This window comes from Mixophyes fleayi, chromosome 10 (genome assembly GCF_038048845.1).
Source record: "Mixophyes fleayi isolate aMixFle1 chromosome 10, aMixFle1.hap1, whole genome shotgun sequence".
Taxonomy (NCBI): Eukaryota; Metazoa; Chordata; class Amphibia; order Anura; family Limnodynastidae; genus Mixophyes; species Mixophyes fleayi.
The window spans coordinates 71042618-71186796 of record NC_134411.1 but is presented as its reverse complement, the minus strand read 5'-3'; the positions used below and the strand labels follow the sequence as shown (position 1 = coordinate 71186796).

At 39.8% G+C, this 144179-nt stretch overlaps 1 protein-coding gene across 3 annotated transcripts; it reads right to left on the bottom strand.

Annotated features, from left to right (window-relative positions):
• Positions 1–84531: 84531 nt before the first annotated feature.
• On the bottom strand, positions 84532–141877 carry CYLD (CYLD lysine 63 deubiquitinase). Of its 3 annotated transcripts, none has more exons than XM_075188861.1 (21): positions 141741–141877; positions 141574–141656; positions 128057–128178; positions 126992–127079; positions 125395–126021; positions 122943–123245; positions 120140–120245; positions 119347–119445; positions 112063–112182; positions 111219–111278; positions 109584–109966; positions 104002–104167; positions 103264–103405; positions 103030–103152; positions 100810–100901; positions 99628–99694; positions 94969–95101; positions 91440–91548; positions 88326–88444; positions 87450–87666; positions 84532–85140 (listed from the first exon to the last, which is right to left on the bottom strand). In XM_075188861.1, exons 5-21 carry the CDS (start codon positions 125899–125901, stop codon positions 84956–84958), a joined length of 2931 nt encoding a protein of 976 aa, XP_075044962.1. In that variant the 5' UTR covers positions 125902–126021; positions 126992–127079; positions 128057–128178; positions 141574–141656; positions 141741–141877; the 3' UTR covers positions 84532–84955. The 3 variants fall into 3 exon arrangements, with proteins under 3 accessions (XP_075044962.1, XP_075044964.1, XP_075044963.1); XM_075188863.1 differs by having other exon boundaries at positions 109689–109966; XM_075188862.1 differs by having other exon boundaries at positions 112063–112179.
• Positions 141878–144179: the final 2302 nt, after the last annotated feature.

The following is a 144179-nucleotide window of genomic DNA, read 5'->3' as shown; positions in this document are numbered from 1 at the left end:
GAGATGAACAATCAGCTGAACCATCATATAAATTAAATGAAGCCCTATAACAAGAATATTTGTATACATTAGGATTTATATGATATATTCAAATGGAAAAAAAACTACAGGGTTAAAGTCCCTTTAAAATATTGACCCTATATGCAGATTAAAAAAGTCTCTGGGCTAGATTTACTAAGCTGCGGGTTTGTATTGTGTATTGTGAATATCACTAAGTTAACATATTTATGTTTTTATTTAATTTCTTATTTTTTGGTTAGATATTGTTTTTTTGTGAGTTACTGTTAAATGTTAAATGTGTCTGGATCCTCTTTAGATACCTTCCACCCAACTCACTTTAAAATTGTTGTAAAAGAGGATAAAAGCAAATACAGGTATATTCTTCGTTCGGGAAAGAGAAGATTTAACTAATAGGAGTTTAGCACCTGTATGTAATATTGTTATCATTGTCTTTCATTTATCTCTTTGATACATACAAATAAAACGTTTCCGAACAACTCTTCACCACTATTCCTCAGACACATCCATCCATTCTCATATTTATCTATAAATGCACCTCATCTCTATCATCATCTTATTCTAATTTCTCTGCCTACAGATTTCATACCCTTTTTTTTTTCTTATACCTTCCAAGCTTAACGTTCATACTTTTAGCCTCCCCCGCCCTGGTATTACTCCCATTACCAAATCTAGTCTTATTTGGCTTGCTAATTGTTGCCTCGTCATCTTTTGTGAGCATTCACTAATAAAACAAAGACAAAACTAGCAAAATATATTTGAAAATAAATTTATTAATCATTTTTATCACAACAAAAAATTATTATTTTTTTACTCTGCATTATAAAATTGTCCTGTGACTCTTACAAACTTGCCCTATAAGAGGATCAAGATAGTGGAAGCCTCTGGACTCACAAAGAGTCATCCTTCAGCACTCAGGAGAGGAAAAACCCCCTGTGGAGGAAACCTCTGGGGACCCATGGCTTGAAGGACTGCCCTCCCTCTGGGCATTAAGAGGCTATGCAGAGTTACATGACCAAATATTATGAACAAGTGACACTGAAATTTACCTCATACCATGCTAATATATAAAGTAGGTTTACTATCATGGGTTCTCATCTTCCCCACTACCCAATTTACACTCCCCACAAAGCTGCGCAATGTGCTAAAGAGGATGGTCATCCCCATCTAACAAGCACTGAATGTCCCGAACGGCTAAGACATCGCAATAGCAGCGCTGTCCTGCTAGAACCTCCAATGGTAGAAGTAAACAAGCTCAAGGTCATATTTTAGGGTAGTCAAGCTCCAAGTCTGCAGACACATCCAAGTGAGACGCCCATGTCTTTCACGAGATACTTACTTTATGTGGGTATCTTTCTGTAAGTGGGCAGTGTGTATGTGAGGCAGCAATAGTAAAGCACTGATTTCAGCAGTTACCATTATGACATCACAACATGAACCTCACTAATGCTCTCCATTCCTTAAAGGGGAAGCACACAAATGAAAAATAAACTCTACTCAAGTGAAATATATTCATATGTATCCATCACCGCCACTTCCCATCATACACAAGCCATTTATTACACATCTGGGATTTTACCATCTCCTAAGTCTCAAAAGTTCCCCTTTCCTGCATCAAATTTCAATCAGCTCCTATTTCCTCTTTCTCATTTAATGCATCTGCTGTCTCTGTCCACTTCTCATTTTTCAAGTCTGCTAATTGGTTAGAAATCAAGCAGGGGAGTGTATTAATTTGAATAAACAATAAAAAATATTGTTACAGGTTGTTCATACACTATGTTGTCATCAATAGCCAGCCAGGCTAATGCTAGCTATTTCAGCTAAGAGACTCTTGTTATCTTCTGCATGACTGACATAAGGGAAATATGGGAAAGTAATATTATTTACCCCCCTTTAAAACTATTCAGTTGACATTAAAATATAATCTATTATTTCTATGGCAGAACTTCCTTGGTGGTCATTAGCTATGTGAGGCTTTACATTAACCAACCCAATTTTCACTGTGACTGCATTGTTTTTAATATTTGTATGTGATAGTACATCAACAATCGCCTTAGTTAAGAAAAAAAAAATTCTGTTACCAGCACTGCCTTACCTCAAAAATACTGGGAAATTTTGCAATAAACAGCATATTAGCCATAAAACTGATCATCACATTCTCTCCCTTCACCCTTATGATCTTCATAGTATACATGGAAAGTGTTGCCAATTTACCTAGTAGACTTTCTACGAGGGTTCACCTTTTACCTGCATGGACAACGGGTGAGGGATTGAAAGAATCCCAAAAGAAGGATAATTTTGAAGAACAGTTGAGAGAATCACCTTTTCATTGATGAGAGCATATAGGGAATAGGGTGTGTGTTATTTTACTATTATTATAAATTTAAATACACATACATACTGTAGTAAGGAAAACATAGTGTTGTGAGTGGAAGTCTATAAAGAAATGTATAAATTCAAACATATGCAATATTTTAAAGGAAATAAGTCAGTGACAATTGTCCTATACAATGGGTACCATTTAAATATTAAGCTCTGCTAAACCTTTTCCCTTTCTTGTTTGTGCATATTTTTGCACTAATGTCCCTGTTTCTATATTTTTCTTGGAGAAAGCAACATAGACACAAGTGTGGGATTGTTCCTTTGGTAAGAGAGGATAGTGCAGCAGTTTAATACTGTTTAGTGGGGTAAGCAATAAATGCAAGAAAGTGGCATTGGTGGTGGTATACCAGAGAGTTTGAAGCTTCTTATTGGTCCTTGTAGCCACCCCCCCACCCCATGCTGCACCCCCACGGAAAAACTGGAGGGGGCGCCCTCACAAGCTATTTGCTCTGCGGCGTACAAGAATCGTAGTCAGCTCTGGCACCACCCCTTTTAATCAAATACATTAGCAAATTTTCTCCTTAAATATTGCTTACCTTAGCCACATTATGGCTTAAATTAATCACGAGAGTAAGGGAGCATCAGGACTGTCGTTATTACATGTGGCAATTCTGTGTGTGCACAGCTTGGTTTTATATTGCTCAAAGTGCACCAGGAGATGCTGAAGAACAATATGGAGATGCAAAACAGATCCCATTAAAAGGATAGGATGAAACCAAAAGGAGCTCATTAGCTTTGAGCCTGAGGAAACTGCTGGAAATTCCACCTTGGCGATAGCCCCTTTCATGATCTATAAAGGGGCTGCCATGCAAATTGTATTGCCCAGAAGTATTTTCTCCTGAACAAGAGTGGCTTATTTAACATTACAAACCTGGCTAAAATATGTGCATACGTGAACTACTTATAATCCTTTACAGTCTGTTTGGGTTTTAATTTTCAGACACAGCTGTGTTAATGCCTCTAAACACTGACTGGGAGAGGTTTCATTTGTGGGTATGGGCCAGTGCAGACAGGAATTCTTATTCTACAGGCGGTATAAAGGCTCTTTAAAGGATGGGCATAGCATCTTTCAGGATTTTTCTAGAAGGCTTGGCAGCAGTTTTGTGAGTGGATGTGAGTTGATAATGTGATATTTAATCCACACTTGTGTCTCCTTCTTCTAATGGAACACTCCACTGCTCCTGTTAAATGATGTGATTTGGACAGGGTAATCATCCCCTTTTAGGAATACTATGAAAACCAGCTTCATTATTTGCCTATAACCTGCAAAAAATGTTTTGCTTAATTGTACCCAGTGCAGAAGAATATATATGTTAGACAAAGTTGTATATTATCTGTCTGTGCAGTCTGTTAGAAACAATAGTTGCTTGTATCTGATTCTTGTTTCCCTGCCCTCTGCCATGTTTTCTGTCCGTTTTGTACCCCACCACGCCCCCAATGGCATCATATACTACCTCCAATGATGTAACACATTAACATTAGGCCACAGACCCAAGCTATTGTTTGGTGAGATGATTAAACCTCCAGTCTATTGACCATTAGATCTCTGAGACACGTTGAAAAGATTCCGGGCAATGGGGCAAAGAAAGAAAAACAGGGGAGCTATACTAAATAGTGAGATGGGCAATCAGTTCGAACCATTATAGAAATTAAATAAAGTCCTATAACAAGAATATTTGTATACATTAAGATTTATATGATATATTCAAAAGAAAAAAACAAAGAATATTTTAAAATATTGACCTTATTTGCAGTCACTGTGACCCAAAGTTACCCCATCTCTCCTGAGGTGCCACAAAGTCTGGGTAGGCTTCATTCAAATATTTTATGCACTTCAGAATGTAATGTCTTTAATGTATTGTGATTTGTGAACATCACTAAATCAACATATTTCTTGACCACATATTCCTCAGCCACATTCATTCATTCTCATTTTTTATCTATAAATGCAACTCATTTTTATCATCATCTTAGTCTTTAGCTTCTCTGCCTACAAATTTCATACTCTTTTTCTTTTCTCATACCTTCCAAGCTTAACTTTCATAATTTTATCCTCCCCCACCCTGGTATTACTTCACATTATCAAATCTAGGGGTAAATGTATCAAAGCCCGGTTTTTCCATCTCATGGGAGATCGGCGATTTTTCAGCTAAAATTTAAAGCGGCGATGGCTTGTAAAGGCAAACTTGCCTTTACAAGCCATTGCCGCTTTAAATTTTAGCTGAAAAATCGCCGATCTCCCGCGAGATGGAAAAAACAGACTTTAATACATTTACCCCCTAGTCTTATTTGGCTTGCTAATTGCTGCCTCGTCACCTTTTGTGAGCATTCTCTAATAAAACAAAGACAAAACCAGCAAAATATATTTGAAAATAAATGTATTAATCATTTTTATCACAACAAAAAATTAATATTTTTTTACTCTGCATTGTAAAATTGTCCTGTGACTCTTACAAACTTGCCCTATAAGAGGATCAAGATGGTAGACGCCTCTGGACTCACAAAGAGTCATCCTTCAGCACTCAGGAGAGGAAAAACCCCCTGTGGAGGAAACCTCTGGGGACCCATGGCTTGAAGGACTGCCCTCCCTCTAGGCATTAAGAGGCTATGCAGAGTTACATGACCAAATAATATGAACAAGTGAGACTGAAATTTACCTCATACCATGTTAATATCTAAAGTAGGTTTACTATCATGTGTTCCCATCTTCCCCACTACCCAATTTACACTCCCCACAAAGCTGCGCAATGTGCTAAAGAGGATGGTCATCCCCAACTAACAAGCACTGAAGCTCCCAAATGGCTAAGACATCGCAATAGCAGCGCTGTCCTGCTAGAACCTCCAATGGTAGAAGTAAACAAGCTCAAGGTCATATTCTATGGTAGTCAAACTTCAAGTCTGCAGACACATCCAAGTGAGATGCCCATATCTTGACGAGATACTTACCTAATGTGGGTATCTTTCTGTAAGTGGGTAGTGTGCTTGTGGGGGAGCAACAACAAAGCACTGATATCAGCAGTTACCATTATGACATCACAAGATGACCTCACTCATGTTCTGTATTCCATAAAGGAGAAGTGCACACAAAAAAAACATTTCTAACAATGTGCGATATAATTATATATACCCATCACCACAGCTTTCCATCATATAGGAGCCATTTATTACACATCTGTGTTTTTCCCATCTCCTAAGCTACCAAAGTTTACTTTCCATTTCTTGCATCCACTTTCAATCAGCTCCTATCATCTCTCTCTCTCATATCATTAATCTGCTGTCACTGTCCACTTTCCTTTTTTTAAGAATGTTAGTTGGTTAGAAATCAGGCAGGGAGTGTATTACTTTGAATAAACAAAAAAATATTGCTGCAGAGTGTTTCTACATTAAATTGCCGTCAATATCCAGGCCAAGATTAGTTGTTTCAGCTAGGTGGATCTTTTGTCTCCTGCATGACTAGCATAAGGAAAATGTGGGAAAGTAATTTTATTTTCCCTCTCCTTTGAAAACAATTCCATTCCCATCAGAATATTATAATCTTTAATAAAATCTATTATTTTATGACAGAGCTTCATGGTGGTCATTGGCTGTGCGAGGATTTGTTTTAACCAACCCAATTTTCAGTGTGACTGCATTGTTTGTAATATTTTATGTTACAGTACATCAGCAATCACCTCAATTAAGGAAAACCTGTTACCAGCACTGCCTTACCTCAAAAGTACTGGGTTATATTGCATTAAACATTGTATCGGCCATAATACTGAACACCCCATTCTATCCTTTCACCCTTAGGATCTGCATAGAATCCATATAAAGTGTTGGCCATTTATCAAGTAAGCTTTCCGATAGGTTTCACCTCTTACATAGGGCAACACGGTGGCTAAGTGGTTAGCACTTCTGCCTTACAGCACTGGGGTCAGGAGTTCAATTCCCGACCATGGCCTTATCTGTGAGGAGTTTGTATGTTCTCCTCTTGTTTGCGTGGGTTTCCTCCAGGTGCTCCGGTTTCCTCCCACACTCCAAAAACATACTGGTAGGTTAACTGGCTGCTAACAGGTTGACCCTAGTCTGTGTGTGTGTGTGTGTTAGGGAATTTAGACTGTAAGCCCCAATGGGGCAGCGACTGATGTGAGTGAGTTCTCTGTACAGCGCTGCAGAATTAGTGGCACTATATAAATAAATGGTAATAATAATAATCCATAGACATTGGGTGAAAGCTTTAAAGATTCCCCAAAGAAGTATAATTTTGAAGAAAACTTCAGAGGAAAATCACCTTTTTCATAGATGATGGATTTTAGGAAAATAGGGTGCATGTTATGATTCTAAATAGATATAAATATGATATAATAAATAAACATTGTGAAGATATCATGTTTATCTGGCCCAACTATAGCCTCTTCACTCTGGCCACCCAGGGGTGCCTTACTATACCAGGGAAGCCTTCCCAGTACCTTCTATGGGTTCAGCAATCACTGAAGTCTGATACAAAGTCCCTTTGCTCCAACAGGCCCACTAACCTCTCAGACTCACGAGGTGATGCACTGAGGATACATTAGTGAGCATTAGTCTAGCAGAAACCAAAAACTTCAAGTTGTAGATCCTCCAACACAAAAACCTCTGAGCTCTTTCTTTTTCTCTTCACTCTGAATTAACTGCCCCAGGCTGGGTCATTCTTTTTTTAACACAAATAGATTTCCCATCCTGGATCTTGTCCATGGGGTGGATATATCACCCCTCAGGGATTTGACAGTTGTCTTAAGGGGCTGTAAACCTGGGTACACACTACAGGGTTTTTGTCTAATAATCGGCTCAACCAGCCAACATACGACGGCTCGTTCGAAAGTCGGGTCAGTGTGTGTAGTGACACGATGGTCAAAAGTCTGCCCAAATAGACGACTATCGCCTCATTTGGTTGGTCGTACCGTTCAATTTTTTCCTATCAATCACCTAACAATCATGTAGTATGTATGCACTCATGCTGACGATCTCCATAGAGTTTACAGAGTCGGGCGGTTTTCAGCCGATGTTAGCACTGAATGTCAGAGTGAATAAATGTAGAGAGTGCTGTAGAAGGAATAATTCATTTGTTCGTTCTGAGTAGAGATGGGCGGGTCCGGTTCTCCGAGAACCGAACCCACCCGAACTTTGGGTATCCGAGTACCGAGCTGAGCAGCTCGGTACTCTCCCGCCCATTCCGAATCCAAATCGAGGCCGAACGTCATTGTGACGTCGTCGGATCTCGGGACTCGGTTCTCGCGATACTTCAACTTTATAAATACACGCCTCCACAGCAATCCATCGCCATTTGACAGAGGGAGAGAGCAGGGTGTAGTCATAGGCTAATTAGAGCAGGGACAGAGAATACCATATTGTTCTTGCAATTGCTCTAACCAAAATCGCTAGTGCAGAGAGGAGGATAGAGGTTTATTATTTTTTCTTCATATTTGGCACTCCCCAGCGCTTTTGGGGTGTCCCCCATAATTGTGCATCAATATTTCTGGCTGTCAAAAGTCATATCTGTCAGCAGTATCTACTAAATAATTTGTAGCACACCTCAGTGTTTTTGGGGTGTCCTCCCTAATTGTGCATTAATATTTCTGGCTGTCAAAAGTCATATCTGTCAGCAGTATCTACTCAATAATTTTTAGCACTCCTCAGTGTTTTTGGGGTGTCCTCCCTAATTGTGCATTAATATTTCTGGCTGTCAAAAGTCATATCTGTCAGCAGTATCTACTCAATAATTTTTAGCACTCCTCAGTGTTTTTGGGGTGTCCTCCCTAATTGTGCATTAATATTTCTGGCTGTCAAAAGTCATATCTGTCAGCAGTATCTACTCAATAATTTTTAGCACTCCTCAGTGTTTTTGGGGTGTCCTCCCTAATTGTGCATTAATATTTCTGGCTGTCAAAAGTCATATCTGTCAGCAGTATCTACTCAATAATTTTTAGCACTCCTCAGTGTTTTTGGGGTGTCCTCCCTAATTGTGCATTAATATTTCTGGCTGTCAAAAGTCATATCTGTCAGCAGTATCTACTCAATAATTTTTAGCACTCCTCAGTGTTTTTGGGGTGTCCTCCCTAATTGTGCATTAATATTTCTGGCTGTCAAAAGTCATATCTGTCAGCAGTATCTACTCAATAATTTTTAGCACTCCTCAGTGTTTTTGGGGTGTCCTCCCTAATTGTGCATTAATATTTCTGGCTGTCAAAAGTCATATCTGTCAGCAGTATCTACTCAATAATTTTTAGCACTCCTCAGTGTTTTTGGGGTGTCCTCCCTAATTGTGCATTAATATTTCTGGCTGTCAAAAGTCATATCTGTCAGCAGTATCTACTCAATAATTTGTAGCACACCTCAGTGTTTTTGGGGTGTCCTCCCTAATTGTGCATTAATATTTCTGGCTGTCAAAAGTCATATCTGTCAGCAGTATCTACTCAATAATTTGTAGCACACCTCAGTGTTTTTGGGGTGTCCTCCCTAATTGTGCATTAATATTTCTGGCTGTCAAAAGTCATATCTGTCAGCAGTATCTACTCAATAATTTTTAGCACTCCTCAGTGTTTTTGGGGTGTCCTCCCTAATTGTGCATTAATATTTCTGGCTGTCAAAAGTCATATCTGTCAGCAGTATCTACTCAATAATTTGTAGCACACCTCAGTGTTTTTGGGGTGTCCTCCCTAATTGTGCATTAATATTTCTGGCTGTCAAAAGTCATATCTGTCAGCAGTATCTACTCAATAATTTGTAGCACACCTCAGTGTTTTTGGGGTGTCCTCCCTAATTGTGCATTAATATTTCTGGCTGTCAAAAGTCATATCTGTCAGCAGTATCTACTCAATAATTTTTAGCACTCCTCAGTGTTTTTGGGGTGTCCTCCCTAATTGTGCATTAATATTTCTGGCTGTCAAAAGTCATATCTGTCAGCAGTATCTACTCAATAATTTTTAGCACTCCTCAGTGTTTTTGGGGTGTCCTCCCTAATTGTGCATTAATATTTCTGGCTGTCAAAAGTCATATCTGTCAGCAGTATCTACTCAATAATTTGTAGCACACCTCAGTGTTTTTGGGGTGTCCTCCCTAATTGTGCATTAATATTTCTGGCTGTCAAAAGTCATATCTGTCAGCAGTATCTACTCAATAATTTGTAGCACACCTCAGTGTTTTTGGGGTGTCCTCCCTAATTGTGCATTAATATTTCTGGCTGTCAAAAGTCATATCTGTCAGCAGTATCTACTCAATAATTTTTAGCACTCCTCAGTGTTTTTGGGGTGTCCTCCCTAATTGTGCATTAATATTTCTGGCTGTCAAAAGTCATATCTGTCAGCAGTATCTACTCAATAATTTTTAGCACTCCTCAGTGTTTTTGGGGTGTCCTCCCTAATTGTGCATTAATATTTCTGGCTGTCAAAAGTCATATCTGTCAGCAGTATCTACTCAATAATTTTTAGCACTCCTCAGTGTTTTTGGGGTGTCCTCCCTAATTGTGCATTAATATTTCTGGCTGTCAAAAGTCATATCTGTCAGCAGTATCTACTCAATAATTTTTAGCACTCCTCAGTGTTTTTGGGGTGTCCTCCCTAATTGTGCATTAATATTTCTGGCTGTCAAAAGTCATATCTGTCAGCAGTATCTACTCAATAATTTTTAGCACTCCTCAGTGTTTTTGGGGTGTCCTCCCTAATTGTGCATTAATATTTCTGGCTGTCAAAAGTCATATCTGTCAGCAGTATCTACTCAATAATTTTTAGCACTCCTCAGTGTTTTTGGGGTGTCCTCCCTAATTGTGCATTAATATTTCTGGCTGTCAAAAGTCATAACTGTCAGCAGAATCTACTAAATAATTTTTAGCACTCCCCAGTGGTTTGCGCTCAGAATGGATTCAAAGCAGTCCACATATGATCTAAATGAGCAACCAGGTTCTGTCACCAGTCCTGATGTTAGTGTTCCCAGTACGTCATCTGGCCAAGGCGATGTCAAACAACAGAGTGTTTTCAAATTAGTGCAAAAAACAAAAACCCAAAAAAATTTTACTGTATTGAAGCGAAAAAGAAGTGTAACTGAGCAAAAGTTAAGTGACGATAAAAAAAAAATTGCAAGCATGCCATTCTACACACGCAGTGGCAAAGAGAGAATGAGGCCTTCACCTTTGGCTATTAGTGGCAGATCCCAAAAAGTTACCCAGCCTACAATTGGTGCACAACTACTGTTACGCGTCAAAGCCGAGCTGCAAGATAACAGTGAGGCATTACAGGAGAATATTTGCTCTGATTCACAAATGACAACAATCCCTGTGGAGAGTCCATCCAACAGTGGGATGTCTAATCGTGACCATTCTGTTAGTCTACCCATAAAGAAGGGCCCTTTCAGCAGGTCTGCTGATGTGTGCCTGAACAGCCCGAGTGTAGCCGGTGATACACCAAGTGAGGATGACACTTTGTCTTTAGAAGAGGATGTGGGGGAGATTTGGGTATCCGACGATGAGGATGCGGTTGATTGTGTAAGTCCTGCAGCAGTGTGGCACCAGTGGGAGCAGTTCTGGCATGTGAGGTTCTGGCACCAATATGCACTTTCCAAACACAAGCAGGGATGACGCAGGGGGCAGACCACAACAGTTTGACATCTGGGCTGGTTTGAAGGATTTGTCAAAAAAATGTGTGACCTTGACCATAATTCCAACCAATCCTACTATTAACATGTAAAGGATGGTGGAGGGCCTATCAGGGATTAAACTGTATTTTTCATAATTTTCACTAATAATGTTTGGGTGTAATATACACCCAAAGACGAGTGCTCAATTGCTAAGAGTCATTGATGGAGAGGAAGACAAGCAGGCTTGTCTGTAGAATTTGCAGGCAAATTGTGCTGCGTTATATAGGTAACACCCAAAGAGAAGAGCTCCATTGCTCCATTGCTAATTGTAATTGCTGAAATAGAAATAATAGGGCTGACAGTCTTGGTCTAAATCTGCAGTTACATTTTATTGTACCATAGCTCATTGCGAAACTGGAGAGGTGGCAGGGTTTAGTGATAATCTTCCTCCAACAATACTAATTCATCCCAATATCCCAATATCATAGAAGTCTGTGTAGTATGATGTAATTGCTGATAATGGCCTTCCAAAGGGAATGACTAGTTGATTTTAGGGCAGAGCTGTCACGGTTTTTGGGCAATTCTTTTACAGCACAGCAAATATCAAAATGTTTAGCGGACTCATCTGCATCACCACTGGGTGTCTTGGGAAAGCAATTTCTTTTATTACAAGCAGTTGCCAGAGAAACTGAAGGAGAAGACGTCCCAACAAGATGTTGATAAGTCTGGGATCCTTGCAAAGAAAATTAAGTATTTCATCTACAATTAAAATATAGTTAGCACATTTACTTTGTTTTATTGCACACTATAATTTTATGTAGCACCTTTTCAAAATCTATTATTAAGGCAATCACTTGACTCAAGCTAACTGTGTCTGCACTTTCTTCACAGGTAACTACTTCGCTGGACTAAAGTATATTCCCCTCAAATGCTAGTCTTCTTGCAGCTGCTGTATTCTCCTACATGCTGTTGCAGAAACCACAAATTGACCCTAAATGTTTATGGACACAAACAGCATCTCCTGCATGTCATTTTTCAAAAGTTCTGTAACACCAAGTTGATAGTGTGTGCAAAACAGGAAATGTGATGGAATTCAGCCCCGCTGTAATGCTGGACCAATATTGGGGTCGTAATCAGAAATGACATATCCTCAGGAGACTCCAAGCAGGATTAGCCATCTTTCAATGACATCCCTTAGTTTTTGGAACAGTTTGTCAGCTGTATGCCTCTTAGTGAAGCTGCTGATACACAGAGTAGCCTACTTCTCAAAAATGTGATGCACCTGGGTACATGCTGCTGCTGTCCATGCTGGGGAAGGCGAAAGACCAACCCAGTGGGCTTTCACAGTCATATAATCTTTTGTTTGCCCAGTTCCGCTTGTACACATATCTGTGGTTAAGTGTACAGTGGGTAGAATACCATTTTGTCACCCAATAATGACATTTTTAGGAACTTTCCGGTACAGGAGAGAATAAGCTTTTCTAGTAAAATGGTATAGTGATGACATTTGCTAACAGGGACATAACACCTCAATTAAATGTCTTAAACCAACTGTATTAATAGTGGACATTGGACACAGATCTAACGCTAGCATAGTACCCAGGGCGTCTGTGATCCGCTTTGCGACTGGGTGACAGGTTTCATTCTTGCTTCCTCTTGCAGAGGATTGTTTACTTGCCAATTGTTGGGGGGGAAGATTGCAGGTGCTGGGATGTAGATGAGAGAAGGGAGGTAGATTATGCTGGAATGCTTGTTGTTAATTTTTTTTTAACCAAAGTTTCTGATTTTCCCAACAGTTTGCCAATAACTCGCTGAAAAATGACGAAACATGGATGAGGATCCCAGATGGTTAAGGTCCCTACCTCTACTGAGTGTGGCTTTCAAAATGTTACAAATGGATAGACAACTCTTGCCAGGATTCGTGTAAAAATAATTCCACACTTAAGAGGTGGATTTTTGGTCTTATGCCCAGGCATGACAATGGCCTTTTTGTTATCACTGGCAAGAACTGCAGCAATTTTTCTTTTCAAGTGTATGAAAATCATATTGTGACATAGGAGGTGTTCAAAATTGAATAAAAAATGACTGGAAATTAGTGTTACTGAGGTTAATAATAATGTAGCTACAAAATAATACCTAAATTATGTTATTTTAGCACCAATAAATGTAATTTTTATAACAAATTGCAAAACAAAACCAAACAAAACCAAAACCAAAACCAAAACACGCAATGGCGGTTTTGCAAAACCAAAACCAAAACCAAAACACGACGGTAATCCAGATCCAAAACCGAATCCAAAACCAAAACACGGGGGTCAGTGACCATCTCTAGTTCTGAGACAGAATATTTAGTTTCAGAGTCACAGAAGCTAATGGAATTCCTTAGGATATGTGGATAGCTATAACAAGGCAGTTTTAATCAGTGTGACAATGTGACAGTAGTGAACGAATTAATATTGTGCTGTCATTCTCCGGACTAGAGGACCAGACAAAGGACCAGATGAAGAGCACAGATCTGAAGGTAAATTACGTCAGTGTGTATACATAAATCGTCTGACTGATCGGACCTTCAGTCATAGGTATAATCGTTTGAGATAGCACGTTGGTCTGAACAATTCTTCAGTGTGTACCCAGCCTTACAAGGCTGTACCTTCTCATACCATTACACCCCCTGGGCCGCTGTTGATTTGATTCCAAGGTATCTAGCTGGCCACTACCTGAGACCTATCGTGACATACTCAGATTCATAAAGGGGCGAGTCCAGGGTGATTAAGTGACACTCCCACTATTAACCCTTTACAAGCTTTTTCAGCCAGAACTAACTTCCCACTGTTCAGAGCTTCATGTAGAGAGAGGAGGGGAGAGGAATTCAGCTACAGCCCCCCTCACTTGTGTCCTGGTACCAGACCACCTCTGATCCTTACCCATAACCCACCCGGCCATCTTTAAGAAAAACATGTATACATTTAAACATTGTAGCAATGCTATGGCATTAGCATACATAATTAAGCACACCACATGATAAACACGGGGTAAAGTTACCTCCAACTAATGGGACACTGCACTTGCACTCTGGGAATCTGGGGAACACAAAGGGCTAGAAAAGTACATGTTGCTATAGTCCACGTTTCGTGAGAAACAAGGTGCAGGCTGGTTGAGGTGAAACCCTTAGTTTTGTCACACACATACATACTGTAAAAGGAAAACTTAGCGGTGTGAGCCAATAGAGGAGTTTGTACAAAAATGTATAAATTCCAAATCATACTATTTCCTCGAGAAAATAATTTCTCACCATTTTTAAATACAACAAGGACATTTACAATAATAAAAAAAAAATATGTTCTTGATTTTGGGATGAAAAATGATCTGCTGAAGATAATTGGAGAACCTGGGTGGACATGGTTAATCTAAATGAAAATAGAAAGCTTATTGACTTTGCTGTTATATTGAGGGTGCAGTGGTACAGGGCCATCTTTTCCATTGGGCACGATGGGCAGGTGCCCGGGGGCCCCACAGGCAAGGGGGCCCCATACACAGGGCTCTTATTTAAAATAAATAATCCTGCAAAAAAAAATAAAAAAATCCTGCAAATATATCTATATATATATATATATATATATATATATCTATATATATACACATATATATACACACATATATAGAGGTAGGGGCCCCGCTGCACTGCTTTGCCCGGGGGCCCATAATGTTGTTAAGGTGGCCCTGCAGTGGTATCAGCTAATATCGGAGTCAGTGCCGTAACTAGACATTTTAGTGCCCTGGGCGAGACAGGGCACAGGCGCCCCTCATATAATTGGGAGTGACAATTGACAAGTGGGCGTAGCCAACATACTGTGGGGGTGTGGCTAATGCTTTATAAGTGCTAGACCACATTGAAACCCCCTCCCTCCCCATTCTTCATATTCTGGCTTTGTAAGGATCTTTATGTAATGAGTCTCCATAGAATCACAGTGCTTTCAATGCAGCTATCACATGCAAGCTGTATAAAAAAAAAAATTGGATATTGAAATAAAACTCACTAAAACAAATTGAAACATATTTGTAATGGTGCCATCTTCATCACACCGTGCACTCCATCACGCTTTTGCTCCTCCATCACAGTTTCCCCTTCATCACACAATGTACCCTTTTATCACCATCACACTAATATATATATATATATATATATATATATATATATATATATATATTTACAAACAATACAGAGAGCATCCTAGTGTTCGCCATACAATGCAGAGAGCATCCTAGTGACCGCCATACAATACAGAGAGCATTCCTATGACCGCCATACAATACAAAGAACATTCCTATGACTGCCATACAATGCAGAGAGCATTCTTGTGACCACAATACACATACCACCCCAGTGACCCCTTATAATACAAATATCATTTTTATGACTGCCTCACAACACCACCCCCCTTATCATGAATTAACCCCTCTTCAAAATCATTAACTCATCATAAAACCCTTTCATCGTTAACCCCTTTATAATCATTAACTCCCTCATTCAGTTTAATTATTAATCCCCATATCATAAATTAATTTAATTCATCTTCATTAAACCCCCTCATTACCTCCTTCAGTCTCATCAATAGACTGTATATGTGTGTGCCCAGAGTGTCTGTCTCTGTATGTGTGTGCCCAGGGTCTATACCAGTATGTGTGCGCCCATTTTATGTGAACCCAGTGTCTTTATCTGTGTGTGTTCCCAGTGTGTGTACCTGTAGTTTCTGAAAAATTACTCCAGAGACAGCATGGCCTCAGTCCATAGGAAGTACCTGGATCCTAGAATGTTGGGGGCCATATTTTGAAATAAAATGGGTACATGAAATTTAGAGCAGCCCCATCAAAAAAGTAAATAGCATTTACGTTTAATAAATATAAACATTTTCCATCCCCAGTATTAAATAATTCATACTCACCTTTAATAAATAGTCCTTCTCCTCAAACTCAGCCCCACAGTTAATTAATAGCCCCAAACCACCCCTGCATTAAATGTCCCATCACCTTAATTTAATAGACCCTTCTATTAAATTAAAAAGCCCCATCAATAAATTATATAGCCCCATCATAACCCCACAAATAAAATAGAACCCATTAAATAGTTAGCCCCCACCTAAACTCCACCATTAAATTAATAGCCTAGATCCCACCCACGTACTAAGCTACCCCCCTCCCTTCCCTCATATCACACATTATATTAAAACTCCCTCCTCCACTCACACATAATATCAGCATATAACATACACCAACCCCCCCCTCCTCCCCTCTCACATAATAGCAGCATACACCCCCCCTCACACATAGCAGCATGCAACATACACCCAACCCTCCCCCCTCCTTCATCATAGCAGCATGTAGCATACACCCCCCTCCTCCCCTCACACATAAAAGCAGCATGTAGCATACACCCCCCTCCTCCCCTCCTCCATCATAGCAGCATGTAGCATACACCACCCCCTCCTCCTCTCACACATAAAAGCAGCATGTAGCATACACCACCCCTCCTCCCCTCACACATAATAGCAGCATACAGCCCCCTCACACATAGCAGCATAAACCCTCCCACCCCCCACCTTCTGTCTTCTTACTTCTGTTTCTGACTGTCCAGCTATCGATGTGTGCACCTGGCTCTTCTCTGCTCCCTAGCAGCGTCATGGCATCAGACACTGCAGGGACAGAGATCAGAATTTCAGAATTAAAAGGTAGGAGGAGCCGGGTGCCATCTTGTATGCGCCAGGCGGCCATCAGTCTGAGTCTGAGGTGTGTCACTTGTAGTCACAGAGGCAGGTAGCAGGCGGCCGCTGATCCCCCTTGGGCTTGCACCCTGGGCGATGGCACCACCCGCAACTGCCTAGTTACAGCTCTAAGCGGAGTGGTATTGATGAGAAAGAATGGGGAGGCATATAACACAGATGTAGTACTGCAGACCATTGTTTTACAATAGGACATAACACCTAGTTTATCACTACAATATTTGCTGAATGCTTCTGTTATTCCGTGTCACAATACAAAGGGTGTATAGTATTATTTATTTAGTAACAGTTATTTATATATCACCTGTATATTATACAGTGCTTTACAGAGGATATTTAATTATCCCTGCCACAATGTATCTTACAATCCATATTCCCTACAATAAAGACACGCACACACTAGGGTCAATTAGCCTACCAGTATGTCTTAGGCATGTGGGATGAAACTGGGGCATCCGGAGTAAACCCGTGCAAGTATGGGGAGAACATACAAATGTAGCATCCCTCTCCCTAGCACACCGAAAGGGGTGGTGAAATGTTCTCTCTCTCTTCAGTGCCTCCACCCGAGTCTTCTACACAGTACAACAGTACAGTAATAACTAAATAGCAAGATCACCGCCACACATACATTCACTGGCACCTCAAAGTCAATAAATTAACAATAATCACAATCCTGCCAATATTAAATAGTTTGTGAGGTTAACTAATTAACTTTGGTAAACTTGTTGTAATGCTGGTAACTTTCATTATATCTCTGACAGGTATCACAGTCTCTGATATATGTGCATCATTAATAGTGTCACAGTGTTTGGTGTGTTTTTACTTAACTCTCTCCCTTTGACTGAAGATGAGGGTCTTAGCCACTGTTGTGTCATGGACTAACTGTAAGCCTGATCTTGCTAGCTGTCCCTCTCTGCTACCATGGAATTTGCTAATAGCGGGAGTCTCCCTCTACATAGGCTTACTTTGCTGTGATATCTCCCTCAGGCTGCTTAGGAGGCTTGATAGTGGATTTTCTGTAGTGATCCAGCTACAAGACCTCTCTATGCAAATCTACACCCAGCTTCTCTTTTCATAGCTTGGGTATCCCTCTCTTCCTCAGTACACTCTGTCATTTCATCAGACTCTGCTTTCCACACACACCTTCTCCTGTTGATGTCACCTCTCTCAGACCCCCAGCATCTCTTCCTGTCAGCTTTTTCCTTCCTGCCTCTCTCTCTTCCCCTCACAGACTCTCTGGTATGGCTCACCTCTGCTTCACCCTGCATTTCCATAGCAACCCCAACACTTGACTGCTTAGTATAAGCCAGCTTGGTTACAAAAATATAATATGTAATACACATATACATATACATATAATACACATATATTTCCACTTGTTGCATTTGGGTATAGATATAAACAAGGCTGCCAAGAGGAATTCAGGGCCCCGGTACAACAACTTCATGGGGCCCCTCCTATAGTTGAAAAAATGTAGATGTGGTCGTGCAATTGGGGGCGTGGCTATGCATCATTGGGCGTGCCCAGGAAACCCTCCTACAGAAAAAAACCCTGCATTGTTGTGTACACCATTGAACAGTCACCAAAAATTGGGATTGGCCCACTAGAATCACAACATTTCACACACTCTCCAGTTCTCTCCTACCTGTTCTTCTCACTTTCACCACCTGAGGCTGCAGGTTTCTTTAGTTGCGGCTTGTCTGGATCCTGGAATATTGGGGACCTTATTTGGAAAAAAAATGGGTACATTTAGAACATTACAGCCAGCCCCAGCGTTAAATCAATAGCACCCATGATTAGGCCTTCCTCCAGCTCCAACATTAAAATAATAGTATTCACATTTAAGAAATAAAACCTATTTCCATCCCTATAAACAGCCCCAGCAATAAATGAATAGTATTCACATTTCAGAAATATACGTATTTCCCACAGCCATCACTGACATTAAATAATTTATAGTCACATTTAATAAAGAGACCTCATTCTCCCCCACATTCAGTAGCCCCCAAACCACCTCATCTTAAATTAATAGTCCACACTATAAAATTTTCCCAACCATTACCCCACAAACAAAATTGTAGCCATTAAATAGCCACCACATACCCTACCTCACACTAGCCATTGCCATAAGCCTCCTGTTCCCCCATTACTGTGCCCCTTTATCACCATGTTGTGCCCCCTTATGATCACACTGCGCCATCCATGCTGCTTTTCCCACCTTCACCTGGCCCCCCATCATCACTCTGTGCTATGCTGCTCCAGCCCCGACTTCATCACACAGTGCCATGCTGCATCCCCTCTCTTTCATCACTGTGCCATGCTGCCCCCCCTCTCCATCACTGTGCCATCCTACCCCCCATCTCCATCACTGTGCCATCCTGCCCCCCTCTCCATCACTAGGTGCTTTTCTGCTGCCCCCCCCCTTCGTTCCTCATACTGTGCCACTCTCTCTCTCCCCCCTTTTTCCTCATACTGTGCCTCTCTCTCTCGCCCACCCTTTTCCTCATACTGTGCTTCTCTCCCCCCCCTTTTTTCCTCATACTGTGCCTCCCTCTCCCCCCTTTTCCCTCACTCTGTGCCTCTCTCTCCCCCCCCGCTTTTTCCACATACTGTCTGTGCCTCTACCCCCTTTTTCCTCATACTGTCTGTGCCTCTTCCCCCCTTTTTTCTCATACTGTCTGTGCCTCTTCCCCCCCTTTTTACCCGGGCCCGGGTAATTAGTACCCACCCCCCCACCCCTCTCGGCAGGCCTGGATATAATGTGGTTAGTGATATAGTTGGGCTGTGGGAGCAGGTGGGGCTTTTAAATATTTTTGCTAATATTATCAGTCCCTGCCCCATTGAAGCTTACAGTATAAATTCTCTAACACATACACACAATAGGGTCTATTTGGACAGAAGCCAGTTTTAGCCTACCAGTATGTTTTTGGACTGTGGATGGAACTGAAGCACCCGGAGGAAATCCATGCAAACACATGGAGAACATACAAACTCTACACAGATAGAGCCTTGGTTGGAATTGAACCCATGACCCCAGTGATGTGAGAAAGCAATGCTAACCACTGTGCCACAATGTTGCTATGGGACCCTGTAATTTTTAGTTATGTCCCTGGCCCCAAAAAAGGTTAAGAATCACCAGTCCATGATCCATGGTTAGGTTGTAGGAAATTGTACTATTACTTTTTAAATTAACAAATGATGTGCTTTATAAGGAAGATATAATGATCATTTATTATCTGCCCCAGACCATTTTACTATATAATAAATGTAGGAGGCGTAAGTGGATATAAAAAGGTACAAAAATAAAACTTTCTCAGCACATATTCAAATATGTGGTTAACTGAAAATGAACAAGACTGAGTCTGCCCTGTTCACATATTTAGCTGAAGCAGTAAATTAAAAGCAGTGCATTGAGTAAGATAACACAGGTGTCATTTACCCAGCATCACAGATATTCTGTTCTAGTCTCTATCTGTGGAGACTCTTTATTGATTTGACTGAATCAGGAGCTGCTGGCATTAGCGCAATAGCATTAGAGGAGGATTTGTATCGATCAACAGCGGATTTTCTTGTCATATTTGTTAAAAAAAAAAATTTACGTTTTTAACACAGCAGGTTTCTTAAGAACTTACACTGCTAAATGTCAGAGCAGTTTAGCACAGAATATAATGGGAACCAATAGTAATGTTCTGCCTTACAAGCCAAATTCAATAATCTGAAAAAGTGGAGAAAAATCTATTTTCTTTGATGCTTGCAAGCTCCTTATTGTGAGTGTCATTGCAGAGATGCCGAGTGTGCTGCCGTCAGGGTGGGTAATAACATTTTCTCTGGGTGGGGGATTTGCTAATGCCTCAAGTATTTTAACTAGAATATTGTATGGTTGGATGAGAGTGGAAGACAAAGGAGGTAGAAACTCGACTTTAACCTTTGTCAGTGCTGCATGCAGCCCAAACCTTAGTCCAGGTCCTAACCGCACTGGCGAATCCAGTGGGGGGCTATCGGGCCAAGCGCCAACCAGAAGAAATTTTCATCCCAATAGATTGCATTGGAGACGCCCGATCTTTGGGGGAAAGAGGGCAGGGCCAACCAGGACCAACCAATCAGAGTGAAGGAGGGCTTGGCTATGTAAAATTGCCCCTTCAAAAAAAAAATATCGGTCTGCCCCTGCCTAACTGTGACCCTAGTGCAGTGTTGGCTAACCTGTGACACTCCAGATGTTGTGACTACAAGTCCCAGCATACCCTTCCAGCAATAAGCTGCTATATATTGGCAAAGCATGTTGGGACTTGTAGTTTCACAACACCTGGAGTGTCACTGGTTAGCCAACACTGCCCTAGTGCAAGCTGTTAACTTATTAGCAAAAGAATTATAGCCCCACCGGTGCACTGAGTAATAAAAATACTAACTTAATTTAGTGGAAATGTAATCATATATAGAGGTATGGACTGTTTTCGTAGGACTCCCAGTATCCACAAAGCTGGACATTAAAAACATCTGTCCAAAACCTATAATAAGCTGAAATGCATCATCATGTTATATAGCGCCACCAATTCTGCAGCGCTGTACAGAGAATATTTGTCATTCACATCAGTCCCTGCCCCACTGGAGCTTACAGCATAAATTCCCTAACACACACTAGTGTTAATTTTACTGAAGTGGAAGTTGCTTAATCAATTTATAGGCTCGAAGCAGGTGCTTGAAAGGGTGGGGTTATCCAGAAAGGAACAATTTTGTCAGCAGCCACCTAACCTACCAGTATACTTTTGGAGTGTGGGAGAAAACTCACAGAAACACAGGAGAACATACAAACTCCACACATAGTTGGCAATCAAACTTATGACCCCAGTGCTGTGAAGCAGAAGTGCTAGCCACTAAGCCCGTGTGCTTCCCACCAATCCCACCAGTATGATTATTTCCAGCTTCCACTAGTCTCTTTATGCAGCTCTGCTGTGGCACATTCCTCTGCTCTATTACAGCCTATGTATTAACTGAAGAGGGAATCTATTGCAAATGTAGCACTAAAGCCCCATATGTTCTAGTTAGTCCAGAAATTCTACACCCATAATTCAATGAGAAAAAACTTCCAAGGAATTAATGATTCCAATTACTCTTTAAGAACGCAGCAGAGCAGCACAAAGCTCACACAGGTGAGCGAATGTAAGTGAGCCGCAGCCTTGCATACAGCCAGCCTCTCTTCCCACCTGCAGCGGTTTCTTTCCTCAGCAACTGGGCATTAATGCAACCTCCGTGTTCATGACTTTTCAGGATAATCCTTTGACAAGCGGGCTGCAGGCTTGAATTACCCATTGTCTGTGCTTTGACTGTCTTCCTTTGACTCGCGTTTGTATTTTTATCTTGTAGATCTAAGTGCTATGGCACAAAGATGTGAAGTTACGGTTCAAGGAGCCCAGGAAATAAGCAGAAAACAGTACAAATCACACTGCCCTGTACAGGTGAGTCATGGCAGTGCTTAAAGTAAAATGGATATTTTTACAATGTACTTCAAATAATATTTGGAAACAATACTTCTTGTCTAGATAGAGGATTCCAGGGATCTGCAATCCTCCCCTTTACCTCTGCATTTGTCTATGGTACACCCCAAAAATCTTTTTAACACAAACTCCCTACTACTAAATTTTATTCTTTCTATGTTTCACTCAACCACAATCTTAATTCCAGAGGTCACCAGCACTGACAGCAGGTATTCTTATCTATTACCTCTGTTGGTGTCAAACATTATTATGTCCACCCCCCTTCCCCCTATGCTGGCTAGAAAGTTCTATTATTTACTTTGCATTAATAGTACGGACCTAAAGAATAGCTTCTAGATCACCTAAAATAATACCGGACTTACGGGGGAATGCAATGAATGTTTCAAAGCAGGAAAATAAAAATAGATAAGGTTATGGCAAACATATAGCCTCTGTTTCATTCCTGAACCACAATTATCGTAATGACCTTGCCCTAGAAATTGGATGTGACACCTTATTATAGATCAGCCACTGGTTCATGACGCTGTAGCAGGGGGACATCACCGGCTTGTCCCTAAAGTGAGTCCCTTGGTCATGTCTCACCGGACTCTAGCTGGGCCTGAAAATAGATTGAGCAATACGATACGGTTAGGAAATAAGTGTCTGACCCTTTATTGAAGTAAGATATGTCAAAAGCGTTATATGTCGCTCTTTGCTTCCAGAGACTCGAGCTGCTTCGTGTAGAAATTGCACTTCAATGGTTTATTTTCTTCTTACAATTCTTGTTACATTTTTGACTATCTGCTGTCAGGAGGGAAACACTGTTAAAAGCTTCTAAATATAAAATATACATAAATCCAATAAGAAAAAGTATATTGCTATTTTCAGGATTGAGGTCTATTATCAAGAATACTTGAGTTGTTCCCTAATAGGAGCACCGTGTCTAAAATATGAACATTTAAATATCTCCTTTCATTAAATTGTTTAGCAGTGCTCCTCCCAGTGGCTTTAGTAAATGGCAGAAAATGATCACATTTATTTACATGACATTATTACCCAACAAGAATAATTATTCCTGGTTTTTTTTCTGGTTTTCAGACCTTTCTGGATAATGGATTTCTAGAAAAAGGATGCAATACCAATGTGTAAATGTTTGCATGTTTTCACAGGAGTTAAAATATATGCATATCACATTGCAGATAATTGTCTTCTGTAATAATGCACATTATTGCATGCTGCTGATTTTTCTATATAAACCCTCTAACCAAAAGCATCTCTGAAAACGTTGATGACTGCAATTAGACAGTAGTCACAATAAACTGCAGGATTCTAATTTGCAGAATGTTGAAATTCAAAAAATAAAGGCACATATTTCACATAAAACTTTGTAACTAAAACGCGTCTTAGTGATATTTAGAAATATTTCCCAGTTGTATCACATCAAACGAAAGGGAGGAGACAGTCGGTAACAAAATCAGTAGGCTTTCAAGAAACTTAAAAAGAAAAAGTTAAAGGGTAAATGGAAACATTAATCATTGATTTTAACAAATAGACAAATCCTCTCATCATTAAACAATTTACTATGAAGTCAATTCTCTCAGTGTTGTTTTCATCACATTGATTCAAAATGTTTGTATGTTCTTAGAAAATGACATATTTATATACATATAAAAGTTAAAATGTGCTAATTACGTTGTCAGGCTGGATTTTTTTTACCCATCTAGACTGTTTTGACACACACACACACACACACACACACACACACACACACACACACACACACACACACACACACACATCAACGCAGAGATTTAAACTTCGCTCTGCCCCATCTTTATAAAATAAATCAATGGATTTTACCAGTGATTTCAAAATATTTGTATTAGTATTCCAACAAGCATGTTTGCTTAAGATAGCATTGGCAGCACGGTGGCTCAGTGGTTAGCACTAATGCCTCACAGAACTGGGGTCATGAGTTCAATTCCCAACCATGGCCTTATCTGTTTGGAGTTTGTATGTTCTCCTCGTGTTTGCGTGGGTTTCTTCAAGGTGTTCCGATTTCCTCCCACACTCCAAAAACATACTGGTAGGTTAATTGGCTGCTATCAAAATTGACCCTATTCTGTGTATGTTAAGTAATTTAGATTGTAAGCTCCAATGGGGCAGGGACTGATGTGAGTGAGTTCTCTGTACAACACTGTGGAATTAGTGGTGCTATTTGTTTGCACATATTCATCTATTTGACCGCTCTGTACATACCGGTGGTAGTCAGCATCGATATGCTGACTACCACCGGTATGTACCCTGACGTGTTCAGACCGAAGAGCTCCTTCCCAACCAGGCTCCAGTACGACTAATGTGGCAAGCGACTGGAAGCAATCGCGATGACTGGAGAAGCCGGCGCGACTTCATGACGTCACTGGCAAGCACGACGCTGTTATGCTAAGGGAGCAATGTAAGTATGCGGGCATGGACAATGTACAATGCTTTGTAAAGTACATTGTCCATGCCCGCATACTTACATTACCCCCTTAACAGCACCAATAACAGCGTCACTCTTGCCAGTGATGTCATGAAGTCGCGCCAGCTTCTTCAGTCAACGCGATTGCTTCCAGTCGCTTGCCACATCAGTCGTCCTGGAGCCTGGTCGGGAAGAAGCTCTTCGGTCTGAATATGTATGCATATAAATATTTCAGGCATCTTACTACACGTAATAGTTGACCCCTAATTTCTACTACCTGAGATGAAAAAAATCAAGCATTATTAGCATTAACTTTTTCACTCCTTGGATACTCTTTACATTCTGTTAACCAAACCAGCCACAATATATGACAAGTCGTATACTTGCCATTGTAAGGTGAAAATCCATTTGTAAATGCCTGTATTTGACAACAATAAAACTTTTAAGTGAAACCTTTTCATTTTCATAGCCCTTTGTTTCTGAATACAGCATGTGTAGTAATATGGGGGGCAATAAAGTGCCTGCTAAATACAACAGGCTCTGTTTACTACAGGACAGAAGTTAAGTCATAAAATGAGCTACTAATTAAAATTACCCAATTGATATCATTCAAATACAGCACTAACCCTGAAGTATAATTGAAGTGGAATCTTTCCTGTGATTGGACAGAGAGTCAGGAATGGCTTTAGCAGTGGACTCCCTGAGCGACACCTAGGCAGATGGGGAGGAAGTGATATCTCTGAGAGACAATCGTTGCACGTGCCCTAGAGACGTAATTTAATTATCACTTCCTCCCCATCTGCCTAGGTGTCGGGCTCAGGGACCACTGCAAAAGGGCCATTCCTCTCACTTCTTAACCTATTCTGATTGTGTTGATGTATGCCACCCTGACATATGCCATGTGGATTGGATAAAGGTAAAACAGCATATAAGCAAAGCTGAGGTGGCTAAAATAGCAACATGAGTATGATATGGCAGATATGGCTGATCGATCATGCATCAAGTTGGCATCACAAGCTGGGTGGTGATCTAGTAACACATTATATAAGTAAGGGACATTTCACTGACTGGATCTTATGAATGTTGTGTAATGGATTTGTTCAAGGGCAAACACAAATATCATGTAGCCCTTAAACAGAAAATCCCAAATTACATTTTCGTATATATATATATATATATATATATATATATATATATATATGTCCCTGCACCGCAACTACTATTGCACCAGGTAGTCCATATGGCCATTATACCCTAAATGAAGGTGATCTATTTTCTGTGTCTTTTCTTAATACATATGAAGTGTTTTTTCAAGCAAGTGATCTCTTAGGATGTGGGACTTCAGATCCAAAGGGTAGAGAATTCCCACGTAACTTAAAACGAGATTTTATGGATCCCTTCTTGCATAAAATATGTGGTGCCATAGACTCCAATGGACTCCAGGACATTTTAGTCTTTCTTTCTATAAATACTTTACTGATTAAGGACCCCATGTAGGGTTGGCTGCAAGTCCATTTGCGTAGGGTAGAATACTAATTTCACTACTATGTATGCCCATAAAAGACTTAAGTTTGAGTCTTTATGCGGAGCCAGTTGCATCTTCAGTATCCAGCACCTTTTGCTTGCAGAGGCGGACTGGAGGAGGCAAGGGTAGTGCAAGGAGAGGCAAAGTACAATAAGGGTGTGTTCATGTAAATGCGACCTGTGCAGACCTGGGGGTAAATGTATCAAGGTGCGATTTTGACAGCGTGTTAAAATCATGGCAAGTCGCGGGTGTTAACCCGCGATTTTAGTGAAAAAAAACAGAAATGTATCAAGGTGCAATTTTGACCCAGATCTTCAAAATCGCTGGTCATCTCTGGCGATTTGCTGCGATGTAAACACTCCCGTGTCAGCTAACTCTCCTGTGTTGTAGCAGTGAGTTGTAAACACATCAGAGCTCCGGCAGCTGTCAAAATATTAAAGAACAGATAAAAGTTTAAAAAAAAAAAAGCGTGGGGTCCCCCCGCTATTCCTGCTTAACCCTAGTGCTGCCTGACTAGTGCTGGTCCCGTGAAAATCGGGGAAAAATTTAGCGTGGGGTCCCCCCGATCTTCACTTTACCAGCACTAGGCAAACCAGCCAGGGTTGGCGGCACTATAGCAGTGGGACACGTGGCAGGGGTCCCCCTGCCATAATGACTAACCAACCCTAGACTGTTCGGCCCTGGGCTGGATTCCCTAGGGAGTGCTAGATTGGATTGGATGGTATAATTAATGTGGGACTGGGGCAAGCAAGGACAGTTTGGACCAGAAAAAAGACATCTTTGGTGAGTATTTGGGGTGTTATTATTTTTAATAAATATATGTGGTGTAAATGAGGGTGGTTACTGTGTTTATTGTGGGTTTTTTATTTTTATTAAATGTATGTGGTATTTATCAGGGTGTTGTGGTTTATTTAACATTTTTTTTTGTGGAACTACAGGTCCCAGCAAGTCAGGGATGTCAGGACATGTTGGCACTTGTGGTTCTCCAAGTGCCAACATGCCCTGGCTGTTGTGGGTATGCTGGTGCTTGTAGTTATACAAGCAGCAGCATGCCCACACTATTTTTGGCAACCTGGCTGGCTGGCATCTGGCGTCTGTTTGTTATTTTAACTCTTTATCGCCATATTACCCTACTACCCACAGCCCAGGGGTAGTAGGAAGAGCCCTAGTGCTATCAGCACTGGGCTGGGGGTCTCTAGGGGGGGGGGGGCGTTCGTTTTTTTCGCCGGACCCCACTCCCTAGAGAATCCAGCCCAGGGCTGAACAGTCTAGGGTTGGTTAGTCATTATGGCAGGGGGACCCCTGCCGCGTGTCCCACTGCTATAGTGCCGCCAACCCTGGCTGGTTTGCTTAGTGCTGGTAAAGTGAAAATAGGGGGGAACCCATGCAAAATTTTCCCCCGATTTTCACGGGACCAGCACTAGTCAGGCAGCACTAGGGTTAAGCTGGAATAGAGGGGGGACCCCACGCTTTTTTTAAAAAAAAAAAATTCTTCTATTCTTTAACATTTTAACACTGCCAGGGCAGTGTAACAGTGATGTGTTTGTACAACACGCTGCTATCAAGCAGCGTGTTGTATCTGGCATGTTTACAAGCAAACTCTCCTGAGTTTGCTAACTCGCAGCTTCATACATTTGAGACTTGTATAGCTGCAGTGGCAAACAGTCGGGAGTTTGATTTCTGGCGATTTTGCAAATAGCGATTTTGACAGAAGCAGAACTCTGGCGATTTTACATGAAATCTCAGCTTCATACATCTGCGAGTTTCAACTCTCCCGATAAAATCGCTGGATTTGCAAAATCGCACTTTGATACATTTACCCCCTGAACTCAGATGCAGATATATTTGTCAGGAAACTGTTTGGTGCTCTAGCCCTGGTGAAGGTTGCAAACTGATAATGATGGCGATTAGTTGAGATGTGTCCAACTTACTTTTGCATTTTAGACAGAAATTGTGTCCAACATTATGAGAGGCCATAAATGTTGAACAGCAATGGATATAGGATTTCCAGCTCTATGGCTACAAAAATGTCTGGATGAAAACTCATCTAGAAGACGCCCAAAGTCCATCAACTGTATGGAACATCTTATCCAAGCCTGCCCAATTTTAAAGAATCTCAAGTTCATTGTCTCAAGTTAAAATGTCCCATTCCCATTGGCTATTGCCAGCAGCCAGTGGAAGATCAGCAAGTTTTGTCAGGCTCTCCCTTACCAGGAGGCCTTTGCACACTACCATAGTTTCATGAAAACAAAAATGGCATGAATTGCCCAGTTGACACACCACCTAATGTCTCCTGTAGTGAGACAGAAAACCAAACTACACTTGACTTTGTGATGGTCAGTTTTTAAAAACCACATTACTTGATTTAGAATTATAATAGAAGTTACCTTTGTTATTTCTAATATAGATATAAATATATGTTTTAGTGTAAGAGATTTGTTAGAAGCTGTATGTCTGAGTAGCCCAGAGGGAGTCTAATTCATATGCGTGTAATAGAGTGGGTGGTTTAGTGTGTCTATTTAAAAAATGATTGATGATGCGCAGACTGCGAGTGGTCTAAGAAGACAGCTGCAACCCTGTACCTGCCACAGAACTGTGTATGTACATTTTGTATTACTCTATTATCAGGATCTTCTATTTTTTCTTCTCTACCTGCAATGCAGTGGACACAAATATTTTAAAGGGTGATAGTCACAAATAGCTAGCTCAATACATATTGCTATAAACAGAAATGAATTACATATTCAGCATTTAGGTAAAAGCAGACTGCTTGTGTATTGCAGCTGGGTCAACATGTAGTTTTAGTTATTTAATTATTCTTTAAATAATGAGCATTTTACCCTCCTATGACATTTTCAGCTTTGTTAGTATGTAGGGTTATTTGGAAACTAAATACTGCTAAATGCTCAAACATGCTAAAGTAACACATCTTCTTGTGTGTGATATCCTTCTGTAGGGGCTTTAAAATAATTCATCTGTTATGATAATAGTAATTATCTGGGGGCCTGAATGACAGAATTACATGGGGCCTGGTAAGAATAGTCGGACGATGATCGTACTAACACTCACAGACAGAGGCATAGGAATGAAAAGTTTCATGGGGGGACAAAAGGCCAAGGACTACTATAAAGCTTGGAGTCCCTTTTTCTTGCATTTGGTATCTCATTTTACGACAGTTGTAACAGTGACTGTATTCAGTGTCGGACTGGGGCATGAAGGGCACACTGGGGGACTGCAACGCTAGGGGCCCACCAGAGGGGGTGTGGCCAGCCATCAAAGAGGCGAGACCAGACACTAGAGGGGCAGTGGTCAGCCCACGAAGGACAGCTAGCACCAAAGTGTAGTATATAAAGATTGCAGTGTGTATATAAAGAATACACAGTCTTGACCTGCCCCTTAGATTGGGCAGAACAGTCACCAAAAACGGGATTGTCCCATTAGACTCAGAACATTTGACAGACTGTCCTACCTGTTCTTGTCACTTTCACCACCTGTGGCTGCTGGTTTCTTTAGTTGCGGCTTGTCTGGATCCTGGAATGTTGGGACCCTATTTGGAAAAGAAAATGGGTACATTTAGAAAATTCCAACCAGCCCTGCGTTAAATCAATAGGACCCACAATTAATACTTAGGCCTTCCTCCAGCCCCAACATTAAAGTAATAGTATTCCTATTTAATAAATAAACATATTTTCCTCCTTCCAGACAACCCCAGTAATAAATTAATAGCATTTACGGATAATAAATATACCTATTTCCCGCAACCGTCACTGCCATTAAATAATTCATATTCACATTTAATAAATAGACCTCATGCACCTCAAACTCAGCCCCACATTCAAATAATAGCGCCCAAATCACCCCATCTTAAAGTAAAGTTAAATTGCCCCACCATCACCCCATAAACAAAATAGCACCCATTAGTTAGCCACCACCTACCACACACACATTACATTCCCACAAGCCCGCTGTGCCATCACATACACATTACTGTGCCCCTTCATCACCATGCTATGCATCCTTATGATCACACTGCGCCATCCATGCTTTTGCTCCCCCCCTTCTCCTGGCCCCCCTTTATCACACTGTGCCATGCTGCTTTTGTTCCCCCCCTTCTCCGGGCACCCCTTCATCACCCTCTGCCATGCTGCTTTGGCCCCCCTTCACACTCTGCCATGCTGCTTTGGCCCCCCCTTCACACTCTGCCATGCTGCTTTGGCCCCCCTTCACACTCTGCCATGCTGCTTTGCCCCCCCTTCACACTCTGCCATGCTGCTTTGGCCCCCCCTTCACACTCTGCCATGCTGCTTTGGCCCCCCCTTCACACTCTGCCATGCTGCTTTGGCCCCCCTTCACTCTCTGCCTTGCTGCCTTTGCCCCTTCTCACTCTCTGCCATGCTGCCTTTGCCCCTTCTTACTCTCTGTCATGTTACCTTTGCCACTTCACTCGCTGCCATGTTGCCTTTGCCCCTTCTCACTCTCTGCCATGCTGCCTTTATTCCTCCGTGCTTCCGTTCTTGCACTTACCTTTTCTATCGGCTTATTTCTTCTGTCTTCTCTCTTCTTGCCGACTCCTCTCTGCGTCGCTCCTCATTGAACGTCGGGCATTATGACTTCACACCCGACATTCAGCATTCAGTACGAGCAGAACAGAGAGGAGTCGAGGAGCGCCGTGATTATTTTTTTTTTCATTTTTTTTTTTTTTCAAAGTTACTCTCACCCCCCAACAATGAAGAGGGGAGCGATCAGGGTCGGGGACTACCGGGGGATAGCCCGGCTCCCCGGTGGCCCAGTCCAATCCTGACTGTAGATATAGAAAGACTCCCAATCCTATGTTCATTTTTGTCAGTGTTTCAGGGATTGGCCCAAAATTTATTTATACATTATTAAATAAATATTATTATTAATTACCAATTAATACAATAGCTGGTAGAAAATTAGATAAATTCTATTGTTCATCTTAAAAATGTACGCTTTACCTAGTTTTTATTCAGATTTCGTTGATAGCATAATCTCATTTGATTGTGAGTATTTTTAAATCTGTAGTCACTGCCTCACTGGTTATGGTATGTGCTATAAATTTAAATATCTATATCTCATGTTTGTTACTGGACGGACTGCACGAATTTCAGAGTAAAAGTAAAGTGAATAGTTGTTCATCATCAATACAGGTTATTTATTAAATGTTTATGAACACAACACTTAGGGCTAGATTTACTAAGCTGCGGGTTTGAAAAAGTGGGGATGTTGCCTATAGCAATCAATCAGATTCCAGCTGTTATTTTGTAGAAAGTATTAAATAAATGAAAGCTAGAATCTGATTGGTTGCTATAGGCAACATCTTCACTTTTTCAAACCCGCAGTTTAGTAAGTCTAGCCCTTAGAGGTTTTTTTAATAAACAAATCAATCAATCTGCATTAAATTTGTGCTAGGGCAATCTATATTCAAGAACATTTGGTAGTTATAATAATAAAACAATCTATCATTTAAAAAAGTTTCACAAGTTTAGAACAGATACCATGACTTCAGAAAGTAGCATGAAGATTTTTGTGTAGAAGTTCATGGGGGGCAAAACACAGTTGCCCAACCAATAGAAATCATGGGGGGGCAACTGCCCCCTCTGCCCCCCTGGTTCCTACACCGCAGCTCACAGATTGCAGTCACAAGAAGATCAATCAGGAGTGATATTTTTTATTAATATTTTATTTATCCTTTTATGGTCAGTTAATTTTTAGCCAAACTCAGTGTAAATTGGCCAATGAACTAGCCATGTGGTCAGCCTTACATATGATTAGCCTTATTAAGGTACAATTGGGGGTCTTTATTGAATAAAAGAACTTGTAGCTTCAGTTATTACCCAAACACTTGAAAAGCCAAGCTGTCAATCAACGTTATGCATCTTGAAGTCATGAAGCGAAGCTGCATCTGTCATCTGCATAATGTACTAGTGCCAGTGAAATATCATACTAAAATGACATTTAATGATTGTTTAAATTGTTAAAATTACCAGCCCTATTACACCCTACCTGTGCATGAAGAGAGTGAAAAATGGAAGGAAGACCATGTTCCTTCAGGATGTAACAGATAATAGAATTTAGGAGAGACATCGATATAAACTAGGGAGAAATTAATGACAATCCTTTGTATCGTATTTCTAGGAAACCTTTACACAATGACTATATAATTATTTATTGAGGAAAACTATCAAAGGGAATTGCCTTCCAACCCCTCTGCTATATGTAGTAATTGATGTGAAGTGAGGCATCACATCCCCTTCTGACCCAGACCTGCTGCAGTCAGATGGATGACAACTCTCTCTATTATAATTGATATTATCACATCCTAGAATGCACAATGCACCATATCGAGACTGTTGGGTTGTGCATTGATTTACTTCCCTGTGTGAATGAGTCTCTTAGAGCTTCAGAGTTATGCATTAAAGATTGTCTACTTGACAAATCCCAGCGCTCCTGCCCTCAACTCAGATATGATACACCCCCACTGATTGGTTCTATAGAACACGTATGAAAGCTTTGTGCGGTAATGAAATCTGTACAAGTGTCATTAGTTACATCGCTTGCTCTTACAACGACATGTCTTCAGTTATTTTAATAAAAGTCTGATCGCCGTGAATATTTTTTTTTCCTTTGTTTATTTCACATACTAAAACAGACCTATTTAGAAACACAGCTATTGTGATTTAATAATATTTTATGTCTTTGGGAGGCTTATTATATACTCTAAAGTTATGTCTTTATTAAAGGTCAATTATAAATGTACAAAAGAAGCACCCCTGCACAAAATTTGCCATTTTCTGGTGTCCTACACTTGTTTTTAAAGGAAGGATGGTTTTGTATGTCAAGGTAGTGGCATACGCGGCGTGGAAGGAGGGTGCACAATTTAGCAACTTCTGATAGGAAGATCTGAGTAGATTGGGGCTATCCTAGCTAAATGCATGCTGGGAACAAATATGTGCCTCAATTTGCACCCACAAGAAGAAATTATATTTGATTTTGCACACCTATGTATCTAATGGAGAAAAGCCCTACCTCCACAGAAAACAGGTGATTTTGTCAGAGAAAAGGCTTTTCTTCATTTATACTTTTCTATCAAAGGGTTAACACCGGCTGCGAATTGGCAAGCCGGGTCACAGAAGCGCATATTTTTCGTGAGATTGGATGGTACAGTGGTAAATTAACCTTTACTTCTCTTGACCGGCATCGCTTAGGTAGCAATAACATCTCAGCTACTTTGGTGAGATGTTCTTGATAAATAATGGTGATAGGTGGTTTTCTATCTCTGCGATAACCAGGGAAAGAAACCCAGCCCTTTCACGTCTTAGTAAATAGACCTGTACATCTTTAAGGAGATTGAAAGGGTTTGGCGGGTACATGTACTGTTGCGATGCCATTTTTTTCACCCCAAAAGTACTTTTTAAGAGTGTTCAGTAGGTTTTGGTAACCGGGAGTCATCTTATAAATTTCAATGGAACAAATTTTTGTAACATCAAGATCATTTGATGCAGGTACACACTTTTATGAGAGCACAAATACCCATATGATAAAGAGATTAAAACACACAAAAGTAAAGACATAACTGAGACTGGAAGAGCAGTACTTCGGAGAAAAAGTCCAGAGGACTTTATTTACTAAACTGCAGGTTTGATAGAGTGGAGATGTTGTCTATAGCAATCTGATGAATTAAAGATGGCCGCGCCCAGTGGAATCATCTGGACGCTGCATGGCCCTTATTGGTAGCAGGGTGCTAGGCCCTTGGTTTATTGGGCATTAGGTCCTTGATGGCTGTGGAGAGGGTGCTAGGCAATATGTAGTTCAGAGGACACAAGGTGAGTGAGTAGAGTAATAGGTTGTTTTAAGAGGTATACAGGGCCCCTCACCCCAGTCCGAAAGGGTACCAGTAGTCCTGAGTCCCCAAAAGCAACAGACTTTGAAGCCAGGCTTTCAGGCTGCAGGCAGAGGTTGCCAACGCAACTTTAAATAGTAAAACCAATGTATATACTGTATATCTCCTTTGTATACTCCATAGGAAACAATATTCTAAAGAGAAAACTTATTGTTTGTTTTTTGCTGTCTACTTTGCTATACAAATTATATACTTTTAGCAGAGTGCAATATTTTACAGCTTTTAATATTGCTCACAATGCTGCTGCACATCTAAACAGGATGTAATGTCTAAACTATCATAGAGCATGGGTCAACAAAACATAAAGAATATATAAATGGCAAATAAATTACTTCTGACGGAACAATGAGTTGAAAAATACTCACAATATAGTTTGTAATTTATATTTTAAATATATACTATTAGAATTAAACAATCATCGATCTTTGGCCTCCACCTACCACGCTTTTACCCCCCATCCCTGTGCCTTTTCTCCCAGTCACTCCCATCCACTAAGCCACTATGGGCGGCCCCTTACACCCCACCTGACCACCGGTTTTCCCAGCCTTCCCCACCCCAGGCTGACCCCCTCCCCAGCCCCATTTCACCCGCTGGGCTCCCTCTCTATGGATAACAATGACCCCAGGTGCCCCCCTCATCGGGTTTCATCTTTGACTCCTGGTCACCCACTCCATCCCAGGCTAGGGCATACTGAGGCCCCCAGGGCCCTCCTGGGATACCAGTCAAGGCTCCTGGAACAAACCTACCTTATGAAGCACCACAGGTACCTAGTTGTCAGGATAAATCACGGCTGCCTGGCTCCACTAAGGCCAGCGCTAGAGACAAGATTCATTAGTGTATATACATGGACATGTTTTCCCTTATGGACATGGCCAAGAGGGACCTGATAGCCTCTCTGGGTAGAGGGAGTATGGGGGAGGATGTGTTGCCTAGTCTCATTTGCTTGAGACTAGGCAGCTGCCCTCATCAACATATGGCGTTACCTCCATTTGATTAATGGGATGCACATCAGTGATAGGGCCTCGATTTGGCATTCGTATGACGAGTGTATTATGATCTGGATGGACATGGTATGCTTGGTGGTGTTATCAGCGCCAGCTTCAGGGAACTTGAGGTACAGGGAGGTACAGCACTCCTCTACTGACCAGGAACTGGCATGCAAGTAACGGCAGAACTGCACGTATTACCGCGGCCTGCACCTGCACACGATTGCCCCAGAAATCCTGGGGCTTCTGGCAGTGGTCGGGATGTCTCCAGGGGCCCTCCTTAATGCTCATCCCCCTTTCTTGCAACATAAGCTGGAAAAAAGGCTTAGGTTTCTCCCAATATCGCGTAGGCATCCTTTTTAGCATGACTTTCATTTAAGTTTTAGGTTCCCTATTTGCAGAACCATCCGGTAGGTGGTCAGGAGGAACTTGTGTTCTGCACAACTCTGTCCCAAAGTGCTATCAGAGAAGGTTTGCAAGGAAATTTGTTTGGGGTGCATGGTAGGCCCTTCCCCACCCATTCCGTATTTAGTTATTTCCCCAGTCAGTGGTGTTCTGAAGAAAACAACTGGCAAGTTCAGGCTGATTCAGCACATGTCTCATCCATCTGTAATGTCGGTTAACAACGTCATACCCCCAATTCACAGTTCAGTTAGTTTCCAGTCCTTCAAGTATGCCCTACAGTTAGCTTGGAAATTCAGCGTGGGGGGCGCGTTTGGCAAACCTGGACATCGAGTTTGCTTTCTGCCTTTGCATCCGGATTCCTTCCACTTTATGGGCTTCCGGCTGCCCGACGGTTTTTATGTGGATAAGTGCTTTCCTATGGGTTGTTCCATTTCTTGTATGTACTTCAAGAAGTTCGACTCCTTCCTCCATTTGTGTGTCCAGGCAGGAATGGGTTACGCGAGTATAGTCCTCTATTTGGAAAATTTCCTGTTTATAGGCCCTGGGGGCTTCTCGGATACACTCTTCGTGGCTCAGGCTTTATTCGTCATGCTCCTGTGGCGCAGGACAAAACAGGAGGCCCCTCTACTTGCTTGTGATTCGTGGGCATTGAGATCAACACCATTGCAGGACTCTGTCCTCTGCTCTGGGATAAAGTGGGCAATCAGGTGTCGTTGATCCTGCTCACACAGGGTTCACGCAAGGACCCACTGAGGCAAATCCAGTCTCTCCTGGGATTTTTCAATTTTACTTGCTGCATAAATCCTATGGGAAAGGTCTTTTGTTGGAAGTTGTAGTTGGCTTTGGCCGGGAACACACAACCCCACTCTTGGCTGCTGTTGTCCAATGAGATTAAGGGGGATCTCTGAGTTTGACTGACTTGGGAGCTTCAATGTCGTTCGCATTTGGCCTGACCCGGAGGATTTTAGTCGGTGTTTAGATCTGCACATGTGCGCCTCAAGGTTCAAGGGTTTTGGGGCTTACTTCAGTGGGCACTGGTGTGCCTTGACTTGGCCAGACACTTGACAATGCTCGGGTTTGGTTTGAAACCTAGTGGTATTGGAACCGTTTCTGATTATAGTGGTGGGAGAAGTCTGGTCGTCACACTTCCAAGGTAGTAACATAGTGTTTTGGTGTGACAATCTAGGAGTAGTCCAAGCCATTAACAGACAAAGAGCTTTGTTGCTTCTGATGGTTAACATCTTGCAGCACTTGGTGCTGCGCTCTTTGGAACACAACGCTACCTTGACTGCATAGCATGTCCCTGGAACGGAAAATAACATGGCAAATGCACTTTCTTGCTTCCAGTGGTCGCATTTCAGGTAGTTTGCCCTGCATGTGAAGCTCATTGACACCTCTTCTCCTTCTTCTTTTTAGCAGATTGTTTGGCAGATGGTCGAGCAGGCATAGTAGGCTTCGCAGTATAGGTTCTGGCTCCTTGCACCAGGGGAACTCATTAGGCAGCCTGGCAGCAGTGAGTTCTTTTCTTGCAGTTTTGGGGTCAGCACAACACAGGTCAGAGTGAAGACATGCTGGCATTCCCGTGGGCTAGATATTAGAAGGGAGCCACGAAAGTTTCCATTGCTCTCTCTTTGGCTGGTATATCTTTTTGTCGCGTCGCTGTGGGATTGGACTGACTTAATGAAAGGTATCCTGATCTCAAAGGCTCTGAAAGGGTGGGCTAGATTGGGCCCAGCACCAGGAATGGCATAGAGCCGATAGATGCAGGGATCCTATGGCAATTGATTTCTGCCCTTCACAGCTGTCAGTTATGAAACATTACTGTTTAGCATAGCTTTCTCACTAGCCTTCTTCTATGCTTTCCAAGTTAGAAAATTGGTTGCGCACTCCAAACATGATGTAGGGGCTGCGCTACTGGCAAGGCACATGCTTATATATGATAACCTGATCTCTTGTAAGCTTTTTAGGTGGACGTGGTGGACCAAGGTGGATGTGGTCAATGGAATCAAATACAGGCACACGATGATCTGGTTATATGTCCGGTTAAGTTCTGTTCTCAATTTGCGGGTGTTAGACCTTTTGAGAAGAGTTCTGGTTGGTTCATGCCTGCGGGGGCCCGCTCACCAAATTCCAGTTTAATGTGCTAGGGAAGTACTCATTAGAGTAAATAAGCAGAATAACACTCAACTGTTTTGTTGTTTCTTCTGTGGCGCAACCTGGGGTGGAGATAAAGAGGGATGCGGAACACTTAACTGTAACTGTTCTTTGCTTCAGGTTCTTAGAACCCAATACTAAATGGATGTTTAGCTGAGCTCCAAGATAGGATGAGTTATAGTTGTGTGAGATTGAATCCTGATAAAACAAAGGCTTTTAGGATAGGAGGTCAACGTCAATTAACTATATTGCAACTGTGGCAACCAACTGGGATTGAGCTTGGGGGTTCGGAGTTGCAAAACTCGGATCATGTGCAGAATCTTTGTGTTGTACTTGACTGTGCCTTGACAATTAAACATCAGGGGGTAAATGTATTAATGTCCGGATTCTCCAACTCCGGCGTGTTCAGCGTCTTCGGCGATTAAATTTAAAGCGGCGCTGCCTTGTAAAGGGAAACTTCCCTTTACAAGGCAGCACCCCTTTAAATTTAATCGCCGAAGACGCTGAACACCCCGGAGTTGGAGAATCCGGACATTAATACATTTACCCCCAGGTTTCAGCCATGATCAAATATTCATTCTTTCATCTGAACAACATAGCAAGAATCAAGCATTTGATTCCCTCAGAAGATCTTCCTACACTAATACATGTGTGCTCCTGCAAACTTCTTCAATGCATTTTACTTGGGTCTCCCAGAAAAAGAACTGCAACATTGGTAAAAAATGTAGCAGCCAGGCTGTTAACTAACCGGCTCAGTTCCAACCCCGTTCCTGCCAAATAACACCTGTTTTCCATTCCTTAAACTGGTTGCCTGTTAGATGGCGAATCTGTTTCAAGATTAGCTTATTGACATTCCAGGCCTGAACAACCAGGGTCCTGGGTACTGAAATCAGCTTCTGATTCCCTATACTCCCACTTGCCCACTTTGAGCAACAGATGAAGGACTACTACTAACTAGTTCCTAGAATCCCCAATAATTCATGTGGGGCTCGAGCTTTTGCAGCTCCTATACTCCGGAATTCACTCCATTGTACAGAACACCAGACCTTCACTCTAGATATTTTCAAAGACAGACTAAAGGCGCATTTCATTAGTGCCCATTATTTTCTAAAAAATAAACAAAACGAACAAATAAATGCTTAGCCCTCACTTCTTTATATGTTTATTTTGCATTATGTTTTTTAATTTGCAACTGTAGAGCTCTTAGAGTCTTTTTGGGAGATAATATGGCTGGCATGCTATGTATGTGAACACAGAGCATTATATGTAGAGATGGGCGGGCTCGGTTCCCCGAGAACCGAACCCACCCGCACTTCGCCTTCGGTACTCTCCCGCCCATTCGGAATTCTAATCTATTCAATTCTATTTTTATTACCAATTCTATTAGCAATTGTTAGAGCAGGAAGAGAGGAGGATAGAGGAGGCTTTTTTTTTTAATATTTTGCACTACAATTGCTTTGGGGTGTCCCATATTCCCCAGTGTGAAACACTAATTTTTCTGGCTGTCAAAAGTGATATTTATCAGCAGTATCTATACAATGTTTTTCACTACAAGCGCTTTGGGGTGTCCCATATTCCCCAGTGTGATTCAATAATTTTTCTGGCTGCCAAAAGTCATATTTAGCAGTATCTATCTATACAATTTTTTGCACTACAAGTGCTTTGGGCTCATTAAAATGGAATCAAAGCAGTCCACATATGAGCAGAATCAGCAAGCAGGTGCTGGCACCAGTCCTGATGGTAGTGTTCCCAGTACGTCATCTGGTAAAGACTATGTAAAAGTACATAGTCTTTTTAAATCTGGGAAAAAAACACACACCCCAAAAAAATTTACAGTGTTGAAGCGAAAAAGAAGTGTAACTGAGGAAAACTTAACTGCCCATAAAAAAAAAATTGCCAACATGCCATTCTACACACGCAGTGGCAAAGAAAGAATGAGGCCTTCGCCTTTCTCTATTGGTGGCAGATCAAAAAATGTTACTGAGCCTTCTTCTTGTACGGTCACTCGTGACCGAGCAAGACCAAGTAATTTGGAGTCTAAAAGTGGTGCACAACTACTGTTACGCGGGAAAGCCGAGCTGCAAGAAAACAGTAAGGCATTAGAGGATAATGTATGCTCTGAATCAGAAATGACACCAATCCCTGTGGAGAGTCCATCCACCAGTGGTATGTCTAAATGTGAGCATTCTGTTTGTGTACCCATAAAGAAGTGCCCTTTCAGCAGTTCTGCTGATGTGTGCCTGAACAGCCCAAGTGTAGCCCATGATACACCAATTGAGGATGCCACTTTGGAATTAGAAGAGGATGAGGGGGAGATTTGTGTAGGCGACGATGATGATGTTGATGAGGATGATGCAGACAGATACCAAACTGCCTTTGTCCATTTCTTTTTATATTCTACAGTCTATAGCGGCTGAATTTTTTACTATTTTCTACAAGTGGAGGGGGGCCTATAGAGACAGAAACCAAACTGGCTTTGTCCATTTTAATTTATATTGTGCAGTCTATAACAGCTGAATTTTTTACTATTTTCTACAAGTGGAGGGGGGCCTATAGAGACAGAAACCAAACTGCCTTTGTCCATTTCTTTATATTATTTAACTATAAGTGTAGGGTTTTAATATACATCCAAAGACGATGGCTGCATTGCCAATATGCATAGATATGCATAGATGGAGAGGAAGACAATCTGGTTTGTGTGTAGAATTAATGACAGCCTACCAGGAATTAAACTGTTTTTTTCATAATTATATAGCTTTACAATTACATTACTTATCCAAGAAACAGGTGGAGCACTAAATTCGGTTATTTTATGCCCAAAAACATTGATTTTTAAACAAAATTGCAAAACAAAACCAAACAAAACCAAAACCAAAACACGCAAGGGCGGTTTGGCAAAACCAAAACACGAAGGTAATCCAGATCCAAAACCAAAACCAAAACACGGGGGTCAGTGAGCATCTCTAATTATATGTACAGACGCATGGATAGTATATTGTGTGATTGGAAAAATGATTGATACATTGTGTCTATGGCCACTACATTATGTTTATGGACTCAGGGTTGGGACGTTTTGTGTCTGGTAAATTACGTTTATGGAGACAGGGCTCTTACATTATGTCTATAGGCACATGGCTGGTATATTTTGTGTATGGTTAAGGCCTGAAATTGAAACTCAACTTAGACGCAAATTGAGGTTTAAAAAAGAGTGCAGAACATGAGTGTAGTCAGGCGCGGGCTGGCAAGATGCAGCCCAGGGGGCGGGGGGCGCTCAGGCGGACGTGTCACATGACACGTGATGCGGCCGCGTCATCAATGACGTGGCCGCATCGCGTGTCACGTGACGCGCCCGCCTGTGCGCTGAGGCGGGCGCGTCACATGACATTTTTACCAGCGACCGTCATGTGATGCGGCAGCCGGTAATAATTAGATTATAGTGCAGCCGGTGGGAGGGGGAGCTGGGCGGCCGGCCCTAATAATGCATAAACTGAGCGGCCCGGGAGACCGATGCCCCCCTGCCCCCCGGGCCAGCCCGCCCCTGAGTGTAGTTCTAACCATACTCAAATCCAAGCGGACCTCAAAATGCATTTCGATTTCAATCTGAGTGTAAGTATGCTCTGCCGAAACATTATTTTCTGACTGTTAACACACAGACCAGAGTGCAGTATATGCACCAACAATATGAATTATGGTCTTTATGTACGAGCCCATGTCTGGTATATTATGTGTCTCAAAACATGGCTGGTATGTCATTTGTATTGCCATTTGGCTACTACATTATGTATAAGGGACATAGCTGGTTCTGTGGTTGTCCACATGGTTGGTATTTAATGGCTAATTCGTAGTGCGAATACATGCATAGCCACTGCCCTGGCATACATTCTATGTTACAAAATTGCTGGCTCCTAACTTTTGTAATAATTTGTTGGTCCTGATTGAAAGGAGTATATTGGATATACTGCAGAATTAAAAAATTGAGTACTACACAGACAGAAGTAAAATGCCATTCATTGTATCAGTATTACAATATATAATCTATCTTTTCTTCAACATATAGCTGAGTAGAAAAAAAAGAAATGTATTTTGCATGGGGCGTTGTGTAACATGTCCTTTAGCTAAGTGCTCCTGGAACTTCAGTCTAAATATTCCTAGCAGATACACAGACAGATCTAGAGAGCACAATAGATGCTTCTTGCTTGTAAAATAAACCTACAAACAGGACATCAAGGATTGTTCTTTATGTTCTGACATAAAAACTTCCCTTTATCAATAAATAAATAAATAGGTAAATGTAACTAAATGTGCGCAGAATTCAATGAACTAAGATACATGTATCATTCCTAAATTCAAGGCAAATGTCCCATTCTAGAGATGACAGACCAGCGCCTGTTACTGGAATTTAATGAGATCTTGCTTTGGAGTACAACCAGATTAAAATGAAAAACGGACCACATTACAATCTGTTTCAACAATTATTATCAGTCGCCTGTAATATAAATATGCAAATTTCAAAGTGTGAACTTTAGCATCCTTTGTAGAGGCAATTTATCTCTTTAAGGTAGTAATTTAAGTTTTAAAAAGGATCCATATATCACTGCGTGTCATTTTGAAAACAAATATTAATCAATTTTACACTCTGAATCAACACTGTGCTGGCGTAATGTGCATTATTTGGAAAGTGGCAAGGAATTTACATATTCGTCCTAATCATATGATAAAAGCAAGAACAAGACTGAGCCGTGGAGACCTTATCATATCCTGTGCAACAGCGTTACAGGCGGCCGCTGGATTTCCAATGTGCTGCTATGCAGATGAAGTGTATATATTCTATGCCCCTATCACAATAACCTTGAATATGATGACAGTGGAGTTGTAGACGTGGGCTTCAGCTACTAATCTTAAAGTTAAGTTGAAATGAGTATTTTAGTCCTGCTGTCAGATCAGCAAAATAAAGGGATTTTGCTGGCCCGGTGTTATTGAAAAAATGCACTTAACCAGTAAAAAAAACATAACAAAACAAAATCCTTTCATAAAACTTCACCCAGAACTGAAATTGTAGTGTAATTCCTCCATCCTGTCCGCAATTCCTGATAATCAGTCAATTATTCTCCTAAAGGAGTCAGGAAGAGTTTGGAACACCTCATAAGTTATTTCACTATAGTGATATCCAACTTGTAGCAAATGGGCTCTTCCCAAGCGATCATTGACAGCACCCAAGCTTGTGGTCAAGGGAGATTTACTAACCTACCCTAGTGGTTGTGTTGGGGAGTTATGGCACTGATGGCTTCTAGTACTGTTGTGAAGAAACAATAAACACCTATAAAGTGGTTAAGCCTGGCCTTATTTCCTGAGTTTTAACTGGGGTTAATCAATCAATATCCTTTAAAAAAAAATAGAATTGAAGTTGAAAAAAAGGGAAAAAATTGGTATATAATAATAATAATAATATTATTATTATTATTATTATTATTATTATTATTAATAATAATAATAATTAATAATAATAAATCCACAGGGCAGAAAAAAATCTAAAACAATAATTTAGAAAAAAATAAAATAAAGCCAAATGGATCTGACTTACATGCACCTTGTATTACACCTATATTTTTGTGCATATACAGTATTATTTATACAAAGGTTTATATTTATGTTTGTGTGTTTTGGGACATTTTTATGACATTGTGATTTTGTGTGATAGACAATTTGCAAACATTTTATCCTAACGTAAAAAGAGCATAGTTAGGGCACATAAATTAGCTGAAGCTGCATACAAACTGTTTTCCCCTGTGACAATTTTTTTTTTATAGATACATTGAATTTTACCTCTGATACTACAGAATGCCCCTTCTCCCATTACAAATCTCCCACGGGCTGCCCATTCTTTTATTGCTATTATCCCCTAATCTGAGTTGTATTATAACCATCAACAGTGTCATTGTGAGAACATCTAGCCATTGAAACCAGTCCATCACCTCGTACACAACCCCCTATGCATACAATTAGCATACTGGGGTATATACAATGCCAAGCCCATTATGCAATTACCTTAGGGATCTTAGTATCCAAGGCTTAGGCTCCATAGACGATGAAGTTATGACAGCTGACAGACCCAAGAGGAATCAAAGCCAAATACAAACTGTCTTAACACCAGATAAATGATGATAAAGTAATTTCTTTAGCTCAGAGTCAATGAAAATTGACATGGTCAAACCTCCCTCTTCATAAATGGCTAAACCTTTGCTATCAAAGCAATATGGTAGAATTTTAATCTTTATGTGCATCAAAATAAATTCACCCAAAGCTTTTCTTTCCCTTTAAATAAATAATAATACTAAAAAAAAAGAGATTGACACATCTTATCCTTCTGTCCAGTCTAGTTGCAGGTGTGCAAAATTACACCGATAAATCAAAATACTTTTGACTTTTATTTCTTTACTTGTCTTGAAATTATTTATTTTTTTCATTTCACACATCGTGTAAACTTAATAAATAAAAATAAAGACATTGAAGTTTGAATGATCCATGTCAAAGAGGATTCTTTAAAAAAAAAGGCAGTGCTTTCCTGTCAACGTCAATGCATAGTCTTGAAAGAAAGATGTGTATACAATAGGACAGCTGCACATTAATAAATATCGCAAGTTTGATTAAAAATATGGATAGTAATTTTTGTTTCCTTTTCTTCCCAAAAAAAACCCCAACACAAAAAACGTATGTTCAGACAGAAGATGTGATCTGGCTTTCGCTCATGTTTACTGCTTGCAAAATACAGAGTAAAATGTGTGTCTTACCCAGCTGTTAGCTATTGTTCCTGTTTATCAGCTCTAAGGGCTGAGGAGCCGAATAAAAAGATACGCTTGAGTTTGAAATGTGCCAGTCACTCTATTGTTAAAGCAACAAAGGCTAATTGTCTGAGCTGGCAAAACTCTGCTTTTGGTAAAAGTCCAGTTTTTTGTTAAGAAAAGCTATTGAGGCATGCAATTTATTTAATATGTGCAGAGAAAAGAATCTGATTTCACCCTAAAAAGAAAAAAAAAATGTTACACCATTCATACATGCTGGTCAGGCTCCGGATTCATTGCCTGGTAAAGAGAGAAACAATTATTTAAGCCTAATTCAATGGTTGTCAGTCATTAAATATAGCTGTGGCTGTGCAGATGTAGTGTAGGTCTACTGGCAAGAATCTTTCCATTTGCAGAGGATGACTTATTAGGTGGACGACAATGGGAAATTCTGATTAATGTACAAATGGGGTTAATGCATTTCCATAATAGTGTATAGGGTAATTGGCTCTGTAAATAAATCTTGCAATACATTTTTCTCATATAATAAAGCCAAGCCCTTATTGTTTTTTACCCCATCCTTGTTTACTGGATTGCCAGGGACCTAAAATGCAACATGCTCCGTGTAAAAGAGATATTAGAAATTAACAAATATACAAATGAAAGTTCAAAGCAATTAAAGGAACTTAGGGCTAGATTTACTAAGCTGCAGGTTTGAAAAAGTGGGGATGTTGCCTATAGCAACCAATCAGATTCTAGCTTTCATTTATTTAGTACATTCTACAAAATGACAGCTAGAATCTGATTGGTTGCTATAGGCAACATCCCCACTTTTTCAAACCCGCAGCTTAGTAAATCTAGCCCTTAATGTATTTGGAAATTATAGTCATCCGGAAAACATTTTTTCTTTTTACTCTTTACCTGTAAGCGAATTGCGGGTACTACTGGAAACTCTTCCTCGCCTCATGACTGATAGCTTAGTACAAACTAAAGAGAGGGCAGATCTGACTACTTTTGCCCTTGAGGCCAATGCAATTGAGTAACTATTAGTGATGTTTGAATTATATAAACCAGTTCAGCTTGCTCAAATGTATCTCACACTTTGTAGTCTATCTAAGGTTCAAGCATTTTTTTGAACATTTTCTAACTTTAGAGCCGAGTCAACAAATTAGTTCAACAACCACTTTGAAAACATTTGAGCATCGCATATAGCTGTATGAACTTTGAACAAACAGATATGAAAGAAACATTTTGCACTGCTTCCCATCCTTCAATATAAGCATATGATGTTGCATGTACTGTATATTAGCTCCCAGCTCCCTGCATTGTCCATGTTTGCAGATGACAATAAACTACTGTATGTAAGGGTAATGTCACAGAGGAGCACAGTAACTCTCTACAGAAGGAATGGTACAAAATATCAGGTTGGGTAGGGAAATAGCAGATTAATTTCAACCTAAATGTAAGGTAATGTACTGAGGCCTTGAAAACAATTATGGTAACTATACATGAAATTGGATGCAATTGGGCAAATCAGAGATAGAATAGAATTAACTGTTCATACACACTGCAATTTTGACTGTCGACTAGACCAATTTAGTCCTAAGTGGCCCATATCACAGTGTATGTAGGCACAACATCACTGCTGATCTCAAACAACATGCGATGTTGCTTGGGACTGTTGGAAAATGCGGTCGGCCAATGACCACTATCTCACAGTGTGTGTAGTCCTCATTCAACTGCATTAGCTGTGTCCCAGCTAATGCAGTTGAATGAGTGTTCAGACTGATCACCAAAGACCATGTCTTTATATTATGGCACCTTTATAAATATTAGCAGATAGTATGCCAGCTAACAGCTAATAAAATCACGAGAGCAAATTACAGCTTAATCGCTGACTGTGGTCGAGAACAGTAACTACGGATTATTTCATGCTCAGAGAAGGCCCCCATTCTGCTCCTCTGACGGGCTGTATCGATGTATCAAAGTCCAAACAACTACTACTATAGGACCACCCCCTTTATTAATTTATAGCTTACATTTTTCACCTAAAACATTTTTCACCTAAAACATTGCTTTATTTATGTCCAAAATAAATCATGAGAGTGAATTCACATAGAGACCGTCATTACATGTTACATGTTACATATTAATGATGAATTACATTTCTACAACTGCTTTGTGACATATTCACTTTGTTCCACATTTGGACATTAAGTTTTGCTCAATAATTTGGCCATAGATATTACCACACAGCAGAATGAATGGTTGGAGCAAAGATGTGGTGAAACAAAGAAAATTAAGTTTCATGGCTAAAAGCCCAGAGGTACCAAGATCAGTAATACAATCTTCTTGTTCCATCTTTGCCTTTCCATTCTGCACAGTATTTGTAAATGCACACTTTTGGCATTTGAAAGTTATGAATAGAGTTAGGATGATTATCAAATAATCCTGCTTTGTGGTGTTTGGGGTAGAACTGGGAAGGCCAAATTCAGCCTACAAAAATTTGGTAGCCAAATGCAGAACTGTCATGGTGTTGGTGGCTCACAGGGAAGAACCACTTGGCTGGGGTAGCTATCAGTGAAACACCATGTCCAACCATGATGCTTAGTCCTGAGTGGACTGGTCATGAGTTACAAGCTCAAGTCAAAGGATTGTAGAAGGTAGAATAGTGAAGGACAAAGCCAAGTCTGAAGGACTGAAGAAGGTAAAATTGTAATAATTCTTGATTGTTATTTCATTGAGCCCCAGATAATCAATGCAGGTCTTATGGAACCATCCTTCGCTATGAAAAAGAAGGCTGCACTGGTGGGAGATGTGGATTCCATGATGAATAATCATTCTTATTTCTCCTGTATATAGGTGGTCATGGCCCTTGTTTCAGGTTCAGACAGTGGGGATTTCCTGCCGCTTTGGAGCATGGTGTCAGGCAGCAGGTAAATAGGGCAGTCTCATTCTCTGTGGGGAGGGAGTGCATCGGCCTGCTATTTGTTGAAGACCCTGATGAATCCATGGTACTACTCGAGCAGCCACTTTGCTCCAGACTTAGCCTTTTCACCTTGGATAGTTGTACATACTATTGCCATTCTCGTTGCTGTAGGCAAGTATTCTGGCATGAGTCATCCCACCCTTGTATATATATTTTACCCTTCAATTGATCACTGGGTTCTGAATGTAGAACCAGGGATTACCCAGAAAGATTGGGCTCTTAAGGGTGTGGAAGGTGCTGAATAAGGCCAGCTCCCAATGCCCGGAACCAACACACAGCAGAACGTGGTTGGTCTCATTGGTTACCGAAACTGGGGTTATGGGTCATCCTTCCACAATTTCCACAGCCATTGGTCTGATTTTATGAACCAGAGGTAGATCCAAGTTCTGAGCTTAGTCTAAATCTTTAAAATTCTCCATCACTCCTCAATACAAGAAGACCTCAGTGTCAATGAAGCAGGCCACCCCAGGGGAGGGCAATGGATAGCTACAATTGAAGAGTGGAAAGTTGAGGAAAATGGCACTAATGCTCACCAGATTTGCCTCCTGTTCAAGGGAGCAACTGCATTTGAGCAACTCCTTGAGAACTCCTATCATCTTAATCCTGGACAATACTTCTTCCAGTGACCTTGATGCCCACAATAAAGACATACACCCATCTCTAGATGGTGTGTTAACATGTTGCTTTATCCGGGCCAGTCTTGTGAATGCTTTTCCAATGTGACCCAGAGAGTTAAAGATCAGTCTCAACATGGTCATAAACTCTTTACTGCGCCCATCAGCAGATTCACCCTTTCTTGGAGTGGTGTGACCTAGGTCAAAGCCTTGCTAGTCAGCAGGGAGATGATATATCCATATTTGATCCAGTCTGTGGGGAACTAGATGAATCTGTATGAGAAATCCCCTGTACCGTTTAAAGTCGCCATCAAAACACAAGGGTGCTGTAATTTTAGGCATCAAACTGAGATCCTGTGGTCAGGAGGTCAGGAGGTTGAGTTGGTTAACCAACCATTCATAGCTTTGCTTCAGAATGCCAATCTCTACTTCAAGTATCTCTGAGCAGATTTGCAAAGAATCACACTACAGCTCTACCCCAGGATGGTCTATGGTTGGCAGGCGATAAATGTCATGTGTTGGCAAATTTGGTTTATGGTAGCCAAAATCAGAAATGTTACATTGCTGACAGCATCCAGGAAAGAACCACTTGGCGGGGGTAGCTATAAGAGACAAACCAGGTCCGGCCAAGACTGGTCATGAGGTACAAGCTGAAGTCAAAGAATAGTAGAAGGTGGAAGAGTGATGGGCGAAGCCAAAGTCAAGGGAATTGAGAATATAGAATAATTAGGGGCAAAACCAAGGTTGAAGGACTGGAGAAGGTAACGAAGCACAAGCAGAGAAATCCAAAACAAAACTTCACTCCTGCAAAGGTTAGATAGGGCTTTATAAAGGCTACAAACGAGTGAGATAAATTGATCTGATTGACTTACCCTTTTCACTGAAGGTCTGATTGCAGAGTAGAGAAAGCAGTATTCCATGTTAGGTGACTAGATAGATTGCTGTTCTTAACAGAGTGCTGACTACAGGAATTGAGAGGTGTTTGTAGCTGTTATTGTGAATAGTTTTCTGACAGCTGTTATCTGGAGCTAGTATTGTGAATCCTCACAGCAATAGTTTTCTGACAGCTGTCATCTGGAGCTCGTGTGTTAAATCATCACAGAAAGAAGGGAAATATTTCATGGATCAGTTTTGAAGATTTTGTTCATCTCTAGAATTTGCTATCGACATCTCATTTTTATTCAAAGACTATAAACTCAGAAAAGTAGAATGGTGAATCAAAAGCAGAACTTGAACATTGGATCACTGGTACATTGTACCACTACCAAATTTACTGTTCCACTGTGAAACTTGCTTCATGTGAAATTTTAGCATGATGACGTTCATCTTTTTATTACATTGGCTACAGGTCTACTTAAGAATGCTCTTTCCTTCTAAAGTGCAGCTGGAAGATGTAAAGTTCTTAACTCAAGAATAGAGACAAGCCTCAATGTATGTACTTTTGTAGGGAGAATAAGGCTCTGCTGCACAACTCCTATGTGCATACCTCTGCTGCATAACAAGGCTTCAAATAAAAATATTACGATTTGTCTAGTATGGGAACTTTTACGTATACATCTTTGTAAATAATAAGGTTGATTTCATGTAGGACCAATTTGTATTTTAGGTCCTGTGTACATTTATTTCTGTTGCACAAAATACTACACTTGTCGCTTCTCTTTCAGTTATGCAAAATGTTTCATCTCAGTGTCAACTTTTTATCTTATTTTGCCTCAACTTCTTTATTTTTTTTCCGTTTTATCCCATGCTTTACTATTGTATGATTCTTTTCAGGTAGAAAATTAAACATTGTGGGTGTACAACAATAATTAAACCCAAGGAGGATAAAATGATTTAACACTTTGATACCATATTCTATTCGTTTAAAAACAAATGAATCACATTTAACCTATTGTAACCCTATAAACCTTTATGAATTTAAATGAAAAGTCGCATAAACATGTGGATATCCCGCCATGAAACATTATCATGTGTGCATGTAACTTGAGGCCTTAGGGCTGGCGGCTGGCCTCCATTTCCCTCCCCAACTTATAGCTTTTCATATATGTCCCAGCAATTTAATGTTTATTTGTTTTTTTTGCTTTTTTAGTTCTTATTAATGAAAGTCTATAACAGGCCTTGCCTACTGTCAGTACTGAATCATGTACTACCTTTTAGTCTTGTTAGCATTTGGTCCTTTTTTTATGTACCAGGTTTCTCTTGCTGCTGTCTGGGCCTTTCTCATCTAAGGAACTGCCCTGTATGACCAGGATCCAGGCTGGTTCCTGGCCTTGACATTGGACACCTGAGCTGTCACTGACAGTCAGAGGAGTATAGTAATGGTGGCACATTGTAGTACGCAGCCGAATTGTTACATCACTTCAATTATTTCACTTTTTTTCCTAGGTAGTAAACCTCTAAATGCTTTTCTTGTAAATAACATATATATGCATATTATTATTATTATTATTATCCTTTATTTATATGGTGCCACAAGGTTTCCGCAGCACAGTACAGAATGCAAATAGTTGACTATACAGGGTAAACAGTACAGAACAATGAACAAATAAAACCAAGACTCCAATAGCTCCAAGCATAGCTAGTACAGTTAAGTTGGAGCAGAAAAAATGGTATAGAGACGGGAGAGAAGAGGGCCCTGCTCGTAAGAGCTTACATAGGGGAGGGAAAACAGACTGAAGGCACAAGGGGGAGTAGGTGGAGGGGATCACGCGGAAGAGAAGCGCGTATAGGGAAAAGGGAAGAGAGAGGTGAAGTGATCAAGCATGTATGGATGTATGAAGATAGTTAGGTGGATGGCTGTAAGATGGTTAGGTGGATGGCTGGTAGGCTATGAGGAACAGATGAGTTTTCAGTGCCTGTTTGAAGAAGCACAGATTAGGGGATAGATGGATGAAGCAAGGGAGGTCATTCCAGTTGAGGGGGGCAGTCCGGGAAAAATATTGAATTCTGGTGTAGGATGTGGTGATCATAGTGGAAGAGAGGCGACAGTCATTGGCCGATCGCAGGGAATGGGAGGGAGTGTAAAAGAGGAGGTTGGAGATGTATTGGGCAGTGGAATGCTGATTTGGTAGTTACAAGTGGAGGAATACAGTGGAAATGTCTAGCTCATCAATCTGCTCTGTATATACCAGTATTAAAGAGCTTTTGGCATATCTCTGCAAATACAATATGCAGTCTCCATTGGCAAAATGCTGCTTCAGAGCCAAGTAAACACTATAAGGTTTTTATTATCATCCTAAAGTATTGTGGAGAAGAAACTGAGTCATTCTGATCATTGAACTTTTAAATACCAGTATTTGACTTGCAATAAATGCAGACCTTCAATAAGATCAGTGCAGCAAATTTACAACATTAAGCCCCAGCCTTCAGAATGTGCTGTTTTTTTTTTCACCTTGCTCCTTACAGAACGGATTCCTTTGTTAATTACAGATACAGCACGCTGAGATATTGAAGTGCTCAGATCGCTAACATATGCTTACTTGTATTTCCCATCTCAGGTAATGAAATGTCAGCATAGTTCTTTTTCTGGTTCTGTAGCATGTTGATCAAAATGACCTTTATTTTTATACCAGACACAGATCAATAAGAAACTCTGCAGTATTTGACAGAAAAAAGGCTCAATATACAAGAGATGACAGGACAGACAGTAGAGGAAGCTGGCGAGTTCATTTTTTTACTTATTTTCAGACAATGTAGCATGTTTCTTCTCAGAATGAAATTCATTTTGTCCATTTAATACAAGTTGAGGATATTAAAAAGAGTCCATTTTGTTAAAGTAATGTTTTAGGTTCCAGAAATAATTTACACACCAGTCACCATCTGTGCTGATGTTAAATTTATTACCTTTTGATAAGATGTTGTAACATTCAGGCAGTGGATAAAAAAACAATTATATTAATAATAATAAAAGCGTTTAACAGTGTGTAAAATATCTGGTTTCCTTATAATTTTGTATTTTTAAATTAAACTCTTTTTCAACATTGTAAATTAAGCATGTTTTGAAGTACAACAAAATAAATATTTTACAGTGTATTTACCTCGTGTCAACGTTTAATAACATCATGGATGCTCCCTGCAGCTATCAGGGGAGTGGCTTGTGCACTGCAGAAGGCTGCCCTCTTGAGGTTGTTCACCAACTGTGGCAAAATGATCAAAAGGAAGCATACAAACAATTAACCTGGGTAGGAATTGTCTTCTTCCAATACTGTGTAGGTCAAGTACCAATATCATCCATCATCATCCTCATCATTTATTTATATAGCGCCACTAATTCTGCAGCGCTGTACAGAGAACTCATTCACTTCAATCCCTGCCCCATTGGAGCTTGCAGTCTAAATTCCCTAATATAGACACACACTCACACACACAGAAAGACAGAGAGGGACACAGACAAAAAGACAGACAGACAGAGAGGGAGACAGAGAGAGACAGAGAGACTAGGGTCAATTTTGATAGCAGCCAATTAATCTACAAGTATGTTTTTGGAGTCTAGGAGAAAACCGGAGCACCCGGGGGAAACCCACGCAAACACAGGGAGAACATACAAACGCCACACAGATAAGGCCATGGTCGGAAATCGAACTAATAACCTCAGTGCTGTGAGGCAGAAGTGCTAACCACTAGGCAACTGGGGTAGTTTTGGTCACTCACTGAGGTACCAGTTGTGTCCACTTGACTGCTGTTCACAATAAGTCACCAAACTCCCAAACTCACAAGCAGCAATATGTCAAGGTTTTTGAACCGCTAAAAACATTGACTCGGATAAAACAGTAAATATGTCTCTTACTTCAACTCTGGGTACAGTTGTGCTCTCCATTGGGTGTTTACCAGTGGGTGACTTTCACTGGCGGATTATTATTACTTTGCACAGTACATTTGCAATGGAATTCTTTTCAAATCGGTAATCCAGCCCAAGGTAGCCCACTATCAGACCGGTCCGGGAGGCAGATGACCCCTTGCACCCCAGCCCAGCCTACCCTTGCTTGCTGAAATATTTTCAAGATAGTCTAATAAGTTCAAGAATTAGAGCAAGGTGAACAGGTTCAAACATAATTTTAACTTAAATGGCTAGATTGTAAAGTATCTGTAACAGTTTTTCTAATAGAATGGCAAAGTTTGAACAGTAATGTGTGCTGTTTGAATGCAAAAACTGTTAACAATTGTCATAAATCACTAGGAAGAATGGATGTGTACCTGCTAGCAGTTAATGCCACAAAGAGGCGCGGAGTGTAGCACTCTCTCGTTCACCATGGATTGCCGCAAGGAGGTTTGGTCTCAGCTGCTTGGAACGTACAGGTTACGGTCCTCAATGCCAGTCGCCGGCGAGGGTGCTGAAATCACTAGTAGAGAGTAGTAAATAAGTAAAATCAGAACCAGAACTGCAAGTGAAGTACCGAGGAGAAATCTGAGGAGTAGTCTGAGAAGCCGAGGTCAGAAGCGGAACATCCAAGCAGAACCAATACATTAGGCAGAAAAGTTATGGGGAACTGTCTTAAATCAGAGCCAGAAGATCCAAACAGGACCAATTTTTCAGTCAGAAAATAGTCAGTAACAGACCAAAATCGGAACTTGATCCTAAACTGGATCAGAACCAAGGATTATTGAGAATCTGAAGCGCAAAGAACCAACACCAGATCACAGGAAAATGTATCTAATACTCTGAATCTGGATCAGTGCAATAGCCTGCCTTATAGAGGGAGTTCAATCATGATACTGGTGGTCAGTGCAGAATATTACCTCAACCCAAGACTGGTTCTTGAGTTGATGTAGGCCTGGGGGTACATGTATCAAGCTGTGAGTTTCCGGTGGGTTTGAAAAGTGAAGATGTTGCCTATAGCAACCAATCAGAATATAGTTATCATTTATTTAGTACATTCTACAAAATGACAGCTAGAATGTGATTGGTTGCTATAGGCATCATTTCCACTGTATTGTTCTCCTTAAAAATATTGCATCTACTTAGTGACTGTTCACACACAGTAGCAACTTTGGCAACAAAGGGTGATCTGTCCCAAAATTCAACCTCTAAATCTTTGTAATTATGGCCCTAGCTTGTCACTGATCAACACAGACTAGTGGATGTATGGCCACTGCAAATTCTGTACTGAAGTAATGAATCAAATATATATTTTCATAATGCCTTCACTTCCCTGACCAATGACCCAGTTGAAGGTGAAACCTTTTTGGGGATTCTCTGTTTAGACTGCATAGACAAGAGAGTCCTATATCATTGGAAAGTATCTAAGTCCTTGTTGGTGCATAGGGTTACAATATTGTTTATTAGAAAAACCACATTTTCTGAGTCTATAGAATAGTATTATATGAGTTACTAGGTGTTCTCCTTTTGAGGAAGGTGGGGGGACACCAACGTTCTAGCCTGGGTGGGATGTGTAACCCCTTCCATCTTTAACCTCGCCCATAGTTTGAAAGCAAAGGCTAATAGCATTGATGAAAAAATTAGACCTTACCTGTATCTCCTAAGGATCCACTGAATGTGAGCTGCCTGACTGGGGACATTGGCAAGAAACAGGATCCAACCCAAGCACTCACCTGATACACAGTAAAAAGATCAAATAATTTTGCTTCTAAAATAAAATTAAAAAAACAACAAAAACTAGAAGCTTGTGCTGCATACATTTGTATAGATATTTTTAAGCCATCCACAACTCTCAAGGTGCTTCCAATAATAGGATGGTCCAATCGCTTATCAGTTCAACTATATTAATGCATTTTTAGATTAAGGGCCCCCACAAAACCTCCAGTCAGCATTGAAAGGACCAACACACCAAATGACAGCTATAGACCTCTGAAACATGTCTGATAATGAATAGTATTCAAAAGGAAAGTTACTAAATCAAATTAGTAGCGAGAAGAAATACGATCCCCCAGCACTCAACTAATAGCCAGCAAAAAAAATAAAACTGCTTCTAAAATTATAATAAAAAGTAGAAGTCCCAGTTTCATACATTTGCAAATATATGTTTAATCTACACTTTGAACATTGGTTGGCAATGAAAAGTTGCCAGCATTTAAAAAACAGGCTTTACTATTACCACTGACATGGGGCATCTTTTTTGTAAGTAAGAGAACATGGGAAGAGTTTGGCACAACATTTACTCTAATACCACTTTCATACTAACGCCCCGGCAATATCCCGGGTTTTTCAAGCCAGGTTTTTGCCGGGGCTCGGAGCGTCCCAGCTCAGAAACAGCATTCATACTGCACCTCGGACCCGGGAATTTCCCGGGTTGACCCCATTCATACTGCACAAGTCTGTGCCCTGGCAATTTGTGGGAGTCATCACCAGAGCAGTTTTCATTGGCTGAAAAATGAAGACTGGATGCTGCTCCAGTGTTTAAATCCTGGCAGAAAAACCTGAACTTTGCTTCCTTTCACACAACTAGTATTTCCCAGACTTTGTACCTCTGTAATGTGGGATATCAGCTACATCAGACACCCAAATAAATACACAGCACTGCACTTTAATCAGGACAAGTAACCTTTAAAGGGAAATATACTCTATCTATTAGCATGATTTATATATATATATATATATATATATATATATATATATATATATATATATATAAAAGTACAATAGTGATGGTATGCCTTCTCTATATATCTCCAATCATGTATACCCAATGGTATATTTATGTTTGTAATAGCCATTAATAAAATTTCTGTAAACTGCCCTTCTTTTCATATACATTCTTTGTATTCTCCTGCTTTAAATCCTCCAGAGACAGGCAGACAGCCAATCATCTTGTTTTCTGTGCAACCCGGGTTGAAAAACCCGGGTTGCACCATTCATAGTGCAGGCAACCCGGGTCCGACCCGGGAATTACCCCTCGATAAATCCCGGGTTGAAGACCCGGGTTTTTAGACCCGGGATTTTTGACTTGTACCATTCATACTGCACCAAGACCCGGGTCGTTTGAGCTGGCCCCAGGAAAAACCCGGGATTATGGTGCAGTATGAATGAATATAATAGTAGCAAGATAAGTCTGTTAAAAACTTAATCTAGTGAGATTTTCACACGGAATGGCTGTGTTAACCTCTTCAATGCTAAATTCCTTTCTCACCAATATGCTGACCCTATTTTTGCACTTTTGGTCATATTCCAACATAAGTATCAGGAATTTGTTTATCCATACAAATTATGCCTTGTTTTTATTCAGAAGACTAAAATAATTAAAATAAAATGCATAAATGGCCAATTGAAATTGAAATTTTTATTGAAATTGAACTAATGTGAACTAAAATCAAATGTGTGCGTTTTATTTTCCAAACACCGCCAATAAATATTTTGTGAATCTTGCTTTGGCAACAATCCACCTTCTCAAAACAGCAGGATTATGCATGTAGGTTTTCATAATGAAATATGCACTTGAATATAATAATGCTTTTTTTTTTTTTGCTAATTTGCACTGTCTTGAAAATCCATAACGTGTTTAGAAATAATATAGGTAGTCCATTCTTATACATAGATAACCTACTGCATAAAATGAGGGTACTTCTGGGTTTAAAGAAGCCAGGAAGATGGGCATTATAAACCACCAGACAATAACAACTAAGGGGCACATCACTTGGATGTGGAGTATCCTCTTTCAAATGAGGGGTATGAAATTACAAAACCCTCCTCCATCCTGGGCTCCTTCTTGATTTCTGCAGTTTACTGTCTGATGATCACATGTGATAATCAAACAATAACTACTAAGGGGCCATAACATATAAAACAGGGGACTCCAGTCAAGGTGGAGGAGTTCGGGCACTTTTAGTGTCCTCCCCCCATCTCATGGCTCCCCATATACTTCAGTAGTGGAGCAGCCAAGTGCTGGCATCTGTGAAATTATCATCATCATCGTGTATTGCCTCATTCCCCAGCCCTAGAGTCAAGAAATACCGGGGAACTGGTAAGTTTCATTTTTACCAATTTGAACCCAGGGAGTGCTAATAATGAATGTGTCTATGTGTATATGTGCAGGACAAGTCCCATCCGTTCTTAGCCCTCACAGGGTTAAGGGGCTGATTAAGAATTAGGTGCAAATGTTGTCTGGATACAGAATTCACAGCTAAGCAAACCATGTTGTACTACAAGGGATGTAAAAGCAAAAGTACTGCATGCTCTTGCACACACACAATGGCCAGCTCAATTTTTACACTGTATTTTCGGGTTGAGTTAGGCAGCGCCCCCACACAATTCTAAATCAGGTTGTATATTTTACATTACTTCCATTTACCAAACCAACGCCAGACACTGCCAGTTATGAGCTAAACCTATATGAAACAATATAAATCTGGTGTAGAACAGCTATTCCTTCTAGCCGACATCCATGCCCGATTTACACAGTGCTATACCTTTAGAGAGACACTGTAATTTTCATAGAACCTTTTTATTTATTTTTTTGCATAGCTAGGTTCTACCTCACCAACATCTAATAAATTCAAAGATATAGATCAGTGTCTGCAAATGCTTCAGCCTCTCTTCAGTTAAATATTGACACACTAAGCAGATGTGAGCCATTAGGCTGTGAAACTCTGGTGTCGTTTTTGTAGGAGAATTTAGTCAAACTTATTGAGTTGAGCTTTTTTTTTCTATAGGATTCAAGGGTTTATTTGCATGATCATATACCCACCAAACTCTGATATAGCTCGTCAAGATATAATCACTATGTCATTGCCCTCCAATTTAAGCATCAAACGAACCACACGTGTTCTTAACAATTCATTCTAGATTATCAAGGAAGAATTATTTTAGAAGTTGTTACATATTATTATGGTGTATGCGGTCTCAATTAGCAAATGGTTAACAGTGTGGAACAGCATTACCACCTGACATAACTAATTGCTGAAATAGTGACATTTTTCCCATATAGTATTATAGACAATAGTAAATTATGGGCTGAGCTGCCCTTCTCAGTCTGTTGATAAATGTGTTTGCTTGAGGTCAGCCTAGCAACATCTATTAGAAATATTGTTTTTTTTTAAGCATTACATTGATTTGATTTAACCCCAATCAATTTAAAATGCTTCTGACAATTAGCAAAAGCTTCAAATTTGACCTTAAGGTAATAGGATTCATTAGCTATGTTTAGGATTAAATTTAGTCTAATAAGGTGATTTTTCTTTCCTTGTACATCAAATAGTGGTCAGTGAAACACAAATCAATTATTATAAATTATACAATTTGAGTTGATTATGTAGAGTCTGCTAATTTGTATAATTAATGACTTCAGACAATAGGAGCAATTTATTAATAACTATCTGTACACATGGTCTCTATGACACTTTATTTTACAGCTGCCAGATCATCTGTTAAACATGAGGTATTATATACTAGAATGCCAGACATGTATGCTAATTAAACCCATAATTAATTGAAACAGTTATAGTTAAAGTCAAAACGCTGACAGGCTCTGTGTCTTATTGTTCATGGTAATCAACTAATTCAAAAGGCAGATTCAATCAGCAATTCATAACCAAACCAGAGGTTTGTAATATGCCCCTGCGAAGCTACGACAGCTGCCGACTGCAGGTCTATTCAAACAATAAAAGTATAACCTCCCCTCAGACATTCACCACTGCTACTTGATATAATCCTTTTGTGAGAGAGCAGAAGGGCATTCCCAATCATTTATTCAGGTAGTGTTGCTGATATAGCTTACACATTGTTACCCTCCTAACAATCATTTTTTTTCTCTCAATGTTAACAATATAGTTAACATTGGTAAAGAGCTAGAGATTTGCATTGTAAATATAGAAAAGGCTACCACATGTATTGTTGGTCCCTTTAAATACTTAAAGACCTGAAGATTTTAACTCCTTCTTGACCTGACTAATTCTCATATTTTTGTAATGGGACCATTTCACCAGGAAAATTGTTTTTCTCATTCCACTTTATATAGTGCTTTGCATAAAAGGTAATTTATGAAACGTGAAATGGTTGACTTAGGAGCTGTCATGAGCCTCGAGTTACACAAGTGTGCGGAGATTTCTGTCACAATGCATAGGTTTTCAGAACAAGACCTACGGGGGTATATTTACTAAACTGCTGGTTTGAAAAAGTGGAGATGTTGCCTGTAGCAACCAATCAGATTGTAGCTGTCATTTTGTAGAATGTACTAAATAAATTATAACTAGAATCTGATTGGTTGCTATAGGCAACATCTACACTTTTTAAAACCCACAGTTTAGTAAATCTAGCCCATGATGTTTTTCATTGCCTTGCCTGGCTGGTTGTGGCAGGTTGAGATAGGAACTTATTGGCTCTCTAGAAAGACATTAATTATGACCTACATGTGAATCTGCGTGGGTTGTTTTTGCTCAGGTACAATGTCTTCTCTACTTTGAATTACATTATGTGCTTGTTAACGGGATTACACTAAAGGACATGTCTTATAAAATAAAGATGATTGTGATTTATACTTTGGTGGGCCTACCACAGGATATAAAGAATGGAAGAGGAGTGAAACTCCATGTGTCCATGTGATACTTCATGTCAGGGGCAGAACAGGCATTGCTGAGCTCTGTAGCAAAATTTGGGCACGGGCTAGGTGATGCCATTATAGCCTCTGAGAGCAGAGAGGGAGCCTCTTCTGAGCATGTACTCAGAAGAGTCCTCCACTCTGCTCTTTTGGGAGAAAAGGGGCCTCGTATGGTGCAGGGCTTCCCAACATTGCTGGCACTCCTCACCTCCCGAGCCAGTGGTCGCTGCACCCATCCTCCCCTCTCCGTTTAGTTCTGCCACTGCTTCATGTATATATTGTAAACTAAAAACAACACTATCCAAACTAGTTTGTGAAAGTTTACTTTCCAATGGCTCTTCATTTGTTCCACAGAACAGTTCTGCTCCAAGTGCTTTGATTACTAGACTTTTTATTACGGTGGCTAAGTGATTGCACTTCTGCCTTACGGCACTGGGGTCATGAGTTCAATTCCCGACCATGGCCTTATCTGTGTGGAGTTTGTATGTTCTCCACGTGTTTGCGTGGGTTTCCTCCGGGCGCTTCGGTTTCCTCCCACACTCCAACATACTGGTAGGTTAATTGGCTGCTAACAAAATTGACCCTAGTCTGTGTCTCTTTGTCTGTCTGTCTGTGTCCATGTGTGTTAGGGAATTTAGACTGTAAGCCCCAATGGGTCAGGGACTGATGTGAATGAGTTCTCTGTACAGCGCTGTGGAATTAGTGGAGCTATATAAATATACGGTGGTAATAATAATAATAATAATAATAGAACACTGCTCATGACTGTTTTCTTCCCCATATACAGATCTACTGTGTTACTACACCCCATCTATGCTTCGCTGTGATCACTTGCTGACACCTACAGTGCATTGACATGCTATAGGTGTGAAAAACACACTCTCCATTCAACTTAAGAACAATCTTACTATGGGTCTATTTCGCATATCTTCTCATTACGTCTGTACATTCTCTAGGGAGAAGGGTTCTGATACTTTTGTTGCCATCTAGAAAAATAAAAAAGTTAGGGAGAATTCCAATTTATCCTCTAAATATGCAAATAATCCTAACAAAAAGAATTATTTGCAAATCAATTTAAATGCCAACACTTGAGTCACAGTCCCACCCATTACACAGGCTGGATGTTCTGTGTTCGCACGAGCCTGTGTCCTACTCTGAAGGTAAGGGATTGGGGCAGTGAGTTAAAGGGCTTCTATGTACAAATAGTTAACCCAGAATTCAGAGGAAAATACAAGATTTCAATAGAGGGGATTCCAGCATTTGATTTAACCAATAAAAGTGTGGAAGTTTCCATTTCCTGTCAGCAACTGTGCCACTCACTAATATTTTTATTATTAAATGTTAATACCAGGTAAATACTTAATATGTTAGAAAAAAATATATAATGTAATTTCTGATCAAGTAATCTGCAAACAAAATGTGATTCTTTTTATATTAGTTTTTATATCACACACACATAATATAATGTTTGCTGATATTAAGCACATTATCAATATATACTTTCTGTTCTTTCAGTAGTTGTCATCATCTTCCCCAATGAATGTTATGCAATTATGGCGTCATGCATATGTAACAGCTGGCTCTTCTTAAGATGCTTGACAACTTAATACTAGGAAGACCTATTTTTGTGGTTGCAGTGCTGCCTCGCAGTCCTGGGTTTGAATCCAAGCAGGGCTGTGTATATGGAGCTTTAGGGACTGATGCCAAGAGGGATGTATGCAAATTTGCCTCGCGTTACTTGTGTGAAAGCACTCTGCATGTGCCCAGGAAGTTGGAGTACTCATATACACTAAGCAGACTTGTGCGATTCTGGTTCATACCCCCCAGCACCTGAAGAATTGGGACGGGGGAGAATACCATCTGAAGAATAGAGCGCTCTAACGTTGGCCAAGTACAGTAAAGGCGTGTTTACATAAATGCAACTCATATATGCATGTTAGGGATCATATATTTTGCACCTGCTTTAAGGCAGGTGCAATTACCAGCTGATGGAGATGACTTGACATAAACTAGGCGCAGATGCTGCAGCTGCAGAGGCGGACACATCTCAAGATGTGCATATGAGCAGAAATACACTATTACAAGAGTAATTTACCGTTCAGCTCCTTGATATTCTCTCTGTGTCCGTATGGCTTTCCTTCAATGGTTCAAAAAATGTACAGGTAGGTTAACTGGCTTCTAAATAAATTGACCTTAGTGTTTATGTGCCTGTGGTAGGGAGATTAAATTGTAAGCTCTGGTAGAGACTGATGTGAATAAATAATTACTGTAGAGTGCTACAGAATGTTATAATAATACACGTTTGTTGTATATATATATATATTCACTATGTTATGCTACTAAGTCACAGTTTAAGGTTTGTTATATCTTGTGCTTTTATGGACTAAAAAAAATCCAGACATAAGTACATAGTAACAGCCAACCAGAGGCATATCTAAAGATCCATCAAACTGTAAATGGACACATCTCTAGTGGCTGGCTTCACTTACCTGTAAAGGCCATTTTTGTACTGATTTTAGCACGTGAAGGCCCCTGATTAGCCTCTCCAGGAGCAAGGGAACCACTTATTATTATTATTATTAATTTTTATTTATAAGGCGCCACAAAGTATCCGTAGCGCCGTACAAGGACAAACAATGGCACAGTACAAGTAACAGTAAGCACTATAACTCTTGGGCGCAGGCTCAGCTAACGAGAGGGAGGGGAAAAGTCAGTACAGGCATGTAACTTTTGCCCAAGAGGGTGGGCACGGATGACAGGTTAAGAGCCAATGAGGGGAGCGGAGTGAAGCGAGAGGAGACAGAGGGCAGAAGGACCAAGAGGAGGAGAGCTGAGTAGCTGGACAGCGCAGTTAAAAGTGATCGAAACAGGAGGTAGGAGAGCCCTGCTCAAAGGAGCGTACAATCTAAAGGGAGGGGAAGACAGACAGACACTTACATGATCATTCTAACTATGGATGCATTTTTATGCGAGACACATTTTTACATGGCACACTAGACTAGTATCCAACTCTAAACCAGGCCCATGATTGACAAATACACTTTCACGGTGTCACAGCAGAACGTGCAAATGTTTTGCGCTGTGTATCTGTTTCCCGGTGTCACTAATTTCTAATCTTATTTAAGCTTTTTCAGTGTGCTCCCTGCAAGAGGCTGTAAAATGTGCGACATAAACATTGCATACTGTGTTTTTCTTCCTTTTTACAGCTACCTGAGACCCTGCTCCCCACAGACTCTTCCTAAATGTGTCTTTCTAAAACTGTGTTATCACAGAGAGCGTAGACATCTTTTCCAGAGTAATTAACTTCACGTGTGTGGCACTTAGCAAGGAAATCCGTTAACTCTATTACTAAAAAGAACTTCACCAGGCACTGGGTACAAATCAGCCTCCACTGGGTTTGTCTTTGTTCCAAGCAAGTCCGTGGCAGCCTTTACTACAGCTACAAAAATCAACATTTGTTTTGGTTTTTTTTCTTCTTTTTTTGTAGCTTCCCGGAGGCCATCGAGCTGAAGTTAATGACAGGCTAAAAAGTATTAGTTACTCAACAGCTGGCAGACAACACTTCCCTGTAGCTTTATGTCACAGCATATGCCAACCACTCAGAACATGTTATAATTCATACTCGATCTCCTACCACAAAAGCAGATGGGTTGAAGTATTGTTATTCTCACTCCAGTTCCCAGCCCTTGAGGGATCACTAAATAAAATCAAAGCAGATGGGCCATTACAGACTCATTTGTGCTTGTTACAATGTAATGCACCCGGATATCAAACTGCATAAAGCAAAACAAATACCAGGCTTAGTGGGTAACGTGTAAGTCAGAGGGGTATGAGTGGGGAAATCCAATGTAGACCTATTTATCACCGCATTATCTCTTTGAAAAGAGTTATTCTTCATTCGCTGGTTATATGATCCCTGTACGCTGCTTGGTGAGCATTGAAGCTTAACAAGTGTCTGCCTGCGTACAAATGGAAGATGTCATAACCTACTTAGAGGCAGATTAAACACTGGTGTGGGAAGCTGGTGTATTGGCAAGAATGCACCCATGGCTGCTTATCAGTTTTGCTGCCAAATAACAAGTCGCTCTGTGGGCTAAAGAATGAAGACATATTGAGCCTTGTGTTCGCTTGCAGAATTTCAGTTCAAATGGTTCCAGCTGCATCCTTCAAAAACTTAGGATTCTGCACAATACAATCAAAATAGAAACAAGTGTGCATGATTTAATAAAACACTAAAAACAAAAAAATGAAAATGACAAGTGAGTTTGTAACAAAGACAAAAGTGCAACAAGTCTATAACAGTATACCTGAAATGTAGTTAGGGAGACATTGCGGAATGCAAACAAATGTTCCACTTAGCAGGGAATGAGAGTTTTATTACATTAGCACAGAGGGAGAATGGCTTCACATTATCTAGCCAGACACTGAAAAAGAGTAAATCTGGGTATACAGTACAGAAGTTTTTTTCTGATGAGATTTCTGTAACGATTTTACCAACGACTGAAAGTGCCAATGAGTATGCAGATTTACATGCACACACCTACACCATTTACCATCAGATCTGTGCTCTTCATCTGTCCAAACCATCTGCTGAAAAGATCGTGACTCTGCACACTCTAAAGAGATCTGCCTATACTGCTGGTCGTACACACTTCCACATTTGCCCGACATTGTACCATCGCTGATAGTGATTTTTAGTCAGTTTATGAATTCACATCACATGATACAATGTGCTTTGGTATGATAAAACATGATTGTGGGAGCATACACACTAATGCGATATCGGACCTAACAGTCATTTATTGTGTGATTGGCAGGCACGGCTGGATTTACCGCTAGGCAACCTAGGCAACTGCCTAGGGCCTAGCGGGAACCCAGAGGGCCCAGTCAGGACTGGCGGTGAGCGGGGTAGGCCTGCTATCCCTCTCTGTCCGCCGACATACTAAAATAAGCTACGGCCGGAAACAGAGTAAAAGACAAACCAGTCATGTGATCGCATGCGCGGCTCCCGACAGTATCTCCTCCTCTCTGCTCCCACTGAATGAGGAGGAGAGACTGCCGGGACCTGTCGCGCGATCACATGACTGGTTTTTTTTTTAGTCTGCTTCCGGCCACTGTGAGGAGGACTAAGACCGAGGAGCTGCGCGGGAGAAGAAAGAAGACCAGAAGACAGAAAAGAGGAATTCAAAAGAGAAAAAGACAGGTAAGTAAAACGGAGGCACATAGACAGAGGTGACATAATGAAGGGGCACAGGGGTAATACAATGAAGGGGCACAGCGTAATACAATGAAGGGGCACAGCAGTAATACAATGAAGGGGCACAGGGGTAATACAAAGAAGGGTCACAGGGGTAATACAAAGAAGGGTCACAGGGGTAATACAATGAAGGGGCACAGTGGTAATACAATGAAGGGGCAAAAGTGGCAATAAATGGGCATAGTTTGATGATTGATGAACAAAAGTGACAAGGGCACATCCTAGGATTTATGTGTATTATTTTTGCAAATAACTTAATAAGTATTTCTGTATTTCTGTCTTAAATACTTATTAGGTTGTTTTGACCCAACTACTTAAAAACCGGGACTGCTCAGTAATTATCGGGTGCCTTTTTCTGTAGCCTTGCTCTTTTCACATGTTAGGTTCGCCCCCAAAGATGCAAGCCACGCCCCCACCACCTTTGGCGGCGGCACATACTTTCATTTCTACTTACCTATAGGGGTATATGGTAGGCTACAAAAATATAGTGCTATAGATTGTTTCAGGGAGGGGGCCCAAATCCAGTATCCTGCCTAGGGCCCCATGAGGTCTAAATCCGGCTCTGTTGGCAGGGCCTGATTAAGGGTTCTGGCCGCCCTAAGCTAATATGGCCGCAGCGCCCCCCCAAATATATAGGTGTATAGGAACACTCCTGAATATGAATGTTCAGGTGTATTCTCCAGCATTCAAATTTAGACAGATTGTGCCATTGTCTCTTACCTGTTCTTGCTCTTCTCTCTTGCAACTTTGTTATCCTCTCGCTGGCTTCTGGAAAGTTGGGGTCCTGTTTTGAAAATGCAAAAATGTATTATAATGCAAAAAGTTAATAAACCCTGAATGATTAGGCCCTTTAGTTAAAACAAAACACTCCATTAAGACCAGCAAAAAGTACCCCATTGTACAGGTATATATAAGCAATATCTGAATATTTGTGGTCAATCAAATACTAACCTCTACCAGCCCCATCTCACTAATATTTAGTATTCTAGTGATTGCTGAGACCACAGAGAGCATCCATGTAACCGGCACACAATCATGAGATTTATGCCCCCCAAAGCTACTCTAATTTTAAATACCCCATGCAGCCATTTTCCTTACCTCCCACCCTGCATCCATCCCCCTGCAGCTATTTTCCTTACCTCCCACCTCTGCAGCCATTTTCCTTACCTCCACTCTGTAGCTATCCCCCCGTCACATTAAAACTCCCCCAGTCACATATATCAGCCCCCCTCCTCTGCCCTCCTTCACACATATAAACCTCTCTCCCTCCCTATAGATTTTCATGGCAGCCCCCCCCCCTCCCACCCTATAGATTTGTATGACAGTTCCCCCTCTCCCATCCTTTAGATATGCATGGCAGTCCCCCCCTCTCCCTCCCTATACATATGCATGGCAGTCCAACCCTCTCCCTCCCTATACATATGCATGGCAGTCCCCCCCCTCCTCCATCCCTATAGATATACATCACAGTCCAACCCTCTCCCTCCCTATAGAAATACATGGCAGTGCCCCCCCTCTCCCTCCCTATAGATATGCATGGCAGTGTCCCCCCATTTCCCTCCCTAAAGATATGCATGGCTGTCCCCCCCTCTCCCTCCCTATAGATATACATGGCAGCCCCCCCCTCTCCCTCCCTATAGATATGCATGGCAGTCCCCCCTTTCCCTCTCTATAGCTATGCATGGCAGTCCCCCCCCCTTCCCTCCCTATAGATATACATGGCAGTCCCCCCCTTCCCTCCCTATAGATATACATGGCAGTCCCCCCTTTCCCTCCCTATAGATATGCATGGCAGTCCCCCCCTTCCCTCCCTATCGATATACATGGCAGTCCCCCCTTTCCCTCCCTATAGATATACATGGCAGTCCCACCCTCTCCCTCCCTATAGATATACATGGCAGTCCCCCCTTTCCCTCTCTATAGATATGCATGGCAGTGTCCCCCCATTTCCCTCCCTATAGATATGCATGGCAGTCCCCCACCTGCCGGGTGTTTCTAAGTGGTGTATGATACATCTTGATATGTTTACTGAATTTGATTGTACCATGAATTTTTGCATTTTAAAATTTCTCTTCAACAAATAGAAAAAATATGAATAGACAGTAAAAATTGCAGCTGACAACCACTTGATTACTCAAATTAGCCCACAAACAGCTGCTCAGCTTGATAGCAATACCAGTATGGATAAGATTTAACAGGTTGTTAAGATTTAACTGATGGCTCCTCGGCTGCTAATTATAAAAAAATTGTAGATATTCTGGTCCTCCATCACTGCTCCTTTTTTAATGCCATCCTTAAAGGCCACCCAAGGTCCAGGGACTGCCTAGGAGCTAGGATTACCCTTATTCATAAAAAGGTGAAAGATATTCACAGTTGTGCAAGTTACAGTCCAATATCCTTGCTCAATATTTAAACTGTATGTAAAAATCCTAGCAAACTATTAACTCTCTACTTCTCTCCCTTGTTCATTATGAGCAGGTGGGCATTGCCCATTGCAGACAAGCAAAAGACAACACGAGGAGAACCATTGATCTTATTCATATCCTAAATACAAGAAAAACTCTCTCACTCATATTATCTCTCGATGCAGAGAAAGTTTTTGACAGAATCTCAATTTCTGTCTCAAAATTTATTGCACATTGGCCTATCTTGAATCTTTCTAACAGGTGTCAAATCTCTTTAGTTCCACCCCCTTGGCGAAGGTTATGGTCAATGTTTCTCCTTCGGCTCCCATTTCCATTAGAAATGGCACACGCCAAGGCTGTCCCCCCTCCCCTCTAATTTTTGCTCCCGTCAGAACCCCTGGCAGTTACTATCAGGGCCTCCCCAGATATATGAGATGTAGTCAAAATTAATATCACACAATCAGAAACCCTCCTGCTCAACTTCCTTCCACAATATCACTTCCCAATTCAATTTGAAATGGCCAAAAAAAGAAGATAAAATACCTACATATTTATATCACCAACTCTTGACTCTTTCCAGGAGTTCTATCCGGATATTTTTGTCAAAACTAAATTAGATCTTTTGTACTGGGTTGCTTGTGGGAAGGACTATTGTGGGGGGAAATGTAAATCCTCTAGCTACTCTATTTCTTTCAAAACCTTCCCATCAAGTTGCGTTTTCTGATCTTGCAACTATTCAAAAATATTTAGTTAAATTTATCTGGAACAGGAGGTCTCCCAGCGTCAAGCTTGCACTCTTTATGAAACCCATTTCACAAGGAGGGAGGGATTTCTCTGATCCAACTACCTATTTTTGGGTGGCCCATCTCAGTCAGATAGTGACCTTTATTTGCTCTCATATCCACTCTCTCCTGTATATGAGGACTCCAAAAAACACACAGATCTGCCCTAATAAAACTTTCCCCTACTTTGGAGTAAATGTATCAAGCAGCGAGTTTGAGAAGTGGAAATATTGCCCATAGCAACCAATCAGATTATAGTTATCATTTATTTAGTACGTTCTACAAAATGATAGCTAGAAACCGATTGGTTGCAATAGGCAGCATCTCCACTTTTCAAAGCCACCAGAGACTCGCAGCTGGACATTATCAGATAAGACCTGAGAGACATGCCCCTCTCTCCGCTAACCCTGATTTATCTCGGGTACTCTCTTGCTCCTTTTCTCAAAAGTGGCTTAATTCAGGAATCAATGGTCTCCCATCTCTTATAAAGACCTCAATCCAAAATTTTTGAATATTTGCAACTGAGGCACTTTATAAATCTCTCCTGTTGAGCAGACCCCTTTACTCGCAATCCAATTTGAGAGATTATGTCTCTCTTCACTTGTGAGGATACCTGGGTTAGAACCAAAACTCACTAGACACCCAGGACTTTAGGTTCATAGGTCACACAGGTAAGGAGACAAGAAAGAGATAATCACTTTTAATACACAAAGTGCCCACACTTAGTAAAATACAACAGTGCTCCCCAAGAAGAAAGATGTTTACCCACCAAAATTAAGTGTCAGACAATCACCAATGCAAGTAAATTCCCCAACAAAGTCCCCAGCAGGTTACCTCCCCAGCACAGAGTTCTCGCAGGTGCAAAGTCCCGGCAATAACAGTCTACAGAAGATAGTCCAAATGGGCCAGGGGTTCTGGTCTGTAGGTAGGTCCATGTACATTGAGGATTCCGGTCACTCGGCCAACTCTCCACCGGCTTGGTGGGACCCCGGGGATTAGTTTCCCTGCCAATGTAGGCTCACTAATTCTATAGAATCTATGAGTGTCTTCTGTTGGAGTGGTGACAGAATCAGTCCTAGAGGTGCACTCTGCTCTGTCTGAAGAAGCTCCTGCTATAGAAATACTTTATGGCCCTGAGAGAATATCATTACACTAAATCAGTATAAGTCCTTGCTCTCTCAAGATTCTCCAACAACAACCCTCTCCCCTCCCCGGGCATCCCTTCTTGTCCCTTTTCAAAAGACACCTGATCCTGGCCCCCTTCCTGGGTTAACCCTCCCTTCATTGTCCCCTAGTGATTGGTGCTGTGAAGAGTTTGGGTCTTAACAGGAGTGGAAGTAGCGCATGACATCACTGTTCTCCCTCCTGCTGTTTCCATGCCATCCAGTCTGGGATGAAAAGGTGCTGGAATAATAGTTAGCAAACAGGCAGAGTCCACCTCCTGATTTTAGATAGAGTCCTGACCCTCCTTTTTTTAACCCCTTCCACTCTCTTTTGATGTCACAGGATCCACAGCTTCCTACGAGCTGCCTTCTTCCTTTCTCTCTGGACACCAGAACAATAACAGATCTGGCCACTGGACGGCATTTAATAACAGAGTGTGTTGCAGTAGTACAATTGGCCCATGTCTGTCACATTGCTTTTGAGGACAGGTATGTTCTCCATACTCTAACATTCTTCTTGACATTGTGCCGACTGCAGGGGACAAGCACAAGAGAGTATGGGAAAGATTGGCACGCGCTGGACTCTACTCTCCTACTGTGGTGTGGTCTCCTCCATCTGGCTCTGACACTCCATATTTCAAACGCGCATTCCCGTCTTTTAAAGTTTCTCTTTCTCAGAATAGGCTGCTCATTCCCCTTCCTATCGCTCTCGCAGCCCATTTTAACCACCCGTTAAGGCAATATGGTGCCAGATCTTCATGTCCAGATGCCTGCTGCTGTTGGATCATTTGAACTTCTGCTTCTTCCGGGTCTCGCATTGCTGTGCGCATGTGCAGTTTGCTTGCATCTCCATTGCTAGGCCACGGGATGCTTCTCTGTACTTCTTGTCAGCGGTCAACTGTTGTGACCACCGATCCCACTGCTTAAAAATCAGTGAGTTGGCTTCTCTATTTAAACCTGTCTCTAACACTAGGTAGGTGCCAGAGTATCTAGGTCTTCCTATGCTCCAGCGTTCCAGCCTGTTTTCCTGTTCTCTGATTGACCTCGTGTGTACCAACCCGGCTTCCTCTGGTTCTGCTCTTGGAACTCCCTTTGGCCTGACTGCTCCCACTGTATCTGACCTTTGACTTACTGACTCCGATTTTGCCTTCTCCTTTTATACCATGTTTGCCCGAACGGTTTTACCTCTGCCTGCATGATCACATCTGTTCACCATCCACATCGATGATAGCTAACTTAAAGGGCCGCGACCATGCAGCAAACTCCACACTCCATTGTGGGGGTCCCTGGCGAAGACTGGCTTAGCAGCGCAAGTATCAGTAAGTGCCCTTCAGTCCCTGTAACTTGTGACAGCATCCAGTGTATACCGATAGTTCTCTGCATATCTTGGTATCCAGCCTCTTGTGCTTCTCAGCTAATCTTGGAACCCAGCATCATGTTTTTCTCTGGAAATCCTGGAATCCAGCATCCTGTGCTTCTCAGCTAATCTTAGTATTAGAGATGCTCAGGCTCAGTTCCTCGAGAACCGAACACACCCAAACTTCGGGGATCCGACGCACTTTCGCGCTTTTTCAGAAATGAGGCAAAACACCATAGTTACGACATTGGATTTTGCGAGTTTTAAAATCTATAAATACCGCCATTTGAAAGAGACACACAGAAGGGGTACCACACTGTGTAGAGCAGTTGGTCAGCCAAATAGATAGAATTGAAAGAGGAGGGGGTAGCAGTGTTCAATAAAGTCTACAGTGACATTCAGGAGGGCTGCATTGCTAATTCTCATTGCAGAAAAATACAAATACTAGTGTTGTCAGGGTTGGTGTAATTCTGCAGTCAAATTCTACTGTGTTATATAGGCAACACACAAAAAGAGGAGAGCTCCACTGGTAATTCTCATTGCAGAAAAATACAAATACTAGTGCTGTCATGGTAGGTGTAATTCTGCAGTCAAATTCTACTGTGTTATATAAATAAAACACAGAGAGAAGAGCTCCATTGCTATTTGTCAGTGCTGAAATACAAATACTAGGCCTTGCAGGTTTTTCTTCTGAATTTGTGACCTGTGAGGTGGTCAAAATTGACTGCAAATGACTTGAAATTAGTGTTATTGAGGTCAATAATGTAGGATCAAAAAAGAGCAAAATTAAGTGATTTTAGCAATTTTTCTAAAAAAAAAATCCAGATCCAAAACAGGGACCACACGAGGGCGGTTTTGCCAAAACCAAAACATGAATATAATCCAGATCCAAAACCAAAACCACTTCAGGGGGGGTCAGTGAGCATCTCTACTTAGTGTACGGTGTCCAGTATTTTTCTATTGCTCCTGGAATCCAGCGTCTGATACTCATCTGCTGTCCTGGTATCTTCTTTTCCTGTGAAAGTCAGTCACACCTTCCAATTTCACCTTGTACTCACACAGAGATCAGCGAACTGCCTGGTGATAGCAGTAAAGCCCAAACCTACTTGGGTGGTCCCTGGCAAGTGCCTACACCGTGTTAGTTTCCACACTTCCATGGTTTGTAGAGTCAAATCAGGTAGATTGCTGGAATCCTACATTTGACAAGAAGATCTGGCCCCAAAAGAATGGATTCAACAGGTGATCTGTCTACTAAGGAATTGCTCCAACATCTCTTGGGCAGAGTGAACAGAGAGAATGCTATCCAAGTTCAGTTGGTGAAATGTTTTCAAGGCTTGTATACCCAGGTAGAGAACCGTCAGAATAATTCTGTATCTTCACCGGCTGTTGCTGAGCCTCCTCTGCTGCAGTTGCAGCTCCTATACTCTTCTCCAGTATATGCTTTCCCTTACCGGCTAAATATGATGGACACACTAAGATTTGTTGTGGTTTTCTTAAACAATGCTCTATCAATTTGAACTGCTTCCATGTAATTTTCCAACCAAGAGGGTCAAAGATCACCAGTTATAACAGAAGAACCTTTGCAGCTTGGATACTCTTGACATTTTCCTGAAGAACAAGAGATGAGATTAAAAAATAAATAAAAATCTCATATTATGCCGAGTCAGGTCAACTGCTTGCTGCCTGTCCCAAGTGTTTGCAAAATGCCAGGTCCTAACTTGTTCAGGAGAGGTCAAGTTAGGTCCCGTTAAGTAATCTCCAGTTTCTTCTAATCCAGGTAATTACTCTATTTTTGGTTGCCTTTCACTCTCCTTCCAGATTGCTGACCACTCCAGCTTTGATAGATTCCGGAGCAATGGAGAATTTCGTCTCCTCTACCCTCGTGAACAAGTGGGCTCTACCAATTTCACCACTGGAAGTTCCTGTCTTCCTCATCAAAATTAATAGCAGCTGGATGCCTGGTGGCACCATTCATTACCGCACTATCCCGCTAACTGTCCAAGTGTCAGCTCTACACAAAACAGAGATCCCATTTCTAGTAATTCCCCATACTACCAATCCTATCATCCTGGGTCTTCCCTGGTTCCATCCGGTGAGAAGCACCGGATGTAGGATACCAGGATTAGCCGAGAATCATAGAATGCTGGATACCAGGATTTGCTGAGGAGTTCCCGGATACAGAATTCCACAATTCACAAGGAAGCACAGGGCAACAGGAGCCAAAATTATCCTGGCAAACTAACAGGACAAGAAGATCTGGACTGTCCCCGTGAGTCACATTTGTCGGACCAAAAGTGTGCATGTGTCCAGTGTGGAGGGGAGAGTGCGTGTGCATCCCACCGCCAGAGGTCAGTAGACTGTCCATAGTATATATATATATATCAGGAGCAAGAAGAGGAAGTGACTGCAGCCTTCCAGTGCTTTATACACTAAGCAAACAGGTCAAGACACAATTGCATCCATCTGCTGCTGAAGGTAAAGCGGGGACAGTGGAGCATGACAGAGCCCGCCGGTGGCTCCAACTATAGCCTGGAGGTCAGTGTTGAGGAGTATTCCCCTGACACTTCGGAGGAGAGTGGTTCAGACACCAGCGGTGATGCCCCATTGCCCACCAGCGAAGCAAATTGCAAGTACCCAGAGATGAGTTCTATGTGCATTCTATGTACGACCATTCACAACCTTTTGGCATCTGTGTTTTAAACACAGAGATCCAGTGCAACGACGCATTGCCTGTCCAAACGCTATCCAGAAACAGTGATGGCTCCCGGTCATATAACAAAAAGCTGTGCTGCCTTTACTGTGAGAAACCCCTCCTAAAAATTGCCCGGCCAATGAACCTTGTTCACTGCAATGATACTGATGTAGCCTGGGCCATAAAATTCCCCAAGCACTTGAAAGAAAGGTGCATGCAATTGGCACATCTTTGCAATAGGGGCAACAATGCACACAACGCTGATGCAATAAGGGCAGGCCACGGCGTTCTGATCCTGTGCAAGCTTCCAGACAAAGAAATGGATGCCGAAGGCTTCATGCACTGTGTAGCCTGCCAGGGCTTGTTTGCAGGGGAATACCTGTGGTGACACATGAAGAGATGTAAGCTAAACTGAAGGGGCAATAAGTTCAAACCTGGCAAAAATAGAGTCCAGTCACTGTGTGCCTTTGCTCAGCCTGTAACACCTGACATCAGTGGTGGTTTTTGGAAGCTTTTGAGTGACATGACCCATGATGAAGTCTTACTCGCAGTCAAAAATGACCAATGCATCATGCAGATGGGACAGCATCTCTTCAATAAAGTAAGTTAACCCTTACGGTTTCAAGCCAGTATCACCAGGGCTGTTGAGCTGCTCCACTGGGATTTTTTTTATACATTTTGGAAATTTTTTTCATTGCTATGATAAGCAGAGATAAAAATTACATCTTCCCACAAAGGGTCATTCATGAAACATAGGTCCCTATATCTTTGAACTGGATCTTTGACTTTTAACAGAGATAAAATTCATCAAGCTGCCTGGCCATCTTGATAACACTAGTTAAGACAAAGTTCAGTAATAGGTGTGAGGGTTGGGGTGAGAGCAAGGGACAATTTAGCGTGCTCATGTTCTAGACGCCATGGCTCCACTTCTGTATGTGACGACCACCTCCTCCTCCTCCTCCTCCTCCTCTACACCCCCTTTATTCCTGTCCTTTTTTTTCTTCCCCTTCTTTTTTCTCTCTTAACACACAAAATGTACACTAGTTTTGTATTTCAGTAATTTTGACTTTTTGCATAACTGTTATAGGAACCCACCTCTTCAGACAAGGTTATGATATTCCTCAACCATCATCCTAATTTCCCTAGATTAGTCTATTACCATCCTCTACACTGCTAACGCAAGACAACAACCTTCTGACCAACATTGCAACACACATAGCCCACTCAGTACTTTTACCTTTGCAGTGTGGTTAGTCCATTGTGCAATATGATGTAGCACATACCCTTGTGTTTCTAACTCCCATTGTCCTATAGATTGTAAGCTTTCGAGCAGGGTTCTCTTACCTCTCTGTCTGTATGTATTACCCAGTATTGTCTTATTAATGTTTGTTCCCAATTGTAAAGCGCTACGGAATTTGCTGGCGCTATATAAATAAATGTTGATGATGATGATGATGATAATATTTAATGTGAATACAGTATATACTTTTCAATATATTTTCTTATTATGATTGTAATCAGTTATCTCATAATAAAAACTTTTTTCTTAAAAAATTGCATCTAACACACTTTATTTGTTACCTGCTGATTTACTAACCTTTTGCTTGTCAGGCCATTTAATAAACGTGTCCAATGGCTTGTCCTTTCCCAGTCATTTTACTGTGAGTAGCTACAATCCTGGAGAGGAAACATGACTGGTGGTACTGTGTTTAAGAAGAGGTGAGATATTCCTAACTGTGAAATTATTCAACCCCCTTCCAGGTACACTGAAGTACCAGGTAAGCGAGGGCTACTGACAATTATTTAACTGCAAGGGGGACTCCATTTGGCATATTTAATCAGGTGCTAATACAAATTAATTCAACCAGTTGCAGATTAAAATTTAAATGGTTTTCCTCATATATGCAAATCCCACAAAAATGTTGTCAATTTGTGATTAGCTTGCGGCAAAGGGGGGGTCTCTGTGACTTTCTGCATTTAACATTTATTGGTGGGCAGCATTAGGATGCAGATGTGCCATTTTTGTCTCTTTTTCCCCTATTGGACTACAACAGATCAAGATTTTATTTTACATTTACTAAAGTGGTAAACAAGAATTTGGGCAGTCTTGTATTCAGTTATTTAGAGTATGGAGACCACTTAAACATCTTTACACACCACATGAATGACAACACTTTATACTGCAGCCATCATTCTTATCACTATCAGCCCTACACAAGCCACAAAATCCCACATACTAGGTAGAGCCAGGGAGACTCGCAGCTATGGAGCAACACGTAGACAAGACACAAAAGAGAATAGTCAATCGGCCAGGCGGGTCAGAGGACAGGAGAGGTACACAAAGTTAAAAACAAGCCGAGAGTTCAAGGGCAGGCAGAGATCCAACAGCAAGGTGCAGAAAACAAACCCAAGGTCAAACACAGGGACTACAGAAGAAGATACTCCAATCTATATAAGATTAAAGCTGCAAGACCTAGCCTAGATAAACCTAACACCAGCAAGGCAGTAATGGCAATGAGTGTATTTATGTAGGTCCTGGCCAATCATATTTTACCCCAGAAAACTCAGCAATGTCATTCATCGAAAAGTTAGATTCCCTGGGTTTGGTAAGACGCAGAGAGGCTATCTACATTCTGCTCCAATATTAGCTGTGTTAACATGCTTTAATATAAGCTGAAATGCCACTGACATATGCTTATTCTATTAACAATTAAAAAACAAATGCAACGGTCTCTCCTTAGAAATTAGTGCTAGTTTGCTAAATGTTCAGGCCCTGGAGTTTGGAATCAGCCTCTACAGGACTATAAAGGTGTATGACCACACCTATCTGCAGGTCTGTATAGTTCAGATAGGAACTGTGAGGCAGGAAACCTAGTACCAGTTGGAAAAGGTCAAGTGTTCTGTTCCAGGTCACTGGAATCCACCATACAGGGGCTCAGTGAGGAGCTGATAAGAGGGCCCAGTGAGAGGCCATTGTGTGTCCAGCAAGACGCATGGAGGTCTAAGGACCCAGTGAAAACAGGAGGTTTTCCTGACCCTAAACTGAAATAAAGTGACCACAGTGACTGGCTTAGGAGAGAACCTCAGAGATACAGAGACATGTTTTAAGCCACTAGAGGAGAGTGGTAAGCAGTCTAGCTGCCCACTTATTAGAGAAGGGCCAAGTAGCGTGGTAGTGCCCTGAATGGAAGCTAGGGCGTATATTTATTAAACTGCGGGGTTGAAAAAGTGGAGATGTTGCCTATAGCAACCAACCAGATTCTAGTTATTTATTTAGTACATTCTACAAAATGACAGCTAAAATCTGATTGGTTGCTATAGGCAACATCTCCACTTTTTCAAACCCGCAGTTTAGTAAATATACCCCTAGGTGTTTATTCACTTAAGACAGTGATATTTTTCTGCAAAACTGGTGGTAATTAAAGCTCCTTTATGCTCAAAAATTCTGAGTTTGCAGGTTGTAGATTTTTCATGCACCAAAACACTAGATTCTGGTCAAAACGTTGTTATCTTTGAGCCAATAGTCACAAATAGTAAAATAAATACAATTTATATATAACATTATGACTGGATTTCCGAATCTCTACTACACCTCCAGCGATACCCCCCAAACCTCTGAAGGTATCCAATACCAGATGTTTTTTTATTTACATTGGTTCAGGGTTATGAATTAATCCTGCCAACATAGACACACTGCAGGCATCCAAAATTTGGTTAAAACTATTTTAGAGGTTTTTTTTTCGTTTTTTTCTCTTCCTATGTTCTACCAACAAACTGGTGACCTAAAATACAGTTTCACAAAATGCTTTATAACAATTTGCTATAAAGCTCCACCTTTTGTATGTGCTCTCTTATAAACCTAAGTGGACCACTGGTACCCCAGGGGCCTGTAGATTGTGTCCAGCAACAGGGGTCAGTTACATCTTGGGTAGGTCTATCCCGCATTTCATTTATGCCCTAAACCTAGACTATTGTACCAGTCTATAAAACCTCCTTACCATACAGTGTTCAATCATCTTAAAGTGAAATTGCCATCCTCTGTTTGTAACTTGCTATATATTATTATTATTATTTTTGATTTGTAAGGCACCACAGTGTTCCACAACACTGCACAGTGGGTAAAGCATGAGGACATATATAAAACAGGGACATACAAGGCAGACAAAATAAAGTAGGGAGACCTCATGAGAACTTGGAATTTAATGGACAGGGAAGGGCAACAAAAGAACTGCCAGGCGCGGGCTGGGAGAGAGAAGCCCTGGGGGGCACACAGGCGGCCGCATCACATGACATGCGATGCGGCCGCGTCATTGATGACGCGGCCGCATCGCGTGCCATGTGATGCGGCCGCAGTGAAAACAGAATATACTGCATTCGGGGGGCGGGCGGCCGGCCAGCCTACCCCCCGGCCCTAATAGCAGTAAGACCGAGCGGCCCGGGGGGCTGCTGCCCCATGCCCTGCCCAGCCCGCCCCTGAGAACTGCCCTTAAGGCCATCCCTATTATACCAATTAACTGGGCTTCCATTTGAGCCACATATGATCACCTCACTGTGTATAACACCTATCTGTTGTTTTTTTTTGCCAGTTTATTGCTGACCCATGTGACCAGACATAACCATACTTAACCTGCAGGATGTCACAACTGCCAGTGATCAGGGCTACATTGCTGCATTCCTTACCATAACAGTTGGTGGGACCAACAGCATGAGTCATATAGTCAACAGTGAATATTACATCATCCTCTCCTTCCAAATACACCAGCTACAGCAATGGCGAGACAAGAAACTAGGAGAGAATAAGGTAAAATAAAAACAACATTCAACTTATTTTAGTTTGTAACACAATATTTTTTTTTCCTGGATATGTATATTGTACTCATTTAAATTCTGACTAAAATATATAGTTTTATTATTTATTCCAAGTCTTCTTCCATAAATGTAGATATTTTTGTACCACTTTAGCTAGCAAAATGTCTCAAAGTATTTTGTCACATAATTTTTTTCCAGTTTATTCTGATCTTGTGAGGTATACTAGTGATTAAACTTCATCAAATATTTGGAACGAGTGAAGGAAGACTTGTAAAATAGTTAAGGGTAAACTAGCAGTTCATGAATTCTTATAGAAATCATTAGTAGCAAATGCATCTTCTGTACTCATGGGGCTAGATTTACTAAGCTGTGGATTTGAAAAAGTGGGGATGTTGCCTATAGCAGCCAATCAGATTCTAGCTGTCATTTTGTAGAAAATACTAAATAAATGAAAGCTAGAATCTGATTGGTTGCTATAGGCAACATCCCCGCTTTTTCAAATCCGCAGCTTAGTAAATCTAGCCCACGGAGTGCAAAAACACTGGATGCACCAAATGTTGTACATGTTGCGTTCCAGGTTTATTCCGTCATTGAATTTAATTTAATGTAGAGGGTGCATTTCCAACAGAGATCAATGATCTCTCTGATAACATCGTAGCTGCATTGACCAGGCATTGCAACTACAATAATGTTGCTTTTTATTTCATGTGCATAAACCCTAAACAAGAAAGGTTTGTGTCCCACATATAGAATATACAATATAATTAAAGTGAAATTATTCATTTTTATATTTTATGCCTAAAGTTGCAATTATGTTATAATTGGATCTTGGAAGTTTAGTCTACTTCTTATTAAATGAATTCTGAAATTCAATGTTCTTGCCACAAGATGGCCCTCTAGAACAGCTCATAAAACTTTTAACTGAAGTGAAAATCCTTTCAGATAAATGGATGCCTCTCAGATTTTTACAGTCAGTGGGGCAGGGGCCATAGAATGACTTTTTAGTAGAATAATTCATGGAATCCTTTAGCTACACCAAAATTAATCCAAGACCATTCATTAAACAAATTGGCAACTGTTGTGTTTTGTTTTATTTTGTTTTTTTTAATACCAATATAATGACCCAAAGGGTAATTCTTGTCTATTAAACCCCCTATTATTTTATTTTTCTTTAGTTTGTTAGAAACTCTTTCTTCTGGGGGCAGTGAGGTCTGTATATATGCAAAGAAAAGGAAAATGTTGTCCGGCTGTCAGAAACACACAATATAGAAAAATCACTATGTGTCAGCTTATACATAAAGGAGAATTTTGTGCACAATATAAGTATATTGGGGTTAAGCTCACCTGTCAGCGTCAATAGATTTCCTGTGAGTGAGTCCCTAAGCTAGTGATACAAATTTATATTCAGGGTTTCTCCATTTAAAACCTTCCCCTTAACCTCCATCTTATAAAGCATGCAGCATCGGGAGTGAAAATAAATATGTACCACTAGCTTAGAAACTCGCCTACAGGAGATGCCTTGACGCTGGCAGGTGAGCTTAACCCCAATATAGCTATATTGTGCACAAAATTTTCCTTTATGTATAAGCGGACTGTGACTGGATCACTTATAAGTAATTTATGGTATAAATTTATTTAAAGGAAATAGTGCAGGGCACATTTTATATATATATATATATATATATATATATATATATATATATATATATATATATATATATATATATAATTTATTAGTTGCAAATGCACTTATTTTTGATATTGTGAATATTTTGGTAAAGGAAATCTTTATTTCTGAGGCCAGGGAAGAAAAGCATTTGTTTTAAGCTTGCTAGAGGAAAGCCATGATTTCTGAGGTATATTTATCTGATACAATTAGCCTTTATGGAGGAAGTCTTTTGTGTATTGTGATGTGGGAAAATGTCTTGTTTGGGGTATTGTGACTTTCTTTGGGAATTTGTATTCTGCAGCTGTCTGAAGAAAGGACCTATGTTAATCTCATGTTAATTAGACCTTTTGATGTGTGAGGGTCCAGCACCTGAAGGCACAGAAAGGTTTAATTAGACGTGCTATTAGATTTCCTGTGTCCAAAACAAGATTCCGGAAATCACAGCAAGTTTTAGGATATCACAGATAAGTGTAAATATTGTTAGCTTTGCATTGCATGTAAACCCATGTTTGGGTAAACAAATTGCATCCCGATTCTAAAAATAGCTCAAAGACCTCAGGGGGCTGGCTTACCCTTTGAGGCTGTGTCCAAATCTGTATAAAAAGTACGGTCTTGTATTGAAAATTGCTCTTCCTGTTCCATCTAATCTGATCAATGATACCTTCAATTAGTGTAATTGCAAATAAACATCACTTGTTTTAAAGACCTACTTGAAAACGTCTTCCATGCTAACAATCCTGTAACCTACAGATTAGACTCAAAATCTAATTTGTTCCCGGCTGTCTGAGGTTTGGACCCAGCTTCCCAGCACCACCGCTCTGCCCACTGCCCACTACCCAGCAGCTCTGGCCAGTGTGATAGACCAGGGGGGATCCATCCACAGCAGCCTGATCTATAGGAAGAGGTCAGGAGTACCAGTCCAGGTACACCAGTAATGGGGTACATTACCAGCGTCAGTTATCCATAAGAAACCTGGTTCTGGATGCCTGTAAAGTAGTCCAGTGGTGACAGCATTTGTAAGCCCCTCCTACTGCAGTGAGAGGGTGCATTTGGGGCAATGAAAGAAAACGGTAGCAAAGTAAGCTCAGCCGGTTCCCAGCAACAACAGAGCGGCATAGGCGGTTCATCCTGTCACACTAACACATAGTGAGTGTGTGCGAGTGAGTGTGTGTGTGTGTGTGTGTGTGTGTAAAACTGTATGTAACACATTTATTTTCGGTCCTTTCTTGTACTTCACCAATATATATTTTTTTGTTTTTAGGACAGACTGCACAAGTACTAGGACTGGTCCACTGCAAAGGATGAGAACAGAAATGCACTCTCCAGGTGTGCCCTAGATTGTACCGACATATGTTTTGAATGCTACATTATAGATTTCTGATTCCCACTAAAAATGTATAGCGTCTTTAGTAAAGGGTGAACGGAACCACAATGTGTCCATCACTGCACATATACCAGGGTGGTGTATTGTACTTTATGAAACTATCAGGATAAGTTACCAAATTACCTTAACAAAAATCTTATGGCTGCAGCGAACAACACTTACCACAAGACCTAGCTCCAGAAGCCGGATAATTGGAATCTGGGAAGCCTGTCTTCTACTGGGCTCCCCAGTTTTGGAGCCTACCCGAGTCAGCTGTCCAAGATCTTTCAAAACTTCTATATATAGGGAGTTTCCCTTATCTTCACAGATACACTATTGGGCAGGTCTTAAACAAATTTTTACCTACACAAATTCCTCACCGATTCCTATCCTTCCTAAACATGCTACGTCCTTCCAAGTTCCCTTTTATCCAAGTCTAAGTAATATCCACTAATAATACTTGCCTTTAACATTATAAATTCTGGTTCACCTATTTTGTTTGCCAGACTCCTAACATTTTAACCAGACATTCGATATCTCTACTGACACTTTTACACACCTCCTAATCACTTCTTCTTACTGCTGCCCCACTACCCTCAACTAAGAACTGATCCTTGTCTAGACTGCTTTTATCTTCTCCCCCTAATTTCTAGTTTTAAATCTCCTCCCGTCTTCTAACCATCTTCTCTCCTAGCGTAAGCTGCACTCTCCCTAGGGAGGTGCAGTCCATCCTTAGGGGTGGCTTTCTACAAACAGAGAAATCGTCCCAGTTCTTCAAAAACCCCAAAGCACCAACTTTCCAACTACTTATGTCTCTAAGCTAACACTATCTTTCAGGTTTAGCATGTGGAACAGATTGAATTTCAGAAAATCCTACTTTTAAAAAGGTCCTTGCTTTAAATTTATGATCCTCTAAAAGGCCAGCGCAGTGTAAAATGTAGGTGCTTAAACAAACTAATTATTATTATTATTAACATTTCAATTGTGTAGAGGATTTTTATCTACCGTATATACTCGAGTATAAGTCGACCCGAATATAAGCCAAGGTACCTAATTTTACCACAAAAAACTGGGAAAACTTATTGACTCGAGTATAAGCCTAGGGTGGGAAATGCAGCAGCTACAAGTAAATTTCAAAAATAAAAATAGATACCAATAAAATTACATTAATTGAGAGACCTCAATAAACAGTACTGAAGTGAATGTTGGTATATCCGGAGGCTCCAAACTGTATAGGACATAACAATAAGGAACAATGCAGAGCAGTGTTGGGAGTGTATAACTCACGATTTCTTGATAGCCGTGCTCAGTCCGTCCGCGGTATTCCTTAAAGATTGCAAGCAAACATTCAGATTGGGTGCGCAGCCTATAATAGCCGTCCAGACATAAAGTCATATGAAAGTTCCTAGCTCCGTTTGGTCCTACCACTCCAATAGCATTAGCAATAGTTACACACATCAGTGATTGTGACACCTGTGTTATTCAATGTCTGATATCTGTCTCATATTTCTGAACGTTATATTGGGCAGCTTGTAATGTAAGTTTAGTGATTAGCCAGATGCTGAACATCACTCTCGTTACAGGAGAGCTTCAACGTGTAAAATTCTGCATAAGAGATCCCATACCTGCATCCGGACACTCTCCACCGTGGTGCAATGGGGCTGTCAGTTCGTGCATATTGTTTTGTGTTGCTCATTCCATCCTTTATTTAATCATGCATGTGCTGCTCGTCAGACACCGTTTCTCATTCATCTGTGAATATGGAGGGTACTCGGACCGAGCCCATTCTCCCGTTTGCGCTCTCATTGCTATTCCGCTCCACCTCCCCCCGCATGTCTCTTTGACAGCCTGCAGAATTTTACACAGAGTTACTGTCTCCTGCAGAGCTCTCAGTGTCCTCGGACAGCGTCTGACTGTGCAGGGACCCGGAGTCCTCGTCAGACTGGCTGTTTCTACGACTGATCACCCGATAGATGCCACAGTCCAACACGTTGAAGCTCTCCTGTAACGCGAGTAACGTTCAGTACTGTTTATTGAGGTCTGGATCTTCATCACCCGAGTATAAGCCGAGGAGGGCTTTTTCAGCACAAAAAATGTGCTGAAAAACTCGGCTTATACTCGAGTATATACGGTACATTAAATTAGTTTGAGAAAGCTGTAGGACATGGCGGTCGCTATGTAATGTCATATCTCATAGGATGTCCCATTGGAATCCAATCAAAAACAGTAACTGCACGAACATAGCAAAGAAATGTGCAAGTAGACAGGAAGTTGAGATCAACCGTGAGGAGACTGGCCTGCTTGGCCATGAGGATTACACATGAAGCCATCTCACCACACCAGAAATTTATGTCAGTACTTACACTGAATCCAGTGAATCAAGATTATAGCCCCAGTGTAAAGTATAAAAACCCCAATGTTCAACACATTAAACCCCTGACTATGCATCTCTGAACGTCTGCTCCAACTAATGGGCTAGTAGCAGTTGCCATCATAGTAGTAATTAATATTAAAGCAACATGCACTAGGATTATTTATTATTACTTAAAATAGGAATGTTGCACCAAAAGGTGGCCACACCTTGATTTCTGCCAAAGACTGAGTTTTGCTTACCAATCTACTTGAAGTACACATTTAGGTTGCATGAGGGAGGGGTTCAATATACAATCTGTTATCTGCACTTAATATCTATCAGGCAAAATAAGTAATCTAAAGTAAAGAAAAAAGTACTTGTTATGTACTATAAAACAAGATAAATAAAAATAAGGTGGTTGCACGCATCTTAGGAAGGCCTCAGGTAGGCTTCCAGGTTTGGTTCAGGGCAGCAATAATACAGTAATGGAGATACAGGACCCAGCACACGGTATAAATAAATCTCAACGTTAAATCAGCCATTACAAGGCTAGACCGTGCATACATTAAAATGCATTTTAAATCCCCTGCCTATTTAAACACAAATTGAGTGTGCCAGAGTGAAGAACAGGATGCGAACAATGTTTACTTTGTTACTATGGCAACCCGGAGCTGTGTCTGATGGCAACACATTCCCCACTTTGACATGCTAAGTCTGTGTTTAAATATGGGCAAGGGATTTAATATATAACCCCCTAACAAAAATACTTGTAAACGGTCGTCCGATATGGACTGAATAAATCTTATTGAGATTTACCTATATTGATTAAAAATGCTCAACAATACTTGAGATGAACTAAACTGGGGAGTAAGTATTAGTGAACAATTAAAGAGTGGAACCTCCATACCAAGCTTTAAGTGGGCTACACCACAGGAATCTAGATAGAACCTTTAAGAAAATCCCTAGACATAACACGGAAGCTAGAAGTAAATGGGCACCTTACTTCTAAGCAGAGCTTTCCAGGTACGGACAAGGGGATATAACAGTGCTGGCCCCAATGGGCTGGGAGATTTCCCTGTCCAAGACCTTACAGAGTACAGCTGGTAAAAACATTTTGCCCACTATAAAACATTATAATTTGTGCTGTTTAATATTTCCCAAACAAAAAGAAAACAACACATTAAAAGTCTGTTAAAACTTAAAGCTTCAGCGATCTTCCTTCCTGTTACGTACATTCAGTGGAAATTAAAAAGACAAAAGAAAAATACTTGAAGTGCAAATAAATTGCTTATGCAGTTGTATTGTATGTTATCTTCTTGGTTAACAGCAAATGGGTTAAGGGAGACATGGGAAGAATTGCTGTAGTGTATGAAAAATGCTTTGTCAGCTGCTCTGGTAGATAATTTATAACAGGCTTGGGTATATTGCGGCTCTTCAGCTGCTGAACTACATTTTCCAGCACAGCATGGCAACTTCAGCAGCAGCTGTAATCACAAGTTGCCCACGATAGGTGTATAATCAGGTCCATGTCCTTGTGAAAAGTAGAGCAGTTCATTTGTACAAGCTCATAGTGGGGCTCTGGTACATACACATGTAGGCATCGCACAGAAGCCGCCGTGCACAGCCCTGGATGTTTCGAGAGTCTAAGGCGTGAAGTTCTTCCAAGGACATTTTCAGATATTCCCCAACTTCCGGACAAGGAGTAACTTGTGGAATGTTAAAACCATTTTGCCCACCTGCAGGAACACAAACATGACCAATTAATCTAAACCATTTCCCCTTTGTTCTGTTAACAATGCAGTTTCTCAAAATAAACACTACTACCAAAACATAAAAAAAATATATATTTCGTACTGTAGATAATAAGCAGGTCACTAAGGAGTGTTTAGAGCATTCATAGAGGTATATTGACCAAGGAGGTATATTTACTAAACTGCGGGTTTTAAAAAGTGGAGATGTTGCCTATAGCAATCAATCAGATTCTAGCTGTCATTTTGTATAATGTACTAAACAAATGGTAACTTGAATCTGATTGGTTGCTATAAGCAACATCTCCTCTGTTTCAAACCCGCAGTTTAGTAAATATACCCCTAAAACTATCCTTATAATCTAAACCATTTCAAAAATGATAAATCGATGTGTAGTGGTACCATTACTCATCATTATAACATTTTACATAAAAATGTTCCTACCAGATACTGGTGCTCTGTGTCAGTCTGCTGAAAGGACTCCTAACCACCTACATCTACCTATTGTGAGAATGTTCATTATTTCATCCGCGGATTTTAATGATATACTGATCGCCTTATACTATCTGGTAGGAACATCTATGTTTTGTATAATAAAGAGTTTTTATACAATATCTCAAAGATATCTCTTTTCTCCACTATATTGCCGTTTGGTTGTGATATCGAGGGAATAAAGCACCCATGATGTGTTAATACCAAAGAAGAGAGTCCGTAAGTAGGATCCCCTAGGGGGAGTCTTTGAAATCTATGAGGACTCATTTGATACATTTGGTGGAGTGCGTCACATTATTCGTGTTTAATCCTGACCAAATACCAGGCTGGTGCAGGTTTTCATCCTGGGATATTCTATCCTATTCTCCTATTGGATGTTTTTGATTTGATTAAGAAAGTATTCCGATTATACAGGATTACACTATGTATTTTATCTCTTTTGTGTTTGAGATAAAAAGAGAACAGTCCTTGTGGAGCTACATCGAGGACTATAAGTATTACTTTTTATTCCAATTTTATTGTTATTAGTTTGGCTGTATCCATTTCAGTCATAGAGGTACCACAGCGCAGAAGTATTGATCTTTTTCTGTTTATTTTCTGTGTTTTTCTGACTTGGGTGTTTAGTCTTTGATCACATACATCTGCAGCAGTGGTTGGTGAAGCGCTGTAGGGGATTAGTTTATCCATTTTCTCATTTTACATAACTGGGCATTCAATAAAATTCTAATCCACATTAGTAACATTAATGATATAATACAAGACAAATAGTATATTTAACAGTTGTAGTTCTTCTTCTGCAAACTTTAACAGGATAGATAGCATAACCAGTGCAGTGATTGCACTTTATCCAAAGTTGAAGCTGTTTACCACAGAACTAGGCTCCATTTGTTTCTTCTACTTAAAGAGAGCCAAGTTAATTCACACTACTTGATCGGGGTCACTTATAGGAAACAAAAATATGAAATGGATGTCGATTTGTAAAAAGACCTCCCTCTATATACAGACTAGCACTTGGAGGGTGGCGAAGACTATAAAATGTGTTGCTCACTCATGGATTATTTTGAAGTTAAAAGTAGTATGAGATACAGGCTACAGGTAAAGGTGCTGCCAACCAAAGAGTCTAGCAATAGGGTCACTGTCCAATTTAGTCCCGTACGTGGGTAACCAAATCAGTTGGTCTCTCAGGCATGGCAGCTGGATCACTTCTAGCCTTGTTGCAGTCTGTTGGTGTGGTTGGATGATAACCACATACACTGAGTGATAAGTGCCACCTTCCGCCATACCTGATAATGGTCCCATCAATTCTTACAGGAACATTATCTGGCATCACATTCTTTTTGGTTGTAACAGCTGTCAAACTGACAGATATTGCCTGCAATGTTGGATAGGGTGTTCAGCTTAAAAACAGCAATTCTGTCATTATAAAACACTTAGAAAAACGGTTGTCAGTGTTCATATAATTCCCCAGCCCAGTTTTTGAAGGGGATATCTACTTATGGACACAATTCAACATATGCGCTGCCTGCACCAGTCTTATCTTGTTGCTTCCCTTCCGTGGTTTTAAATTTTGGCATGATTGGGGCATACCCTTTAAAGTTTCTAAAGTCTGTTTATCAACTGTTGCTGATCCCTTGTTTAAAAAGAGAGGATGCAGTCATTTTAAATATAGGAATTTTTGTATTTGTGGAACACTAAAGGGAGAGGCCCCTTTTTGGCCCTTGCAAATGCTCATTTTCACTGTTCAAATTGCTATACATTTAGGGCTAATTTAGTGAAGAGGAATGCTAGGGTTATCACATACATACCATCACGGTCTGCCATACTGTCAAAAAATACCCAAGCAGAGTCATCCCTGCCATACTTTACAAATGCCACATAATGACTTGTCTCTATGCACAAAACGGCAAACAAGTCCATCTTCTGGTATGGTATGCAGCCATGCCGCCAGTCCCAGTCTGGCAGCTCTTTGGGCAGGGACACTGGGTTGAATTTATGGTGTTGTCTTTTTGGATGGAGGTGAACCTATGTAGACAGAAAGGAATGATTTGAGGACAATAAACATGACACTATAAAAATGACATGTATCTTACATCAGGAGTTCATAAGCAACTACTGAAAAGATCCATTGACTCAATATATACATTAAATATCAAGGTGCCTTGAGAACTAATGGAAAGCGTCTACATTGGGACACAATTCACGTCAATACAACTAAACCTACATAGCAAAAATAGCAAAGATCAAAAGCTGTTGATAGTCAAACAAAATATATTAGTCATCTGTTTCTCTTCATATTCTGATCAGGAACGGACAATTAGACAATGAAATAACGCCAAGTTAAAGCATATTGTGTGTGCTTAATAAGAGTCCCTTAGGCTTTCTCATGAGGCACACACTATTCAAAGCTATGTCAATTTCCAAGTCAAATGGGTATGTACTGAATTTATAAATGTACATTAACCCACATGAAACCAATGTACACATCTATTGCAACCAGACATTTGCTTTTCAGACTTTTACAAGAACTATTATTGTACATTTGTACCTCCAACCTTTGTTAGTAAATAACCTCCTACAGGCCAAATGGAATTGAAATGAAGTAGCAACTTCTCAGTGTAACATCCCTTGAAAGCTATTGAAGTTACTTGTAGACGACTTACTTTTACACTGTACATACTAACCTGGGTGTTACAGGTTTTACAGAACTGCTTGATTTTCCCGGCAGAAATGTCACTGTCATCATAGCACTCTCTGCATTCATACATGGCCAGCCCTCCACAGATACGGCACTGCCTGGGAGCTGGCGGAGAAAAAGATAAAAAGGCCAAGTAAACAGGTGCAATATAGGTATTCCCTGTTGGCAGGAATTGCCAGAACTTGCTACAGCAATTTATAACAAAAATAATAATGGTGAAGAGCATTTAAAAGATTCTGCATTAAATAGAAACATATGCTCAGCACCATCTACACTATCCGTACGTCTGGACATACTGTATGTCTACTAGGTTTATATAGGAGACTTGTAAATAGTTAAAACAGATACAAGAGACTGATAACTTTTTTTTTACTTGAACTGTGACTATTTTAAACAACCATCTGTAGAATACACCAATAACATACTCTGTATTTTGGCAGCCAGTGGCTCACAAACATCTGCCGTGAGTACCTGGAGTTCAGCAACTGGAGAGCCCTGTTTTGTTTATGTACATTGTCTAATTCTGGACTTCAGTTTGGCGTACACGGTAGACTTTGCTAATAGCGAAGATTGATGCGGGAGACTGTTAACTGTATACACTTGAGAAGTTTTTTTACAGGTTATATACACATGTAAAATCACAGATTTGAAAGAATGCATACCTTCTTTTTCACACATCAGGACACAAACAATCATCTAGTCCTCACCAAGTCCTAAAATTTGATCAATCTAATTTCATGTGATTAACACATAACAGATTTTAATTTGTCATTATATATTCAAAAATAAGCCAAGATGAAGAAGAAGTAATGAAAAAAGCACCAACGGCCCTGGTAGAATGAGCTGTTAAGCCCACTGGCAAAGTAGACTGAAGGTAAACCAACCCAATCGTGAAAGCGATCCATTGCTGGCCAACCATGCATCATACAGCACAAACAGATCAGACGACTTTCGAACCGCAGCTGTACGGTCCACATAACACCTAAGGGCCTTGACCACGTTCATAAACAACAAGTACGGATCCGAAGAACGCGAACAGTTGGAACAACAATCTCGTGGTTAAAATGAAAACGGGAGACCACCTTAGGGACAAAAAAAGGGCTTAGTGCGAAGCACAGCCCGGTCCGGATGAAACACAAGAAAGGGCGGAGATACAGCACAAATCCTGCAACTCGGACACCCTATGTGCCGATTAGACTGCATTTAAAAATGCCACCTTCCAGGCAACCTAACGTAGATCCACAGGCTCCAATGGCTCTCTAGTAAGGGCCCAGAGTACCAGATTAAGGTCCACAAAAGTGGGTTGAGCATAAAGAACCCCCTGCAGGAAGGTCTGGATGTCCTTCATACCCGCCAACTTGCGCTGGAAAAAAATGGACAGAGCAGAAACCTGCATCTTTAAAGACAAGCGGATACCCTTGTCGAGACCCGCCTGAAGGACGGATAGGAAATGAGAGATATTAAAGTGAGAGGTGTGAAAACTCTGAACCTCACACCAGAGAACATACACTTTCCACATCCGATAATAACTGGGAGCAGAAGGTGGTTTACCGGCCGTTAGCAAAGTCTGAATCACCAAGGGTGAGAAACTCCGGGCCCTAAGAATCAGGGTCTCAGTAGCCATGCTGTTAAGACCAGCCGACTTAATGAGTGGCAACAAAGAAAGCCTTGCACAAGAAGGTTGGGACGAAGAGGTAATCTGATGTGTGGACCTATTGCTATCCAGCGGATGTCCAAGTACCATGCCCAGCGGGGCCAATCCTCCCTTTTCAGCTTCTTGAGCACCTCGTGGGAGCATGGGAATCGGCAAAAACAAGTACACCAGAGACACTGTGCAGGTGCTAACAGCCTCCAGTCGTCTCCTGCACTCAACTTATTGCAGCTGGTGTTGACGGCGAGGGAAGCCCGCAGGCTACTCACCTAGGCTCAGAGACCTGGAGTGAAAGAATGCCGCAAGCCATCGACTCCTGGGAAGGTGCCCTGAGCCCAACACAGTGAAAAAAAAAAAATAAGAAAAAAATTAATAAAATTTGAAAAATTAAAAATCTTGGGCAGGAGCTCTAAAAAGACATCTAAGAGCACTTAAAATACACTGAAGGGATAGTTCCCTAGGAGGGCAATAGTAGGAGTGGAGCTATCCCCCAAACACTTTTACTTAAAGTGATCCTGACTTCAGGACCAACTACTTTACCCCAATATCTCCCAGTGTCCCCTAATAGAGCGACAGAGAAAGATTGATTCTGTATAGAGGAGTGAAACAGAGCAGCTGTCCTGCTGACATTGTGCATTGCTATAACAATAAGCTCTCTTTCATGAAACCATCTTATAAAGAATAAAGCAAATGTTGATCAACTCACACCCAAAACATCATCCTTTGTGATATTTCCACCACAAAACGAAGAGAAAACTATAAATCCCTCCTCTATCCACAATTTATGTTTATGTAATAGTTTTAATTTTACTTTTATTTCAGTGCCATGTTTATCCTTGATGTATCCTATAAGTGTATCAGGTATCTACAAACATATGTACACCTGAAGTTGTTTCTAACCTGAGAAACCTACTACACTTTGCAAACTTGTTACTTTACACACAAATTGAAATTTTGCTTTTAGTTATTATAAAATCGCATTCAAATTCTACTTACGTTACACCTGTTTGAGTAAATGCTTTCACATTTTTTAAAATGTACCTCCTTGTTGTGTAGAGACAGAATTGGAACCACATTATAGCTAGTCACAAGCATCTCTAACTGTATGGTCACCGATTGTGTTTCTATCCACCAGCTGAGAGCACATGCCTGGAATCAGTCACAGATGAGTTGCTATCTGCACTGTGTGCTAATGTAACTAGTGGTTACCTGTCTTAGGTAACAAGGCCTGTGTCTATGGCATCACGAGGCAGCGGCAAATGTTTACTTTTTTCTGTTCTGGCATTTGAAACTTTCCAGATAACTGGTTTCAAAACAAGAGAGATACCACACATGTAATTAAGAAAATATGATCTATCCCTTTTTGCCTTTGTTTTAACACATCTCACTGTTTTACAGACAAACAGTATAATTAGGCCACCTCTTTTAAAAGAATACATTTCTACTCACTGTCTTCCAATAAATCTGTAATGTTCAGATCCAGGGAAGGGAATATTTTGTTGAACATCTTAAAGTCTTTTCCAAATCGAGGCATCTGAATTATTAGGCAAGATGGAGCCTATGGAAATCAAATGATATTAATTAGGGATATACTGTTTACTACCCAATTGAAAGCAAGTCTATTTCTGGAATGGTTATCTTCCTGTATTTTTAACCTAATCATTTATTGCCCACAGTGACCCATGGGACAGCATAAATACTTTAGTGTTAATTTAATTTGCATGTTTTTTTAAAGGCACTGCCATGTGTACTTTGTTTTATCTGGTTTCTTTTATGTTTGGTTATATATATATATATATATATATATATATATATATATATATATATATATATATTATATTATTTATTTTCTTAGCTGGTATCTTCTTTTCATGCAGTTAGCATGCATTCAGAATTACCAGGGGTTACTTTGTCTTTGCTATAGGTGCATGTATGCAAACTTACAGAAAGGCCCACAACAAGTTGAAAGTCATAAGGCTGTCAATAGTGCCTTATGTGTCCCAATAATATTTTCAATACATATGAAGTAAATATGCTCCCTGCATTGGATCCGTTTCTGAAGGCAGATCCCATTTCCTCTATTTTCTTATGGGATGTGAGTATACACTAATATGCAGCACCAGTGTTTAGCACATGGGTTCAATACCTGAGGACATAACCTTCACTGGACTCCAACATTTTAAGAGGATTTATATTTGTTTGACTCAATATGTTTATGGGTATAGGTTTTTGAATAGCGAGTAAGCGACCAAGTAGTTCAACAAACAGAACGAGTAAAGTAAAAATCAGGATTAAATGTGAGCCAGGATAACCAGGCTTTGTGTTTCATCTATGTGCATCTATCACCCCCCCCCCCCCCCATGCCCAACAGGCAATCCAGAACACATTGTACAATATGCTTAGATTGTAAGCTCCCTTGAGAAGGGCCCTCTATCATCTTCCTCCTGTTTACCTTGCCCCCTCCAATCCCTTTTTTTCTTCCTAGTCTCCTGCCGCTGTCTCTCCTCCTCTTATTTGCCTTTGCTTTTCCATCTTAGCGCTGATCCTGTTAGTGCGCCCAGACCTGTGGCCACAGGTTCAGCCTCCTTCCTACACTACCCTCCTCTCTCCCTTCCGACTCGATCTGTGCACTGGTAGTCACTTTTACCTCTTTTCCTGTGCACCCGCTCTCTGCTCAGTTGTAATTTTTGTGCTTTTTGTACTTGTGTGCTGCCTGTTTGCCGTGTACTGTTACCCTGTACTATTGCCCCATGCTCTATGTACAGCACTACGGACCCTTTGTGGTGCCTCATAAATAAACAACAATAATAATAAGCTAATGTTTCTCATATAAATCTATATAGTCTCCCAAGGTGCCGCATGCAGAGAGTCTGCTGAAATGTCTTAAATATTCTTCCTCCTCAATTGCTAAGCACAGACCCATGAGGCTTATATCATCCTAACTTACCAAAAGACTCTCTGGGTACCTCTTGGTAAGTTAGCTCTCAATTTAAACACACATATGTATGAACCTACTCATTAATTAGATTGACAATCATTTTCACTGAGTTAGGACCACCCTATTAGCAGAAGCGCCGTGACGTGGTGGGTGGCTTATCATGTATTTGCAAACGTGTGTAACTAAGCATTCTGCATTTTTATGTACAAGTAGAAATCGCATCTCTGTTACTGCTAAACAGCGGTGTGCTGGGGAATTTTTCTCTGTATGTGCTCTTTTCAGGATAACCCCACCCTTTCAAGTGCCTGCTGTTAACCTTTAAATTGATAGAGCTACTTTCCTGTTTTGTTTTATCATCAGCACCCTGCAGGAAAGGACAGACATTTTGGTATCAAACCATCTCACGGAGCCTACAATCCCAGATGATTGCTATTAGGAGACCACAATGAGAGTGGACAGAGGAAATGTGACTAAAGTTTTCTGAATTTAAATCTCCTCATAAGTTTACAATTGGCTACCGACATGATAATACCCTACTTTAGATATTCTTTTGCTCACCTTTTGACTGAATACTAAAACCTGCTTTTGATTATTTTTTTTTTGAGATATACATTGACGGAGAGCTTGGGTTACCACCATTGTGTTTGGGTGAGATTCCTCCCACAGTCCAAACACATACATACTAGGTTAATGGCTTCTGAAGAAATTAACCCTAGTATATGTGTGTCTGTATGACAGGAAATATCAATTGTAAGCTCCACTGGTGCAGGAACTGATGTTATTGCTTACATAGTCTCTGTACAGCGCTGCATAACATGACTGGCATTATATAAACAATAAAAAAAAATATTCTACCTGGACTGAAACAGTCTATTTTATAACTGTTCCTCTTAGACTTTTTATGTAGTATTTGCTGATCCCTTTTGTTCACCTTATATTTGTATATGCTTTACTTCTTTCCTATATTTCACAAGATTCTAGCGGCACACACTTCCATATAGAGAATATACTGTATCTTCAGTCATACATAGGGCAGCACAGTGGCTTAGTGGTTAGCACTTCTGCCTCACAGCACTGGGGTCATGAGTTCAATTCCCAACCATGGCCTTATCTGTGTGGAGTTTGTATGTTCTCCCCGTGTTTGCGTGGGTTTCCTCTGGGTGCTCCGGGTTCCTCCCACACTCCAAAAACATACTGGTAGGTTAACTGGCTGCTATCAAAATTGACCCTAGTCTCTATCTCTCTGTCTGTGTGTGTGTGTATGTTAGGGAATTTAGACTGTAAGCTCCAATGGGGCAGGGACTGATGTTAATGAGTTCTCTATACAGCGCTGCGGAATCATTGGCGCTATATAAATAAATGGTGATGATGAGGATACATACACTTGCCATTTGTTTAATATCAAATACAAGCTATCCTGATCTCTTCATATAAAGAGGTTTTACACTCCTTCAATAACAAATTTGTTTTCATGTATGGTATTCATCACTTGTGTGAATTACCTATGTTCATTAAGGTTTATATTTGTATTTTTTTGGGGGGTGGGGGGGTTATGGGGTTATGATTGTAGCATATTTTAAGAAATATATTTTTTACTGTATTTGTATTTTATTGCAAAAGTCTGTATAAACATGAAATAAAGCAAAGCTGGGTAACACCTATGCAATATTTACATTAGATGCAATGTCTGTAACTATTTAACCAACAATTGAAAGATTAACCTCAATGTGCCAATTCAGTTCAGTTTCTACACTTAGCACAGAGATTGAAAGGAATCTTCGCTGATATTTTGAAACATCACTGAAGTCGCTTTTTTTTTTTAAATCTATGGGAACAGCTAAAAGTCACCACTTCAAGGACTAGATACTTTTTCCCTTTTTGGTGATTTTGGATTATTTTGATTGATTTAAAATGTTTGGCGGGGGAAAAAAAAAAAAAAAAAAAAAAAAAAAAAATCACTTTCAGTAGATCACTCCCATTGAGTTTATCTATTTGCATGGCTAAAAGTAATCACCCCTCACTTTCTGTCATGGTACTCACCTCTGCAAACTTTAAGCTGCTGTTAATAAATGACCACTCCAATAGTTGCTGTATGGTGGGAACCCCAACGTTCTCATTCTTGTCCATGAAGATCTGGTAGAAGTAGCAGTCTTGTACTTTCTGCCCAGCTGACCTGGGAGTTTGCAACACATATAAAACTTATCAATCAAAAAACATGGGTACAAGGAATGCAACAATATGTTCAAGGAATGCAGATTTTTTTTTTTGTAAAAAATAATGTGTGCCATTTGTATTATAAAAAATCTAGAATGTCCCTCTATTTAGACAAATGTATATGAATGGGATAGGTTAATATTTTCTTTTATAATATAGCAAGGTTCAGTAACCAACAACGTGGGGTCCTACAACCAGCCTGTGGACTACTTAGCCCTAGTCTGCTTTATTTTAGCAGAATGGGCCATCTATGCCACCTTTGCCGGGTCTGTATGTCCATAAGAGCCCTGCCAAATATACAATCCAAAAAAAATACACCCTACATTCTCCTTTAAAACATCTCTATTTATACAGATTAGCAAATGGGAGGGCACCGTCCTGTCCTGTGTTAAAATCCAAAGCCTCTGCTCATTGCATTTTACCGACAGGACACAGCAGTACAAATTGAATGAATGGTCTGGGACAAACAGCTAGGTAAGGAGGCTAACAGACTAGAAGAAAATAGGCTTTCGATACATGAGGTTCAGTGCCACAAATTGCATATTTGTCCAGCCAGATTGCAAATGGAAAAGTGCTAAGTAAGGCTATTTGATCCAGTCACACAGCAATGTTGTTGTTTGGGTATAGAAAGAGAATACATGTAAGTTTTGTGTGAACTGTGTAGAGGGGTGGGGATCTTGTAGAACCGCATAGGAAGGTCAAGAAATTAGTTTGGGAATTCGATAAGTTTTCCTAAAGAGGTGAATTTTCATAGAACACTTGAAGGTTTGGAGGCTAGGAGGAAGGGAGATTTAATTAAGTGTAATGTGTCCCTGGAACAGTACATGAAGAGACACAAAGCGCTGATGTTCAGGCTGGAATCTCCACTCATTTTTCCTCACACCTGTGCGAGATCCCTTAGCCTAATGGCCAGCAGAGTTTACCGTCATGTTGTCAACAGAAATATAGTCAAATAAATCTACCGTTATTTTTTCTGTTTAGCACTTTGAGGGCTGTAACTGCTTTCACTTTGACCCAGCACCCCATCATTTTATTCATAGTTTGTTTTTAAATTAAAGGTAGCTTTCTGCTAGGTCTGCTGGATGCAGATGCACGGGGAGGTATGTACTCATTGTATAGAAATGGTTAGTGTACATATTGATCAAATAGTGACCTCATTCAAATGAGTGCCGACACCAACAACCTCATGTTTATTTATTTCAGATATTGTATTATTGATATTACAGAGTCAAATGTTTGTTTTTGTAATTAGTATGCCTAAAGAGTACTCCAACATTCTTGCCCTTTGTTATGGCGGAAAGAGGAGAGCCCTCTCTACAATGGTACACTTTAACAGGTATTGATGGCATGACCGGAAACTAGATCTTTTGAAGCACATGAGTGAGCCTCAGCAGCAAAAGGGTTAAACAAAAGCATATAACCCAGCAACAAAATCTTCTGTGGCAAGTTTTATGGATAACATTTCAGTCAGTTTTTAGTGGGCAAATTGGGGGGTGGAGGGGGGAGGTTTGTTCTTTATTTTTTAGACTGCTGTCAGTATCTCTTTCACAAAATAGCCTGAATTCAATTACTATTCAATTTATTTATATATGAAATATAGGGGGTTATAATGGTAGGCTTAGTTCAACCATAATGCTAACTTTAAAATGTTTTCTTTGCCGTTCCGGATTATATTTAGTTTATTGGTCCATTTCTTCAGAAATAACTACACTACTTTACATTACAAGTTCAGTTTTCCTTCTTGGGTTCCACCACTAGATGTCAGTCTATTCACCTTTTATTTTCCAAACACAGATTGCCATAATTGATCAAATCATTATTTATTGTGAATGTATCTAAACAGATTATGTTAATAACTTACACATGCCACAAATATTATTCGTATTAATAGAAATGACTTACTCCTTTAAGACAGTACACCTATTATTTTTCAATGTTAAATTAATTTTTGGGCCTATAAAATCACAACTTAAGAACAAATAAAAGCAATATTTAAAGACATTGCACAGTTCTCTCTGCCTATGACCACAGAATAGAAATCTACAGCTTAACCCCTTCATGAGTAGGGGTACGTTATACTTTAATGTCCTACTAAATTTCACAGTACCAGTTTTACAGGGTAAAATGTTTTTTTGGGTTATTTTTATACATATACACATATACATATATATATATATATATATATATATATATATATATATATATATTTTTTTTTTTATGCATCAGCACTGATAAGTGCAGGGACACCCTCTAATCAGCCTTGGGAAGCAGCTAAGAAAACAAGGGAGACTCCCAAGAGGCAGTGACCAGGTCCCTGTGTAACAGAACCCCTGGCAGCGGCTGCACAAGTCAACTCAAGCTGGCTACCATGATTTTGAGGCAACTCATAACATGGGGTTCCCCAAATCACAGTAACAAACATGTGGACTATTCAGCACTAGGCTGAAATCTTGTAATAGATTTATGCAACCTGTGTAGGGTCTCTGCGTGTTGGGCAAGAGGTCAATAAGATTCCTGCTCAACACACACATTAGAAATACTTCTAATCCTCACCAAACACCTTTTTTTTTTTTTTTTTTTTTGTTTAATCTTCTTTTATTAAAGTCTTTTTCCTTATGCAAAAATGTATGTCCCACAGAATGAATGTTGCCTAAACAATAGATAAAAACCCAACCAACCAAAAGTTAACCTGTAGCTAAAAACACAGTTCACTCCTGCTGCAAACATATAGTTACAGCTAGGTCCGAAAATATTTGGACAGCGACACAATTTTCATTATTTTTGCCCTGTACACCGCTGCTAAGGATTTGAAATTCAACAATGGCGGTACAAAACTCTTACTTTAAAGCGTCTACTAGTCATGCCAATATAGTATAGATTACATGGACAGGTTAGACAGTAGATAACATTCGGTGAGTTGCAATTTAAGAATTGTTTAATCTTCCATACTTTTTAATAGCGATCCTTATACTCTTTGGTTTGTTTCATAAATTGACATGCACGACACAAGCCACATTTAAAGAAACCCGTTGGTTTGTTGGAAATTTTCTTCTCTGATGTTAATACATACTTGGATTTATTTTGCTAATAAAATTGACATTTTATAATGGATTTATAACTTAACACTTTATTGGTATTCATTAAAAATGTGGCAGAAATAAAGTTTTTATTTTAATTAGCCTTCTGAGTGCCCCATTTCACATATTCCTTTTCCCCAAATGTTACATCACCAAATGTTGTCTTTCCGCCTTTCTTATGCTTTGCCAGGCCTTTACTGCCACTGTCTTCAGTTGTTGTTTGTTTGTGGGTCTTTCTCTGCCTTTACTTCTGTCATCAGCAAGTGAAATGCATGCTCGATCGATTCGAGATCAGGTGATCGACTCGGCCATTGCAAAATATTCCACTTCTTTGTCTTAAAAACACCTGGATTGCTCTCGCAGTAGGTTTTGGGTCACTGTCCATCTGTACTGTGCAGCGCCGTCCAATCAACTTTGGCTGCATCTGAGCAGTCAGAATTCATCCGGCTGCTTCTGTCCCATCATCAATAAAATCTAGTAACCCAGTGCCATTGGAAGCCATGTATGCCCATGACATGACACTGCCTCACCACGATGTGCTATGCTTCTGATCATGAGCCATTCTAAGCCTTCTCCATACTTTTTTCTTCCCATCATTCTGGTACAGGTTGATCTTCGTTTTATGTATCCAAAGAATGCTATTCCAGAACTGGGCTGGTTTTTTTAAATGTTTTTTTTGGGCAAAGTATAATCTGGCCTTTCTATTCTTGAGGCTTATAAATGATTTGCACCTTGTGGTGACCCTTCTATATTTGCTCTTGTGAAGTCTTCTCTTTTTGGTAGGCTTAGATAATGCTATGACAACCTCCTGGAGAGTGTTCTTCACTTGGCTGGATGTTGGGAAGGTTTATTTTTTTAACCATGAAAAGGAACTTGCGATCGTCCACCACTGTTGTCTTTCATGGACGTTGAGGTCTTTTGTGTTGCCGAGCTCATCAGTGCACTCTCAGAATTTACCAAACTGCTGAATTGGCCACTCCTAAGGTTCCCGCTATCGAAGAATGGCCTGTTTCACTTGCATCGAAAGCGCCTTTGACGTATGTTGTGGGTTGACAGCAACAGCTACCAAATGCAAATGCCACATTTGCTTAATTGATAAAGAAATAGTGCAGGAATAGCCCACACCTGACAGCGTTTTGAGCCAATTGTTCAATTACTTTTGGGCCCTTGAAAACGAGGGGGCGACATATTAGACAGCCTAATAGTCTGCACTTTAGGCCCATATTCATTATATAACTGTAACTTGAATATGTTTTGGTAAACAGCTAAAATAACAAATTATACATATATATATAAAAATCAATCAATCTGTATGTAACTTGAGGTATTTTTATCCTTTAATTCTTGTAGATAACAGTTTATTACCTTGATCTTCATGCAGTCATGTAAAGAGAGAAAAGATGATTACCTTATTTTTAACAGGGGATCTACTCTTAATATATGATGGAACAAGATATTCAGAAATTCCTCTGGATCTATTAAAAAAAATGTCGAAAATAAGAAAATGTCAATAAAAATGAACTTGTTATTCATTGTATAACTACATTTATAAAACTGCTTTTTATCAATACTGCCCATCTCCCAAATCATTGCACTAGCAAGTGGAGTCTGTTTACATTTACTGGCGCTTGGATTAACAATATTCAACAACTACTGTGTGATGTGCTATTTAAAATCATCAAATTAAATATAGTTAGGATTGCTGATAAATACAATAAACATATAAAAAAACTGATGTCTATAGCCAGCCATATTCTTTCCCATACTCTCTCTCAAAAAAAATAGTGTAAATGAATGTAAATATACACACACACACTTAAACAAGCGTTCGCTTCATCTCAATTTCTATATTGACTGCAGTGTTCACAATCGTTAAAGCTCAACAAAATACAATGGAGTTATGTGGGAACACTATGCTGGAAGGTTTCAGGCACATTGAAGGTTGACTTTTGAATGCCTGTATGTATGAACCCTAATGAAGGTCGGTTTCTTCCTGGCTCTTAAGGGCTTGGACTAAGTACAATGCTATGTATAGCTATAATAATACACAGTGTGATAATACACATTTGTTCAAGGTATTTGCATTAACTGTACTTCATGGTGTAAGAACTTTAATATTAAACAGCACACTTATGTATAGTAAGGAAAATAATAACTGCTATTTAAGGAAATTGGCATACTCGACCATAATATACTCACATAATTTCAGGTTAAATTCCAACTTTTTATGCACAATAATGTGTATGTTATCCCATTTATATAGGTGACTGTAGTCTGTGGAAAAAGTCAGTTTCTTTGATTTTCAATGATGGCAGCAACCTGCTATCACCTATTAACCAATTAGATACTACAGATGGCAGCAACCTGCTATCAACTATTAACCAATTAGATACTACAGATGGCAGCAACCTGCTATCAGCTATTACCCAATTGAATATTACAGATGGCAGCAACATGCTATCAACTATTAACCAATTGGATACTACAGATGGCAGCAACCTATCAGCTATTAGCCAATTTGATAATCAATACAAACTCATAGGATTCAAAAAAAGCACAGTAGTACTACATTATTACTAAAAATACAAACCTTTTTCTTCCGATGTAAATCCTGATGCAGCTTCCACTTTCTCTAAAATTTTCCTCAATTTCATTATTTTTGTTGCACATACATATCCATATCTAAAAATATACAAGAAGAAAATGTGGCAAAATGTGAATACTATAGATTAGGAAGACGCAAGACGATCTGTACGACCTTCAAAATTCAGTTCTTAAAGTTTTCTCCAGGCAGGCTACAAAGAAATGGACTTATCCAACAATGTGGTGTCACGTACACAAATATGCTGTACCCCAAAGCAACCAGATGTTGGCAAAAAAAAAAAAAAAAAAAAAGACTGCTAGTATCTGATTGGATTAAATCATATTTGCTCATTGCATTATATTGTTACATAAACCCCAATGACTAACACAGGAAATTCATTACATTACTTTATGGGTCTAATATCATCTATACATTTATTGTTAAAATATAATTTTAAAAGCAACAGATGGTGGAAAACACCAAATAATATACCCATGATAATTTGCTGGTGGTTTAAGGTTACTTTATGATGGTATACGGATGGTATGGTAGAATCTTGGCGATATTTCATACTGTGGAAAGGAAAAAGGCTTTCTCTATTAGAATTGTGACGTATTCTTTATTGCTGTACAGTTATCAGAAGATGAACAATAATTATTTAATTTGCACTATTAGCACATGGCGTATCATGCATTTGCAAATGTGTGTAACTGAGCATTCTGCATTTTTGTGTACGAGTAAAATAGCAGCTCTTTTTAGTAAGTACTAGTTCGCAGCAGTGTGCTGGGAGACTTTTCTCTATTGTTTTCCTTTCTGGATAACCCCACCATTTCACTTACCTGCTGTGAACCTATAAAATGAGCAACTTCCACTTCTGTATTGTTGTCCGAGAGGCATGTTCTGTTATCAGTGGCCGACATGGAGTGATAGTGCTTTAATGCCATTTGAATGCTCTTTGGGTACATCTTGAAAAGTTAGCTCTCAATTTAAACACACATATGTATGGCCCAAATATAGGGACTCTCACTGTTTAGAGTTAGGATCACCCTATTAGCAGAAGTGCCTTGACAGGGAGGGCGGCTTATCATTCATTTGCAAATGTGTATAACTGAGAATTCTGCATTTTAGTATCAATTATTTTACTAGTTCATAGCATTGTGCTGGGGGATTTTTCTCTATTTTTTTCCTTTCTGGATAGCCCACCCTTTCAAGCACCTGCTGTGACCCTACAAATTGATTGAGCAACTTCTATTCCTGTATTATCATTAGCAAATGGTGAGTTAGTAACACAATCTCAGTGACACAGAATCATCAAGACAGGTAAAGTAAAAATAAAAAAAAATATTGGACTAATCAGAAACAGAACAGAAAATAAAATCACACAAAGGAACACTCTTTAGGGCTTATTTAAAAACAAAGTGCATAGAATCCATGGCATCCGACTAAATTTGATTCAATTAGTCTAATTTGTATTAAAGTTAACGATTGGTTGCTTTGGGTACATATGAGATTTTTTTTAGCAGTGAGACATTCAGATTAGGATACCTAAGTAGCCATGAAAGTTTGCAGTTTATATTCAAACTTGATACAGAGATTGCATGGAGAAAAAAAAAAGCATTGAAACGCGTCAGTTGCTCTCTGTTGATTCTCACGCAATGGTTTCAATAAAAATAAAAAAACAATCTTAACTGCCCTTGAGATTTTCTACGTGAGGCTAAATGCTTTTATCTATATGTGTGTTGTATATGTTATGTTTTGGAACCTGAAGCTATAAAATTAATTATTTGTAGCTCCCTTAGTATTTCAGTAATTTGCAAACACTACAAAAGGATATGCAAGGTGAATCTCAGAAAGTTACACCATCCCCAGCCAAGACTGGATTCAGGCAGCCAAGCTACATCTTAAGGCTTGCCTGATACATGAGCCAGGTTACACTAAGGGGAACATGACCTTTTACAAAAAGCTCTGTGTTCACCGCCAATGGGTCTATCCCTGTAAGTTTACATCGCAGTTCCTTTTGTAACAAAAGGGGCGAAATAACATATGAATACAGTATATTATACCAGATTTGCATTTCCTTTTTTTTGGAACATCGCAGTCCCAGACATGCCTGAGTGCCGAGAGAGCATTAACATTAAACACTGCATTTGGTAATTACAACGAGGATCACGCTACATGTGTATTAGCAATATATGCAATTACACATACGACTCTTCTTTCACTTACATTCTCAGAGGGTTCACAATCTCTGTCCTAAGAAGTGCTTGTGTTTCACTGTAATATTCCACATCGGTTTTCTCTTTCGGTCTCAGGAGGACAGAATCAAGCACCGAACTGAAGGAAAATAAGCTGTACGGACAGATGAAAACCATTATTTCATTTTTACAGCTGTGTGCAAGCTGCAAGCGACAGAGTTACAGTGAATGCTGGGGATTGGAGGCATACTGGTTATCTGCTCACCAAAATAACGTTGAATCAAGATAGCAGGAGTTGTAATGACCCTGGATACCTTTCTTCTTGCCAATCATCACTTCTAATCCTTCCTTTTCTGTTCTTGGAGGGGTGTTCCCTTCAACTACTTCACTTAAATATCCTCCAAAAGCTTAAAATACGACAAAATTTATTATACAATTACTGAAAACAAGTGTACAAAAGTACATGTTCCAAAAACAATATCTATTCCTATCTGCTTGTTGCTTGCATATTGCATTGACATCATATCTCTTCTGGTTTGTAGCAATCCCCATAAATGGAAAATGGAGAGTGTTCATGATGTATGGATTTTGCGTTGTGTTATGTAGAAAGCAAGCAGGTGTGATACAACATTCTGTGTCTTGTTATCGTACCTTGCTGCTAACGTGGCAGTTTATTGATTAATGTCAGTGCCAGAAAAATGGCAGCATTTAGTGGACAAATTAACCAGTCACTTAAAAGTATTTGGGGGCATAGCTCCACTTTAAAAAGCTAAACAGAAAGTGCTCAGTTGATTATCTAGTTACGGCTATTTACATTCACTCTTACTGCCTTAATCTCTGGAAGCAATTATTATCTGAATCCGCTAATTTGTACAAAGCAGATTACAGCTAGGCAGCACTTAGACTAGTTATGTAAGACAGACAAGTGGTACGAAACAGTAGTCCCATTTTAGTGTTATGGCTTTGACTTGCCCACTGCATTGGTTTTATTCACAGTCATTACCTAAAGAGTTACATCGTTCTATCTGATTGGAGACTGGCTGAAGTGACGCGAACCTGGAGTCTGGCCTGCAGCTCTTCAGCTTCACGAAAAGTGCTTTTTTGGGGGCACAGGTAAAAAATCTTGTCCCCTTGAAAGTGCCATCTGTGCATCCTGCGCATTCATCTTCCTGAGAGACAACCATAGCAAAACACATCATAGAAGGTTCAATAAACTCCTCTCAGGGACACAATCTTAAAACACTTGTTCAGTCAATATGAAATGGAACCATGTTACATCCTCAAATGTATAGATGTATGCAAAAATGTGGTCACCACTGGTCACATTGCATGTTTCACTAAATCTCTAAGTGAAAAGAAGTTAACCTCTGCAGGGTATAATTTTAAACATATTTTGCGCATTTAAAATGCACAATTACTACATATTTGCTACATTTAACACAGTGGAAAAATATAGGAAAATTAATGGCATGTGTACATGTTTGGCACCCTACAGTTGATTGATATATACACACACACACACACACACACACACACACACACACACACACACACATATTATATTTTTATGAGATCTTAAAATTTGATTGACTGGCAGTTAATTAAATCTGTCCATAGGACAAGTTAAAAAGAAATAAAAAATACTGTGACCCTTCTAACCACTCAGGATTGTGTGTGTACTCAACACCACAGGCTTTCTTCTAAGAAGCAGATTGAAAACTTAAAAATGAAAAGGTATATTACTGATAACCTGTAATAAATAAATATTTACAGCACCATCCCGGTTAAAGATAATTTACGGTTACAAGAAGGCATCTAAACATCGTTTCAAAATCCCATCAGAAACATCATTACAAAAAGGAAATGAAGGGGACTGTTGAAGTCAAGGCAAGATCTGGTAGTACCAAAAATATCTCAGATACAGCTGCGTGTAAATTGGTCAGATATGCAAAGTAAAATCCACATATCACTGCAAAGGACCTGCAGACAGATTTAGCTGAGAACTGGACATTGTTGTATACAAAGCATTATTTGTATGGAGAAGTTGTTAGAGAAAAAAAAAACCTGTCTTCTTACATTGTCATTACAGAAGTCAACGGTTTAAGTATGCAGAGCAATACTTAAATAAAACAGATACATTTTGGAATAAAAGTGCACTGGGCTGATGAGACAAAAGGAAAAAAAAAAAGTACATAAAATGACATTTTCTCATTCATCCACTCTGGGGGTCACTGCTGCAATGAGGACATACCAAAGCAGCACCCTAAGGGAGGGAACGCTCCGATAGCCTGGTCCGTAAAACACTGCGGCCGAACCCTGCGTCAGACGACGCAAACACATTAAACTGATAGAACTTTGTGAAGGTATGGACAGAGGACCAGGTGGCCGCCCGACACAGTTGATCTGCAGAAGCCCCAGGGCGCGCGACCCAAGATGCCCCCACAGAACGAGTGGAGTGAGCAGTGATCCTCGCCGGCACAGGTCTGTTTAAGCTTACATAAGCTTGCTTAATCATGGACTTGATCCAACGAGCAATGGTTTGTTTGGAGGCCGCCAACCCCTCTTTTGAGAATCATATGAAACAAAGAGGGATTCTGTCTTTCTATAAAAATGATGTTCTATCCACATAAATCCGTAATGCCCTAACGACATCTAAGGATGCAGGAAAAGCAGACTCAGATGTGGTCGAAAGCCCTTTAAAAGCAGGAACTACAAATTCTTGATTAATGTGGAACCCTGTCACAACTTTAGGTAAGAATGACGGAATTGTCGTAAGGACAGCCCTGTCTTCATGAAAAACTAGATACGGGGCCCAACTCTTGACACCCTACACTCAGACACTATGGCCAACAGAACAACTTTCCATGTTAAAAGTCTCAATTCAATCGAACGTAAATAATCAAAGGGAGCCATCTGAAGAACCTCTAGCTCCAAATTCAAATCCCAGGGAGCCATGGGCGGAACATAAGGAGGCTGAACCCGTAACACTCCATGGAAAAAAGTACGAACATCCGGTATAACTGCCAGTCTACGTTGAAAGAATACCAAAAAAGCAGATACTTGAACCTTCAAAGAAGCCAGCAGAAATCCTGCTTCCAAACCTGTCTGAAGCTAAGAGACGGGACAGGAACGAATGTCTGCTCAGAAAATCTGCATCCCAATTCTCGACCCCTGGAATGAACACCGCTGAGATGGCCGGCACAAAATCTTCGGCCCAGGTGAAGATCTGGTTGGTCACCTTCGTAGCCTCTGCAATTTTTTCCTCCCTGTCGGTTTATATATGCGACTGCAGTCGCATTGTCTGATTGGAGACGTACCGGTCTGCCCTGTAATAGAGACTGCGCTCCTTGAAGGGCCAGAAGCATCGCCTTCAATTCCAGAATGTTGATCTGCCGGAACCGGCCCCTGCTTGTCCATAGACCCTGAAGACAGAGACTGAGGACAACTGCACCCCAACCCTGAAGACTGGCGTCCGTGGCCACCAGAGTCCAGGACCAAGCAACAAAAGGTGGCTCCAATACATCCACCAAAGAAGGGAGAGACGAGCTTCCGCTGAAAGGGTCATTTGTTGAGTATCGAGATGAAGAGACGATCCTGACCACTGCCTCAGAAGGTCCCATTGAAATCTCAGAGTGGAACCGCCCGTATCAGAGGGTCTCGATCATGGACACAAAGAGTCCCAGAAGCTTCAAAACTAAAATAATGAATGGACTTGAATGAAACAGGAGTCTCTTTACCGCCTGCCTTAGCGTACAAGCCTTGGGTTCCGGAAGAAAAACTTTCTGATACTTGGTGTCCATTAGAAGTCCCAGAAATATCATTCTCTGGGGACGGACTAACTGAGACTTGGAGTAAATTGTAATCCAACCCTGTTGTTCCAAGATCCGAATGGTGAGACACAGATGTTGTTCCAGGACTAGTCAAGACGACGCCTTGAGGAGCAGGTCGTCTAAATACGGTATTATATTCACCCCCAAACTTCACAAAGATTATGGCAGTAATGGCAGCTCACTGTTGAAAGTCCAAATGGCAGAGCCCGGAATTGAAAGTGGGAGCTTCCCATAGTAGACTTAAGAGACGGATGTCCTTCCCAAATTGGAACGTGGAGATAAGCGTCTTTGATATCTATCAACGCTAGAAACTCCCAAAGTTCCAACCCCTGGGATAACGGACAACACCGTTTCCATTCGGAACTTGCTCACCCGAAGGAACGGATTCAGTCCCTTCAGGTTGAGAATCGGTCGGAACGATCCGTCTGGTTTTGGAACCAAAAACAGGTTGGAGTAAAAACCTTGTTCCTTTTGAGACTCCGGAACACGACCTATAACTCCTATGGAAAGAAGAGAGGCGACTGAACTGATCATCTCCTGTCTTCTTTTCGGATCTCTCGGAAGAGGCGTGTGAAAAAACGCTGAGTACATGGTGCTGAAAGATCCAAGATGTATCCCCTGGATATAATTTCTAAGACACATTTGTCTTGAGGTCACCGCCCACTGATCCTGAAATAACTATAGGCGGGCCCCTACCCCGCAGCCGCGGGAAGAGGGTGGACCCAGTCATGCAGAGAGTTTATCCGAATTTTTGAGGACGGGCACCTCTTAGAATAAGAACCCCTGCCTCCGACAGCCTGTCCCCGGAAACCCTGCATTCTACCTCTACTGGTAGACTGACCCCTGTTAACCTGGCTACCCCAAGATGACTGTCGAAAAGAACTTAACCTAGAAGCTCAGCCTCTAGGTGCAATACCAGGCAGAGAAGTACTCCTCCCTCCCGTAGGCTGACTGATCATGGCATCCAATTCGTGTCCAAAAAAGGACCGAACCAGAATAAAGCAGGGCTTCCAAAGACTTTTAGACTCCATATCCGCATCCCAGGCCCTAAGTCAAAGAATTCTCCTAGCAGAAACCGCTGCAGCTGAAACCGCAAAAGAAATGGACGCTGCATTCTGTGTTGCTTCATATAAATAACCTAATGGCTCCTTTAAATACATGGCTAAAGGGAGAGGCTCAGAATCCTGTAAACCAGGCCTGTCCAACCTGCGGCCCTCCAGATGTTGTGAAGCTACAAGTCCCAGCATGCCCTTCCAGCTATCAACAGGTTGTCTACTGGCAAAGCATGCTGGGGCTTGTAGTTTCACAACACCTGGAGGGCCGCAGGTTGGACAGGCCTGCTGTAAACCAACTATTTAGTGAGAAATTTCCGACTCATCCAGACCACAACATGGAACGCTATTGCGTCCCCCTCTAGATCTAAATGTAAGCGCTACCGGCAGCACTTACATCTCATCACTTCTAATAAGATAAACAGAAAAGAAAAAAAAGAATAAAATTACACTAATCTATAGCAGCAAGTACTGGACACAGTACCAGACAGCCCAACTTTTTGGGCACTTAAACTACAATGAGGCTAGTAGGGGTTGCCGAGGGGAGGAGTCAGCAGTAAGTTTAGTTAACTGTTTAAGTGCCAACTCCTGCACCCTCATATAACCCCACTGTAGCAGTGTCCCCCCATAGTGGATGAATGAGAAACAGGTGACGCATTTGAATAAAAGAACACCTTGCAATCATTAAGCATGGAGAGTGCCACAAAACCCCAAGCTATAGTAGATGCAGCCAGTGGCACATGGAAAATTGCCCAGGTGGAAGAAAAATGAATTTAACTACACATCTGCAAGCCCTAGAAGCTCCCACAGTTAGTGTATAAGTTGAAGCTGAAAATAGGTTGGATATTTCAGTAAGACCTGGTCCACATCATACCCAAAATCATGAACTACTTACAAGAACAAAATATTTAGGTTTTAGAATGGTCTTCACAGACCCCACTCTTGATTATTCAAAATCTGTGGAGAGATCTCAAATAAGCAGTGCATGCAGGACATGCTAACCCTATTACTGACACATTCTGCAAAGGAGAAGGACAATACACTGCTAAATTATTAGCTTGTAACAAGAAATGTTTGGAAGCTACACCTTCTACCAAAGGAGGTGTTACTAATGGGCAAGGTGTTCAAGCTATTGCGCATGCCGAATTTTAAAAAATAATAGTAATTTTGCATTAACATGTGCAGAAACAGGTTATGTTTAAGTTTGTATCTGTAGAGGTATTTTCCCTTACAGCTTCAGTGAAACATGCAATCTGACCAGGGAGTGACCAAACAGAAGTTGACAGGAGTTAAGAAGCTTACCATTGCATGCAACCTATGTCCTCTATTGTCAAATATTTTAACTCTGAAAAAAAAGTCTTTCTGCACTTTCTCCCAATATGCTTTCTTACAGGATCTAGATGCATTAGCAGAGGGCAGCCTTACTGGTAATTTACCAGAAATGATTGCCATAAATACAAATTATTTCAGTACAGTACATCATAACTGAGAAAACTATATGAAATAAAAAAAGCAATGTTGTTTAAAATTGGCTACCAAAATCAATAATGCAATATGAAACAACTACTGTATACATTCTATGTTATGTGTCACTGTGTGCCATGCTCAAGCAGTGCTGCAGTTACTGCCAAATTAACTACGGTGCACCCACAGCCAGAGCATTATAGCGATTCTTAAGATTTAAGTGATCTGCTACTAATTACCAGCTCTAGTCCAGCTAACATATCGTTGACACCTGCCGGCTGACCAATCCAGCGGATCACCCCATAAAACGGGGGGTTCTCTTTAACTTCTGCCAGTGATCCCACCTCTAGGCCATGCAGATTAGACAGGTGCTGGTGTCCAGGCGGGCTGTCCGGCAGGGATGCATGGTTTAATTCTCCGATGACTGACTGCACAGACAAGGAGAGGGGTGTGTGCCCCATTGTGCCATTAGTACTGGACATCTTGGAAAGGCTGAAAGGGAGAGAGTGGAATCTATTCTCTCCAGGTGAGCAACTGCTTGCTGTAGGCTGCAGAGGGGGTGAACAGTGTCCAAATGAGGATGGGGATGTCTCAGTCAGAGATTTTGCGGAGTCTTCAACAACTAGGAAAAATAAATAGAAGTTAATGAGTACAGATGAGAAAGTGTGTTAAAAATGTAGTTTGCTTCCAATTAACACAGTTAAAAGCTAAAAATAACAATATATTTTTGAATGTTTAATATTTGTATTCTTGTTCCAGAGCAGAGTGTTCTGGTCATGCACTTGCTCCAAATGAATTTATGTTTTTGGCCGCACTTCTAAAAAGGAAGTAAATTGCGGGGGTTTTCAGGAGGAGATCTGGCCTGACCCTAGAAAGATTTCAGCTTGTTGGAGGACTCTGGAGAGGTCTTTATGTTCAAGGTTCTAATCTGATAGCTTCAGCTCTGTTCTCATGCTCCACACTGGGACCAGTCAGCAGGGAGACAACCCTGCCCTTGCAGCATCATACCATGTATGTAATCAGGTTTGAAAGTCCGAGTGCATACTTAGACTGTAAAACTTGATGGGATAGATGATGACATGGTCCTGTGCAGGGCAGAGTTGCCATTTCTCAATGTAGACTGCTTTCACTGGCAAACAGAAGCAGCTATGTAAAAGCCAGGTAGTGCTTAAACAGTGGAGTTATATGGTCTATCTACTATATAAATGCCTAGTGGCGTGTGTGGGAAAAAAAAAAAACCAAGCTGCAGTGCCACCTGCTGGGCAGAGTTATACACTGCCCTATATATTTCTTGAAGGAGAAGTGACAGTTGGGAGTGGTTGGTGGTTGCCGGGGGTGACAGTGGGGAGTTTTTAACACCTTAAGTAGCTTGATGAATGATGTGGCGATGAAGATGAAGGATGAGGTGATGGAGAAAAATGATGAGGTGGCGACATGTAAACAAAACCACGTTAAAAAAGGGCGCTTGCGTCGGGAAGTAACGCTCTTCCCCTGAGGAGGCCTGGCTATGGCCCAAATGCATGGCAAGAACCTTTTTAACACCTTAAGTAGCTTGATTTGACTAGAATGCATGAGTATCATGCACGGGTTAACTTGTAATTAAATATTATTGCATAAACAAATCAGTTCAAACAAGGAGGTTTAAAACTAGTTTAATTTTTTTTTAAAAAAAGTTCTATTTTGCAGACCAGCCCCATCTATAGCTGTTTTCTAAATAAACTCTCTAGTAGAGTGGATACAGAACTTTCATGTTCACAGGTAGAAGCACAGCTACTTTAAATATGCAATTACATTGTTATAATTGCAGTTTCTTAATAGACCTTGCAAAGATTCTTTAACAATTGCAGTGTAAGAAAGGTGATCGATCAATGTACCTTCACACCGGCTGCTCTCTGGAATACCAGAACTACCCCCACGTGATGATCTCTCCCGCGCTGTGAGGACACACATACCATTTATGTAGTTAGTTTTCAAAAATACAACTTGGTATAAGTTCTGCAGCAGCTGTTACATGGACAAAACATAAAAGCATTTGCCATTTTTCAAAAAGAGGAAGTTAGATCTTCAGACATTGATCTGCTTCATGCTAAACACAAATCTACAAACTTATTTACAAAGTGCACTGGATGTCTATTCTTAGATGCACCTAGATAATAATATTTTTTAAATATAATCCCTAAATTTTTATTGATGGTTACATAAACTTTCTAGCAGGGTATATCTATAGGTCTCTTCTCTTGTGGGGGCTGAGGATATAGAGCACTCGACATATCACCAAGCCGACCAATGCATCATATACCCAACATCAGAGGGTTTAACAGCACTAGAGCAATATTAACAATCACACTAGTGATTTCAATCCCATTGACATTCGACAGTGGTGGGAGAAGACAGGAATTTTGTTCAGGACTGCATACAATCTCTTTCCCCTGAGGGCAAAGGAATTTCAGATGGATACCATCATTGTTTATTGTCTTTCTTTGTGGAGGGGAAGGGGGGGGTACGATTTTTAATAAACACAAAGAATATAATCAATGGAAAAGAAAACTATATTTAAATGTGTATAGATTGTAAATAACATTGCATATTGATCATAACCTTCTCACTAAGCACCTACAAAAACTGACTATAGTTCTAATGTTTTGTTTTTCTAAAACATTGCAAGTGCACATAGCAAACACCGCTTTGTAGAATCCTAATTTCAAACTTCCATTGTACCTTCATCCATGTACCAACTAGTCTTGCTCTTCGGTTGGTGCGGTGTTTCAGTTGAGCTGCCATTTAAAGTGTAAAAAAATTCTGAACGGTTTCTGCTTCCTGATTCGGAGGTAGACCCTGCTGCAAAAAAGAAAGAGGAAATTTAACATTAGACAACTACTGCAGAAGAGCATTTTTCAAGATTAAAAGGGTCCTTGACATTAGAATTTAAGACAAATGGAGCTATTCAAAACAGGATCCAGTCACATAATTAGTGCTTAGGACCAAACCTCATTAGTAGAGGATTTATATAAAGATACCAGTTACCATAAGAACTGGCAAACATTGTCAATTTTTGTCACAATACGGGATGCCGCATTCACCTACAGCAGCATTCCATTTTTCTTTCCATAGATAGAGCTGAGAGACCTGAAGGAAACACCAGCACACTAGGGATCATTGATCCCTATGCAACACAGTGCAGCTCAAAAACACCAGCTTGATATAGCACATGACAGAAGTAGATTTAAACAAAAATCTAAAACATTTTCTTTTCCAGTATTATTTGAAGAAGCCTATGTGCAAAGGCTGCACTTTTGATTTGAATCACAAATGGTCTTTTATATCTCAATTTAACAAAGTATTATTCTTACGGGGTACATTTTCCGATGGTAAAAGGTCAGATCTAATAATGCCGTCAAGTAGTTTTTCTGCCTTATTAAGGACTTCCATCTTATATCCTTTTTGAACAAATGATTCTTTCATGAAAATGAAAGAATCATTCACTTAGTCACTCAGATTCCAATAAAATACCATCCTTTATGATCAGTGGACATACCTTCCGTATTGACCAGTTTATTACCCACTTTTGTGCTGGATGTATCCAGTACAATAAATAGCTGCATCTGATAAATAAAAATATAAACTGTGTAATATAAATATCTTAATGTGAAAGAAAAACTCTAAAAAGCTTTTTCTTAATTGACTACAAATAAAAAAAAAATTGTCATTAAATTATTGGAGTTGGATAAAAGTCCATTTGCATGACACATAATTAGTGATTATCAATTTAGATAAGTTAAAATATACTGTTTCATGTACTAAATGTTTAAGAGAAAAAAAAAAGCATTTGGTGTGTTATACACTTAGAAGCTCATATGCAGTTTGCATACAATTAGGACATCTGGTGGTAGAAAATGGTACGGTCTGTAAAAAAAAATAATTGAGGACTGAATTCTCGGCAACACGATGTGTTACAAAGAAAATGCGATGGTGCATTACAGTAATGGAAACATGATGTGCTTGGCTGTCAATTTAATGCTTGCTACATCTATATCTGTGAATTTAACCTTGTGGGGAGGGGAATTTTCATTCTGGAAAGTCCTTGTAGTCTTTGCATACAATATTTCAAATAAGGCACATTGTTTAAGGTTTAACGGTCTTTTAAGATCCTCCGTAATCTGGGCAGACAATAGATGCATTTAGACAAATTGCAAATTAAAGAGGGAGATTCAATTTGGCACAAGGTGTCTCTATAACGACTGCGGATACTCTGATGCTATGGCTGGAATCTCCACTCATTCCTCCTCACACCCTATAGAGGACATTGTGATGTACATGTGCCACAACACCAGCAATTGATTTCCCCCCTCAATGAACAATTGTTGATCTCCATCGCACAGACACCAAACATCATTTATTAAATAATTTATTTCAATTGTACCATCATGCTTGCCTTGAAGTATATTCTATATATATTGTATATTAACATGCTTCCTCAAAAAGAGTGCAATAGAGTTTAATCCCTTTTCTGCCAGTCATGTACAAAATATAAAGCTTTGCACAACCAGAAATAGACACAAAACAATTAATCCTGTTACTCGTTGAGAGAACATCAAAGCAAGAATTAGCCTTAACACAAGAAAAACCTCTAATGCAGATTATCCCTCTTGTGACGGTATAAGTATGAACACACGTCTGTCAAATTTCCATATGTGCAAAAGTAAAAGAACTTATATCATGGCAAATCAAAGACGGACAATAAATATTCCCAAAAATTGTTAGTGATAAAACAAATCCGCTATTTTTAAGCTTATTATTTAATGTTGTTTTGGACATATTTTGGAAGTTTTTACTATTAAAAACTTCCAAAATATGACCATAATAATTATAAAATTAGCAAAAAATGAATGAATATTCCATTAGCCAGCTATACACCCAATGTGCAGCCAAAACAAGTTTATTTTTGCTATGCATTCGTGTAAACTCTGAGTCTTTTTTTCCCCTAACACAGTTCACAAACACATAAAAACTAGTATATTTGTAAAGAAACTCTTTTTGTTTCTTAAATAAAGGCCTCTCTGCCAGTGTCAGTCGTTGGTTAGTAAAGTATCTAACACTTACTTCCATGTATTCAGGTACTGCAGCATTGCCTATACTCAGACACACTCTGCAAGTATGTCCGCTCCAGTAGGCGCATTGGGCAGACATCAGTGGGTTTGATACATCCAGCACAAATAGCTTTTTACAGTATACATTTCAAACTTCTGCACATGGCCCAATAAAGCAGCAGTGTGCAAAGATCCTACCCGACAGATAATGCAGTACCCAATCCAGTAACTAAATATAATTCACTACATTATGTAGCAATTGTTCCTCATGCCTTTTAGACTGTAAGCACATTTGGGCAGGGCCATCCTCACTCTTCATGTCATTGTATGTTATTTATTTGCACTACGATCCCCTCAGTGTACTGCGCTATGCAATATGTCAGCACTTTATAAACTAAGAACAACAACAATAATGCAGGCTGCTCGAATTCATCATCAGGTACTTGTTCGATATATTATTATCATCATCATTTATTTATATAGCGCTACTAATTCCGCAAAGCTGTACAGAGAACTCACTCACATCAGTCCCTGCCCCATTGGAGCTTACAGTCTAAGTTCCCTAACACACACAGACAGAGACACACAGACTAGGGTCAATTTGATAGTAGCCAATTAACCTACTACTTTGGAGTGTGGGAGGAAACCCACGCAAACACAGGGAGAACATACAAACTCCTCACAGATAAGGCCATGGTCGGAAATTGAACTCATGACCCCAGTGCTGTAAGGCAGAAGTGTTAACCACTTAGCCACCCTGCTGCCCCCTACTCTACTCTCCTGAAGAGACCACCTGTAACAATTCCTGATAAAGTAGGGCACTGTATGGGAGGAAGGATAAACCATGTAGTTCTACCAGGTGCATTTATTCGCTAAAAATAAATAAATAAATACATTAATAAAAAATATGGCGAGTCTGTGTCTTGTAGGTATGGTGGTATTCAGATGACTGGAGAGCATCCCTCCAAAACATTAAAAAAAAAAAATACATGAATGTATTGTGGGGGAAAGGGGATAACCTTTTCTCACAGCAAGATGTTTTTTAAAAGTCAATCTAAAGATGCTGGCTGCAGCCGGCAGGTGTGCCTCTATGCCTAGATGCCCACTGTCAATGAACATCACATTTTTTTTTTTGGGTGCTATGGTTGTTGCACACCATGTTAAAAGCTGAATGTTATGTGCTGCATGCATAAATGCCAGATACTTCAACATTTTTTTTTTAAAAAGACATGCATATGACATGAGATGTCCCAGGCATTCCATACTGGAAGGCAGGTCTAAATAGGATCATGGGAAACCTGAATTAAACGTCCCATTGATCTTAACACTAAGCAGATTTATGCTGGATCCTAGAGACCAGTGATGGGCAAACTACGGCCCGCTGGCCAGATCCGGCCCACTTAGAGGTTCTATCCGGCTCGCCAATATTTTAAAAAATTTCATTAAAATATGCAGAAAATTATTAGGGCCGACCCTGTGTCAGAACCTTCATTTTTATGCCTTCCCAGCTATTTCCTCCATTACACTTCATCCTCCTTCCTAAAAGGACACTTCGTATGTCAATCACTCAAACACCTGCCTGCCCCCTAATGGCTGAAAGTCATGTGAGAAGAGATGGGCTGGGCCATATACTAAGGCGGATTTCGATTGGCTGCTGTGTTGTCAGTTAGTGGCTCACCAGAAAGACGGATCTGCAACAACCTGCTGAAATAAGTGCTGTGTCTGTACGATCGCTGCACTTATAGAGGTAACACTGCTATATAACACCCTCCCGTCCCATTCAAAACATTTGTATTATATATTTCAATAATTTGAGGTTTTTAATAAATTATATTGGCCCGCCTAAAGTTTTTCTTTTTTATTTGGCCCGTTCCTGAAAAAGTTTGCCCATCACTGCTATAGACTGTGCTATATTACTATTAGAACAAATTTACATTGTATCTACTAAAAGTAAATGTAACCTCACAAATGTTGGTTTGCTTAAATGCCCCTAGTACAAGGGAATGTATATTTATGACACGTACATTTGTGATATCCTGCTGTGTAGACTATGAGCAAACCTAGGATTGACTGTGCTACCTCTTAACCTGTTCTCTGCAATAATTAACTTTCCGCCACCCCCAAATGAAATCATACTCCACCTCCAATAGAGAGCATCCTTGCAACCGTACAGCAATGCAGAGTGTTCAAGTGACCGCCATACAACACAGAGAACACCATAGTGACTGCCTTACAATACAGAGAGCATCCTAGTGACCGATATACATCAGCATCTCCAGCCTGACCTACCCTCCTGCATCAACTCTTCAGCTTCTACACCTCTAGCATTCAACTTCGCAGCAACTTCAATTAACCCTCCAGTTTGAACCTTGCTTAACCTACCCTCTAGCATTCATTTGTCCAGTAGCTTCTCCAATTCAACTCTGCCCTCTAGCTACCCACCCCGCTGCGACTTTACAACAATCTACAGACAACCCTCCTGCATCCTGCTTATCCTCCAAAGCGGTGTTACTTCTTAGCCACTGTCCTGCCTCATCTTTATACACTGCCTTAATTGCTATTGTTATGCCTCATTGCAATTGTCACACCCGTTATGCCTCATTATCATACCTTATTGCATCTCTCTACACTGCTTTAATTGCTACTGTCAAACCGGTTATATCTCATGGTCATACCTCACTACAATTGTCATTCCTCAGCTCTCTCTGCTCTTTCTTACCTTATTGCCTCGGCCATTCCTCATTACAATTAACACGCCTTATATCTCTCTCGAACCATTCCTCCTCCTCACCTCTATCCAGCATCCCATTTCTCCCCATTCTTTTACCTCCTCTCCCTATCTACACCCCCAGATCCTCTCTCTCCACTTCACGCCCATGTTATCTCACACGTACAGCCTACTCCTTTATTCCCCTCTTTGTCTCATCTCACTTCCTCTTACCTACTCCCTTCCTTTCCATTGAGTGCTTTCCCCACCCAACACTTCTTCTACCCGCTACCTCCTCTCCGCTTAGCATGAGAGGCGTATTCGCCTCTTCTCTCTTTCCCACGCTCTGATCTATGCACCACATCACTGCCATGCTTTCCATATCTGGCTTTACACCTTCTCCCAAATATTCCCCTTCTTTCCTCTTCCTTCTGGACACTGGCGACGTTAGTTCCTACCTTAGACTTTGCACCATACTTACTATACCCTCCTCCCTTCGCCACAAAACATTACATCCATCCCATACCTTCTACCTCTCCAACCTCAGTCTCATTCCTCCTCTTACCCACCTGTCTCATGGTTGCACCTACAATGTCACCCTAAGAACCCTCCCACTCTCCTCCTCTCTCGATGATGTTAACCCCCTGTATTAATGAACTTTAATATCATGACCAGCTCCAACCAGCTATATCCCCATGCGCCCCCTGTATGGTACCTGTGCTGCTGACAGGACATCTGTCAGTTTTCACCAGAGTGTGCAGGAAATGTTATCTAATTGCTAGTCTTGCGAGATAATGATTACATAAGTTTATGAGACTAAGAGCTTCACAGCCAGCGTTCTGTAATGAGAGGAAGTGTGGCAGCAAATCAGAATGCAGCAGTCTCTATCTGTTTTGCTGTCATGAAATCCTGACTGTCGGGGATGCCCCCTTTAGGCCAAGGAAGCCCCGAAAAACAAAACGTATCAGTCATGTCACATGAGACCACCAGCCTACCTGGGAAAGTCCCAGTAAGGTCTACAGCCAATCTACCCAGCATATACCTTACCACTGGGCTACATCCCAAGCTATTTTATTGTGAGAGCAGTTGAAGGGAAACTGTGAGAAACCTAAGAGGTAGGTCAGAAAGCACATTAACTAGCTAGGTATATATATATTATATATATATATATATATATATATATATATATATATATATATATATATATATATATATATATATATATATATATATATAAAACTGTAAGGTAAACAGGTAAACTAAATATAGTATATAACTCATCATACAGTATGTATTAGTAACATGCTCTCCTCTATTTAAAGAGTGACATAATATGTTGGCAATTTATAAATAAAAGGATAACAACATCAACAAAAATATATATGGCTATTAATCCCTAAATATTTACTACAAACAAATATAGAGCCTTCAGAGGTTACATCCTTCTAAAAGTGCTGCTCTGGTCATGGCAATAGCAGACCATCTTATAACACTGCCTGCGAATTGTAAATGCTGGGAACCACTATATACATGGGCACGGGGCTGTGTTATGACAATCCGCTGGGGGGCTGAAGGAAGCCAAGGCACGAAAGAGTCTGCGCCTGTCACCAAGCCACATGTTTTCAATCGTCATGGTGACCTGATGATGGGCATTGCTCCAGCCCTACTTTATAGACAAGTTGAAATGAGCACATTTTTGTTTTGTGTGATCTGCTGCATTCTTTACAGATCAGAGAAACAGAAAGAAATTTAGCTTACACAGAGACCACTGATCTCTACACAATATGCTTTGGGAAACAGTACATGGAATAAAATAGTTTATGCACCATTCATCTTATTTCCATGCTAGCGTCATGGTCCATTTTAACATACACTTGTGTGTACAGATCTAGAGAATGACAGTCAGATGCACGCTGAATTTACTTCTTTGTTTTATTTGTGTGCACTGTGGAATGTAGCAGATCACAAAGTGAAGAAATACACTCAAATGACTGAGTCAAACTGTGGAAAACTACTGGAATATCTTTTCAAGGTTTCCACTAGTAAAAAAAAAAAATGTTCCCATAATTAAAATAAATAAATATTACAATTCTACCAAAAATGTCTTCGGGACTAATATGTATAAGTAGTGTGTACAAAAGTCACTAAACAAAGAATAACATTGTGAAATATCAAATTATAGAGCTGTATCTGCCAGACTCCTTTTACCTGTGAGCTTTGATTTGCTGTGATTGGACAAATTTTTCTCACTCCCACATCTTGAAGTAAAGGCAAGTTTTAAAGGCCTCCTCTCCTGGTTTACAGATTCTGGAATGAACAGAAAGATTTTGCATAGAAAAATTAAATAAAAATGGTTTAAAAAGTAAACATGAAATATTACAAGCTATCCTTTTAAAAATATATGTATTCAATTCAATTTTAAAACACATCCATCACATATTGTAGCCAGAAGAGCTAGAAAATATATCCATCTCAATTATGGATTAAAGAGAACGTTACTTATACAAAGATTACAACATCAAGAAGGCTGCATACAGAAGACTCAATGACAAAGGTTTAAAAATGAGAATCACCATTTTATGGTACAAGGTATAAAAACAATGGCTTCAGATGAATGTTCATATTTTACAACAGGTGATAGGTTGTCAAAGTGCCCAGAAGGATTAGATAGGGCAGTGTAACTAAATAGCAAGGGTGACATTCTATAGGCAGTAAAACATGGCATATAAAGTGTTAGTTACTACCTGACATAAAAGAGGAGGTGCATCACAAAATCATTATGGATTGTAGTTATGAGCTGTAATTTAAAGTATCTGCTTACTCAAATAATGTTGGACATCTGGCTTCAGAAGAAGGTCCATATAGTAGTATCAGTCACCCATAAACACAACAAAATTGAATGATGACTGTACACAACATTAAACAATATATTGTTGGAAAGAAAGCAAAGCTTGCAAACAGCAATATAGTACAAAAGACAAGTATAGACCATCTTTCCTACCTGGGATGATGTCATTTATATGCAGAAGGAGAGTGCTTTCCACACTAGCAAAGCTGCACAGCTGGATTCCATTATATCTTCCATCCCAATTTCCAATGGGATTGTCCTCCAAAAAAAAGAAAGATGTATTTTAGAACACAACACATATTTCTGACCTCTCTGTTAAATATCACAAATCTGCATGAGAAACATTGACATTTTGTAGCATATTCCTATTAGACAGCACATTGTGTCGTGAAAGCTGACCTGCTAAAAAAAACAACTTCTGATAAAATGAATACCTTCTTACTCTATGAAAAAGCAGATAATTCAGGTGTCATACAAGAAAATGAGGATCAAGTAACGGTGCGACTTTCTCATCCCTTGACAAAGACTTGCTGTAATAAGTTCTGTGTCGTTTAGGGCTGGGACAAAAAATAGAAGTTTGCAGCTATAAAAACTGCTTATTTTAGACTGAACACGCTTCTGTTACACCACTAGGATAACTTCTGCACATCAGTGTGTTCCAGAAAGTAACAGATGTGGCTGTCTTTTGCTAAACACAAAACTAACCGTTTAAAATAAGCCATGCCTTTAATTACTAGTCCAATGTGCCAGATCTCTAGATTTATATGAGGCGAAAACAGCAAGTACAAGGTTTTAAATATTTATGGACTTTATTTCCTAAAACCCAACCAGCATATGAATGAGGCAATAAAGAAAGCCTACATTTGAAAATATTTTATTTTTGGTAGGTTACATGGCCACCAGTTATTTTTGTGTTACAGTATATTGGTCTTGACTCTACAGTAATTCATGTAAATTACAGGGTCCTTTGTACTTGTAGGGGATCAAAACCACTTGTCAAAATAGCATTCGGTCTCTTGAAAAAATAATAAAACATGGGTTTGACAAAACATGTAACAGTACCCGGCAGAAGTCGTTTGCAGGAGCAAAACTCACATCAGAAAGCAGCACAAAGTAGAATGAATAGAACATTTTTATTAGAGTGAGCACATGCAGTTTTGGTGGTATGGAAGCAACTGCGATTTAAAATTATCTATGCAGACCAGGCCGTAGTGTGAATATGAAGATCTTGTAGACATTTTATTACAATAATGTAAAACAATACATTAAAACAATACAGTAAAACAATAATTGTAAACAAGTCTGACATTAGAAACCATTGTGTTTAGGACTGCCATATACACTGGTGTTTTTTTTTTTTTATTAGCTTTCTGAGTTTATTGGAACATTCTATTTTTAGAAATGATCTATATTTTGCATTAACCGCAAGTAAGCTCTAAATGCATATCAAACGTGTACAACTTGAGTTCTTACATGAAAAATTTCCACTTGCCACACATCTGGTTGCTCAGGCAGTCATACCAAACAAACCTATATCAGGCCAGTTTAAGGTATTTCTGCCCAATAAGGCTTAAAGCTATGTCCACCCAACATTCTTATCCGAATCACTGGAAACTCATAGGCATGGCAGCCAAAAGCTAAACACATTGGGCCGGATTCACATTCAGACATGCGTCCTTTTGCGTAGTGTAGTTACATGAAATAACTCTGCGTATGCTCAGAAACGGACCTTGCGCCAATGACCAAAAATGTGTGCAATTCATATCTGAACACAAATGACACTTACGACTGCCTACGACTTGAGATACTGAATGAGGAGAGAAGGGGTGGCCTAATATAGGCCATGTACAGTAAGGATGTTCGAATGCACATGCGGCCTGTTCAAGTCCTGGGTTTCTTTAAAAAGTACACTTTTTTTCACCAGTAGAATTTGCACCCACTACATAACTGGTGTAAATGCCAATTGATAGTGAAGACTGTCACAGCACAGACTTTAATTTAAAATATGATTAAATTAATTTTTAAATTTACATGTATGCGGGCCAGTAGCTAAACACAATCCATCCTTCTTCTGTGAGAAGAAAGCACCTAAGCCGCCACCAGTGGCATCCGTTTGAAGGAAGAACCTCAGAGTAAAGTTTGGAACTTGTAAAACTGGAGAGGGACAGAAGGCTAAGTGAAGATCTGACCAAGTGGCTTCTGCAGAGTCAGACCAATCTAATCTATCTGAACAAATTTTTATTAACATGTCGAAGGATACCAATGAAGACCAACAATAAGAACTATAGATAAGCTTATTTAATTTATTTATATCTTTGGTACGCTTAAGCACATGAGGAGTGTGCTGTGTGGTGGTGGGATCCACATTGGTTCTTATACATTTTAATATTTACTACATTATATGCGATTTTTCTCCTATACGAGATGATTGTATACATTTGAGAAGTGCGCGGGAGTGGACCAGCATTACAGATTTAGTGATGTGTGCATGTCCCTATCCACATCTGGTACGTATACAAGAATAATTGTGTTTGTGCTGACTTACGCTATTAGGCGCCTATCCCTATTTCTATTGTATGCGTTCTGATGTGACCTTTCATTGTATACTGAAGTTCTGCGTCTACATAAGGCAAGTACTGTGTCGGGAGAGCGTACTTACACCCAGGTTCAAACAAAACTGACCTTGATACATTTGGATTCAAGTACGGTCGGAACTATGCACAAGTTCCGTGCTTTCTTTTTCTCACCCGCAACCTACGTACAAGTTGCGTTTGTACTTGAATCAGGCCCATTATGCACAAACTTACCCCTCTGGTCCAAGACGGTTATTAAAATAGAATGTAATAGTTTATTCTGAGGACTTGAAAAGTTGTTTGTCTTATGCAATTATAGGACTGAATCTATCAACATAGGAGTAAACTGCTAAGATTCCAAAAAAAACGTAGAAGACACTTACCATATCAACTCCAACAAAGTATCCAAGGCTTTCTTTACCAGGTAGTACATCACAGAAAATTACCGTCCCAAATTCCATTCCCTCTCCAATTTTCAAAGACACTCTGGAGTTGATCTCCAGAGGAGGAATTTCTGTCTGGCTAGTGTCTACTGGAGAAGCATAATCACTCTCTAGTTCATCATCCTCTTCCTCACACATCTCTAGTTTGTCAAGAGCAACAAACACACCACACTCCTCATCACATCGAAATAACTGCTTTCCTTGGTATGAGCCATCCGTAAATCCCTGGCCACGGCCTTCTTCCTGGGGTGAGAGAAAAGGAATATATTAAAAAAAAAGTCATTCTCCCGAATGCTGTACTGTATATCTAATCATTTTAACCCACCACCTTGAAAGAACATACAATGAAATTCTAAAATTGGAGATCTGAAAGCCATTTAATACATAAGCACATAGGTCAACGTAACACATTTTGTTTTTGCAAAGTTCCGATATACATAGAGTGAGAGTATTTTTTTTAACATAAAAAGCTTTGTTCAAGAGCTACTTTCCAAATTACTTAATTGGTCAGTGGCAAAACTACCATTGATACAGCAGGAGCGGTGCACCGAGGCCCGATGCACGGGGAACTAGCGAGCCGTGGGCCCTGGTTCCCTCCTATCCGCTTCCCTGCCTTGGGACACACAGCTCGCTAATTCCGCCTCTGCAATAGGTAGTATATCCTAGGGAAATTATCTCACTATTCTCAGTTAATTCTTTGCTGCAATTTACCTAAACTGATGGGACAGTTCATTTAGAAAAAGGCTTAGTTTAAAAAAATTAAACAATTTTGCTTGTTGTTGAGTATTTAGAGCAGTGTTACATTTATTTAGTTTATGAGCTACTGAAGGTAATGCAGAAGGAGAAATCAGATTACTGGTAAGTCAATTATGAAAGCGTTAAGGTCAGTGGTTCCCTTTCTTTTTGTGCGGTTACACAATTGCTGATAAATATAACTCACAAATCATTTTTCTGTGTCATACAAATAAAAGTAGCATAATAAATATAATAGGAGAGGGTAGAGGGGGTAGCTGTTTCAGCCAGCAAAGAACCAGTCTCCAGTCACTGCTACAATGAAGATTCATAATGTGAATGGTGAGACCTCACACAGATCAAGTGCTGAGAGCAAACTTATTATAATATAAGAAAATTTAATGCACTTACAAAAACATGCAATAAGAGCATATATAGAGTTAACCCTTTCAATACCATCCTCCCTTTTACGTGTTTTCAGGTCTCTGAAGGGAGAGTGAGTCTACTTCATCAGACAACTGAAAAATACCCTTTACTTTGTCAGGTAGTACAAAGGAAATTTAAGCACCCAGTAAGTTGAATTACAATTAAAAAAAAAATATATATATATATATATATATATATATATATATATATATATCATCTAGAAATATAATATAAAAACATACATAAAATACATGATAAATCCTGTATCTAAAATTAACCATAGCTATAATTAATATTTATAATCTAAAAAGTGTCATGCTTTAAAGACCCTATATAGTCTCTTTTTATTATGTTTGTAAGTGCATTCCATTTCTTATGCTAAAATAAACATTCAGCACTTAAGCTGGGTACACACTACAGGTTTTCCACCCGATTATTGTGCCAATCACACGATAAACGACTGTTAGGTCCGATAGTGCATTAGTGTGTACACTCACAAACACATATCATTTCATTTGATTTTATAACCAGATTAAAAATCTCTATAAACGATGGAACAATGTCAGGGAAATTCTGCAGTGTGTATACACTCACAACCTGCAGTGTAGGCAGATCTCCATAGAGTCATGACAGATGAAGAGCACAGATCTGAAGGTAAATTGTGTAAAATCGTGTAAGTGTGTACACACGAATCGGCATTCTTATCGGGACTTTCAGTCACTGGTAAAATCGTTAAAGAGATTGCATCCGGAGAAATTTCCTATAGTGTGTACCCAGCTTACTCTATGTGAGGTCAATTTTAGTGCTCCGCCTCTCCATTCAAAAATAATAAATAGCAATAAAATAATTAATAAACAGGAATATGATTATAAAACAAAAGTTAATGACAGACACCTTAACTTCTAGTTAAAATATAGTTCACATACAGACTAACAGCGTGAACCATCATTATCTCCCCACCCACTCCAGTAACTAAGGGAGCGAGACATGAACATATAAGTGGGTGGCAGGAAGTACTGACAATACAGAGTGTGAAGCTTTATATACACAATGTAAAATGTAGTGAACTCAATGAATCATACAGACTTTAAAAAGGCCTGCCAGCAATACATTGGGATAAAAAAAACTAATTTAAAAAAAAAAAAGCATTGTGCATTAAACATTAAAGTCAGATTATTAGTAAATGAAAAAACAAAAACAAAACAAAACAACAAAAGCACACCAAAAAGCTTACCAATAATTCCACGCCAAACCATATGCCAGTGACAGACCTTTCTGGCAGCAATGGTCCCCTGTACCGAACAACACCTGGATAGTGGCCATCTCCTGGCCGCAGAAAAACCCTTACTGCAGAGCCAGTTTCTATCTGCAAGGCTTTAGAAAGTCTCAGTTTATTTTTGAATAGGCTACATCGCTCCTCGCAGTTTGTAATAGCTAAAAGAACTTCCGCCAGCTTTTCTGTAATCTCAATAACATCTTTCTCATCCACAAGCAAAAGGGTGTGGGGCTGCTCCAAAATTTTTAGTGCAAACTGGGCTTTTTTGCTCTTAGAGGGGACGCTCCGGCTGTGTGCTACTGCAGACCGCTCCTGAACAAACTGTCCAATACTTCCCCTCTGAACTTTGATCGGTTTCTGAGTCTGTTTGTCAATCAAACTGCACTCTTGGACCAGCAAGTAAAAGATTCGCTCTTCCCAGTAGGTGGAGCTGCTTTTCTCTTGCCCCCAGAGATTTGAACTCATTGTGACAAGGCAGGGTTCAACTCGGGGGAGTTCGGCAGTTCCTTATCTTAGACGATTTTATATATCCAACACTGTAACGCTGCCAAGTCGATGGTGCAGGAAGATGAATGAAATGCCAGCCTAGGGGAAACATTACCACATAGATTTAGGTTGCTGATACTAAACATTTGAAATGGTTTTTCACTAACATCTGACACTGAAAATGTGGCCACTTCTCACGTGGACAAAACAGAAATGCCTTTAATCAAAATAAACATATTCAGTTATAGTTTTGCTGAGAAAGAATTGGATCCATTTTGATGAGTGATTGATCAATGTTCCCTATAAACAACGCAATTGGGAAGCAAATTAGTCCTATACAAAAACAAAACAAAACAAAAAAAAAGGAACAGCAACAAAGTCTGCAATGTCTAGCATTCTATTACAAGGGGAATTCCACTAACAAACCACTCCTTCAGAGAACATGAAGAATGTTCAAAAAGAGAAGGTGAAACTTGGCAACTGCACGGGTCAGCCAATCAGGTGCCACCGTCAAAACAACACAGTGCCGACACCTTTGAAAATTTTCCAGACCTCAATACACATTGTGAGCTGTATTTAGGTAATAGCAAGAGGATACATGAATAAACTGCTTATAGTGAAAACAATGTAACTTTATATTATCATTGCTTGGCAAGACGAAGTATCATAGAATTTTTTTAGGATAGCTTTGATACTTCGTAGCGTGTTTCTGTTGTAGTCTAAGGACGTTACTTAATTTAATTTTTGCAAAGCAAGCAACATGACAGTAGCCAGTGATATTAATAAATGCAAAACAACTAAGGGTATTCAACCAGATGAAATTACACCTATGCTATTTACACATGTAAATAAAAGTTAAGTGCAATGCAGTATTTATAAACAGGGCATTATTTAAATCTTAATAAAAACCAAACACAACAAGCCAATACAAGGTAACAGTGAATTAACATCACAATACTGAATATGATTTTTTTATTAAAAGAGAAACAGATATTACAATTATGCATAATCTATATTTATGGGTTCACAAAGAATTTTGTTGTATATATTTCATGATTGACATTTTTACCATTTTAGCCATTGAATAAATGTGATGCTGCAGCTGTTGTCTGTAGCTTTTCTTCCTCAGACTCAATGGTTTCTCACTTTGCAATGTGCTACAAAAAAGTAATATGGCTTTTATTATTACAAATACACAGGTAAGTACTGTCTATGGCTCAGAGAGCCAGGAAACATAGGTGAACAGAACAGGAGATATCAGCAAGTGAGGATTGCCTACTGTGACAGGCTCTTGATAGAGCAAACTAGTACTCAAAGTAAAATCATATATAGAAAATATTACCTTACAATTTTACACTGATTACAGGGTCATGAAAGGGAGCCAGCCAGCCAGCGTCTCTAAACCACAGGGTCAAGGTTGGGGAGACGGGCTTTAACTTACACCTTAGTTGTGCCTGCCCTCTCCTTTAAGTATACTATACACACTTCTAGTTTGAATCCATAAGGGTGAAATCTCATATCAATTAGTATCTCAACAATGGCTAAGGAAGGATGTTATATTGCAGCTTATTGTATTGTGTGTGCCACAGTAGTCAAAATACCCATAATACACAGCTGTGAGCGTCAAAATGATCCTGAAAGAGCTTATTGTGGGTCTGTTTCTAGTGCTAGTCATGGGTGGTCCTGGATCTGTCACATAAACAGCAACAAAAAAATCAAAGCTCAAGAAATTATAACAATGCCACAATTTGAAAATGGTTTTACTTGAACACTATTGACTATTTTTCAATGCTGTAATAGCTGCAAGTGTGGCCCCCAACTGTGGATGATTTTCAGCTCATGGAAAAGCTCATGCTGTAGTGGTTAACTGTAACTGTACTTTAGAGTATTAAACCTAATGATCTGGTTCACTTTCAAAATGATGTGTTTTGTAAAAACTGTAATTGACTTTATTGCAACTTATTTGATATATGTAAACTGTTGCATGACAACACTATACAAAACAAAACATCTTCTGTTGTAGGCATTATTGGTAAGGTAAGCTTAGTTGAAGGGACCACAGCCTTTTGAGAACCTAGCAAAAGCCTTGGTCCTAATATTAATACTCTTTTCGAGGACTCATGTTCAAACCCACCTGTCTCATTATGAACTTGCACTGGTCACTTCGGTTCCTTGTATTCTACTTAATAGTAATTTGATCGTAAGCTTATATAGCAGAAAACTGTGCCCGAACCATTCTACATAATACTGTAGGTTCTGTAATAGAAAAGAAAGAAATACATTGTTCCATTATTACTTGCTTCACTGATGGAGATTACAGAAGCAACATACATACTATATCCAGCAGTGATGACTTGGGAAAAGTGTGGGCTCAAAATACAGAAATTAAAAGTTCTACCTCCTCAATAACCCACAAACCCATCTTTTCTTGCAGTGTCTGCTGTCAGCACTGTCACAATGTAAAGTGGTTCTTTTCTCGCTAGAAAAGGATGGTTATTATGCAGGGCTATAATTACCATCTCACGGTCAGCATGTGAACTGAAGCATTACCCACCCATGCTACATGATTAAAATAGCATATGACTTGGTTTTAACCCCTTTACTGCAGGGGAAGTGGACTGGTGAAGAAAGCTCCAATGACAATACGAGTACGAATTTTAATATTTTCTATTGGAGCAGTTACTAGCAGGTTGTCTCAGTCTTGTGTGTCTCTTTGGATAATGTGGATGTGTGCATGTGCTTTATGGAAATCCTAGGAATAAGGGAATCTGCACAATGGAGTAACTAAATGCAGCAGCTCGAGCTAGGTTTGATAACTTTTATTAGGCAAGATCAAAATGTGTGTGTGGGGGGGTAATGTAGGATTGGTGCTACGAAAAATAGTTCCTAAAATGGTAATACATTTAAAGTAATAGTGTTGGAAACACATGATTTGTTTATTATACATAAAAGTTAAGTAGAAAGAGTTCTATGACTGAACATATTTTACAAGATTACTCTAGCAGTTCATGCGTTCTAAGTTTAGGGATCCATATAGAATCTTACCCTTTGATTGGTTGCATGTGACCACCAACCAACCGAATGTGCACAAAATTAGTATTTCAATAATGTAACAAAAGGGGCCTGTCTAGTTGTCACACTCTACATGCAATGGATGTGCGAGAACAAACACAAGTCAAGGTCTCCCATACAGTCTAGGCCTTAAACTTTAAATGATTATCATTTCATACTAGATATACTTTTACTTAAACACCAATGGGAAAAAATAACTCAATTAGTCAAACATGTGAACACAGCTAGACTCAGACACAGCTTCGTACACAACAAAACATACCACAGCTTATTATACCAAGTCTACAATGTACCTAAACATCACAATATTACACTATGCAGATATGACTATATTGGGAACTAGAGAAGGAATTTACTAATATGAAAATCACCAAATCAATGTTACAAAAATCATAGCATATATTACTTTATAACACAGGAACAACATACAGAAGTGTGCTGGTACATGACCAGAGCCCCAAACAGAAGTGGACAGGATCACTGAAGGAGACTGGACCTTGCAACAGAATCTATAATATAAATGTCTAGTGGCGTGTGTTAGTCTGTGTGTGTGGAAAAAATAAAACCAAGCTGCAGCGCCACCTGCTGGGCGGAGTTATACACTGACTTACTAAATTCTTAGTGTGTATGGAAAAAAAAATTCAGAAAGGGCTGAAATTTGGTATACCAAGATGTTTTTAATTTGTTAATTTAACTTGTTTATTGTTAAAAGTGTTTATAAAAAGATTTAAACAAAAATATATATATATTTCTTGAAGGAGAAGTGACAGTTGGGAGTGGTTGGTGGTTGCCGGGGGTGACAGTGGGGAGTGGTTGGTGGTTGAGGCCTGGGCTATGGCCCAAATGCATGACAAGAACCTTTTTAACACCTTAAGTAGCTTGATTTGACTAGAATGCATGAGTATCATGCACGGGTTAACTTGTGAATTATAAACATCCAGGGCCCGAAACATTCCCATATTTTGCATAAAACTGCTCTGTTCTGCATGCTCACAAATGGACTATAAGCCAGTGAACACAAGTGCATTCAAATCATCTTCGAATGCAAAGGGGACTTCCGACAGCCTACGACTGCAAGGGCGAACGGGGAAAGGGCATATATATAGTAAGGGCATGCCAAGTGGAGCACACACACACACACCTGTCTGATTCAAGGTATGTGATTTTTAGGCAATTAAGAACAACTGTAAAAATGTATTTTATGTACAGTAGGCATTATATTTATATACATTTTATGTACAACATGATAAATGTAGTAGTAAAAAATAAAACTAAAAAAACCCCAACTTTTGTTTTCAATGTATGTTTATCAATGATAGAACTTAAATACAGGCGTACTTGAGTGCAATTTCTGCCCAAAAAAAGTTTTTCGGAACTGAACTATCCCTATTTGGGGATCATTCACCGTTTTGCATCACCTTCACTTGTTACATATCCCCGCTCAGGATGGATGAACTTATGGAAGTTACATTTGGACATTGTTTGTGACTAATACAAGATATTGTTTTGGACTTTAATTCAGTGTTTTTGGACTATAATATAGTGTTGTTGTTCCAACGGTCAGCTCATTTGGCTACCAGCTGTTTTACAACCATCATATATGTATTTGGTCCATTATTGGCCCTCTACAGTTGTTACCTATGGTTGATACCTACAAGGGGCTTACAGTGATATACCACTTAAAAGTCATTTACTACTGTTATTCATGTGGTTATGTACAGCATTGTATGAATATATTATCAATGATTTATTAAATTGTTTTACAAAAGGTACATTGTCTATGCGCCCAGGGACCAACTACTATTATCAATACCATTTAATTTAAAGTTACATTATCATCTAATAGCTAAATATTACTCACTTGCTCTCAATAATAATGTTAACCCATGAACCCAATAAGTATAAACGCAAAAGCAATACATAATGGTGCCACAGTTTATTGCCTGTTTTATAGCTCATAAAACGGTGATCAATACAGTTTTCCAATATAGTTTTAATTCCACACATGGGCTATAAAGAGTCATATTGTTTCTTGTCATACATTCTATTACATTGCCTTAATGGTGTCCAATGTAAGTCGGAAGCCCCATAAAGATCTATACCGATAAGTCACGATCCAAAACATGGATCGAAATGGCAGGTATGGCGGAATCCCACGATCCTCTCTTTCTCCTACAAAGTCCCTCATGTCCTGTAGCCTAGCTACTAATAATATTCCCAACAGTATGAGTATTATCCTTGGCATTTATCCTATTGATTGTTGAGAGAAGAGTACATCTCAACCAAGTTTGCAAAGCCATAATCATGGAGCCGAAAATTCATTTACTACATTAGTTATACACATTTGTAATGCCTTATTGATTGTTTAACATAACAGTGAATCAATGCGGAGCCTGACTTAAAATGTCAGCAGCAAGATAAATAATTACAGTCGCTCTTCAGCGACAAGTAGAACATGCAGACACAGTACAGGGAAATTATACCTGAGGAGTTCTCTAGGGCAAAGTGTCAAAACATATTCTTCCTATGGGCGATGTTTAGAAACAATAACTCAGCCAAGACATACAGAGAAACACATGAATGATTTCATAAATTAATTGCATGCCAGTTGGGGAAGATGCTTAATTCGGACCAATTCTGCCATTTAACAACATGGATTGACATGGATTTCTAGAAGTGACAACAGCTGCAGTTTTAGAGAACCCTAATACCAATCCTAATTCACAAAAGCACCATTTATGGGGGATGAAAGGAGTGCGTGTAATCACTTTTAATAGCCTGCTTGTTTCACTGTTGTTATTGAGGCCTTGAAGTGGAAATAGCAACTGTGACATCAGAAAGTTATAAGAAAGTAGTACAGTACATGTTAAAATGATTTGAGATTATCCATAGTTCTCTAAATAACGTATTATCTCCAATGGAAGTGCCATTCTGCCAAAATAAAATAGGGATTCTTACTAAAACAATCACTTTCTATTTAAGCAATGACATTCACTGGAAAATAGTAATACAAAAATAGTTTTAGTACCAGGAAACATTTTAATGTATGGATTTCCTTTTACCAATGGAATAGATAGGGGGGAAAAAAAAGTCTCAAATACAAGGATTGTGTATTGATTTGAGGCTCTCTCACCCACACTAATGGTTAAAAACAGTTATTCGACCTGGACAAATAACGTATATTAAAAGACCATCAGAATCATTTTATGAGAAAGAGTGGCCTGTCTTTGGTCTATTAGGGCTCATACATTGTGCCTTCTTCTAGCTTTAAAAAAGGATTAGACATGTTTTCTTAAATCTTCTTTCAGCAAAGTGTAATGTACTTAATGAACATTCCCATTTAACTCCTTTCTACTTTACACAGAGTTAATACTTCTGAATGCTCCAGGCAATATCAAAATGGAGAAACGTATGGGTCTACAAGAAGGCCTATCTCCAGCGAAAATGGGCGTTCTCGATGGAGATAGGAATTCTACATCAAGGGGTGACAAACATCATAGGTAGTCACAGACAGCATGAACATTCTCTGGACCAAAGTGCGAAGAAGCCCATTTAATAAACGATCTCAGGATTGCTATAGCAGAAGAAAATTAATGAAAAAATGCTTCTTTTTTTTCAATTGTGTATTTATTAAAAAAAAAAATTATTTTTTTTTAAAAATGTATCTAAAGCCTATTTTACCATTTGTTTCTTCCGTTTTTTTGTTTTTGTTTTTTTTAATTAGTGGAACTGAAAGTCCAAGTTCCACTAAAGAGGACAAGGAAGTAGAGTCTGATTTGTAAGTTGTCACCATACAGTTGGTACTGGAGGCCAAATCAGTAAATTATTTCCCAAGAGAAGAGATATAAAGTGAGAAAAGCGGAGGACCGAGAACAAAGCCTAGTGGAACTCCAAAAGACAGCAAGAGTGGGGATAATGGCCGATACATTAAAGGAGCACTTAGATTGGTAGGAAGTGAAATAGGAAATAAATGTCACAAAGGCCAATGGAGTGGATGGTGTGCAGGAGAAGAGGGCAATCAACAGGGTCAAAAACTACATTATAGGCAGCTATTAAACAGAAATGTTCTTTCATGGTGTAATAACTACACTAAGCTGATATTTCCATTGGTTGCTGTAGCGCAGAGCAACTTTTGGACCTAAAAGAAAAGAAGTTCTAATTGTTCATACTCCAATGCATAGCAAATGTCTCCTGTTCTGTCAAGGTACAAAACTTTTACTTATGCATTTGTGATTTCTGTCTTTGGCTGTTTTTAGTGAACAATGACTGCTGCTTGAACACCAAACTACTGCCTAAGAATGAACAAGTGCACCAGGGATGGAAAGTAGTTAGATCACATTTAATAAATTAACTGTCTGTATTTTGAGAGGTGTCCAAACTGTGCTCATATTGAACATTAGAGCCGCAATAACAGATAAACAAAAACAAAAAAAAAAGCATGATCAACATGTCACAATGGCAGTGATTCAGCTCTTCTGAAAGATGTCATTTTCTAACTGTAAGGCTCAGTGTTCAGTTGCTGTATTGTGAAACCACCCTCAAGAAGATACTAGTTTGTTTTTTTTATGTGTGGGGAATGGGATTATTTATCGTTGGAATCTTACAACAAAGCCACTGAAATCAAGTTAGAGAAACAAGCCCACTGACATTTTATTGATTTATAAGCAAGTATATAGCCTAGGTTATTCTGCCCTAACATATTTCTGTACATATTTGCCTTGTTGGTATGAGTGGGAACAGCCATGCTGACTATTTTCCATAAACAGTGGAACCTTAAAAGAGCAAGTGAAGCCATAATTTAACATGGCGTGTTTATACGTAAAAATATACCTACACCATACTATCTTTAACTCATCTGCAGAAGACAAAGGGCAAAATTTACTACACTGCAGGTTTGAAAAAGTGGAGATGTTGCCCATAGCAACCAATCAGATTCTAGTTAGTTATTTAGTACATTCTACAAAATGAAAGCCAGAATCTGACTGGTTGCTATAAGCCACATCTCCATATTTTTTGAAAAATACGCAGTTTAGTAAGATATACACCTAAAAGACCTGGAAGGAAGTGCTTCTCTAACAGAATGGACATAAAGTCACAAACAGCATAGCCGCTTTGCAGAAATACATGGTGTGCGCTGATGAAGTCTACACAGGGGCAGAGACAATGATGTCACAGAAACTGAAATGACTGCAGTCCCAGCTTTCTGACCTGTTAAAATGCAAGTGCTCTCTAAACAAAGTATTTAACCTTCATAATTCATATCTGAAGTTTTCAATGTTGCACTTAGTGGCGTTTGAAGTCGAATTATAAAATAATTATGAAACTTCACTAAGTGACCGATTTTGAGAACGTTTCACAAACTTGGTTTAAAACATTATTACGGAAAATCTTGTATCTGCTTCATTTTGAGAAATAGGTGTTCTATAAGAAAATGTCAACTCTAGCATAAGTGAGATTTTTGTTGCATAAAGTATATACATGCACCCAGCCCTGTCAGCACTATGGTGATTCATAGTGTTTCAGGAAGTATGTCCTAAAATGTAGAATGTAGAATATATAATATATATATATATATATATATATATATATATATATATATATATATATACACACACATATATATACACACACACACATACACACTTTCCCATATTTTTCTATAGGCTGTGACAGAAATGTCAGTCACAACCAGAGACACATACAAATAGAAGCACTAGGAGACAATGACACACAGGGCTCTGTACATACAAACTAATTCCCCACCACCACCACCCTTCCCTGATTATGGTGATTTACTGATACAGTAAATACAACAAACAATCACTGCTCTTTTCTCACAAACAGCAATTCACAAACTGCAGTAAATATAAGGAGAGAAAAATATATTCACCTATCACATACCTGAAAACACTGCAATGGCTGCTGTTTTTACATAAATAGAATTCAGACACAAAAAACACTGTTGAGCTAGTTGCATTTTCCTCAACTATGAGAAATATTTATGAAAACTGCACAGCTAATATCAAATGGCATACTTTTAGGCTTAATGGAGATAAAATGTGCAAATTAGTGAAACATTCTTAAAAACAATGCAGGGACTAATGTGAGCAAGTTCTCTGTACAGCGCTGCGGAATTAGTGGGGCTATATAAATAAATGATGATGATAAATGCAATGAGCTGTATGAATTTTACACAAAAAGGAAAAAACAAAAACACACAATACAAATATTCAAATATTATTATTTCAAAATGTACCATATTATTTCTGAGTTTGTATATACAATGAATATATAGAACTCAAACAACTACTTGAATAAAATCACAACATTTATTTCCATAGCTCAAAAGATCCACAAATATATAAAATAGTAAGAAAACCAAACATCTTCCACATCACTCTGTACCTGCATGGCTACATAGTCGCAAATGCACTTGGGATTCCAATGAAAATGGACCCAATTTACCATATTAAGACAGTAAAGCCAAGACGCACAAGGATCACTCCCCTTTTTAAAAATGGCATCAAATACATTTCCTTGCTTCCCGAAATGGAAGAAGCTTCCTGCATATTCAAAAAAGCAGAATGAGTCATGCAACTTAAAGATTTCCTATGTTCAAAAGGGTGAAAATCAACCTACTCGGGGCACCACGCAGAGGGGACCCAGGGGTTGCAATATGCAGCCGTTTTCTTACCCCCCCCCCCTCCCCCAGGGAGCTGTGTCTCAGCCCCAGCCGAAAAATGTAGCTGTATAATGACGAATGTGATACCGCAATCGTGGGAGACTGCAGCTTCCGGCTGTCTTCACACACACACCCTCTCCGCAGCCATGTTAAAGTGGTGAATGTGAATGCACTTCCACTTAGGTGGTAGGACAGCTTTAGAGTGAAGAGAAGGCATTACTAAAGAAATTACTTACTAATCCACTTTCCTTAACCACATTTTTTTGCTGCTGAAGAAACTATAGCTGAAATGCAAGTTGCTTTCATCTAACTCTTAAAAGCATGTTGTGTGTGCTTTAGAGCAGTGCAGAATGCAGCTCATGGTGGGTAATTTACCTGGTCTAGAAGTACTTACAATGTTTACCACAGTTGTTTCATTTGGGATCCCATTATCTGTAATATATATTCGTGAAAGAAAAATTACAATGATATATTCTTGCCAATTAAAAATCAAAGGTGTGCTCACGGATGAGAGGTCTCATTCAAAAGTCGCTGCAGCATAAGATTGCACTTGTTAAGCAGTACCATGTTTCAAGGCTTTTTACAATATCTTAATTGGGAGCTATTTTTTGATTGTTTAATAAGAGTTAGCAAGACTCTAATTGCTCAGAATAAATGCTAATGACAAAGACATCATTGCAGATAAGCGTGCCCAGAGAACAGAAGACTGAAAGTAGTACAGAAAATAATCTGCTTTAAAAATACAAATATTAAAATAGAAAAAAATACCACACACACCTTTAAATTGTGTGCAGTGTCTCCAATCTACATCAATAGAAAGTAGTCTGTCAACAAAGCCTTGACTCCAGCAGGAGAGCAGGGAGACATACTACAATGAATGTTATTCACAATTAAAAAACATACTGCATTAGAATATGAACATGACATGACTATGCACATGTGGTGTACACACTCTGCTAAAGCTGGTACCAGAAAAAAATAATCCACACAAATGAAATATGCGTCACTTCAACCTTTTGTATATCCTTTCTATTAGCAGCATCACAACTGCCAGTAATATCAGAACACTATGCACGCCCAGAAATTCAAGAATCTCATCTGCAAATCCTCCCCACTTTGTCCAGCTCATTTTACCTGGGTTGAAGAATATTATCACAATCAAGAGTGTGGACTAAAACTTGCTCTCAAGTGACCATGGAGGTACAATCACTACAAATGTGTGTCTCATAAATGATTCATAATCTATTTTCTTTTCTCCTTGATCTCCCGTTTCACTGAGTAATGAAATATAAATGGCAATGCCTGTGTTAAGATCTGAATATGACACGGGAGGCTTTATCTCAAGTCAGAGCACCCTGCTGTATTATGCTTTGGTACAAGAGAATTACCTGTGTCTGATGATCGCAAATACTAAACCAATTTGCTGCCAAATGTTTTTATCTCCCCATTATCTAACAGAGCAGCTTTACAGCCATATTGTTCCTATTTATAGTGTAAAATGTGGCTCTCCATTGACTCCATACCTGTGTGTCTCTTCCAAATTTATAATGGAGATTATGCAATTAATTGGTAAAAATTCACCAACGCGTAACCCAAGGTCAATACATATTAACCGAAGATCTGCAAAGCTTTAACAGGATTGTACGTTCTGCTCTACACTCCTCTTAGACAACACAAATTGACCTGAAGGGTTTGTTCATGTGAGGGCATTTAGTTATATAGTGGTGCATTTCATAGTCTTTTTGTATGACTAAATTATGCAAGCATGACTGTGCATTGTTGAGTTCTGCAGATATACATATTTAAAACACACTATGGGGCACATTCAATTAAGCGCAAAGTGCCTCCAGAACGGACTCAGAGACACTCCGCATTACCGCAACATTGCGGATTCCCCTTCGCCCCCCCATAGGATTGTGAATAATATATATATATATATATATATATATATATATGCATAGGTATCTCAACCTATTTTTGGATCAAAAGGCTACTTGTACATATCACAGTATCACAGCTCTACTGGTGTGCAGGCTTAAAGAATACTGTCCGGGAGAGCTCTGAATAAAATGCTCTCTCCCATTTTATTTTTAGATTTTTTGCAAGTGACATAGTTCCTTATGTAAATAAATAACAATAGAGGGCTTTGTGACAGGTCCGCCTCGAAGAACATTGGTGTAATTTACTATGTTCGCCTCTACAGTTTCTTTCCTGCTCTACTGAAGAAACATTACAATAAGTAGATTTTTATTAACCAAAAATAATGTAACAATCATTGTCACTCTTGGGGAGGGAATACTCAATGGAAGTGCAGTGGGATGAAAGTGAAATGAAACATGATAGAAATATTAAAGCGGTGTAAGATTGGCACCATATTTTATTATTTTAAGGTTTAAAGCTTTTGTTTCCCCGTCATTTTCCATTTATTCAATATTGTTAAAGGATAACTCCACCCAAAACTAAAAAATTGTATGGAGATATTCTTTAGAATAATATATTCATATATATATCTAAAGTTGTTTTTAAAGTTTAGGTAAATAAGTAAATGTTAGTTATTTTGAGGCAAACAGCTTTCTGGCAGTCTACTCGATTTCCATTTTTCCTTTTCGTCTATTTAGCGTATATATGTAAGGTAATTTTATAAAACAGAGTTACATATGGAGTAATTAAAAACTATTCACACTTAACGCTTATATATAATTTTACTAATATGTATGCAATAATATGCACTTTTATATAGTTAAATAGAAACACAATTAGCAAGTTTGAAAAAAGGCAAAACCCCATCAAGTTTATCCTATTCATAGTAGTTAGCACTTCTGCCTCACAGCACTGGGCTCATGAGTTTGATTCCCAAACATAACTTTATCTGTGTGGAGTTGTATGTTTTCCCGGCGTTTGCGTGGGTTTCCTCCCACACTCCAAAAACATACTAGTAGGTAAATTGGCTTCTATTAAATTGACCTTAGTCTCTGTGTGTGTATGTTAGGGCATTTGACTGTAAGCTCCCATGGGACAAGGACTGATGTGAGTTTCTCTGTACAGCGCTGCAGAATTTGTGTTACCAATATTCATTAAGTGCAATTTATTCTTTTTTAATAATAAACCTTTAACAGCGCTTGAACTATAACTTACTTTCCTTTCACTACTCTCCAGTAAATACAAATTGGTACACAAAAGGGGTCAGGAGTGGAAGTGTAACTAAATAGTAGATGTACAAAGGTGCATAATTGTATTAAGTTTTAAAGGGATAAAGTTATGGGTATAGAGAGTCCTGAAGAAGTAGATATGAAAACATACAACCTGAGTAAGGTAAAAATAGGAAAACAAGAACGAAAAAAATCAAATAAAACGCTGGGTCCAAAGAGTGAGCATGCAACATAGAGGAAAGAAAAAACAACGGATGGGTTAACTAGCTTGTGAGCTTTTACAGCAGGCAGAACAATGGGAAAACTATTCTAGGTTTCCAAATATACCAGCGTATGTAGGCGGGTATGGCATGCATAAAATGGAACAAAACAACAATTCATGTGGATAACAATTCACTAATCAACAATTTTGTGTAGTGACACAATATTTACAATCAATGCTTCTAAACATTTACTGTCAGCTTGAACTAAAGCCTGTAAAATCCTCAGCCACAAACCCAGATGTAGAAATAAAAATGAACTTTCATCTATACATTAAACTACATTGTACTGGTGCCTTTAAAAATATTATTCATATACAGTATGTCTAGATTACAGAAAGGAACTACTTATAGTACATTTTGTATCATCTTACTAAAACATCTTTATTTCTAGACTACTAGAAGGCTGCTGAATGTGTCTCTTCCCTTGTCATTCAAATACAGCAATAAGTAGGAAATTCCAGAAGGAAAGAGTGGAGACATATTACACAATAAAAAAAAAATAAGACCTTTCATTTAAAAAAAAAAAAGAAGAAGAAAAATAATAAAGGAATCATTGTAGAATAAGTAGCAGTCAACGAATCTGGATATTTAAGCAGATCTATATACTGTGGAGTCATTAAAGTAATATTTTTAGTGTTCCTGTGATAGGTACATTCCATTAGAGGTTCATTCACAACTACTCTCCTTATGTGCGGTACATGAACATTACAATGGTCTTCATATTTACTTGTGTAGATTAAATTTGAGGAAGTGGCAGCAGAGTTAAAACACATGCTGTTTCTGTTCATTTACTTTGGGGAAAAGTCAATGCACAAGATAAAGTAGCAGATTTGTAAGGGTGTAAATGGTTGATCACCAGAGGGATAAATATTCCCTATGGCCACTTTTTTATTACATGTATTCACTGCATTCAACCAGGAATACACAAGACTCCATACCCCTGCTCCATCATCTTGTGCAAAAGTGTTGTCTTAAAAACTGTGAAAGGCTAGTGGATGCCATGGTTTTTTAGGTCTATTAGGAAATCATATATTAATAGGGGCTGCACGGTGGCGTAGTGGTTAGCACTTCTGCCTTACAGCAAAGGGGTCATGAGTTCATTTCCCGACCAGGACCTTATCTGTGAGGAGTTGTTTATTCTCCCCGTGTTTGCGTGGGTTTCCTCCGGTTTTCTTCCACTTTCCAAAAACATACTGGTAGGTTAATTGGCTCCTAACAAATTGACCATAGTCTGTGTCTGTCTGCCTGTCTGTGTGTGTTAGGGAATTGGTGATGATATTAATATAAATAGTAACTCTATAGTAATTTTTGGAAAATATGCTGTCCAGGGGAAGTAGCTCCCATTGCATTCGGAAGGGAATTAATTGGCTAGTGTATTATCAAACTGCATTGAGCAGCCACCAGGCCTCAGGTGAGGATATTTTTACACCATACCTGGCAATGCAGATTTTAAGAAATAACAAGCAATAGAGGATGACCTCTATAGGTATGATCAGAAACCAGTACCAAATCATAAAGATTTGCTCATAAACAGGTTAATGATAGTAAAGCATATTGCTACAGTATAAAAAGTTAAAGTGGATACACACAGTGAAGGCATCAATTGTGTAGACTGAATCAGTATAAATGTCATTTTGCTAGGGACATAATTGAGACACTGTCTAATATTCATGACATATTAGTTCTAAATAGGCTTCACTCTAATACACACAAGTTTCAGCCTGTGCTGATTATACCCTTTGCACCCCAATAACTGTGTACGGTCTTGCTGTTTGCACTCTGTACAGTGCTGCAGACCTCATGTGTCACACTATAAAAGTTAATAATGATTCTAAATACATCCCTCTAATTTGTGTAGGTGATTTGCCCACTTTAATAAGTCCCTACTTCTTTTAAATCAGAAAGCCACATATGGGCAACTTTCTGTACTCCAGAGTGTGGATTACATTAATCACATTATGCTAATCCAAAGGATATAAGGCCAAAAATTACATTAAAATAAAATATGCATCATATGCACTGTCATTTCAAGCAAGTTTGGCTGTCCAGACTGGAATGCATAAGGGAATTCATATAACTAACCAATACCTATTTATTAGCCAGTGACTGATTTACCCTTAGCCACACAGCCTCTTCAAAAAAATACATTTGCTAGGGAAAGAGCAGACATTACCTGTCCTCTTCCAATATTGAGGACTAAAAGGAGTAGCAGGACAACTATCATTTTTACACAATGCTTTGGATCTTTCATAAGTAAACACTCTGTATAGCTATCCATCACACAGATGTGTAGTATTCAAACACCCTATACCATAATAATAATCCATGTAATTCCAATATACTGTGACCACTCACACCTGTATTCGTGAGGGGAGGTGCAGAATGGACAAGTCGTAGGTATTGAAACTGGCTTTTCATGCACTGAACACTCCCTCCGTCCAAACATTACACATTAACATATACATCTATAGGTTGTAATGCTCACCTGGTAAAGGTCATACTGACATCATGTACTCTCTGCTCAGGAACAGTCTGTTATCATAAAGTGTCCATATATCTGATGAGTGGCTGTAAAATAAACACACACTGTGTATGAAGCTACAGGTTCCCAGTGACTGGCTCTGGCAGTACTATCACCACCCCAACACTCACCTCCGGGATATGCGCCTTTCAATTAATAAATATCCTGTTACTATAAATAAACAACTACCTCATATTTACAACACACTACGTTCGTGGCTAGATCCCCTTCAGCGACAGGACCTGCCGACGTCACCGGGTCATGTGACTGCTGGAGTCACGTGGTGCACAGGGGAGGAGGCTGCTGTCACTGTTCCTGCTGCAAGTAATGGAGAGTCAGGGGCAGCAGTGTTCTGGCTACAAACATTGTACTGAATTCAGATGGGGAAAAAAAATTCCTTGTCAGGTTTATTCACGTGTAAGGTGCTTTTCAGGCATGAGTCCCAGATTCTTAGGACACATTGAAGTGCATTAAGCTTATTTACATGTCAGCAATTTAAATATTCCAACATTGTGAGTATTCTCAAAGCTGCATTGCATGTTCTATGTGTATTTAGCGCTAACATTAAATGAGATATGCTTAATAATGGACAGTGATCGATCCTGATTGTGCTTTGGCTTTGCTGTAGTCCTTTATTATGACTCCCATAGTGAATGCCAGAGTGGGGTCTGTCCCAACAATGCAATGGAGTAGGGCAAATTTGCTTAACACTTTCAGATTGCAGTGCTTTAAAAGCAATGCAATAAAGAGGGGGGGGGGGGGGGCATGAAGCAAATTTAACAAGTGCTTTCTGAGAGCTTTGAGGGATTTTTACAAAGCAGTCATATGTGAGTACTGCTTTTTTTCATGCTGACCAATTAGTATGCATAGGCCTTGTATAGTTTGCAATTGAGAGCAAGAAGTATGTAAATCTATGTCAACTCTTACAAAGCTGTGATTTTAGAGACAAAAGCAACTGAAAAAGCCATTCAGCTGCTCTCAGTTACTGTGATAGTTTAAGTTGTTGGAACCAGCACTTGTTGATGGACTGATAAAGTACATGGTAAGACTGTGAACTGCTGGTCCTGAAATACATATAAACCTGTATTTACATTGCCATCCGGTCCTTGGGAGAGGGACCTTACACACTTTATCTGGGTTTCTATCCGTCAGTAACCAACTTTTACAGATTACTCCTACTGGTATCGCCTGCCACTAGGCACTTACCGACTGAAACGCCAACTGCACAAAACTTGTAGGAGGATAGTGCTGCCACCACCAGACTCCTTCACCAGCACCTGGAACCGCTTACTTTTGGATAGCTGGTATAGCTGCTGCAGCACGTTTTTGCTGTGGACTGGCTGGTACCTCTTGACTGCTTACTATGCTTTGGCACAGAGACGTTGGGTTCAACACCACTTGTGTAATGTAATGTACTTAGCTTATATTTTCCTGTTTATTGTTATGCCTTTTATGATACACCATGGCTTGCTGTAAATCCTGCTATCTTTTACTATTAAATCTCTTTGTGCGTTGGAACCACAATAATCGCATTGGACAATGTTTATTGGAAGCGACAAAATGAACATTACTGGGTTATTTCTTATATGAATGACCAGAGGTTCAATAATAAGGCAAACATTAAAGGAGGTAAAGGACATCCTTGTTGGGTGCCAATGCCTATGTACAACCTGGCTCCCCATACTTACTTAAGTGTGTTGCATAAAAGGCCATGCTACCCTATCAAAGGCTTTTTTGACATCCAAAGTGACTGTACAAAACAGGTCTCTGGCGCTAAGAAATCAATATAATATATAAACGTACATGAATCTCACAGACAGCAGGTGCAGCAGTTAATGGGAGGGAGTGTCAGATCTCCTCAATTGCCATATAGGAAAATATTGAGAAAGAAACAAGAATTGCGCAAATGTCACCTGTGACTTGGCAATTATAAAGATGACTAGCGATTAATTTTATATTTCAATTAGTTGGTTATAAATCTTAATCAATATCTGATCATACACAGAACCCCACTCCTAATAGATTATATATGGAAGCAGAGACTTCAAAAAATAAAATAATTTATTAACTCACACATAAAACCAATTAAAAAACAATGAATAAATCCAAAAGAGCAACAGCATTGGAATTGATAACAATAACATAGATTTCTTCTAAACAATTCACTAAGACACCAATCATATCCAGTAGGCTTCTACCGTGAGGCAAAAAGATAAACAATATATTTAGAAATTGATATCTCCAGACTATCTCAGTGTATTATTCTGTTTTTTGGTTGGTTAATTATACTCAGAATCCACAAATAGGTTAGCTCATGGGAGTTCCAATGATAGCCGGCTGTTACTAAATTAGTGTTCACATTCACATTAAGTTTGTAAATGATTTGGACGTGACGGGAGAACTGAGTACGGGTAAATGTTAACCCACACAATCTTTTAAACATACCGTCAAATGGTGACTCTGCGTTTTAATAGCATCTGTAATCTCTTCTGTGGAAATCTCCGCATTAAGGGAGGCCAATTGCGAGTGTGTTAGGAAGGTGGCACGATTGCAAATATTGTTTTATTATT

What these genes read in the sequence shown, in the direction of transcription:
- CYLD (XM_075188861.1), bottom strand. Translation starts at nt 125,901, where the DNA reads ATGAGTTCAAATCTCTGGGGGCAAGAGAAAAGCAGCTCCACCTACTGG. An exon ending in CAGCAAATCAAAGCTCACAG is followed by an intron (nt 112,183 to 119,346) that starts GTAAAAGGAGTC and finishes TCTTTTTTGCAG; the next exon opens with CAGGGTCTACCTCCGAATCA. An exon ending in ATTGTGAACCCTCTGAGAAT is followed by an intron (nt 100,902 to 103,029) that starts GTAAGTGAAAGA and finishes GTATATTTTTAG; the next exon opens with ATATGGATATGTATGTGCAA.